Source organism: Oncorhynchus clarkii, chromosome 18 (assembly GCF_045791955.1).
Source record: "Oncorhynchus clarkii lewisi isolate Uvic-CL-2024 chromosome 18, UVic_Ocla_1.0, whole genome shotgun sequence".
NCBI classification, from domain to species: Eukaryota; Metazoa; Chordata; class Actinopteri; order Salmoniformes; family Salmonidae; genus Oncorhynchus; species Oncorhynchus clarkii.
In genome coordinates, this window is record NC_092164.1 from 43,960,020 (window position 1) to 44,104,198 (window position 144,179).

General features: G+C 44.8%; 2 protein-coding genes across 5 annotated transcripts; one reads left to right on the top strand and one right to left on the bottom strand.

Annotated features, from left to right (window-relative positions):
• Positions 1–5,437: 5,437 nt before the first annotated feature.
• On the top strand, positions 5,438–18,256 carry LOC139372656 (dysbindin-like). Of its 3 annotated transcripts, XM_071112433.1 has the most exons (5): positions 5,438–5,781; positions 9,400–9,470; positions 16,260–16,493; positions 17,528–17,671; positions 17,777–18,256. In XM_071112433.1, exons 2-5 carry the CDS (start codon positions 9,431–9,433, stop codon positions 18,028–18,030), a joined length of 672 nt encoding a protein of 223 aa, XP_070968534.1. In that variant the 5' UTR covers positions 5,438–5,781; positions 9,400–9,430; the 3' UTR covers positions 18,031–18,256. The 3 variants fall into 3 exon arrangements, with proteins under 3 accessions (XP_070968534.1, XP_070968537.1, XP_070968535.1); XM_071112436.1 differs by lacking the exon at positions 9,400–9,470; XM_071112434.1 differs by lacking the exon at positions 9,400–9,470 and having other exon boundaries at positions 5,626–5,781; positions 17,537–17,671; positions 17,777–18,118.
• Positions 18,257–18,927: 671 nt separating this feature from the next.
• LOC139373553 (protein Jumonji-like) lies at positions 18,928–111,564 on the bottom strand. 2 transcript variants are annotated; one of them, XM_071114199.1, is made up of 18 exons: positions 111,039–111,564; positions 62,285–62,420; positions 58,340–58,460; positions 49,291–49,460; positions 44,428–44,451; positions 40,430–40,606; positions 34,682–34,875; positions 29,101–30,352; positions 27,967–28,481; positions 27,025–27,117; positions 26,747–26,865; positions 26,557–26,627; positions 26,332–26,446; positions 25,071–25,359; positions 24,302–24,432; positions 23,817–24,000; positions 23,365–23,472; positions 18,928–21,081 (listed from the first exon to the last, which is right to left on the bottom strand). In XM_071114199.1, the coding sequence occupies exons 1-18, from the start codon at positions 111,081–111,083 to the stop codon at positions 20,899–20,901; spliced, it is 3,927 nt and encodes a 1,308-aa protein (XP_070970300.1). In that variant the 5' UTR covers positions 111,084–111,564; the 3' UTR covers positions 18,928–20,898. The 2 variants fall into 2 exon arrangements, with proteins under 2 accessions (XP_070970300.1, XP_070970301.1); XM_071114200.1 differs by lacking the exon at positions 44,428–44,451.
• Between the last annotated feature and the right edge of the window lie 32,615 nt (positions 111,565–144,179).

Consider the following 144,179-nt stretch of genomic DNA (forward strand, 5'->3'; position numbering starts at 1 on the left):
AAAACAGGTTCAGCCCCTGGTTCAACCATGATCTTGCAGAGTTACTCCACCTCAAGAATTGCATTTGGCTAAAGGCTCGGCATACGCATACTGATGCTGGCTGGCTCTCGTGCAGGCAAATAAGAAACAAGTTCACTCAGGCTATCTGGAAGGCCAAAGTTAGTTACTTTAAGAAGCAGTTATCTCTCTCTGTGGGTCTAACGCCAAGAAGTTCTGGAAAACGGTTAAAGACCTGGAGAATAAACCCTCGTCCTCACAGCTGCCCATGTCCCTTCAAGTTGATGATGTGGTTGTTACTGACAAGAAGCACATGGCTGAGCTCGTTAATCACCACTTCATTAAGTCAGGATTCCTATTTGACTCAGCCATGCCTCCTTGCCCTTCCAACATTTCCTCATCTCCCACCGCTTCTAATGTGACTATCCCCGATGCTTCTCCCTATTTTTCCCCTGCCCCGCTACAAATTTTCTCCCTGCAGGCAGTCACTGCAGGCAGTCAGGTGATCCTGAAACTTGACCCCAAAAAGACGAAGAGAGGCGAAGCAGTTACGGGAAGTAAAACATTTAATAAAGACGGACATAGAACGAGACAGGAACACCGTCAGCAAACTAATACTAAACTAATACAACTTTGAGGGAAGAGCGGGAGCAGACCTGACAGTACCCCCCTCCCTCTTGGGGCGCCACCCGGCGTCCCATCTGGGCGCCACCCGGCGTCCCATCTGGGCGAACCGGCCGAGACATGGGCGCTGGGCAAGCCGGTTGGGGCGTGGAAGCCCGACGAACCGGCAGGAGCGTGAGAGCCTGGTGAGCCGGCTGAGGCATGGGAGCCTGACAATCCAGCTGAGGCAAGATGCCTGTCGATCCCGTTGCAGAGAGGGAGCCCGATGATCTGGTGGAGAGTGACTTGGGATGGGAAGCCGCCGAGCCAACTGAGGCAAGGAAACCTGTTGAGCCAGCTTGGGCGTGGAAGCCGACGAGCTGGCTAGGCACCCTCGGTTCCATCGGTGGCAACCAGGAGCCGATGCCACCATACCAACCGGAACGCCAGTACTCCCCGATGCTGTTGCATTCTGTCACACCGGAATGACGCTGGAGAGACGAAGCAGGTACGGGGAGTAAAAACATTTAATAAAGACGGACATAGAACGAGACAGGAACAGCATCAGCAAACTAATACTAAAGACTAAAATAATACAATGCAGCAGTGGGGAACAGAGCAGGGAACTGACAAATATAGGGGAGGAAATGAACAGGTGATACGTGAGTTCAGGTGAGTCCAATAACGCTGATGCACGTGACAAGGGAAGGCAGGTGTGCATGATGGACGCCAGGAGTGCGTGATGCAGGGCAACCTGGCACCCTCAAGCGCCAGGGGGAGGGAAGAGCGGGAGCAGATGTGACAGATGGTTTAGACCCTTTCTTCTTTAAAGTTGCTGCCCCTATCGTCACCAAGCCTATCTCCAACCTTTTTAACCTGTCTCTCCTTTCTGGGGAGGTTCCCATTGCTTGAAAGGTAGCCACGGTTCGTCCTTTATTTAAAGGGGAGATCAAGCTGATCCTAAATGTTATAGGCCTATTTCTATTTTTGCCCTGTTTATCAAAAGTGTCGGAAAAACTTGTCAATAATCAACTGACTGGCTTTCTTGATGTCGATAGTATTCTCTCTGGTATGCAATCTGGTTTCCACCCAGGTTATGGATGTGTCACTGCAACATTAAAGGCCCTCAATGTCCCCATTGCCCTTGATTCTGAGCAATGTTGTGCTGCTATTGGCCAAAGCTTTTGATACGGTAGACCGTTCCATTCTTGTGGGCCGGCTAAGGAGTATTGGTGTCTCTGAGGGGTCTTTGGCCTAGTTTGCTAACTACCTCTCTCAAAGAGTGCAGTGTATAAAGTCAGAAAATCTGCTGTCTCAGCTATTGCCTGTACCCCAAGGCTCAATCCTAGGCCCCACACTCTTCTCAATTTACATCAACAACATAGCTCAGGCAGTAGGAAGCTCTCTCATAGGAGGAGTAGAAGGCCCCTCCCCGGATGTTGTGTTAAATGCTCTACAACAAAGCTTTCTTTGTGTCCAACAAGCTTTCTCTACCCTTAACCTTGTTCTGAACACCTCCAAAACAAAGGTAATGTCGTTTGGTAAGAAGAATGCCCCTCTCCCCACAGGTGTGATTACTGCCTCTGACGGTTTACAGCTTGAGGTAGTCACCTCATACAAGTACTTAGGAGTATAGCTAGACAGTGCACTGTCATTCTCTCAGCACATATCAAAGCTGCAGGCTAAAGTTAAATCTAGACTTGCTTTCCTCTATCGTAATCGCTCCTCTTTCACCCCAGCTGCCAAACTAACCCTGATTCAGATGACCATCCTACCCATGCTAGATTACGGAGACATGATTTATAGATCGATAGGTAAGGGTGCTCTCGAGCAGCTCGATGTTCTTTACCATTCGGCCATCAGATTTGCCACCAATGCTCCTTATAGGACACATCATGGCACTCTATACTCCTCTGTAAACTGGTCATCTCTGTATACCCGTCGCAAGACCCACTGGTTGCTGCTTATTTATAAAACCCTCTTAGGCCTCACTCCCCCCATCTGAGATATCTACTTCATCCCTCATCCTCCACATACAACACCCGTTCTACCAGTCACATTCTGTTAAAAGTCCCCAAAGCACACACATCCTTGGGTCGCTTGTCTTTTCAGTTCGCTGCAGGTTGCGACTGGAACTAGCTGCAACAAACACTCGAACTGGACAGCTTTATCTCAATCTCTTCATTCAAAGACTCAATCATGGACACACTTACTGACAGTTGTGGCTGCTGTGTGTGATGTATTGTTGTCTCTACCTTCTTGCCCTTTGTGCTGTTGTCTGTGCCCAATAATGTTTGTACCATGTTTTGTGCTGCTACCATGTTGTTGTCATGTTGTGTTGCTACCATGCTGTGATGTCATGTGTTGCTGCCTTGCTATGTTGTTGTCTTAGGTCTCTCTTTATGTAGTGATGTGTGTTTTGTCTTATATTTCTATGTTATATATTTTTTTTAATTATAATTTTTAATCTCTTTTGGTAGGCCGTCATTGTAAATAAGAATTTGTTCTTAACTGACTTGCCTAGTTAAATAAAGGTTAAATAAAAAATAAAAACATTTAATAAATAAAACAGCAACAACAACAAAACATCTCTGCAACATGGCACAATGTGTTGAAATGTAGGAAGTTGGCTGGTCACGCCTGCAGAGCCCATTATGCATCTGCATAAGGTACAGTACCAATCAAAAGTTTGGACACACTTTCACCTACATTCCATGTTTTTTATTTTTTATTTAAACTATTTTCTATATTGTAGAATAATAGTGAATACATCAAACTATGAAATAATACACATGGAATCATGTAGAAACCAAAAAAGAGTTAATCAAATCAAAATATATTTGATATTTTTCAAAGTAGCCACCCTTTGCCTCGATGACAGCTTTGCACACTCTTAGCATTCTCTCAACCAGCTTCATGAGGTAGTCACCTGGAATGCATTTCAATTAACAGGTGCGCCTTGTGGAATTTCTTTCCTTCTCAATGTGTTTGAGCCAATCAGTTGATTTGTGACAAGATAGGGGTGGTATTCAGAAGATAGCCCTACTTAGTAAAAGACAAAGTCCATATTATTGCAAGAACAGCTCAAATAAGCAAAGAGAAACGACAGTCCATTGTTACTTTGTTCAATCCGGAAAATTTGTCAAAAACCATCAAGCACTATGATGAAACTGGCTCTCATGAGGCCCACCACAGAAAAGGAAGACCCAGAGTTACCTCTGCTGCAGAGGATATGTTCATTAGAGTTACCAGCCTTAGAAATTGCAGCCCAAATAAATGCTTCACAGAATTCAAGAAACAGACACATCTCAACATCATCTGTTCAGAGGAGTCTGCATGAATTAGGCCTTCATGGTGGAATTGTAGCAAAGAAACCACTACTAAAGGACACCAATAAGAAGAAGAGACTTGCTTGTGCCAAGAAACAGAAGCAATGGAAATCTGTCCTTTGGTCTGATGAGTCCAAATTTGAGATCTTTGGTTTCAACCGCTGTGTCTTTGTGAGACGCAGAGTAGGTAAACGGATGATCTCCGCATGTGTAGTTCACACCATGAAGCATGGAGGAGGAGGTGTGATGGTGTGTGGGTGCTTTGCTGGTGACACTGTCAGTGATTTATTTAGAATTCAAGGCACTTTTAACCAGCATGACTACCACAGCATTCTGCAGCAATATCCCATCCCTCCTGGTTTGCACTTAGTGGGACTATCATTTGTTTTTCAACAGGACAATGACCCAACACATCTCCAGGCTGTGTAAGAGCTATTTGACCAAGAAAAGGAGTGATGGAGTGCTGCATCAGATGACCTGGCCTCCACAATCACCCGATCTCAACCCAATTGAGATGGTTTCAGATGAGCTGGACCACAGAGTGAAGGAAAAGCAGCCAACAAGTGCTCCGCATATGTGGGAACTCCTTCAAGACTGTTGGAAAAGCATTCCAGGTGAAGCTGGTTGAGAGCATGCCAAGAATGTGCAAATCTGTCATCAAGGAAAAGGGTGTCAACTTTGAAGAATCTAAAATCTAAAATATATTTTTTGGGTTACTACATGATTCCATATGTGTTATTTCATTGTTTTGATATCTTCACTATTATAGTAACAATATATAGTATATATAGTAACAATAAAGAAAAACCCTTGAATGAGTAGGTGTGTCCAAACGTTTGACTGGTTCTGTAAGTCTGAAAACCAACTACTGAGAAGTGCGTAGGAAATAAAAGGCGTACATTTCCTAAATCTGAATTGGGCCCTAAGAGAAGAGGGAGGAGAGAAGAAGAGGGGCTGATTTTTGTTATGATGTTCAGCCTTATTGGATTTGGATTATTGTCCAGACAGATGTAAATGATAACAACACATCATATCAGAGGTTATCTTACTCCTCCTCGCTCTGTCTTACATGTGCACAAATGCACACACTCACACTTTTTGCCTCTCTTTGCTTCTCCCGGCTCTTATCGGAGCTCTATGACTGTGGCTCTTAGCCATGTGATTGGTACATTCCCAGCTCTTAGCCATGTGATTGGTACATTCCCAGCTCTTAGCCATGTGATTGGTACATTCCCAGCTCTTAGCCATGTGATTGGTACATTCCCAGCTCTTAGCCATGTGATTGGTACATTCCCAGCTCTTAGCTGTGTGATTGGTACATTCACAGCTCTTAGCTGAGTGACTGGTACATTCCCAGCTCCTAATCATGTGATTGGTCAATCCCCAGCTCCCAGCCATGTGATTGATACATTCCCAGCTCCTAGCCTTGTGATTGGTCCATTCCCAACTCCTAGCCGTGAGATTGGTCCATCCCCAGCTCCTAGCCGTGCTGAAGCCTCTCTGTCTCCACAGCCAGACCATTCAGCCTGCAGGCAGCAGCTCGACCCTTTCAGACAGCCAGTGTGGGGGAGAACGTTGCTGCCGTACTCCTGTGTGTGAGAGTGTGTGTGTATAATACTGTATATGTGCATGACTGTGTGTGTGAGATAGTGGTTTAAGCAGCCTCTTAGGATGAGCGCAGAGGGAGACAGACGGTGCTGCAATTGAGAGTTGGTAACATCGCCTCTCTTTGCCGCCTCACCCTGTCCACAGCCCATCTTGCCCTCCTCTCCCTTTCCTCTGGCTCTGATCTACAACACCGCTGGGATGTCTTCTTCTCCAGGATCCATGGACGGCAGCCAGAGGAATAGCTGTAGGTACCCACCATAGATATACGTACAGTATATATGCATATAATACAGCGCTAGAATTATATTTCTATGGTACTGACACCCGCTTGTATTGGTTTATTTCTTGATTGTTTTCTGTTTGTGTCATAATGTCTACATGCCAATGTATGGTGGAATCGCAGATGTTGATCCATGCATGATTATTAGATAGTTGTAATATTTGTAGATATGCTTCTTCTTTTTCCTGGTAGCCTTTTTTTAACTGGTTTTATTTTCATTTTTTTTTATCTGAACTTTGATAATGGTCACAGTTGTCACAAAAATGTAGTAATTTTTTGGTGGCAGTAGATTAATCTTTAAATGGGTTGGATGTAGATTCAAACGTATGGATTTAGTTTCAAGCGTGCACGGAATTCATATCAACATTATTTGATGTCAAACATTTGGAGTGAAGAGGATAAGATGCAAGCCTTCAACCACAACTGAACACACAGTAATACTAAGATACATATGTTATTAATGAATAACAAAACGTCTGGGATGGAAATTATTGGTGCTGTAACTACCAGTGATTGATGGGTGATGTGACTTATTGTGTCAGCTCAGTGTGGGCGTGCGCGCACACACACACACACACACACAGGAGATGAGAGAATGAAAGCTTTTTATTGCTTTCATTATTATTGAACCCCCCACATCCCTTCTCCTTCTGCCCTTCCATCTATCCATCCATCCATCCACCCCCCCCTCCACCGCTCCCTATCTCCTTCCATACATCCACCCATCCATCCATCCCCCTCCTCCACCACTCCCTCCTCCCTATCCCCTTCCATCCACCCATCCATCCCCCTCCTCCACCACTCCCTCCTCCACCTCTCCACCATCATGTTCAACTCCCTCCTCCCTATCCCCTTTCATCCATCCATCCACCCATCCATCCATCCATCCCCTTTGTATGTCTCAGAACATTCATGTTCCATGGTCTGTTAACACAGCCACACATTTTGAAAGCAGAATATTGGATGGTTTCGATGGAATGGTTTGACAGTGTTTAAGAAAGAGATGTGACAGGACAAGAAAGAGATGGGACAGGACAGAGCTAAGAAAGGACAGGACAGGAAAAAGATGGGACAGGACATTAAAAAGATGGGACAGGACGGAGGTAGGACAGGACAGGAAAAAGATGGGACAGGACAGAGATAGGACAGGGCAGTATAGAACAGGACAGGGAGAAAGGACAGGACATTGAACATTGGTCTCTGTAATCTATTGAAAAGCTTCACAATAACAGTGCTGTAGAGGAGAGGGAACATTAGCTGGTGGCTCTGAATAGCCCACTATGATGAAAGCCAGAGGGAACCAACAATGTTAGCAAAGCCAAAGAGAGAAAATGAAAGAAGAAGCAACTGCATATTGAAGGAATTAAAGGTTGCCCCCAAAGCATTGTTTACAGTGTGGTTGTGTGTGCATGTGGCATGTGTGCTTGTGTGTATGTGTGTGGTTTGGTTCTTACTATCCTTGTTGGTATCAGAAGTCCTCACAAGGCTAGTAAAACGAGGAAATGTTATGTAATGAGTTACTGCAGTCTGGAGTATTTTAGCCTATTTGACAGATGTTGGCACACCTGACGAATGGCATGATGCCTATACTGGGTTGGCACGATGTGGACAAGTCTGGTTCATCCTTAGGAGCAATTTCCAAATGCCTGAAGGTACCACGTTCATCTATACGCAAGCTGGAGGAAACAGGTACAAAACTATCTATATCCACAGTAAAACAAGTCCTATATCGACATAACCTGAAAGGCCGCTCAGCAAGGAAGAAGCCACTACTCCAAAACTGACATAAAAAAGCCAGACTACAGTTTGCAACTGCACATGGGGACAAAGATCGTACTTTTTGGAGAAATGTCCTCTGGTCTGATGAAACAAAAATAATACTGTTTGACCATAATGACCATCGTTAAGTTTTGAGGAAAAAGGTGGAGGCTTGCAAGCCAAAGAACACCATCCCAACCGTGAATCACGGTTGGGATGAGGGTGCTTTGCTGCAGGAGGTACTGATGCACTTCACAAAATAGATGGCATCACGAGGAAGGACGATTATGTGGATATATTGAAGCAACATCTCAAGACATCAGTCAGGAAGTTAAAGCTTGGTCGCAAATGGGTCTTCCAAATGGACAATAACCCCAAGCATTCTCCCAAAGTTCTGGCAAAATGCTTAAGAACAACAATGTCAAGGTATTGGAGTGGCCATCACAAAGCCCTGACCTCAATCCCATAGAAAATCTGTGGGCAGAACTAAAAAGGCGTGTGTGAGCAAGGAGGCCTACAAACCTGACTCGGTTACACCCGCTCTGTTAGAAGGAATGGGCCAAAATTCACACAACTTATCGTGGGAAGCTTGTGGAAGGCTACCCGAAACATTTGACCCAAGTTAAAAAAAATTAAAGGCAATGCTACCAAATACTAATTGAGTGCATGTAAACTTCTGACCCACTGGGAATGTGATGAAATAAATAAAATCTGAAATAAATAATTCCCTCTACTATTATTCCACATTCTTAAAATAAAGTGGTGATCCTAACTGACCGAAGACAGGGAATTTTTACTCTGATTAAATGTCAGGAATTGTGAAAAACTGAGTTTAAATGTATTTGGCTCAGGTGTTTGTAAACTTCCGACTTCAACTGTATATCTGTACACGAGAGATGAACACTGGGATGACATGACATAATCTTATCTATCATTGATAATCTTCTAAAAGACTGTTGTAGAACCATATTGCCTCTTCCTTCGACAGGGCTCTCCAGAGATGATTTAGCATAACTTGTGTGTGAGTTTTTTTTCCAGTAAAACATCATCTGAAATGGTGATACTGCAAGGTTATGGAATATTCATATACAGAGAAGCTCTAATCTACTGTCTGCTTGGTTAGGGAGGAGACTCACACAGTGGCTGAGGCTTGACACACTGCTCTCTTAACCAGCCGCGCCAATGAAAACTAGCGACCGTATCAGCATGCATGCACCCAGCCTGCCACAGGAGTCATTCGAGTAAGGACTTCACAGCCGGCCAAACCCTCCCCTAACCTGGACAATTGTGCACTGCCACATGGGTCTCCCGGTCACAGCCGGCAGTGACACAGCCCAGGATCAAACCCGGGTTTGTAGTGACACCTCAAGAACTGTGATGCAGTGCATTAGGCCACTGCGCCACTAGGGAGGCCCTTACAAGCAGCCCAATTCTGATCTTTTTCACTAATTGATCTTTTGACCAATCAGTTTAGCTTTGGAAAAGATCTGATGTTAAATGTTCTTAGTGGACAAAAATATCAGAATTGGGCTGCCTGTGTAAATGCAGCCAGATAGGTATTGGGTCAGTAAGGAAGGATCAAACGAAATCAAATGTGTCACATGCTTCATAAACAATAGGTATAAACTAACAGTGAAATGCTTACTTAGGAGAAGGTGACACATTGGAATGTGTTGCAGTGCAAGGAGTTTTAACAGACTAAGAAGTTGGAAACAGTGGAATATTACCAGTGGTATACTGTGTGGTACTACTTTGTACTGGTTGCTTGGTTACTTGCTGATTTGGCAGTGATGTTCCCTACTCATGGTTCTCTCTCCCACTCAGGGTTAGTGCTGATTGTCCATCGGGCTTGAGAATGCTGCAAGAAGGAGGAGGAGAAGATGGAGGAGGAAGAGGTCCATCTTGCACAATCTATTCATTGTCCATAAATGTGTTTAAAATAGGAGTAACTATGAGATAAACCATCACTGGAGGCTATGAAAATATATGTGTTGGTCACAGAAATAAGCCACCATTGGTTTACAGTTGCCTCTGGTTTAAATTAGTTTGCTGACGTAGAACACTGACAGGTCCAGCAATGAAGTGAGTAAGCGGTTGAAAATGAACATTAGATAGTTTAATGGCAGTGAATGCTTAGTGCTCTAATATATATAGTGCTTGGTAGATATAATTCTTGTTGCTCTAATAGATATAGTTATTGGTAGATATAATGGTTAGTGTTCTAATAGACATAGTTCTTGGTAGATATAATGGTTAGTGTTCTAATATATATAGTATTTGGTAGATATACAGTGAGGGAAAAAAAGTATTCGATCCCCTGCTGATTTTGTGTGTTCGCCCACTGATAAAGAAATTATCCGTCTATAATTTTAATGGTAGGTTTATTTGAACAGTGAGAGACAGTACAACAACAAAAAAATCCAGAAAAACGCATGTCAAAAATGTTATAAATTGATTTGCATTTTAATGAGGGAAATAAGTAATGCTGGAATACCCATTCACGACCCATTTTCAATGCCCTGGCTGAGGGAAGGAGGTTCTCACCCAAGATCTGACGTACATGGCCCCGTCCATCATCCCTTTGATGCGGTGAAGTTGTCCTGTCCCCTTAGCAGAAAAACACCCCCAAAGTATAATGTTTTCACCTCCATGTTTGACGGTGGGGATGGTGTTCTTGGGGTCATAGGCAGCATTCCTTCTCCTCCAAACACGGCGAGTTGAGTTGATGCCAAAGAGCTCCATTTTGGTCTCATCTGACCACAACACTTACACCCAGTTGTCCTCTGAAACATTCAGATGTTCATTGGCAAACTTCAGACGGGCATGTATATGTGCTTTCTTGAGCAGGGGGGTCCTTGTGTGCGCTGCAGGATTTCAGTCCTTCAGGGCGTAGTGTGTTACCAATTGTTTTCTTGGTGACTATGGTCCCAGCTGCCTTGAGATCATTGACAAGATCCTCCCGTGTAGTTCTGGGCTGATTCCTCACCGTTCTCATGATCATTGTAACTCCACGAGGTGAGATCTTGCATGGAGCCCCAGGCCGAGGGAGATTGACAGTTCTTTTGTGTTTCTTCCATTTGCGAATAATCGCACCAACTGTTGTCACTTTCTCACCAAGCTGCTTGGCGATGGCCTTGTAGCCCATTCCAGCCTTGTGTAGGTCTACAATCTTGTCCCTGACATCCTTGGAGAGCTCTTTGGTCTTGGCCATGGTGGAGAGTTTGGAATCTGATTGATTGATTGCTTCTGTGGACAGGTGTCTTTTATACAGGTAACAATCTGAGATTAGGAGCAGTCCCTTTAAGAGGGTGCTCCTAATCTCAGCTCGTTACCTGTATAAAAGACACCTGGGAGCCAGAAATCTTTCTGATTGAGAGGGGGTCAAATACTTATTTCCCTCATTAAAATGCAAATCAATTTATAACATTTTTGACATGCATTTTTCTGGATTCTTATTCTGTCTCTCACTGTTCAAATAAACCTACCATTAAAATTATAGACGGATCATTTCTTTGTCAGTGGGCAAACGTACAAAATCAGCAGGGGATCAAATACTTTTCCCCCTCACTGTAAGGCTTATTGCTCTAATAGACCTAGTTCTTGGTAGATATAATGCTTGTTGCTTTAATAGATATAGTTCTTGTTAGATATAACGGTTAGTGCTCTAATATATATAGTGTTTGGTAGATAAAATGCTTAGTGCTCTAATAGAGTGTTGTTAATTTGACTCTGCCAGCTCTCTCTCTAGGATGTTGAGTGGGCCTGACAGCAGTAGAGTGACTCAGTTTGCCCCCAGGTTCCCACTCCTACGCTTTTCTTATCTGCACAAACCAAAGTAGAATGCAGATAGCCTGGGCACTGTGTTCCCGTGAGTACTGTAGTGGAAACACCTCTCTCTGTGTGTGTGTGTGTGTGTGTGTGTGTGTGTGTGTGTGTGTGTGTGTGTGTGTGTGTGTGTGTGTGTGTGTGTGTGTTTGCTTTGCCATAATCATTCTAGCACATGTACGCTGGATGCAAATTAAGCTATTAAACAAAGCAAACAAAGACAGAGTGGTCTTGTCGTTCTGGCGCCCCCCTCACAGTCATTAATCAGTTCACTTTGTCATGAGGCGCTCGATACATAAATGTAATTAATCCTGTGTGCCAGACAAGCACAGATGAGCATGATGCTATCCCTAATCTTAACCCTAGCTTCATATCCACATCACAGTGTAACCCTAGCTTCAATACTAACCCTAACCTTTAGCCTAATCCTAACCCTAGCTTCATGTCCACATCCCGGTCCAACCCTAACCCTTGTCTCAACCACACCCCTAACACTAGCTTCATGTACACATGCCGGTTCAACCCTAACCCTTGTCTCAACCACAACTCTAACCCTACAGTAGCTTCATGCCCACATCCCAGTTTAACCCAAACCTCAACCATGACCCTAACCTTAACCCAAGCTTTATGTCCACATCCCAGTTCAACTCCAGCCTCAATCACTAACCCTAACCCATACGAACTCTCCACTACTGCTTACTGATCCTTTACTTCTAACTCTCCACTACTGCTTACTGATCCTTTACTTCTAACTCTCCACTACTGCTTACTGATCCTTTACTTCTAACTCGCCACTATTAACAGCGTAAGTTATTTTCATGTTGGCTACTACCTTTCTTTAAATCTGAACACTTGTGAGAAAGATACCTGCAATCTAAAAGTAACATTGCATAAATGCACTGCTACAACTGTCAAGAATGTGAGGTTCATCAGGCCACTGGTACATCTTCTTTTTAACCATGCATAACAAATTCATTTCAGAGTAGACAATCCTTCCTTTGAGTTTATAAGAACCAAATGATATGCATTATTTATATGCATTTTTAAAAATCTAATAATAGACAATAATTTGAGCTGATGCGTTTCAGAAGAATACGGGAGGGAAATTGACAGCATTGTTCTGTATTGTGTGTAATGTGTCCTCGTGAATGGTGTTTATTGCTAATCTGTTGTCTCTGTGGTGGGATGTGCTTGCGTTAGCCTACTTTCCAGTATTGGGCTGGACGAGACGGCTCGATTGTGTAGTCTGGCAACACTCTAAATGGAGACCTGCAATCAGATAATGATGTCCAGTTTCATAGAGGCCCAGCCAAAACCCTCTCACAGAATACTAATATAAATGTACTGCTTATACAGTGCCTTCGGAAAGTATTCAGACCCATTGACTTTTCCATATTTTTTACATTACAGCCTTATTCTAAAATGTATTACATTCATGTTTTCCCTCAATCTACACACAATACCCCATCATGACAAAGCGAAAACAGGTTTTTAGAAATGTTTGCAAATGTAAAAAAACGTTAAAAAAACATATTTAAATAAGTATTCAGACCGTTTGCTGTGAGACTCGAAATTAAGATCAGGTGCATCCTGTTTCCGTTGATCATCCTTGTTTCTACAACTTGATTGGAGTCCACCTGTGGTAAATTTAATTGATTGGACATGATTTGGAAAAGCACAAACCTGTTTATATAAGTTCCCACAGTTGACAGTGCATGTCAGAGCAAAAACCAAGCCATGAGGTCAAAGGAATTGTCTGCAGAGCTCTGAGACCAGATTGTTTTGAGATACAGATCTGGGGAAGGGTACTCAAAAATGTCTGCCGCATTGAAGGTCCCCAAGAACACAGTGGCCTCTATCATTCTTAAATTAAAGAAGTTTGGAACCACCAAGACTCTTCCTAGAGCTACCCTCCTGGCCAAACTGAGCAATTGGGGAGAAGGGCCTTGGTCAGGGAGGTGACCAAGAACCCGATGGTCACTCTGACAGAGCTCCAGAGTCCCTTTGTGGAGATGGAAGAACCCAGAAGTACAAACATCTCTGCAGCACTCCACCAATCAGGCCTTTATGGTAGAGTGGCTAGACGGAAGCCACTCCTCAGTAAAAGGCACATGACAGCCCACTTGGAGTTTTCCAAAAGGCACCTAAAGACTCTCAGACCATGAGAAACAAAATTCTCTGGTCTGATGAAACCAAAATGTAACTCCTTGGCCTGAATGCCAAGCGTCACATCTGGAGGAAACCTGGCACCATCCCTACTGTGAAGCATGGTGGTGGCAGCATCATGCTGTGGGATGTTTTTCAGCGGCAGGGACTGGGAGACTAGTCAGGATCAAAGGAAAGATAAACGACGCAAAGAACAATGAGATCCTTGATGAAATTCTGCTCCAGAGCGCTCAGGACCTCAGACTGGGGCGAAGGTTCACCTTCCAGCAGGACAGCGACCCTAAGCACACAGCCAAGACAACGCAGGAGTGGCTTCGGGACAAGTCTCTGGATGTCTTTGAGTGGCCCAGTCAGAGCCCAGACTTGAACCTGATCGTACATCTCTGGAGAGACCTGAAAATAGCTGTGCTGCGACGCTCTCCAACCAACCTGACAGAGCTTCAGAGGATCTGCAGAGAAGGTTGGGAGAAGCTACCCAAATACAGGTGTGCCAAGCTCGTAGCGTCACACCTACGACTTGAGGCTGTAATCTCTGCCAAAGGTGCCTCAGCAAAGTACTGAGTAAAAGGTCTCAATACTTATGTAAAATGTCATATTTCCGTTTTTTTTATTTTTTTTTATACATTTGCAAACCTTTCTAAAAACCTGTTTTTTCTGTGTCATTATGGAGCATTGTGTGTAGATTGATGAGGGAAAAAAACAATTAAATCAATTTTAGAATTAACAAAATGTGTAAAAATTCAAGGGGTCTGAATACTTTCCGAATGCACTGTGTGCTTTATAAGTGAACCTTGGTCATCCATTCTGATTACAACCCATTAAGAGTTGTTATGTAGTAATACCCACGCACCTGTTTATTGGTATGGTTGGAACATGTTTGGATGAAATACTAATGTCTATAAATACAGATTTCTTCATCAGTCAACATACAAATATTTTATTTGATAGCACATACATGAGCAATCAATCAAAAGTATTTATTTAGCCCTTTTTATATCAGCAGATGCCACAAAGTGCTTATACAGAAACCCAGCCTAAAACCCCAAACAACAAGCAATGCAGATATAGAAGAAAGGACCCTAGAAAAAACCTGAAGAGGAGCCAGGCTCTGAAGGGTGGCCAATCCTGTTCTGGCTGTGCCGGGGGGAGATTATAACAGTACATGGCCATTAAGGCCAGATCGTTCTTCAAGATGTTCAAATGTTCATAGGCAATAATCAGTGGTTGTAGAGGGTGCAACAGGTCACTACCTCAGGAGTAAATATCAGTTGGCTTTTCATAGCCGAGCATTCAGAGGTCGAGACAACAGGTGTGGTGTGGTGTGGTGTAGAAAGAGAGAGAGAGAGAGAGAGAGAGAGAGAGAGAGAGAGAGAGAGAGAGAGAGAGAGAGAGAGAGAGAGAGAGAGAGAGAGTCAAAAACAGCAGGTCCGGGACATGATTCAATCATCTTGGCACAGTATATATGACTAATTTCATATTTACAACATATTTACAGCAATTTTACTATGTCAAGCCGAGTTGAGACACATTCTACAGGGGCAGAATATCTTTATTTCTCAGGGTTAACAAAGTCAAAGCCAACTAACCACAGTAATGAAAACACACTGGAGTCCCTTAGGAACCCCACTACCTTTAATTCATCCTCAAAAAAAAGCACAACACAAACATACATATGCACGTACACAGGCACACAAACACACACATAAAAAAAAAATCACAGACACTCTGTACACACACACACACACCAACCACACTCAGCAGCACACATACAACGATAAAGAGTGGAAGGGCAACAGTGAGTGATGGAGAGAAAGAGGGGAAGCTATAGAAAGAAAGGGGGAGAGAGACTGGGGACAGCTGCTGATAATGGGGACGTCAACTGTACTCGCTCTCTTTCTCTCTCTTTCTCCCACTAGCCGTCCCAGTCTCTCTCTCCCTTTTGTGACTTAGATCGTTCTTATATAACGGACTCTCCCCGTCTGAGAGAAACAGTTAGCTGAAGTGACACTGTGTCGTCTGAAATCTCCAGGCTCTGTCATCATCCAGACAGACAGAGATGGTCAGTAGGCTATGTCACCGTCCAGACACAGACAGTCAGTTTCTTTTCAAAGGCCCAAGCTCTAGGGCATCTGATATCACAGCATTTTGTATCAAATTATTTCATGCAACAGAGCTACAATAGTGCATATGGGATGCTGTACAGACCTGTAATCCACGCTAGTAACCACCTGTAATCAATGCCGGTAATCATTAATTGTTATTTAAGTTTAGCTGTTAAAAGCCCAGTGCAGGCAAAAATGTGATTTTCTTGTGTTTTATATATATTTCCACACTATGCGGTTGGAATAACACTGTGAAATTGAGAAAATTATGATAATGACCTTTCAATGTATGAGCTGTTTGCCTGTTTTGATGGGATGGAGTTTTGGCCTGCCTAGTGACTAGACCAATACAGACCAGGTCCAAATATCTCTGCCAATAACAGCTAGTTTTCAGTTTTCCCCTCCCCACTCAGACCACTCCCAGAACGGCCAAGCAAAATTCTTGTTTGAGAAACTGTTCTTTGCTAAGAAGCTATTTTTGTTTCTTTTTGACCATTTTTATTGAAAAAAAATAATCACAGAAATGTACTTCATTTTTACCCAGAAATGATGCTATTGAGATTTAAATGAAAATATCTCGGCCCTGTGTAGCGGATAAGGTGCCAGCCCAGGTGAACGAGGCGGAGCCTGCCCAGGTTAAGTTAAAGGAGGCGGATCCTCCCCAGGTGAAGCCAAAGGAGATGGAGTCTAGCCAGTTTAAGCTGAAGGAGGTGGAGCCTGCCCTGGTGAATCTGAAGGAGAGGCAGAAGTTCTTTGAAGAGGCATTCCAGCAAGACATGGACCAGTACCAGTCCACCGGCTACCTGCAGATCAGTGAGAGGAGAGGTGAGAGTCCCTCCTTAACGCCTTATCTTCAATGGAAAAGTATGGTCACAGTGACAGATGGTGTGTGTATACTGGTGCATTTCCAATAAGGATTTACCCGTGTTTTACCCAAAAGGTTCACACTTTGTTTCGATCTACATGGGCCAGAATCTGGTTTACACTGGGCCATGGCTCCGGCAGACCTGCACCTTCTCAAAACAGATTTGAATTATCAAGACATTGTTGATTTTGCTCACCACAAGTCTTTAGTGTCACACTATTGATGGAAAAAAACAGCTTACATTAAGATAAAACACTGGCGACTCATTGGTGTGGGGGTAAGTCTCATTGGAAAAGCACCGGTTGTGTGTGCGTGACTGCGTGGCTGGCTAGTAACAGTTCCCTCTCTCTTTACTCTGCCCCACCCTGCTGTCCTGCCCTGCTCTCCTCGTATCCTTGAGGTATGCCGCCTCAGCTGTCAACCATCCCTCACAGTGCACTGTGTGTTTGTAACGCGTGATAACACCAGTGTTACAACAGATACTGTTCCTGCAAGGTGATGAATCCAGGACAATGATTGAACACAGACACAACACTGGAATAACTTCAGACAGGATAGAACCATACAGACACCGCCTGGAATGATTTACGACAGGATAGAACCCTAGACACCAGGCTGGAATCAATTTAGACAGGATAGAACCCTACAGATATCAACCTAGAACAATTTCAGGGTTTCTGGCAAGTCAGTGAGGATTGATTAAAACCATTTTTCAGATGAAGATCAGCTCTTTTAATGGAACATGATTTCTTGAAGGTTGGGTTTGAATAATCGGAAGGTTTGAAGAATAGTCAGTAAGCTAGCATGCAAGATTCTGTTGCGGGTTCAAATATAAATATTTGCCGAAAGCAGTTAATGATTTTGGCTTTTTATTTGTTTGAGAGTTTTAAAACAAAAAGGCTTCGAGGCTCTTCCTGGACTCAGCCCCTTGCCGTTGCATTCTTGGTGAATTGCTGTATGCGTTGGTGACTAACACCTGTGTCTTGCTGCTCAGGGCCAATAGGCAGCTTTTCATCCATGGAGGTGAACGTAGACATGCTGGACCAGATGGACCTGACGGACATGTCCGACCATGAGAGCCTTGACGTCTTCCTCCACTCTGGGGGAGAGGACAACAGCATTGCCTCGCCCATGCTGGGTATGACACAGACACACATATAAACAAACATGCACAGTAAACAGCAACTTAATACTTCGATTAGTTCTCGGGCACTGCACAAAACGTCCCTCCTCTGTCTCTCAGGTCCAGACGTGGAGTCGTTAACCACAGAGATCACACTGCAGGTTCCCACCCAGGCTGAGCTAAGACACACGCTCTCCTCCCTCTCATCCGCTGACAGGCAGGACACCAAGGCCAGGGAGGATGAAGGGGGTAGGGAGGACCACATCCACTGTACTGCCGGGGTGCAATCATACGAAACAGAGGTTCCCCCCAACACAGGCCTAGCAGGGAGGCCACTGCTCCAGCCACCCAGAAGCCAGACACTTAAACACTGAGGACAGCAGCTCACAGGCCACGTAAAGGCCAGGGTAGAAACGAAGACACTGAACGGCCCAAAACCCTGCGAGGACTGGTTGCGATGCATGGAAGAAGAGATGCATCATTTATGTTCACTGTATTTTCATCCGTTTTGTAAAGAACTAATTCCATGTTGAACATTGTGGTTACAGTATTATTCCCCCCCACATCTCTTGACTTGGTAATAAACATTTCACCCCCTTGTACTGCCATTTCTCATACTGATCCCTTAGTGCCATTTCAGAATGAAATGAAATTGGAATAGAACGACAATGTTCCATAGTCCCGCTCCACTAGTCTGTTGATTTATAACCCAGCCTGAACCCTTTGAACAGAGACAGCTGACCGGCGCCACCGCAGACGAGCGCTACGTACATTCCCGGTTTCTTTTCTTTACTAGAGGCCATTGCACACACCTGAATATGTTGTCAGAACATGATTATATCATACAGCTGCTTGAAGCGCCAGCACTGCCTGCTAATGGCTCACAGGTGTGGGTGATTGGCAGGTTATTGCAGAGTGAGAGGTGGACTAAGTATCCTCTCGGTCTGGTTGGGTCTTAACAGTGTTGGTTTGACACCTTTTTGTTATTACACCTTTTAGATATTTCCATTTTTGCTATCACCATTTGAACTTAAATGGGTCTGGTAGGGCTGGCCGTCTAGAGTGGCAGGACAGAACTCGCCCTGGACCCTGGTAAGTACACTGTTTCCTGGGTACATTAAAGACATCTGTCCGCTTACCCTTGTTTGACACTGAATGCACACACTTGTATCAGGCTTGGACCCCTAGACATGGAGTATACTTATTTGTAGAATGGCTAACTAGTTTCGTAACATGACAGCTTCAGAACACCACAACGACAGACACGCAGGTTCAAAAGAAAAGACAGTGAATTGTCTGTACGTTTTTATTAAACCTTTAGTACAAACTGCAAAAGTAAAAAACTGGCAATATAACCAACATGAACTCTTTCCAAGTGGAAGGAAAGATGGAGACGCAGTGCTAATAAATTAACTTGCCAGACCGTGAGCAATAGTTTATACTGTAGAAAAAGAAAATTGCAAAGAAATCTGAATAAAATACATTGTAAGGCCATAAAAACTTAACCACTTTTGTTGAAAACGACCGACTTGGTTTTCATTAAATATTCCTAAAACAGTTCAGTCTTCTGTAAAGGACAACAACCAACAAACTGGATAATAGGATCACCTTGTCAGCCACCACTGGCAAGCTCAGTGCAACATGAGGAGCTACTACATTGTTGAATTTTCAGTACATTTTTGTGAACATATGTTCCCTTTTCTTTAAAAAAAGTAAAGCTAAAAGGAAAAAAAAAACCTTAAAAAAAAACTAGGGGGCCATAGCTACTCCATATCTTTGTCTTAGTGATGTAAGCAGCACTTAAAATGTATACACGTAACCAGAGCAACCCTGTAAGCATCAAACTCACACAGATGAAGAAACTGAAACGTAAGGCTTTTCTTCATCAAGCACTTCCTCCCTTGCTTCCTGTAATACCTTTAAAAATGGTATCATTTTCCTTCCTTCACCCCAGAAAAGGCTTGAGTATTTAAAGACATTTACAGGATTATGTACAAAAATGTATGTTGTGTTGGACCTTCTGCTAAAATAATTCATAATACATCTGAAAAAAAGGGAAAAACCTAAAATACACACCCCAAAACAAAAAAAACTTGGATTTCCATATTTCACATTTCACACCCTTTGACTAGTGACTCTACTCGCACATTAGAACAAAAACACAATCAAAATAGAAAATAATAAAATTATTAATGTTAACTGATACAGATGAAACAGTAGGACTGGAAGAATGGAATGTTAACATGATTGCACATCGAGAAGAGGAGAGCCGAGAACCCTAACCCTATGGGAGAGGAGAGCCTAGAACCCTAACGCCCTGTGGGAGAAGGGGCTAGCAGTTAGCCAGCACCCCACCTTTCTTTTGTATTGTTATACAGTAATAATAACCAACAGCACCAAAAACAATGGATCTCTTTGTTGAGTATCAGGCACAGTTTTCACTTGCTAGCGAAGGAGGCCTCCCTCCTACTACAGAGACAGAGACCAGCGGCACCGAGGTCTGTATTTCTGACATACAGCCATGGCACCTTGGTCCGTTTGACATACAGCCACAGCACCCCAGGCTGTGTTTCTGACATACAGCCATGGCACCACTAGTTCCACAAGTAACAAAGAAAAAGGAAACAACGATGACAAAATAAACACAGAAGACTTCCTCAAAATCTAAAAATCAAAGCTAAAATCCCAAATAAAACAAGCCAGCCAAAACACATCTGCCTTTCAAGTTCTACCTGGCGTGGGTTAGGGAGCAACAGGCCCTGAACAACAGGAGCTTCTGCAGGCAGAGGAGAATAAAAATAACTCATCTTCAAAAACTAAAGATGAGAGAACTTTGGGTTCTACTTGTGTCATTTCAATAAAATGAAAAAAGGAGCACCTTCTCCACTCATCCCTTTGTTCACAGTTGAGTGACAGATGGCGATGGGTCTGACTGCAACACATTGGGGAGGGGGGGGGGTGGGGGGGGCAGTGACAGGGGCACAACATTTACCTGTGAACATTTCAATTAATGCTAACCCCCCCCCCCTCCGAAAAAAAAAACTGAAAAAAACATTTTCCGTGCTAGTGCAAAAAAAGACTGCTTGCTTTCACAAGTTTGCCATACTAAGGGGGTGGGTGGGCTAGTTCGTCATAGTAAGGTTGTGTGGGAGATTTGGGGCATTATATTTTTTCTTTCTTTAAAAAAAGGACAAGTGATTCTCCAAACTAAGATGGAGGGGCAGTGGGGGGTGTTAACGTCCTCATGTGACCGCTGCAGGAGACAGGTGGGAAGAGGAGAGGCGGGACAGGGACACCTCCACGGTCTCTCTCTTCCGGGGTCCGCGTTTAGGTGGTGGTTTGATTGGGCTTGCACCGTTCCATTTCTCGGTCGTCTTCCCCAGGGCCTTACCACACACCTGCTTCACCAAGCTGTTGATCTGCTCCTGGGGGGGCGAAGGCACGGGGGGCACAGCCAGAGAATGGAGGAATTAGACAGAACATATGCGTTACAATGAACACTGCACTATAAATTAACAAATATCATATTTATCCAAACATTGCACGTTACACCACTCCGCTGTTGAAGGTTCTGATCAATTCTACCCAGATAAGAGCGGGTCATCCCAGCAAACCAAAATTGTTCCAAAAAGTTCTAATGACACAAAAACTGTCAAGTTGTGCTGATGATTATACAATTTTTGTATAAAACATTCACCTGATTGCAAGACCGTTCCCAGAACACATTTATTACATTACTTGGAAACATAAGAAACTTACAGTGCCTTGCGAAAGTATTCGGCCCCCTTGAACTTTGCGACCTTTTGTCACATTTCAGGCTTCAAACATAAAGATATAAAACTGTATTTTTTTGTGAAGAATCAACAACAAGTGGGACACAATCATGAAGTGGAACGACATTTATTGGATATTTCAAACTTTTTTAACAAATCAAAAACTGAAAAATTGGGCGTGCAAAATTATTCAGCCCCTTTACTTTCAGTGCAGCAAACTCTCTCCAGAAGTTCAGTGAGGATCTCTGAATGATCCAATGTTGACCTAAATGACTAATGATGATAAATACAATCCACCTGTGTGTAATCAAGTCTCCGTATAAATGCACCTGCACTGTGATAGTCTCAGAGGTCCGTTAAAAGCGCAGAGAGCATCATGAAGAACAAGGAACACACCAGGCAGGTCCGAGATACTGTTGTGAAGAAGTTTAAAGCCGGATTTGGATACAAAAAGATTTCCCAAGCTTTAAACATCAAGGAGCACTGTGCAAGCGATAATATTGAAATGGAAGGAGTATCAGACCACTGCAAATCTACCAAGACCTGGCCGTCCCTCTAAACTTTCAGCTCATACAAGGAGAAGACTGATCAGAGATGCAGCCAAGAGGCCCATGATCACTCTGGATGAACTGCAGAGATCTACAGCTGAGGTGGGAGACTCTGTCCATAGGACAACAATCAGTCGTATATTGCACAAATCTGGCCTTTATGGAAGAGTGGCAAGAAGAAAGCCATTTCTTAAAGATATCCATAAAAAGTGTTGTTTAAAGTTTGCCACGAGCCACCTGGGAGACACACCAAACATGTGGAAGAAGGTGCTCTGGTCAGATGAAACCAAAATTGAACTTTTTGGCAACAATGCAAAACGTTATGTTTGGCGTAAAAGCAACACAGCTGAACACACCATCCCCACTGTCAAACATGGTGGTGGCAGCATCATGGTTTGGGCCTGCTTTTCTTCAGCAGGGACAGGGAAGATGGTTAAAATTGATGGGAAGATGGATGGAGCCAAATACAGGACCATTCTGGAAGAAAACCTGATGGAGTCTGCAAAAGACCTGAGACTGGGACGGAGATTTGTCTACCAACAAGACAATGATCCAAAACATAAAGCAAAATCTACAATGGAATGGTTCAAAAATAAACATATCCAGGTGTTAGAATGGCCAAGTCAAAGTCCAGACCTGAATCCAATCGAGAATCTGTGGAAAGAACTGAAAACTGCTGTTCACAAATGCTCTCCATCCAACCTCACTGAGCTCAAGCTGTTTTGCAAGGAGGAATGGGAAAAAATTATTAACTTAAGGGGGCTGAATAATTTTGCACGCCCAATTTTTCAGTTTTTGATTTGTTAAAAAAGTTTGAAATATCCAATAAATGTCGTTCCACTTCATGATTGTGTCCCACTTGTTGTTGATTCTTCACAAAAAAATACAGTTTTATATCTTTATGTTTGAAGCCTGAAATGTGGCAAAAGGTCGCAAAGTTCAAGGGGGCCGAATACTTTCGCAAGGCACTGTATGAGGGGAATGTTCTATGCGGGTTGTTACAGATGTTGTGGACAACATTTTTGTGAATGTTAGGAAGACATTCAAAGGATATTTAATTTAAAACATAAAAAATAAAAAATAAACATTTTATCTAAAACATTCAAATAATGTTTTCATCATAATGTTCGATAAAAGCCGAACTAGAACTTATGCCTCTATTCAATCCGTATCGTGGAAGTTCAGCCTTAAAGCCCAATTTAAAGGCAATGTTCCCACAGCGGCAGAGACAGTATTAATGTTAAATGCTGTATACGATGGCTCAATCAGAAATGTTATGATCATTTTCCATCGCGCAATCTGTAACGCTTAAATTGAATAGAGCCCTTAATCGGAATGTTAGCTAATGTCCTGGGAATGTTCCCGGTTTTCTGGGATGGAATCTTACCTCATCGTAACGATACATCATCTTGAGGCCTCTGCAGGACTTGTGATTCTCCACGTATCTCAAAGCACACTCCAAACAGAAGACAACGTTCTCATTCTCCTGGACCACCTGGGATGGACATCACAACTCAGAATTCAACACATCTTTTCATGGAATGGTAAACTAAATTCATCTTTGCATTTAAACCATTTAGCAGACGCTCTTATCCAGAGCGACGCACAGGAGCAATTAGGGTTAAGTGTCTTGCTCAAGAGCACATGGACAGATTTGTCACCAAGTCAGCGTATGGATTCGAACCAGCGACCTTTTGGTTACTGGCCCAATGCTCGTATCCGCTAGGTTACCTGCCGCCCCGTACATGGAGTGGTTAACTACATTCACCCTTGCCCAGCACTATCTCCAGTCCCGACCCAAATTAACCCTAGCACTATTCCCCATGGGCCAGCTCTCACCATGGACAGGTAGCAGAGGTGTTGGCAAGTCTGGCAGCGTCTCTCTGACGACTCCAGCGCCAGCCACTTCCTGGGTTTCTTGCGTCCATCACCGGGCAACAGGCTGTTATCATGTGTTCCGTAGCGGGCAGAGGACAGAAGCCCTGCCTCGTACAGTTCCTGTCGTTGTCTCATCTCTATGTTCCTATTAGAGCGGAGCAACAACTCAGTGATTCAGAACACGACAATTCACAACGTTGTGATTAAAGCTCAGTACAGCAAACAGTACTATCTAAAGGTCTTTCCGCCCTGACGTAGACAGTAAGCCCACCCATTAAATCATGGAGTGTATTTGAAACAGAAGATTTCGGGATATTTTCAACTTGGCTTTGAGCACAGTTCGACTGAGCTATGTCTTCGATCATACTGACATGGCAACAGAGGATGAAGAACAAGGCCGTGACAGCATCCAAGTTTTGATGTGCCCGGTTTCCATGGCTACCGACCTGAGGTCTTTGAGAAGGGCGGAGATCGTAGTCAGAATGTGCCCGTTCTCGCGTTTGGATTCGGCCGTGGCGATCTGGTAGAGTAACTTCTCCATGGAGAAGGGTTTGGCTATGTGCCGGCATTTCAGGTCCTACAGTGGGAAGGCAGAGAGACACTGCGTTAACACAGAACATTGACAGAATATCCTACAGCCTTTTGTATCAACCAGATCACACATGACACTACACTAATCAACAGGAACAAAAACCTGTTTAGACTGTAGAGCAGTGCTGCCTAACCCTGTTCCTGGAAAGCTACAATACCCTCCTGTAGGTTTCAGCTCCAATCCCAGTTGTAACTAACCAGATTAATCTTATCAACCACCTAATTATTAGAATCAGGTGTGCTAAATTACATTTGAAGCCAAAACCTACAGGACGCAGTAGCTCTCCAGGAACAGGGTTAGGCTAGGGCTCCCGAATGGCGCAGCAGTCTAAGGCACTGCATCTCAGTGCTAGAGGCGTTAATACAGACCCTAGTTCGATCCCAGGCTATATCACAACCGTGATCTGGAGTCCCATAGGGCGGCGCACAATTAGGGCGGTGCATAATTGGCCCAGCGTCGTCTGGGTTAGGGGAGGGTTTGGCCGTGGTAGGCAGTCATTGTAAAATAAGAATTTGTTCTTAACTGACTTGCCTGGTTAAATCAAAATAAATAGCTCATTGTCTGCCACAGTGTCTCTATGTCTCTAAATGGCCACAGGGTGGCAGCTCCGGCTTCAGACTCACCTTAGCAGCCTCATATCCCAGGTTCATCCACTGTGGGGTGGCAAAATGCACAGTTTCCGACACACTGTAGCCACAGCAGACCTTGGACACAAATGTCCCGGGGAAGCAGACCACGAACTGACCGCTCTGCTGGACGGTGCGGTGGACCTTGATACCCTCTCGACAAAGCACCTCTGGAGAGATCATGATGTTCTTCTCCAGCATCTCCAGCCCAGGGGTCCCGTTGGCCTGCAGCAGTGTGTGAACCACCTTGTCAAGCTTCACCTTCTCCTCAGCAGGAATAGAATACCTGGTAGGGCGAGAGAGGACCAATCAGGCTCATGCAAGAGTGTGTGTTATGCTGAACATCGGCTGTGCTGTGTAACCCCTCAGCTTTGAACAGTCAGAGTTAGGTCGGTCTGTGCTTACGCTCTGCCTCAAAAAGTTAGAGAAAGATTGAGAGCGAGAATGAGATCCTAAAGAGGTGGCTTTCCTGTGGGGATCATAGCCTGTAGACAGACTGCAGGTAGAGCTGTCTGTCTGTCTGTCTGTGGTTTCATCTGTCAAATGGAGGATGGTGATTGCATATTAGAATGAGACCTCTTTTTAACAGATTCACTGGACAACTAAGTACTCTGGGAATAGTGTAACAGACTTAAGCTTGTCCTAGGGCATCCCAAATTAGCACTTCCTGTAACTTTCGGACATTCAGACAGAATGAAAAGATGAGTGGAACATTCATACTTCATGATAGCAGGCAGTCAATTATGATGATTATGACTTGCCTTCATCTCAGGAACCTCCTAGCACATTTCTACTCACCTGTGTCACCACCAATGGGCAGGTAGCACACATGGGGAGGGAAGGGTTGGGCTGGTGGATGTCTAGAGCCACCGCCCTTTCTCAAACCCTTCATTACCATTACATTCAAGTTGGGCTAATGCAAAGAGATTAAACATTGCCTTCATAACAGGTCAATACACAACACACCAACGCCTGTGGCTTTCGCTGCCACCCAAACATTTCTTGTTGTAAGTAAATGTAGCTCTAATGCGAGCCACTTTGGCATCAATACATATTTTCAAAAGACTGGCGTGTGTTCAATGAAGGTGGAATTTGATCAGCTAATTACAAGTCTGATCCGAGTTATCAATGGCATTATGTTTTATATCACATATTCCATGTCACCTTAGAAAAACCACACATCTTTGTAATGTCTTTGTACAGTACACATGTACCTGTGAGGAGGAAGAGAGGGAGGTGGTCATGTTGGGATACTTACCAAATGCAGTCAGCACCAGTGTGTAAGTAATCAATGTATGGAAGGCGGTTTTGGTCTCGAGACCAGCATGAGGTAGAAAAGACCATGCCAATGTTCAGCCAAGGAATGGTGACCCCTACGGGGAGAGAAAAGTCAGTTTTTACATAGCAGACACCACAACAGGCATCACATTGTCTCAGAAAGACGTGCGCCTCAGGGGTGAGGATGACGGGTTGGAAATCTCACCGGGCACAGCTCCAAGATGCCGCAGAATGGATCCAGAATTATTAGGGAGGACAGTGAGGTTCCATCCATGTCTGAAACGGAGAGAAGAACAGTCATTACACAGTGGCCAGTCAAGAGATATATGTTTTAACTCTATGGTTATTACGCCACGCATTACTGTGTTTAGGGTGTGATGACATTGGGTTCTTACTTAGAAAATGGCTCTGACTTTCCCACGGGGAAGCCACTTCCGTGTGTGTTGGTGTCCACTTTCCCATAATGCACGGCCACATGGCAGTGCCTCTGCTCCACTATCCTCCAGTATTCTTGCTGTAAAGGAAGACAAATAGGAGAAACGATAGATAAATCTGCGTACTGAACAAAACAAAAATGTACAGTGACTAATAAATGGAGGTCAATGGAATGCTACAGTAGTGAGCTGACCTCTACATGAAGGCCAGTAGGGATTGAGACTAGTTCCATTCTTACCTCGACCTCAGCAGCCCCAGGCTCTTTGTTAAAACACATGATCATGGTGTTCCTGGCTATCCTGAAGAAGTTGGTGAGCGATACAGATTTCCCCTGCAACAAGAGAAGCCACATCAGGACAGAACAGCTAGCATCAAACAAAGTCAGGTACCCTGTAAACGCACGTACTGTATCGCAAGTCTCTGCTGCTGCATGTCTGTCCTGAAAGTTTCCGAGCTTGACTGTAGTTAATATGAACCTTAGCCGGGACACCTCAGAATGAAGGGGTGTTGATAGTCAATAAATCTGCCTGTACCGTCCCTGGATTTAATACCCCGCTGAACTACACCCTCTCCTCACCCCTCTTCTATGTGAAAGCTAGGTTACTGTACTGAACTCACATCTCATGGGTCTGCTTGTGTTGGGGATTTGGTTACAAGAAAAAGAAGGAAAAGATTGAAATGGAATCCAGACTAGAACAGTGTTTAAGATGTCATGATCAGACAGGTTCAGAGGAAGGAGACGGTTAGAAACAACACCACACTCAGGCTCTTCCATGGGAAGAGCAGCAGGGGCAACATCTGGGTCATGAAGCTGTGGTGTGTGTGTGTGTGTGTGTGTGTGTGTGTGTGTGTGTGTGTGTGTGTGTGTGTGTGTGTGTGTGTGTGTGTGTGTGTGTGTGTGTGTGTGTGTGTGTGTGTGTGTCGATGTCTGGGCAGGGGTAACAGAGGCAGAGCAGAACGATGTTGAGTAGAGAGGCAGTGGCCTGCTGTCTGTGGGTCCATTTCACCCAGCTCAGCACTGACCTACATTCCATCAGCTAGAACAGAACAGAGCAGGCAGACAAACAGGAAGACTGGAGCTACACTACCAGGTTTGCCTTGTAGCATGAGCAGAGCATGAGAATAATGAACAAAAACATAAATTTAAAAAGGATGTGCAAAGTTGTTGCCCTTGCATCACCTTGTAAATACACTTGTGCTGGTCGCTGAGAACCCCCTTCTCCTCATCCTCATCTTCCTCCTGCTGTGTCATTTCCCCATTCCTCTTTTCCTGAGAGAACAGCCTCCGGCGTCCCACCTTGAGCTGCTGACTGTCCAGCTCCTTCAGCCGGCTGCACAGCTGACCGTTGCTGTGCTGCACCAGACTGCCGGCCAGCCCGTTCTTGGGCTCGTAGCGTGGCAGGGTCAGGCTACTCTCCGTGTGGCCCTCCAGGGGCCCCCTGCGGCGCTCCAGGCCCTCCTTCTCCTGCAGCACCTCCCTCTCCAGGCGCCGGTGCTCCTCTAGGGACAGAGAGTCATAGGACAGTAGGTATTGGAGGTAGGACTCCTGCAGCTTGGCCAGCCGGTCCTGGGCTGACTTGGGGATCCGCAGCAGATCAGCTAGTTTACTCCACTTCTTCAGGTCCATAACCTGCTGCATGCCGCCCATGTCATTAATTAGCTGGAAGAACCGAGCCAGGTCCACCTCGCAGCCACCTGGGGGGAAGAGACAGATCGATGGGGTCAGATAGAGTTAACCCTAAACCCACAGCTGCCTGGGGAGAGAGAGATGGGTTAGGGTCTATGGCCATGACTTTAACACTCCTACAGTAATGATCAAATCAAATTGGTCACATACAAATATTTAGCAGATGTTATTGTGGGTGTAGCGAAATTCTTGTGTTCCTCGCGCCAACAGTGCAGTAGTATGATAGCACTACAAATTTGGACCGTATTCTCAAACCGATTCAGTAAACATTTATTTCAGCCATATAGACTGACTGGGCTAGAGGCTGTTTAAAACACATCAAGCTGCTGAGTGAGAAATCTAAAATGACAGACAAGCTGCTGGGTATAGTTATATTGTCTCAGACATACAGGCCACATCTGAACACTGATATTGACCTCACAGTATAAATACCAGATACGGTTGGTGGAATGCAACAAACATTTTATTGGATTGTCAATAATGTCGATACCCAATTTTTGTGATGTTTGCTAAAGAGGTCCGTTTTGCGACAGTCGTCCAGCCTATGTGAGTGTGTCTGACTGTCAGACTAACTGATGACCAGTGTTAGGGTAGTGTTGCTGGTAAAGTATGGACAGTCAGACTCACCGATGAGTGGGGGGTCTTCCATGGTGATGCCCTGAGATTTGAGGTGCTTTTTGATGCAGGCTAGCCTCTGTACGTTAGGGCCCCAGCGACGGCCCAGCTTGTGGATGCGCTGCACCTGGGTCACAAAGCGCATCTCATCGTTCAGTTTGCACTCTGGGCGCCAATCAGCCGGGGGAACCACCCGACACAGTCCGCAGGGCTCCGCCCCCTCCCGCACAGAGTCCAGGTACACCAGGGGGTCCTGGAACTCCCGCTGGGTGGGACAGAACTCTGGTGCCTCACCCAACGCTGCCCAGCTCGCCTTGCTCCTCTCCGCCCTCTCCCTCTCTTTATCCCGCTCCTTCTCCCTTTCCCACTCCCTGTCAGGCCGGGGCTCTGTTGGTTTGTGAGGGGTATGCCCGGGGGTGTGGCCAGGGATGTGGCCAGGCGACTCTGAGGTAGTTGAGCGGTTAAGGGTGTGGTTAGGGTTAGAGGCAGCCTGCACCCGGTGCTGTGCTTGTCTGATGAACATCAACTTGCCGGCTGACGCTCGCTTGGGCCGCTGACGCCCTGGCTCTGGATTGGCTAGTGGTGTGGAGGGAGGGGGTGGGGCTAGCAGGGAGGGGGGAGGGGTGGTTTCCATGACGATGTGTCCATTAGGGACCGAGGCCTTGCCCTGACACGCTTTCTTACTGCGTGTCTCCAGAGGGCTGGTCTGGTGCTTGGTCTTACCGTCCAGGGGGCTTCTCTGGTTCTGTTTGGTCTTCTTACGGTTGGGGTTAGTCTCCAGGACGACCAGCTTACCCTGGGAGTCAGCCACCGCCCCGATGGCAGCCACCGCCACCTCCAGCCTCCGCTTGGAGTTCCTCAGTCCCTCACGCCCCTGCCTGCCCACCTCCTGCTTGGCACAGAGGTGCCCGTTGAAGCGCACTCCGCCCCCGTTGGTCACCTTGTGCACCCCATTGGATAATAGCACCTGTTTGCTTGTTTTTGCTTTGCTATTCTGGGCTTTTCCTGAGTTGGAGAGGGGGAGTCGCTGGTGGCGCTGGAGGTGGTTGTGGTGGCGATTGTTGCTATGGGCTTTATGGGTAGCAGCAGTGCTGTGTTTGCGCTTGTTCAGTTTGGTTTTCTTGACCAGTTCTTGTTTTCCTTTGGTGTGTGTGACGAGGCCATTCACAGTTTTGGACGGCAGTCTGAAGTCTTTCGTTTTTTTGGCACCGGCCGTGTGCATGCCTGTCTGGGACGCCCGTGTGACTCCGTTCACTTTAGAGACCTGAGAGTGGGAGGCGAGAGAGAGAGACCAGAAACATGGAGTTGTTTATTCACATACTGTAGTGCAGCAACATAGAACACAGAATCACTGCACTAACACTCTCGGGAGCTGGCGCTTGACATTGAAGTAAAAACTCCAAGCAAACATTAACTCGCAGAAAAGGCTATAAAAGTAAAGAGTTAGGGTTAGAACTAAATGCTATGCGGAAATTGCTGCCATTCATTAAAGCCTATACAGGGTTGCTGTACTTTCAAATCAGCTAGTTATAGACAAACACTTTTCTCACAGGGCAAAAAACAGATCAGTATCAGCTTCAACAGATGAAAAAGCCATCCTGGCCCTAACATGGAGAGTGAGGTTCACTTCAGAGCCAACTGCTGTATGTACAAAACGGGTTACTACTTGAAACCCCATCCCAGCAGAAAGCCAGTTATATTTGGTATGGTTTCCTTAACCTCTTTAATGGCGAAAATAAACATTATTTTTTTTTGCAGATCTGAGAACCCCTGCTGAACATGTGAGCTCTAATGTAGGTAGTTTGGGTTACATCGGGGACCTAACTGGCTAATGGCAGCTGGGGGAATAAAGCCACCCAGACCCACCAGTGGAAGAAGCAGAGTCGACTCTCTCTCAGTTCCCTCTCTCCCGTCATGTTTTTTTACTTGCCCTAGTTTTAGTGCTGCCCCTAAACCACCCTGCCCCAGAACATGATACAGACTAGCATCAACCTGAACGGGAACAAATGTCATTCATGTTAATATACGTGTGTGTGTGTGTGTGTGTGTGTGTAGTAAAATGGAAAAGTTGTGTGTAGTCAAAACAGAGGGGATGTCTGGACTGAGACCCTGGGGTTTCTGGCAGCTGGACACCAGCTTTCTGCTTAGACCCCACTAGCTGCTCTGCTGTTCTTCCCACTGCATCCCTGTCCCTTTGAGTAGCACCCTGTTGTAAGTGAACCTAGTAGCCGTGCTGTAAGCGAACTATGCAGAGGAGATGAGAGGATGGCGTTATCGAACCAGCGAGGTGCCAGAGGGAGGTGACAGCAGGCTTGACGGCTGCGTTTGAAGCAGGGCCGCAGCTGTATTGTATTCCTATCAGGTGCAGCCAGCACAAAGAGAGGCTATTAAAAGATAAGGGGAGTGAAATGTGACCCCCTTCATCAATCCTGTCCCCTTCCACTCCAACAGTGGAAAAATACAGAGGATAGAGAGCGAGAGGGGGGAGAAGGGAGGGGAGAGAGAGAGAGGGGAGTTGACAGCAAGAGAGGCGACAGAGAGAGAGGAGACGAGAGACACACAGAATGCCTACACATTCCATCACCTACAGAGAGATCCACCTAGAAAAGAGGCCCCTCAGCCAGCTGGTTCTGGTGCTCTGTTCACAAAGACCCCACAGAGCCCCAGGACAGCAACACAATTTGACCCAAACAAATTATGAAAAAGGCAAAAAGATATCTAATTGACACTGGAAAGAATCAACCATAAAAACAGCATATTTGACCACAGTGACTGACGCAAAATTAAGAAAATCCATTGCTATTGAGAGAGGCCGCCATAGGCAGACCTGGCTCTCAAGAGAAGACAGGCTTTGTGCACACTGCCCACAAAATGAGGTGGAAACTGAGCTGCACTTCCTAACCTCCTGTCCAATGTAGGAGGAGATACACATTTCCCACAGATCCTATGGACCCACAATGAATAAAACATAAAAAAACATTGATCAACTCCCATATCTGTTCCGTGTGCAATCACAGCAGCAAGATGTGTCCCGTTGCCATGAGAAAAATGGCAACCAGTGAAGCAAACAAACAAACAAACATTGTAAATACCACCAATAATTTGTTTATTTATCGTCGCCTACTATTCATACTACAACTATTTGCACATTGCTAACACACTGTACATAGCGGATAATATAACACTTGAAATGTCTATCATTTTCAAACCTTTGAGAGTGCAATGTTACTGATCGGTTTTGAGTTATAACGTTTATTTATTTCACTTGCTTAGGCAATGTAAACACGTTTCGCATGCCAAAAAAGCCCCTTGTATTTTTGAGAGAGAAAGAACGGAGTCGCCCCGGCAGGCCAGAGTGATGATGTCTAAACGCAGCGTGACATCTATCAGGGGCTCGAAACATAACGCAAAGAACCAACGAACACATCAAATTCTAGAACTCTAGAAGGTTAGGGTCATAACCAAAGATGAAATAAGACTCTCAATACTTCCGTCTGCAGAATTTAAACACCTTCCTTTAGGGTCAAACTCATCCGTTTGGCCTCGAAGACCAAAGTAATAGAAACAGAAAGCCAGTCAGCCAACTGTGACTGAACAGATATGCTGACAAGAAGGCACAGCGGGCTGGGTGGTGGTCTTTAGTTTCACCACTAGAGAGCTCACCGGCACTGTGCTGCTGCACAAGCCTTGAGGGTTGGTGTGCACGTGAGCCCTGGCCTTGCACTGTAATAGTCTGGTCCGAGGCAGAGGAGAGAAAAGAGGAGAGGGAGAGAGAAGACGGGCTATATCCAAGCCCCATGGAGCAGGAAAAGGCCCCATATTACTGTAGAAAGCACCAAAAGACTGGTGAGAACGAAGGAGAAAATTCAGTGCCGGAAACAGAGGTGAGAGGGGGAGAGAGAACGAGAACAGAAACACAGCCAACCCTCTGAAGTGGATTTTGGTCACACGTGAGTGGGAAGAGGGGGGGTGGCGGGGGATGGGCCAGGATGACATCATGTGTTGCTATAGCCAATCTGCAGGATGGCGAGAAGATTCACATGGAACATCTGCAACTCAGCTGCTTATAGGAACAGACTGGATCCATCTCAACAAACAGACTGGATCAGGAAGAGGAGCTGGAAACGTAACCCTTCCAATGCTTAGAGAAACAGGCAGGCAGGCGCACACACACACACACACACACACACACACACACACACACACACACACACACACACACACACACACACACACACACACACACACACACACACACACACACACACACACACACACACACACACACACACACACACACACACACACACACACACACACACACACACACACACACACACACACACACACACACACACACACACACACACACACACACACACACACACACACACACACACACACACAAACAAACAAACAAACAAACAAACAAACCCACCAATGTGATAGCTGAAAAGATGTGGCCTTCGTCTTCATGAATAGCCTTCAGAATATTGACTTTTAAACTGAGACAGAAAGGTCAACCGGATACCGGAGCAGCAACCCAATATTCCTGCGCAATTAACATTCCTCAGTTTGGATCTCATCGAACATCATGACTCTGGCTTACTCTAACTGCTATACAACAGGGCCATTGGGTTATTGTATGATAAGAATTTAACCTATGGCTGATTTCCTTCCACAGATAAGGTATCCTGATGCTTTCGGCCAGGGGATTGGACATCAGCCTGCTGCTGCACTCACAGTTAATATCAGAAAACACAAAATGCTAATACCTCAAAATGATTGGAGCTCTGTTGCCAAGGATGGTAAATCTGCCAGCATAACACATGAACAGAGGTAAAGAGTAAGGAGAGAGAGAGGGGGGGGGGGTAATCAGAAGGAGAGAGCGAAAGCAGAGAGAGGAGGGCAGAAGGAGGGGGGATAGAACAAAGGCCAATAACTTGAGCGTAGTTTGTCTTGGCTCTCCCCTGCTCATTGAGATTCATTGTTCCTTAATTAGTCAGTTGGCGGCACTTAAAACCGACAGGCCCGGCATCAACATGAGACAGCGTGGCTCGGCCACGTCTGCTGGCCGTCTGGGAGAGCTGCTAGTCTTGATGCTACCCTCTCTGACGAGGCAAAGCCCCCAGCACTCCATTCTGATTAGTTCACGCAGTTGTCAGAAGCACAATGTGCTTTTTGAGCCGAGTCAAAGTTACTCTCCATCCTCCTCCCGACCTCTCCTCCTTAGAGCTATTTTAAACCAACAGAACAGCTTGGACAGGAAGGCAGCTTTCACAACCCAGCCTCAGTACTAAATATAGTAGCAGACTGAAATACAATCATTACACGGAGACAAAGGGAGGAGAGGAGCTCAGGGATTTCACACAACACTGAGCATGCTGCTATCATGTTACTCTCATAATGTATAATATTTTTTTATCATAACACATTACTGCTCTTCTAATGACGATAATGTCTGCTCTTTAATCACGCGCCTGGTGGCTACGGAGGCATGCTGGTCAGCCATCTTTATGACCATTAGAGAGTTACATATTAGCCAAATCAACGAAGCATACTGTTCAGGCATAGATGAAGTATGATACAGTACCTGCTTGCTGAGCTCCTCTACGGCCCTCCTGTGGGGCAGTCCGTTGGTAGTGTGGCCCCTGGCTGTAGCCTTTAGCTGGCTGAGGGCCTGCTCCCTCCGGGCCTCGGCTCTCTCACTGCGCTCTCTCACCTGCACCCATTCCTTCCCTCTGGGCTTGGGGCTGTCTCGGGGCGCCTTGCTGGGGCCGTTCAACACTGAACCAACAGGAAAGAAAGATGGATTTTAGATCAGCTTAGGAGGTTGAACACCGGAGCAACAGAGGAAAATATGATTTCAGGGCAGTGTAGGAGGGATGCTGCTGGCTTACAGTGCCTTCAGAAAGTATTCATACCCCGTGACTTATTCCACATTCTGTTGTGTTACAGCCTGAATTCAAAATGGATTAAATACAAACATCTCACCCATTTACACGCAATACCCCATAATGACAAAGTGAAAACATGTTTATTAAAATGTATTGAAAATGAAATATATACATCTAATTTACATAAGTAAATAGAAGCACATTTGTCAGAGAATACAGCCGTGAGTCTTTCTGGGTAAGTCGAAGAGCTTTCCACATCTGGATTGTACAACATTTGCCCATTATTGTTTTCAAAATTCTTTAAGTTCTGTCAAATTGGTTGTTGATCATCGCTAGACAACCGTTTTCAGGTCATGCCATAGATTTTCAAGCATATTTAAAGCCAGAACTTTAACTCTGCCACTCAGGAGCATTCAATGTCTTCCTGGTTACCAGGTTATTGTACTGCTGAAAGGTGAATTCATCTCCCAGTGTCTGGTGGAAAGCAGACAACCAGGTTTTCCTCTTGGATTTTACCTGTGCTTAGCTCCGTTCTGTTTCTTTTATATCCTGAAAAACTCTCGTCTTTAATGATTACAAGCATACCCATAACATGATGCAGCCACCACTATGCTTGAAAATATGGAGAACGGTACTCCGTAATGTGTTGTATTCAGGACAAAAAAGTGAATTGCTTTGCCACAATTTTTTGCAGTATTATTTTAGTGCCTTGTTGAAAATAGGATGTATGTTTTGGAATATTTTTATTCTGTTCAGGCATCCTCCTTTTCACTCTGTCAATTAGGTTAGTATTTGTGGAGTAACTACAATGTTGTTCATCCATCCTCAGTTTTCCTCCATCACAGCCATTCAACTCTAAATTGTTTTAAAAAAGTTACCATTGGCCTGTATCTTTGTAGTGACTGGGTGTATTGATACACCATCTAAAAGTGTAATTAATAACTTCACCATGCTCAAAGGTATATTCAGTGTCTGCTTTTTTATGTTTACCCATCTACCAATAGGTGCCCTTCTTTATGAGGCATTGGAAAACCTCCCTGGTATTTGTGGTAGAATCTGTGTTTGAAATTCACTGCTCGACTGAGGGACCTTAACGACAATTATATATGTGAGGTACAGAGATGAGGAAGTTATTCAAAATTCATGTTAAACACTATTATTGCACAAAATGAGAGTACATGGAACTTAAGCAATACTCCTGAAAGTGTTTAGGCTTGCCATAAAGGGGTTTAATACTTATTGACTCAAGACATTTCAGCTTTTCTTTAGTAATTCATTTGTAAAAAATAAAAATAACAATTCCACTGACATTATGGTGTATTGTGTGTAGGCCAGTGAGGCAATTATTTATTTATTTTTTTACATTTAATCCATTTCAAATTCAGGCTGTAACAAAATGTGGAAAAAGTCAAGGGTTGTGAATACTTTCTGAAGGCACTGTGTATATTAAAACTTTAACAAGAATTTATCATTTCAATGAAATATTTCCTCCAGTCTTGTACAGTGACTTGTGGTGAACATTATATTGGTCAAGCAGCAGACGACAGCCCTGCTAACCTCAGACTAGAGCAGAAGCATTGATATTAGCCGTCTGAACCATTCCAATTAACACATTCAATAGCTCTCTTTATATTTTATGGAGGTTCACTATTTTTTTTTTTTTTTTTACAGTGTTTTAATATCAACAGTCGCTGGCGTTTATAAAACGACATGGTTCGTTCTCTCCCCCCCGTCTGTCTAAGTCCCTTCAGCGTTTTGAAAAGCTACTGGAAAACTGAACTCAATAAAAAGGTGTTTAATTTAGAAAATGTAAACATGGCTGGGGTTAGCAAGGTGCAGGGTAATGAAAGCAGAGCTCTATGATTTCTCACTCGGTGCACAGCAGCTCAAATAAACTACTGAAGTACTGCCCACGCTACATTTTAAAAGTGTCACATCTGACACACGGCCTTATAGTGTACTGTACTGGCCAGGTATAATACTGTACTGGGATACAGGCTTCTATGGTACTTACAGACCAGGACTAATACTGTACTGGGATACAGGCTTCTATGGTACTTACAGACCAGGCCTAACACTGTACTGGGATACAGGCTACTATGGTACTTACAGACCAGGCCTAACACTGTACTGGGATACAGGCTTCTATGGTACTTACAGACAAGGCCTAACACTGTACTGGGATACAGGCTTCTATGGTACTTACAGACCAGGGCTAACACTGTACTGGGATACAGGCTTCTATGGTACTTACAGACCAGGCTTAATACTGTACTGTGATACAGGCTTCTATGGTACTTACAGACCAGGCCTAACACTGTACTGGGATACAGGCTTCTATGGTACTTACAGACCAGGCCTAACACTGTACTGGGATACAGGCTTCTATGGTACTTACAGACCAGGCCTAACACTGTACTGGGATACAGGCTTCTATGGTACTTACAGACCAGGCCTAACACTGTACTGGGATACAGGCTTCTATGGTACTTACAGACCAGGCCTAACACTGTACTGGGATACAGGCTTCTATGGTACTTACAGACCAGGCCTAACACTGTACTGGGATACAGGCTTCTATGGTACTTACAGACCAGGCCTAACACTGTACTGGGATACAGGCTTCTATGGTACTTACAGACCAGGCCTAACACTGTACTGGGATACAGGCTTCTATGGTACTTACAGACCAGGCCTAACACTGTACTGGGATACAGGCTTCTATGGTACTTACAGACCAGGGCTAACACTGTACTGGGATACAGGCTTCTATGGTACTTACAGACCAGGCCTAACACTGTACTGGGATACAGGCTTCTATGGTACTTACAGACCAGGCCTAACACTGTACTGGGATACAGGCTACTATGGTACTTACAGACCAGGCCTAACACTGTACTGGGATACAGGCTACTATGGTACTTACAGACCAGGGCTAACACTGTACTGGGATACAGGCTTCTATGGTACTTACAGACCAGGCTTAATACTGTACTGTGATACAGGCTTCTATGGTACTTACAGACCAGGCCTAACACTGTACTGGGAGCAGTGGCGACCAGTCTTTTTTGTGTGCCTGTTTTGCATGTTAATTTGGCATTAATACGTCACATATCAGTTTGCAAACAATGCAAAAGTAATACTAATCGTTGAGTTAATAAAGCTGCATACAAACTTGGTCTCTTTTTGACTTTCTTAAGAAAGGCAGCTCTAAAATGCAGGTGTTTCAGCCCAAGCTCAGTGCCTTCCGTGGTGGGGCAGCCAGTGGACAATACGTAGCGTTGGGGTTGGTAATGTTCTTTAGCTGCACCGTGATTGGCTCAGTGTTCAGTCAGTCATGTGGACACTCCGTCACTGCGACATCTATGGGTAATGCTCGAAAACTCAAGCCCCTTGGGTGCTGCCATAGAGCTACATTAGAAGAAACCAACTAAGGCGGCTCAAGGTCATTGGCCACAAATAAAATGATGTCAAATCACATATGTACAGTAGCGTTGATTGGACTGATACTTTCAAAATCTTAGCTAGCGGTCATCATTAATCAAGTCGACATCTACTGGCAAATCCTTTTCAGTCCTTGTCATATGAAGAGAACATTACAACAGTTGGAAATCGCAAATTCAACCATCAGTGCCTAACTGCAAGCATTGCAAAGCAATCATTAGCCTGCTATTCAGTGGAGTGGCTGTGTGGTCCAAGTCTGGGTTTTCCAAGCTTAAAATGATAAACATTCAACATTGGCCATGCTGTCAATCCAGCATGACTTCTGCCACACTCAAAACCTGGAAATCTCCGACTTCAGTGAGTTCAAGACAACTGGGAACTTGGAAGAAAACAAGCTCAGACTGGGAAAATGCATTTGAACATGAATCCAAATCGGAATTGCAAGGGCCTCTTTCGAGAGCTCCAACCTGAAGATCATCTTGAAAGCACCATAAATCAAGAGAATACCAGACTTTGATGACAAAATGTTCCCACAAAGGAGCGACGCATCACCTTCCTGTTCAAGGGAGCACAGCAAGGCGAGTCCAAAAATATCTTGTATAAATGATGTGATATGCCAGAGCGATATGTATACTGTAGCTAAGAAAGTAATACTAAGTGTATGTTGGGTAGTAAGCTGTTAGTAGCCCATGAGCCCATGTTATGAATTGTCGCTGTACATTTCAAAAGTGCTGAACAAATGGTTATATCGACTACATCCGTCCTAGCTCACTCGTTAATGTCTTAATCGAAATTACAGATTGCCTCCTACAAGCTCGTTGTCCCCTTATGCCATAGTTTGTACATCTCAATTGTCAGTAGAAACCACATTTATTTAAGTCCGCTGATAGCCAGGTGTCGCGGTGGTATGGTGTTGGGACGGCTGTTGAAGCTGTACCAACAGCAGAGCACCATGTAGGCCATAACAAGTTTGTCACCATTATAGTGCAATTCATGTACTGTCTAGTGGCTTTGCTGGCATGCATGTAAAGAAAGTTTTCCCGACCCAGATATACATGCTAAAAATGGCCACTGACTGAGAGACAGGCTTCTCAGGTACTTGGAACTAAGAACACTGGCCTTGTTTCCATGGGGATTGCCTGGGCTGGTGGATCTGGTGTCACAGGGAGGAGGACGACAAAGTCAGGAACATTGCACTGTACTTACAAGTGTGTGTGTGTGTTTCTATAATAACCACTGAAAGTTGCTGAGCAACACCAAGCATATGCCACTGATAACATGTAGCTATTTATTGCGTGGCTTTGCCTGCTTGTAGCCTTCATCACCACTGACACATTGTGTTTTAACATGACGTGTTTCATTAAGACAAGCTCCCCTCAGAACCACACACAGTGTGTGTGTGTGTGTGTGTGTGTGTGTGTGTGTGTGTGTGTGTGTGTGAGAGAGAGAGCGGTGGAGCTTTGGGGTGTGTGCTCCTTGTTTTCCATCCCTGTTCCCCTCCTCCCTGGCCAGCTGTGAGCTGAATGCATAAACACCTTGTTACCGCTGTTCCCTCCTAGTGTTAATTGGAGTGGAAAGATGGAATGCTCCCTGCCACACTCCCATGTGAGTTCCTCAGTCTCCACGCTCTCCCTTTCCCTACCTCCCTCCATCCAACTCAGCCATGCTCGGTTGCAGACAGCTCTAACCGTGTGGGTCTCTTGTGCACATTAGGTCCATTTGAACCAATCCACCCGTTTTCCTTCGGCCCTCAATCATGATTGGTCAGTGTTAAATGTCTGTTGTGATTGGTCAGAGTGGGGTGTGGTACCGTGCTCTATTGCATGTACAGAGTTCTATAGAGACTAAGGGAACTGGCAGTATGACGGCTGAAGCGTCGCACCGTGGCCGTTGACAGCGTGTTTCCCGGGAGGTTCAGGGTTGGGTAGGTGAGAAAGAGGATAGTTTCGTAGGGTTAAGGTTAGCATTGAGGTTAGGTAAGTAAGAGGACATTGTCATACCGTGGCCATTGACGGCGTGTTTCCCTTGGGGTTTGCCCTTCCTGGGCGTGGACTGACAGGACGTAGATGCCATGCTGACGTCTGGCTTTACATCCTCGTACTCCTCTTCATCATCCAGTGCATCTTCATCCTGAGAGCTCCCAAAGTACGCCATGTTACTGGGCAACACTGATGACCCTAGGAGAGAGAGAACAGTGTTAAAACTAGTGAGAACCTACCAAGCAGATATGAGAGAGCCTTCTGACTGAGTGTAGTGTGCTGGCAAACAGTACTGTAAAATCACAGCATCCCAGAAAATGTAAAAAAATTAAATAAACGGGTGATATTAAATCTCCTCTCCCTCCCGCCTTTTCCTTGCTCTTCTGTGTTAACATGCATAACAATTCCCATTGTCTGCGCCATGTTCCAGTGTCTCTCAAATTATATAGGAGTGCGACCGGTGCATTATGGGACACTAGGAACACACACTAGATAATTGAATAAATACAGGTGAGTCATAGGTATGTTGATATGAATGATTTAACACTGCAATAGAACGTTCATAGGGTGCAGAATACTAATAGTGTTGACAGTGTATAGGTCCTTATGTGGTCCTACACCCGTAGTTCACCTATAACCCCTAGAGCAGGGGTCATCAAGTAGATTGAGCAGCGGGCAGATCTTTTCTTGAGCTGGCAGCTTCATTAATTGTACCCACAAAAACACCAGTCTCAATGTCAACAGTGAAGAGGCAACTCAGGGATGTTGGTCTTCTAGGCAGCATTCCTCTGCCCAGTGTGTGTGTTCTTTTGCCCAGCTTTTATTTTTATTGGCCAGACTGAGATATGGCGTTTTCTTTGCAACTCTGCCAAGAACGCCAACATCCCGGAGTTGCCTCTTCACTGTTGACGTAGAGACTGGTGTTTTGCGTGGACTATTTAACGAAGCTGCCAGTTGAGGACTTGTGAGGCGTCTGTTTCTCAAACTAGACACTAATTTACTTGTCCTCTTGCACAGTTGTGCACCAGGGCCTTCCACTCGTCTTTTTATTCTGGTTAGAGCCAGTTTGCCCTGTTCTGAGAAACATCTCAGCCGCGAAGTCGTAGGCCACACAAGCTCACAGAACAGGACCGCCGAGTGCTGAAGCTCGTAAAAATTGTTCGTCATCGGTTGCAACACTCACTACCGAGTTCCAAATTGCCTCTGGAAGCAACGTCAGCGCAATAACTGTTAGTCGGGAGCTTCATGAATTGGCATTCCATGGCTGAGCAGCCACACAGAAGCCTAATATCTCCATGCGCAATGCCAAGCTTCGGCTGGAGTGGTGTAAAGCTCACTGCCAGTGGACTCTGGAGCAGTAGAAACACTTTCTCTGGAGTCATGAATCACGCTTGACCATCTGGCAGTCCGACGGACGAATATGGGTATGTCGGACGCCACAAGAACGCTACCTGCCCCAATCCATAGTGCTAACTGTACAGTTCAGTGGAGCAAGAATAATGGTCTGGGGCTGTTTTTCATGGTTTGGGCTAGGCCCTTTAGTTCCATTGAAGGGAAATCTTAATGCTACAGCATACAATGTCATTCTAGACGATTCTGCGCTTCCAACTTTGTGGCAACAGTTCGTGGAAGGCCCTTTCCTGTTTCAGCGTGACAACGCCCCTGTGCACAAAGCAAGGTCCATACAGAAATGGTTTGTTGAGCTCGGTGTGGAAGAACTTGACTGGCCTGCACAGAACCCTGACCTCAACCCCATCGAACACCTTTGGGATGAAATGGAACTCAGACTGCGAGCCAGGCCTAATCGCCCAACCTCACTAATCCTCGTGGCTGAATGGAAGAAAGTCCCCGCAGCAATGTTCCAACATCTAGTGGAAAGCCTTCCTAGAAGAGTGGAGGCTGTTATAGCAGGGGGGGACCAACTCCATATTAATGCCCATGACTTTGGAATGAGATTTGACAGGCAGGTGTCCACATACACTACCAAAAGTATTTGTACACGATCAAATACACTGAGTATATCAAATATTAGGAACCCTTTCCTAAAACAAATGCTTTAGTGTTTTATGTCCAACAACATATTTGGGTGGCCAAATAAAATCACCCGCTGGCCAAATTCTGCCCGTCGGCCGTCAGTTGCAGAACCCTAACCCGGAGCACAGAAAAAGCAGTTCCATGGCCAGCTGGCGAAGGACCCAGTCCTCCGTAGGACTAGGAACCGCTTTAAGACTAGGGCCATTAGAGACACCAGAGGAAAATAAAGCTGGTTTGTATGCATCAGCGGTCTCCATTGTGGTTTATCGGTTTAAACCGTTGTAATGGTCTCCAATGAGCTTTGATTAGACCTATGTTAAGATGTTTGAATTAAGTTTGTGTTATCAATCATTACGTTTTCATGTCACAGTATATAAAATAAAAAGGCTCATTCCTAATGACAGTGGGAAATACAGTGCCTTCGGAAAGTATTCAGACCCATCGACTTTTCCCACATTTTGTTACGTAACAGCAATCTACACACAATACCACATAATGACAAAGCGAAAACAGGTTCGGACATTGTGGCACATTACGTAAAAAACCCAGAAATAAGTTATTTACATAGGTATTCAGACCTGTTGCTATGATACTCTAAATTGAGCTCTGTTTCCATTGATCCTCCTTGAGATGTTTCGACAACTTGATTTGAGTCCACCTGTGGTAAAGGCAATTGATTGGACATGATTTGGAAAGGCACACACACCTGTCTGTATAACATCCCACAGTTGGCAGTGCATTTCAGAAAACCAAGCCATGAGGTCGAAGGAATTGTCCGTAGAGTTCTGAGACAGGATTGTGTCGAAGCACAGATCTGGGGAAGGGTACCAAAATAATTCTGCAGCATTTAAGGTCCCCAAGAACAACGTGGCTTCCATCATTCATAAATGGAGAAGTTTGGAACCACCAAGACTCTTCCTAGAGCTAGCCTCCCGGCCATAGAGAGCAATTGGGGGAGAAGGGCCTTGGTCAGGGAGGAAACCAAGAACCAAATGGTCCAAATGGTCACTGACAGAGCTCTAGACTTCCTCTGTAGAGACGGGAGAACCTTCCAGAAGGACAACCATCTCTGCAGCACTCCACCAATCAGGCCTTTACGGTAGAGTGGCCAGACGGAAGCCACTCCTCAGTAAAAGGCACGACATCCCACTTGGAGCGTTCCAATAGGAACCTAAAGGACTCTCAGACCATGAACCAAGATTATCTGATCTGATGAAACCAAGATTGAACTCTGGAGTAAGCTTGGCAACATCCCTACGGTAAAGCATGGTGGTGGAAGCATCATGCTGTGGTGATGTTTTTCAGTGGCAGGGACTGGGAGACTAGTCAGGATCGAGGGAAAGATGAAAGGAGAAAAATACAGAGAGATCCTTGATGAAAACCTGCTCCAGAGCGCGCAGGACCTCAGACTCTGGCGAAAGTGCACCTTCCAACAGGACAACGACCTTACGCACACAGCCAAGACAATGCAGCAGTGGCTTCGGGACAAGTGTCTGAATGTCCTTGAGTGGCCCAGCCAGAGCCCGGACTGAAAACCAATCGAACAACACTGGAGAGACTTGAAAATAGCTGTGCAGCGACGCTCCCCATCGAGTTTGAGGATCTGCAGAGGAAAATGAGAGAAACGCCAAATACAGGTGTGCCAAGCTTGTAGCATCATACCCAATAACACTCAAGGCTGCAATCGCTGCCAAAGGTGCGTAGCAAAGGACTGCGTAAAGGGTGTGAAAATACTCATGTAAATGTGATATTTCAGTATAAAAAAAAAATAATAAAAAAAAAAAATGAGCAAGTGTTTAAAAACCTGTTTTTGCTTTGACATTATGGGGTATTGTGTAGATTGATGAGGGGGGGGGGAAATTTCATACATTTTAGAATAAGGCTGTAACAAAATGAATACTTTCCGAAGGTACTGTACATGATTGTGTATTAACATTTGTCTAGATAATAAGTACTTTTTAAAAAAAGGTAGAAATTTAACTAACCTTCATTTGGCCACGAGGAGTAACCTGAAATTAGATGTGGTGAAGCTAGAATTAGTCAAACATCAAAACTTCATAATCAAATTGGATGCAAATCCATACAAATCATCAGTATGATAGGAACTGGTCTATTGCAGCAAATTGTGCTTAAAGCTGAGCATCATTAATAAGCAACTTATTGTTATGGTTACAATAGGGGAGCCAATGGGGTTAGGGTTACGTTGAATGCAGTAATGAATTACAGTGATGAATTACAGTGATATCGGAGCCTTCTGACTCACACGCACATCAGAATAGTTAGTAGGCCTACAAAAAAAAACACAAAAAAACAATACAGTCAGTACCCACAATACAACACAACTTTTGAAGCGGCAGGTAGCCTAGTGGTTAGAGAGTTGGGCAAGTAACGAATCCCAGAGCTGACAAGGTAAAAATCTGTCGTTCTTCCCCTGAACAAGGCAGTTAACCCACTGTTCCCCTGTAGGCAATCACTGTAAATAAAAATGTGTTCTTAACCGACTTGCCTAGTTAAATAAAGGTCACATACATTGTTTTAAAAAAAGCTTATCACAACAGGACTAACATGCCAGTGTGACTCGATACTTTGACTATCCCTGCATGTAGAGAGAGCAGAGATGTCAGTCCATTGTTATTAGGGGTCATTGTGTAAGGTCTAGGATAACAGTATAATGTGTAACGTGAGAAGAAGTCATGTCTGGACTAGGTTTGAGGTGCTGGTTTCAGTCTCGGCTCCAGGTCAGGCTAAGACCAGGCTGTAGAGACCTGGGTTAACTGGGTTCTGTATAAGCACTTTGTAAAAAGGCTTTTAAAACAAATGTGATTGATTGACTGCAGAGGAGTGTGATAGTAGCACATTTGTGTCAGCTCTCCAAACTGGTCCTTTCTCCTGGTGACAGAGGCCAGGGGAACTTAGAGTCAACAAACTCCCAATCGGCTCCAAGTGACCTGCTTCATTAACAACATGGCTTCAATTTCTGTGTTCTCTGGGGTCATAGGGCCAATGGCTAGCAGGCCCAGGGGGGCACGGGGACTTGAAAGGGGACAGGGGGTTGGCAAGGTGGTGTGGAGCATGGGGTTGAGTTCGCATCTAAATGGGTGAGGGATCTCTTTGTGGGGAAGTGGGAAAGAGAGGAGAGGATGAGACTGGACAATGTTATCCTGTAATCCTTTCCAGTGGCCCAAAATAAGCCTGTTACTCCCATGTATTTACAGTAGCCCCTTGAGTCAGAGGGAGGGAGAGAAGAAGCCTGTTGGGCTGGCTCCTCTGGTCACTGGTGTCTGGTCTATGGTTAGGCTGCGTTTTCAGCGGGTGGTGCTGGGCTTATAACAGCCGCTCTCTCTGGTGCAGAGACTCCGCCTGTCAGCTCCCAGACACAGAAATATAACCCAGGCGTCCCTCCTCCAGGCCTGTTCCCCTCCCTCCTCCCAATCCTCAATTATGGACCTTTCATGTGCCTCAGAACCATAGTCAAATCATAATTAAGGCTGAAAGAGTCCATTATGACTGTCATTTTTCACTAGACAGGCGTAATTACAACCAAAATGGTCGACTTAAACATTGTCCTTTAATAGAGTTCAAACAATGAGTTTAAACAGCCAATCGAGAGCTTTAACGGATTTTTTTTTTTTTTACACAAATGTATAATCTGACTAACATCCATGTTAGGGAAAATTAGCACTTCTACTGGTTCTCGGGTATAGCCTAAAGACCCTCCGGAATCTCTAGAGCCTCTCAGAAAAGCAGTTCCAAGATGAGAATAAAAAAAGGGCAGACGCCATTGAGTCAAGTGTATGACCTTCCTCTTCGATGGAAGTAGGGGGCCAATCCCTGGCTGAATCCCCCGTCATAGACAGAGTGTGTGTGGAGAGACCATGTCAGACACTCTGCCCCCTCTCCAAAACCCTCATACTTCACCACTTCACCTCGTCAGGAAGAAGATGGGTGGAGAGGGGAGGGAATGGAAGAGAGTGGACCGGGACTTTTTCAATAACATTGTTTTACAGGCTGCTGCAGCAGAGTGAATCTGAGAGGATTGGGGATTATATTGCCTCTGATTTACATTCCTGAATGTCTGCAAATCCATTAACCCATGCTGCCCTCAGCTCCAGTCAGCTCTAAAAGGTGCTGGCTTATTCATTTAAAAAAAATTAAAACAAATTAAAAAATCAGCCTTCGTAAACACAACCACGGCCGCAGCCTCCGACCTAGACCCAGACACATTCAATGCTCAGCCAGCCATGGCACACACGCGCACATAGTAGTAGCTGTTATGTAACATTGGACAAGCATATTAGTGGGGGTTACTCATCTACTATATCTGGTACTCTCAGCCATGCGTGTTTGTGTACACAGAGAGAGGCGCAGCTGCAATGAGGAATCGTGAACATTGTCACAACCACTACCAACAATTACCCTCTCTACCCATCATTACAGGCAAGGTTCTGTGCTGCCTGTATCCAAGGCTAAAGACTCAAGAGTTGCAGCATACTACGACAGCCTACACAAGCTGACAGGCTGGCTGGACAACTACCCCAGCCTCAGAGACGAGCTGGCTGGCCAGGCTCCAAATGGATTCTGTCACCGCCGCAATAAAAAGGGATGCGAGAAGGCACGTAACATAAAACACGACCGATTCACTCCGTTTTGTGACCGTCGCACGTTACTCCACATTGCATCAGAACAGCCAGCAGTTTCCCAAGAGGGATTAAAAATATATCGTTCCTGTTTAAAAATCGGGAGAAAGAAAACAGCTCATTACGATGCTGAGTCCCAGATGAATAAGCAGGGGAGATTACAAGCTGCTGCTGCGGTAGAGAACAGAGGAAAACTTCTCCCCGTGAAATCATGGTGGAAATGGCCTGCTTTCATAACCAGCGCTTTATTATCAAACGCTTTTCTAAAGCGGTCAGACAGGGGGCTTGCTGGGTAAATGTGGCATGTTTGTCAGATAAGATAAACATTTGAGAGGAGCGGAGCCGTTTGAACAGAATGACCGTTTGACCTCTAATATCGACCAGGAACGCCATTGATCTGTTCCAGAGCTAGAAGAACAGACCGTGTGCCGGCTCCTTGCCTCCCTAGCCCCTCCCTGTCAGCTCTGGGGAAAATATAAATATATTGATACAAAGTGTAAGTGTTAGACTCAAACATAGCTGCCTGGTCTTGGGCCACTACAGTGAAATGCCTAGCTAGCGTGGGCCACCAAAGTGGATTCAGATGAACAAAGTCCTTTGAATGAAATCAAAAGGGCAAAAGCGCCTTTGAAAAATAAAATGTTAAAAACATTGCTGCCTTATGGTCTATATCTATCTGTCCCCAGGACACCGACCGTGCTTGTGCGCACGCACACCCCTGCGCTGCCCTGACATTCTTGCACGTCTCCTCGATGTATTGGTATCTTCCACACGGGCCATTAAAGTGAAGGAAGAGAGAGCACAACCCTGTGTATGAAAATGCCATTAAGGCAGCATGAGCTCTGCAGAGGAATCAGGCCGCCTCTCGGCCAGGTAACAGAGCTATAAATAAGGCTGCCACGGAGACGGGGTGCAGCGGTCAACCAAGCGCGGCACGGTGGGGTGGGAAGGAAAAATAAATAAATAATAATACTAGGAAACTGGTCAGGAGTTAGCATAGCATCCAGGAGTTGTCCAAAACCTGAACAATAGAAGACATTTACTGGAAGATTCGGAGAACAGATATGTTCCATTGAGAATAAGGCTGCCAACCCTGTCCGTTTGACTGATCGCTAATTACGTTACATTGAAGTGACATTGGCTTTTAAAACACGAGTCTTCTCCTCTGGGCCTCTTAGCTCCCAGCTGATTCCAGTTCGTTTTAACCTACTTCATGTTGCCAGCCGAGGTTAATGGCAATACCAAATTAATCTAATCAAGGCATTACTCTTCCTACAGGGCTATTTCTAGTTGTGATGAGTCGGGGAGGGTGCTGCTGCGTGGGAGGAGACACTGTTCAGAGTTAAACACTCTCTGGGATTGAAGACATCAGTAAAAGCCAAGGCCAAGGTTGTTCCTAAAAATAAAAAAAAACATCCAAGAATCCTCTTTGTTCCTGAGGTGAGGCTATACTCCACTCAGTTTCTCTATTTCTTTTTCGTGTTTCAATGCATCATTGAGGTAAAGAGTAAAGGGAAACATGTCCATGATAGTGAACTTCTTGAGTCCTGTATAGCACTGAAGAAACCTGTTATACCAACACAGAAATGAGGCGAGGTGGGATTTCAGCTGAACCCTGAAGCTGAAATGCTGCCCTGTTCTCCCTAGCTTGGCCGTGTTTGCGTTGGTGGGCGGCAGAGAGCAACCCAGGCCTCTCTGTGCTCTGAGATACAGGAGCAGGGTTATCTGGCTCTACCAGGATGTCTGTGTGGGTGTGTGCGTAGGGGGTGCTCAAAGCTGACTGTGTGCAGATAACAATATTCAATATTCATTGTTGAAACATTATCTGTAGCCAATGTGTAACCTGTGAGGACAGAATGGGTTTGGTGTTTGCCTTATCAAGGTCAATGAACCTGGACCTCTGACTGAACTATTCCTTCTGCACAGCTAGGCCTGGATCTAGGTCAAAGTCAGGCCGGGAGGAAGGCCTGGAACTCTCCTGAGATGTGTGGCTGCTGAACTGAAGCCCTAACGGAGGTCAGAGAAGCAGGGCCCTGGTGTTGGCCTGGTGACGAGACGCATGGTGCTAGGGTGGCTGGGCAAGTAAGTGGCCGACTGAATGAGTAAATTAGTGAGTTGGGAGGATGAAGGACTGCGTGTGTGTGGGGGTGGATGAAGGGGTTTGTGGATGAAAAGGTGAGATGTGAGGCATGGACCACAGGGTTACTGTACCTCTCAGGCAGAGGAAGGTGAGGAAATCTTCGGTCTTGGGTTTTCGTCTGGAGATGTCTCTGATGTGAGCGGAGGGTGCGGGCAGGGCGGTATCAGACACCTTGACCGGGGTGGTGCTGGGAGAGTTGGGCTGAGACTGGGCAAACTTCCTCTGTGCTTGCAGTCTGGGCCTGGGAAGAGACAGGAGATAAGTTTTATTCCATACATTCTTACACAGACCTACGATGGGAACTGACATACAGCTCACCCTGTTTTGTGTATGCATTTCATTTACACTGAACAAAAAATAAACATAACATGTAAAGTGTTGGTCCCACATTTCATGGGCTGAAATAAAAGATCCCAGAAATGTTCCATACGCACAAAAAGCTGATTTCTCTCAAATTTTGTGCACAAATTTGTTTACATCCCTGTTAGTGAGCATTTCTCCTTTGCCAAGCTGATCCAGCCACCTGACAGGTGTGGTATATTAACAAGCTGATCATGATCATTACACAGGAGCACCTTGTGCTAGGGACAATTAAATAGACTACTTTAAAATGTGCAGTTTTATCACACCCCAGATGTCAAGTTGAGGGAGCGTGCAATTGGCATGCCGACTACAGGAACGCCCACCAGAGCTGTTGCCAGGTAATTGAATGTTCATTTCGCTACAATACGCTGCGTACAATGTAGTCTTAGATTATTTGGCAGTACGTCCAGCCTCACAACCGCAGACCACGTGTAACCACACCAGCACAGGACCTGAAATGGGCATAGTCTAATTGACCCGACAACCAAAAAAACATACTGTATCCAATTAGATTTCTTAATGAGGGGGGGGGGGTTGTTTATTAAAGTTACCTGGCTAAATCATTAATCCTGGTTTGTAGTATACCCCTCTGTTCAGCGGTTTAACACAGCTCTGGCCTCAGTTGTTAGTATGCCTAATTTAGTCAGTCTGGGCTTTGGACATGATTTAATTATCTTTAATAACACTGCAGTGGCCATTGACTGAAGTGTCCACGGGGGCTAAAACAATGATAATCCTCCTTCAGAATAACCCCTAGCAGCACCTGCAAGCAGCCGTCCACCTCATAAAAGACTTTGATCCATGTTGACTCTGAATTGTAATTAAGTTCTCCATTAAAGCCAAGACATCTGCAGCAGCTGACAACTGATAACAAGTACAAAGGAGGTGTCAAATTGCAGACAGACTTTCAAGGCCAGATTTATTTTTTTCCCTTCCGTCTCTCCAGGCCAGATCGCTTTCTGCGTCCGTTCTTTCTTATGATTCCACAGAGGGAGCAGGCTGACAGGGTGGAATACTAAGAGCAGCCTGTCTGGAGATGGACCTGGTCACAGCTCTTCATCTTTTATCACACACACACACACACACACAGAGCACCCTGCATTTAAGAGAAGTGTGCCATTTAATTTCACCATCTCCTTGTTTCAGAGAGGTTTGATGCCAGATACAGGCCGGTCTCACGGTAAACCGAAAAAGACAATGCCACGCTCATACTGCCTCCCTGTGTTCCACCATCATCCTGTTTGAAACAGTCTCCCATTCAATCTGATGCTTGTTTAGAGGAGAATGTTCAGGCTTCCAGGCAGGTTGACAGACAGACAGCATCACTAATCAATTGAGACCACAGCCACTTGCTCCAGACATATTGTGACTACTCGGCTGATTGTCTCATTGCGCTACATGTAGGGAGGGAAATGCTTCATGATATCCTACAGTGAGCCCCCCCCCCCCAAAAAAAACACATGACATTTGGCAAACTATGCCCTGAAACACCCAATGTATTTTGTTTCCATCAAACCCCCGGAACCTACAGCTCTCCAATTGCACTTCAATCACAAAGCAATATACAGCCTATATAACACCAACCCTGACTAAATACCTTGAACAAGAAGCTGTGAAGAGATTGCGTCGATACACGCATACACTGGGTTCAGTGACGGAACGATCTGTTCAGTTCCTGAGAGAAGCCTTTGTTCAAGAAGGATTCTGTATTTGATGAGCAGGTGCATCAGTATGATAACCAATCTGTTCTCACGCTTTAGTTCAGCCAGTGAAGAGAACAACAAAAAAGGTTCTGTTCCCCCTGGAAAGACCAATGGCTGTTGCAGGTCACATGGTTCAAACACCTGAACATGACAGGTGTCACCAGCCCGTCATTATGTTGTGAATGGAGCTATTAGTTTCCCTGCCAAACTGGTAAAACACGAGCTGTTTAAACAGCCTGACTCATGGCCCTATAGCTGGCAGGGCCTCAGGATGGCGAGAGAGAGCGAGATATTGTGAGTCATGGAGACTGGTGCAGATTAGAGATGCAGAATGCATTAGCTACAGTGGCTCCCTGACACCACGTCTCCCAGAGGGCAGAACCGACACTACAACTTACCTGGGGGAGAACCAACACTACATCTCCATGAAGGCAGAACCAACATTGCAGACAGCAGTGGACCATTAGAACGTGGATGATGGTATTTACTGACTGCCTCCCAGAAAGTAACAGGAGAAAAACATGGCTTTCAATAAACCCCTTCAGAAATATGATCTTGCTCATGGGAATAGAGCCAGCGATAAATAGGAGCCATTTAACTGGACGTGGCTGTTAAAGGTAGGATAGACCATTAAACTATTAGAAGTGCAATGGCTCTAGACAGACCTGAGCCCAATGAGCACAGTGGCTTTTATTGGAGGGGCTCGTCCTATCTGTTGCCTATTAAAAGACATTCAACAGTGAACTGAACCACAAGACTAAAACCTGGACCCTTTCCCCAGGAGGGCGGAGTACAGACCATCTAGTCAGGATATCATGGCGCCACGATGTACCCACAATGCCCAAAGTGTCATGGCACCATGATCTACCCACAATGCCCAGCAGGACTTGAGACAAATCGCAGACACCAAGCCTCTCAAACCCAGAGCCTCCCTGTAGAAAGCTCTCGCACAAACTTCAACACCGTTAAGTCTATGCTCTTATATATATATATATATATATATATATGAGCAGATGTGATAAGGATATTTTCTAACACTTGCCCTGTGTCAGAAGTGGGGTAAAACTGGAGTTGCTTGATGAGGTGCTATCCTTCTATAGGGGTCTAAAGACATGCTGTCTGTCGTTTATTACCACCACCTAACCCAGACTTATACTCGCTGCCTAGGCACTGCTCTACACGCGCCTAATAGAGAGATCGGGAGCGGGAGAGAGGGAGGGAGAGCAGAGCACCTGCAGTAGAGGCACAGGCTTACAGGGGAGGGATTACTGCAGGATGTCCCCTTCATCCCAAACTAATCTTCCTCCTCCCCCTCTGCCTCCCCCGCTCTTCAAAGCTGCCGTTCCTCTGATGTTGCACGTGCTTCCGCTCTGTATCATTGATTAGCTCTCAGACAGGAGGGTGACCCAGCGCCGGAACCGAAACAATGTCTGGATTCCCCCGGCTAAATGAAGGGAGAAATGAGGTTCTAAACCGCTCCAGATGGTCCACATGGTCCTAATAAACTCTATCAGCAGACACTGCAGCGCTCAGCAGCTGGAGAGGAGACAGGAGACCGTCAGACGCAGATGCAGGAGAAGAGACAGCGAGACAGACGGAGAGAGACCGAGAGTGTAAAGACAAGGTAGCCAGACTAGCAATATTCAGTTTAGCTGCAGTAATGCTTACTGCATCCTTGTTTAAAAGTATTGATTGTCATCAAACTAACAACACAGCCACAAGGGGAGTATGTAGCTGATACACCTGCATTGCTTGCTGTTTGGGGTTTTAGGCTGGGTTTCTGTATAGCACTTTGTGACATCTGCGGACGTCGAAAGGGCTTTAAAAATACATTTGATTGATTAAACCCATGGGTTTAGTATCCAGTTGAAACTACAGCCAAACTTTGTGTCCAACATCTCTCCTCACAGCAACACCATTCTCCTAGAACAACACCATAACCACGGCTGTCAATACAAACATTACGACTGGATGAATCAAATGACTGGGATTCTAAAGTAGGGGGTTAGGGTCAGGGTTAGCATAAACAGCGCTCACGGAGAGAGCCACTCCGGCTAATGTGTTATTGCTTTTCTGTCTGAGTGTTGAGCGCTTGGAGGAGAGATGGCCTTGCTTGAGCCGACTGCTTGAGCCGACTGCGTGACCTGGTGACCCTGTAACCCCCCCAGGGCTCAACACTCCCCATGCCATAACAGGTCATTGGTCAGAGAAGCTGAAAGATAAGGCTATGAGGGTGAGAGACAAACAAGACCCTTGAAGTCTGGATCTCTTGAATTTCATCTAAGAGTTCATTACAACTATTTCACCTTGAAACATTCTAACTATACCATTGTGTGGAATCTGCTGATGCAGAATAACGCTGATAGTACTGCTTGATGCAGATCCATGCTGGCTGGCAGTTTCTAGTCCATTCAAAACCAAGACTTCTGCCGCAATCAAAACTGGGATCTCTGAAACTTCAGACTTCCGACTTCAGTACATTCAACAAAACTGGGAACTCTGAGGCGGAAAATAAACGAGTTCCAACTGGGATAAATCATTCTGAACTGTCATCCAACTCACCACTCTTTCTAGAGCTCTGACTTTCCAACCTGAAGATCATTGACGTCATGATTTCACCTCGTATTTTTCAGAGTTGCTAGATAAAAAATAAAAAACATTAAAACACATCTCTTTTAAAATGATGTGAAACGGAGTGTTGGCGAGCATTCCAATGAGAGTTACCACAGACTAACAAATATATTGGGGCAGTGTTGGTGTGTGATGTGTACATAAGGCTTAAACGAGTCCTACACGATGACCTTCACACAATCCACTTTGCGCATAATTTAATTAAACAACCTAAGCCCATGTGTTGCATAATGCCTTACCACACTACCATGTTACTGTGTCCACCATTTCCCTTTAGTATAGTACTACCATGTTACTGTGTCCACCATTTCCCTTTAGTATAGTACTACCATGTTACTGTGTCCACCATTTCCTTTTAGTATAGTACTACCATGTTACTGTGTCCACCATTTCCCTTTAGTATACTACTACCATGTTACTGTGGCCACTAATTCTCATTATTATAGAACCAGTAGTGGAAAATGTAATTGAAATGTTATACTTCAGTTAAGAAACCTTAATAGAAAATGACTCAAGTAAAAGTAAAAGTTAGCCAGTAAAATACAACTTGAATGAATATCTAAAAGTATCTAGTTTTAAAATGTTCGTATGTACAGTGGTGGAAAAAGTACACAATTGTCATACTTGAGTAAAAGTAACAGTAAACGCTATACATCCAATTACTTATATTAAGCAAACCAGTCAGCACTATTTTCTAGTTTTTTATTTATTTTACGGACAGACAGGGGCACTCTCCAACAATCAGACATCGCTTACAAACATACTATTTGTGTTTAGTGAGTTTGCCAGGTCAGAGGCAGTAGAGATGACATATTATATTGATAGGTGTGTGAACTGAACCATACTGCTGTCCTGCCTGAGAAATGTGACGAGTACCTTTGGGTGTCAGGGAAAACATACGGGAGTAAAACGCACATATTTTCTTTAGGAATGTAGTGGAGTAAAAGTAGTCAAAAACATAAAATAGCAAAGTAAAAGTACAAATACCCCAGAAAACAACTTTAAAGTATTTTTACACCACTGTATAATATGATGTTACAGTGTCCACTATTGTGCTTTAGTATACTACCACCATCGGTCCCAGTACATTCCCTATGCTTAGAGCAGTGAGCTGATGAACTGTGTATTAAGTCGGCACTGGACAACATCACCTTCTCCTCGGGTCAGTGGGTCGACCACTTCACTGGACTTACCCTGGTCTCTGACCTGACCCATGAGCTTGGCGGCCATCTTAAAAATCACACTAAGCCAGATCAATAACGAGCAGGCTCAGAGAAAAGCTGTGTTATTGCTGACATCACTTTAAAAATCAGGACATTATCCATTAAATCACAGGCTCTGATTAGTTCTGGCCACAGCAGTGGAACATGGGATATGCCATCCAGTCCACATCCGATAGAACAAAACTACTTCTCTTCAGAACTGCTGTATAGTTTGTTGTGATGTTGCCGTTTTATTCCTTTGATGTGCCTATTGTCTTCAGTGAATACAAACAGCCTGCAGAGAATAGAGAAACTGGAACAAACACTGTTTATGACGATGCCTTGCCTACCGTCTGATCTCACCTACCGTCTTCCCTGCTTGGTAACAGGGTATACAATATCACAATGCATGATAATACACACTCCTCCGCTCAGCAGACCGTATTGTGAGAGTTTATTCAGAATGATGTGACAGTATGTAATGCAGGGATCATCAACTAGATTGAGCTGCGGACTGATTCTTTCTTGAGCGTATGGTCAGGGGGCCGGAACATATTTACAAAATAATTTGTAGACTGCAAATTGACCGCAAGAAACACAAGCAGATAGAATAATTTGACTAAAAACAAACCTTGTGATTGCATACAAATGTAAGCATTGCTCTATTACACGTGGGAATAGCTTGGAACACATTCCCACAATTAAAAAGTATTTGATCTCCACTTTTTCTCAGAAAACTTGGGGGGGGGGGCAACAGAACGGCAGACAAAGGCAGTGCTTACTAACTTGGCATTCATTAAAACAATCAACAAGCAGCTCAATGAGCTATACTTGGATCTTACTACTGAGGAGAATTTGCCTCAAAATCTCCCTAAGAAGTGGAGCTTTCCAACATTGGTCACCATGGCTGAACCGTGCGTTTCCTACTCCAGCCTCGTGGTGTGGCTGGGAAGGGGAGGAGGGAAGAACCTCTCCAGTACTTGGCAGGGTTCTAAGATGCTGGGGCCCGATTTCCAATCTCGGTGTCCTAGGAAGACAAACACCTAAGGTCCCCAAACGCCTCCCCGGGACCGCCCATCCCCTCCCGAGACACACTGGGACCCTCCCCTGCACCCCAGGATGAAGCAGCCAAAATCATGCACCTGCGCCACCCCTCTCCACTAGTTCTTGCGTTGCCAGGCGTGAAAGGTCCTGGCACCTCCTCAATCAGCCACCCTGTTATAGAGTGGCGTGGGCTGCAGATGCCAGGGCCAAGAAGTCATCCTCCACACACACACTCCCCACACCAAAAGGCCTGAGCTATTGCCAAGCACTCGGAGCCGGCTGCTCATTAAGAGAGGGAGAGAGCCTACTTTTATTCCAGCATGAGAACTAATGAAAACCATCAAACCACTGTACTGAACACAGGCCTGTTGTTGACGCAACGCCTTTCTGCTTCTCTCCCTGGCCATCTTGTTCTCTTGCTCTCCTTTTCAGGTTTGCCAGACCTCTTAAAGACAAGTTCTGCTGGACTATTAAATAACAGGTACTGCACACACACACGGAGGGTGAAAAGAGGTGGTGGAGACAGGGAGCTGAGGAATCATGCGATGGCTGGCTACACAGAGGGTCTCACGGTGAGAGATTACAGAGCAGATCTCTGTGCTATGGCCGCTGCAGTACAGCATGTGCATATGAATATATATGATTTAATGTAGCTGTGAGTGTGTGTGCCAAGCAGTGCCATTTAATCCACAGTGGCTGGTCTGTTATAGGACCTGCTAGTTGAGAGGGAATCCCTCCCAGTCTGAACTCACCAGTGTGCTCACACCACTCCTGCGCCCCAGTCTCCTCCAGTCCCACACACCCCCCAACCCAGTCTCCTCCAGTCCCACACACCCCCCAGCCAAATGTATTTATAAAGCCCTTCTTACATCAGTTGATATATCAAAGTGCTGTACAGAAACCAAGCCTAAAACCCCAAACAGCAAGCAATGCAGGTGTAGAAGCACGGTGGCTAGGAAAAACTCCCTAGAAAGGCCAGAACCTCACTACAGACACAGGTTCAATTCCAGGCTGTATCACAACCAGCCGTGATTGGGAGTCCCATAGGGCGACGCACAATTGACCTAGCGTCGTACGGGTTATGGTTTGGCCAGGGTAGGCAGGCATTGTAAATAAGGATTTGTTCTCAACTGACTTGCCTAGTTAAATAAAAGATACATAAAAACTGAAACATCTTTCCGCCTTTTAAGAATGAACGCTGGTTAAAAAGAGCTCCCATTCTTCTGAATCAAACTCCTCTTTACCCTTCACTGTTGATGCTGTCATGTCCCATTACTGTAATTCCCTGACTTAACCAAACACATTACTGGAGAACAAGAGAATACAGCAAGAAGGAAGTTAATTAATAAAAAGACAAGAGGCTGTTTATACATTTACTACCAGAATTGTTTATTTTGGCTTTGATAATTCACACACATGAATCTGAGAGCGCTGAATTAACCAATGCTGACATCACCAGGATCAAAACACCTCTGATACTGTACCTCGGCTGTACTGCAGGCCATAAAAAATAAAAAATATATTTTTTAAAATTAAGTCCAGATTCACAAAACACTACTTACGGAAAAAAAAACATTAGCTTCTTAAAGTTCATGAGAGCAAATCCTCAACAATATCTTAAAATGGAATGATTTTCAAAAGAACTTCTCAAATATCTTCTTAAAATGTTTGTTGCTAGGCAACCATTTTTGCCATTGCTTGCTAGATAGCTATCATGTTAGCATATTTCTTACTAAGATTACTGTTCTAAAACATGTTCTTGGGTTTAAAATAATCAATACTGAAACAATCAGATGACGTTTGTGAATTAAATATTTTCAATTGCTTTCATGAACTTTCTCTCATTGCCCTAAGATTAAGGGTTTAGCCATCTTGGAAATAGGAACATTCCCAATAATTTTATTTTCAAATCATCTAATTTCTTAACTTTTAGCTTAAGGAGAAACATGAAGAAATGGCACAAGAAAGATGTTCAATAACTTTGAGGAATATCAACTTTGCTACTGGTACTGTAGAGCTCCCCCTGCCTATCACTACCTTCACTCAAGCACTCTCTGGTTCAAAGCTGCTGCCGATCAGAGCAAGATCAGAGCGAGATCAGAGCGAGATCAGAGCGAGAGCAGAGCGAGAGCAGAGTGAGAGAGCCATCGCTCCAGAGTACAGGTTAACACGCTCACCTCTTCTTGGCAGGGCCATCCTCAGAGTACTCGCTGCTGCCGTCGGTGCTCTGGAACCGTGACCCATCAGCATTGTGGCCCTTCTGCCCTGAGCCATTGAGCTGCCCGCGGGCATGGGAACCTAAAGAGACAAGACATGGGTTAGAGACCATGCAATGTACTGCTAGGACATGTTGACTGGAGAGAAACACGGTGACCAAAGTAAGGGCGCCGATTTGTGTTTGGAGCCCGTTAGCTGAACAAAGTGAACAAGTCGGGACTTGAGCAGATCTCAAAAAGACATTCCAGTCAAATAAAGACAGCATTGATGCGTAACCAAGACATGAAACTGAAGTGAAACCCTCTTGATCAAACGAAACTGCATTCACTGCAATTACACAAACAAGGTGGAAGTAGTAATCATGGTTAAGAAAAACAGATCAATTATGATCCACTAAATCTTTGTAGGTAGTAAAAGTCTACCTGGTACTGGCATTTCTCGTTGACGCATGACCTTCCCCATCACATTCCTTAGGACTGAGTCCTTACATCACGTGCCAACCTAAAACCACAACCCTTAACTGCAGGTGTCAAAGAAACATACATTAGAATGGTAATAATGAGTGGCTAATGGTTGAGTGGCGGCTTCCTCTGAAAACCTGTTTGAAGAACCCAGAACAAACCCAGGCAGCTGAAGTCTGTGTACCGAGTGCAGGTCACCTGATAGCAGGAGACCAGCCATCGAGCTTAACATGTCTGTAGACCTCTTAACATGCTCTGGCAGTATGAGTCACACCACAGTGATGCTCAGGGAACTGACTGGGTTGTTTGGTTTGTGTGTGTTCTGTGCTCAGGGTGAAGCTTATAACACCAAGAACTCAAAGAAACCATTTTTCTGATTCAGCTATAATAATATTTGTCAAATCTGTAGTAGTAGGTGACTGTAATAATATTCATACTGAGCATAAACAGCCTGGTGAGGGGCCATCTTGTCTCCTTTCTACTCCCTCCCCTCTCCGCCCTTCCGAGACGTTTTACATATGTTGGTTTCACATCAGTGCCTTTGTGAGAGGCCGAACAAGGAGGGCGAGACAGGGATGCAAACTGGCAGTCACGAAAGGGAGCCAGACTGGGCTGAGGCCTAAATTCTTTCCCCTGGTCCCAGTGAGGCCTAGTTGGGAAGGAGGTTGACGGCTGATCTGTAAGGGACTCTAATCAGATTTATGCGTGTTTCAATAAGCCCATCACCTTGCTATGTTCCTCCTGCTCTCCAGACAGAGAGAGCGGGAGAATGAAGGAGATAGAGGAGCGAGGTTGGGGGTGCGCACCACAGCAAGTCAGAGTGTAGCCCATTAGTGGGAGGTAGAATAATGCAGACAGAAAATACAGCCAGGAGAGTGGCATTACTTCAGCTTAAATCACCTTTACAAACAGAGAGTGATTACAACTGAATAATAATGTTTCTAATGGAGTAAGCTTAGTGTCCATCAGCAGCCTGTAGCAGTAACCCGCTCACTGGTCCACTGTACTGTGGCTAGTAACAAAATACTTATTTCTCTCAGTTTTTAATGACACAGTATGATTGGGACTGTAGTGTGTATAAAAATAAACAAATGTGTTTGTTGTGTGGGATTTTTAACCCATTTGAATGTATTTTCAACCACTTCTGACAACAGAATGGGATACTAAAAAAGGAACTCTAGAAGACAACCCTACAAGAGGACAACAAAAAGTAGTGTTTTTAAAATGACTGTCTCGACCACACAGTTCTGACCACAAATCAACCCCAGACCGAAATAGACAGATCCTATTTAGTAACTATTGTCTATGTGGCCTAGGGTGGTCTAGCAGTCTAAACCGCAACCTCCTCTGGCACATACTGTATGTCTACAGTGTTGGCAAAGGTTGGACTCCGGCCTACTGCCCTTTGACACAACCTCTATATTTCCCCACTGTCATCTTCATAAAATACCTTAAATATACCTTAAAATTTAAATAATTTGAGTAGATGTGTTATGTGAGAATGACATGCTGCAGATTGTCAGTCTATCACTCGCCCTATCCGAGAGGAAGCCAGCTCCACAACCAAGGCACTGTTCCCTCTTCCACTATGTTCGGGTCAAAACTTCCAGTGTCAAACCCTGAGGTCCCCATGAGACAGGACAGGGTCAGTGCTAAGGGACAGACAGAACAAGGCCAGTGGTGCTATTGGGCAGACACTCACTACCATCCACCATCTCCAATGGTTTGGAACACAGCCAGTAGTTTCATCAATGGGGGCGAGGGGGGGGGGGCGGGAGGAAAGCTTCCTGAGCAGCAGTAACCAGAGGCCTATTGAAGTAATGATGCCTTCCATCTAAGGAGGGATAACAGGGAGGGGAGAGGATGCAAAAGGGGCATCATGTAATTAGTTGAATAATGCAGAGGGGGGGGAGTGAGGGAAAGAGGAAGAGAGATGGAGAGATGGATGCCTGCCAACACAGAGGTAAAGTGGTCAGGGAGATGGCATGATTGCCGGTTATGGGATGGGAGATAGACAGGGGGGGGGGGCCGAGTAGGAGGGGAGACAAGCTTAGGGCCTTGCAGGTTCGGTCCCTTCACTCTGCTGTTGGATCAATGCTTTTGGTCATGTAGTGTATTTCAGTAGAGATCCAGCGTGTTGTTCGGTCATCTTGTTCTAATCTAATTTGCACCTTCCTCACATCCCTCTGCAGGTAGCTGGCTCCAGGGGGGGGGGGGGGGGTGACAGTTTCAGCCGGTACAGGGCAGTCTGTGTGCAACTGAGCCTGTGACCTAGATCTGAACTGAGGCTTCTCTATGCCCACTTGGCACGGTGTAAACTTCCAGAGGCCTTCATCTCTCTTTCGGCCTCTGGGTTGTATCGTGACAGCTGAGAATAGGTTCAGAGGCCTTTATCTCTCTCTCGGCCTCTGGGTTGTATCGTGACAGCTGAGAATAGGTTCAGAGGCCTTTATCTCTCTCTCGGCCTCTGGGTTGTATCGTGACAGCTGAGAATAGGTTCAGAGGCCTTTATCTCTCTCTCGGCCTCTGGGTTGTATCGTGACAGCTGAGAATAGGTTCAGAGGCCTTTATCTCTCTCTCGGCCTCTGGGTTGTATCGTGACAGCTGAGAATAGGTTCAGAGGCCTTTATCTCTCTCTCTCGGCCTCTGGGTTGTATCGTGACAGCTGAGAATAGGTTCAGAGGCCTTTATCTCTCTCTCGGCCTCTGGGTTGTATCGTGACAGCTGAGAATAGGTTCAGAGGCCTTTATCTCTCTCTCGGCCTCTGGGTTGTATTGTGACAGCTGAGAATAGGTTCAGAGGCCTTTATCTCTCTCTCGGCCTCTGGGTTGTATCGTGACAGCTGAGAATAGGTTCAGAGGCCTTTATCTCTCTCTCGGCCTCTGGGTTGTATCGTGACAGCTGAGAATAGGTTCAGAGGCCTTTATCTCTCTCTCTCGGCCTCTGGGTTGTATCGTGACAGCTGAGAATAGGTTCAGAGGCCTTTATCTCTCTCTCTCGGCCTCTGGGTTGTATCGTGACAGCTGAGAATAGGTTCAGAGGCCTTTATCTCTCTCTCGGCCTCTGGGTTGTATCGTGACAGCTGAGAATAGGTTCAGAGGCCCGTGTGAAGCACAGCGAAGGTGTCAAACAAAGCAGCAGCAGATCATTCAGACCAGCCTTTATACCACAGGCGGACACAAACAGGCAGCCTGAGCTCCCTGGATGTTATTGCACCTGCTTAGAAAAAAACCCTGCAACATCCTCTGTTTCATTGTGCATACCAAAGCACCTTCACTCTGAAATAACGCTATATTAATGTGTCACTATTCTATCACTCCTATCATTATCAGCTGGTCCACTGCAAACAAAAGACAGAGCAGCCTATCGCAGGTCTGTGAGCATCCAGACAAAAGCCTGACTGGGTCAGTGCTGCAGAGAAAGGGGTCCCAAGGAGAAACTCACCATTAGTGTATTTGGTTCCATCGCCGATGCCGTCTCCGAGCTGCCTTTTCTGAGCAGTCTTGAACTCCTTCAGGGAGAGATAGAGCACCTTCCTCACGTCCCTCTCCTCTGACCAGGGGATCCCATCAATATCATCCTAAAAACACAGGACAGAGGACTACTGATTATCATAACACAGCATCTTAACATAACAGCATAGTCGATGATAGACGTTAGTATAAGATTAACATGGCACATTAGCATAACATAGCAAATCATTACAAGTAGCATCACGTTTCTCACTTCATGAACCGTTTCTCACAACATAAAAGACAGAAGGGTGATTGCTCACAAAACCATGTTTTGGGGGATTTTCACAAAATGTAATCCATAGAAGGGTCCTTTGGAGTTGGTATTTTACATATATTTATATTTGTGAGCGGCCAGAACCAATAAAGCCTAATAACGAATTCAATTGGGAGACTACGGCTGCCTAGTATGACAGATTCTGGTCGATTCCCTTGGCTGACAAAGACACAGGATGTTATTGTAACAAGGGTGACAGACGTCTTAATCACACTGCTTCCTTTTCCTTCATCACTTGTCATCTTTGACAATAACCCTCGTTCCATCTCAGTACTATTGCGAATTTTAAAACAATGGAAGGGACAATCCATGAGGTCAATGTGGCACAGACACTCACAGCAGTACACCACCAGGAAAGACAGAATAATAGGATTGTGTCAAACTTCCGTTACATTGCACTAACTTTCCAACACGCTTCATTATTAAGGTCTCCAGTGTCTGAATACAGAAATAACATGCTTCCTACACAGAGCAGATTTAATGTATAACACTGTTATAACCCTACTTCCCCTCACAGTAAAGCACTGCTTCCTACACAGTGCAGCTGTACTAGGCTACTTTGCTGCTATAACAGCCTCATTCTTCCGGGAAAGCTTTCCACTAGATGTTGGAACTAGAGGTCGACCGATTAATCGGAATGGCCGATTAATTAGGGCCAATTTCAAGTTTTCATAACAAATCGGAAAACGGTATTTTTGGGCACCCCCAAAAATTACACCTTTATTTAACTTGGCAAGTCTGCCTGTTACGCAAATGCAGTAAGCCAAGGTAAGTTGCTAGCTAGCATTAAACTTATAAAAAACAATCCTAATTACTAGTTAACTACACATGGTTGATATTACTAGATATTATCTAGCGTGTCCTGCGTTGCATATAATCTGAGCATACAAGTATCTGACTGAGCGGTGGTAGGCAGAAGCAGGCGTGTAAACATTAATTCAAACAGCACTCTCGTGCGTTTTGCCAGCAGCTCTTCGTTGTGCGTCAAGCATTGCGCTGTTTATGACTTCAAGCCTATCAACTCCCTAGATGAGGCTGGTGTAACCGAAGTGAAATGGCTGGCTAGTTAGCGCCCCCTAATAGCGTTTCAAACTTCACTCACTCTGAGCCTTGGGGTGGTCGTTTCCTTGCTCTGCATGGGTAACCCTGATTCGATGTGGTGGCTGTTGTTGTGTTGCTGGTTCGAGCCCAGGGAGGAGAGGGATGGAAGCTATACTGTTACACTGGCAATACTAAAGTGACTATAAGAACATCCAATAGTCAACGGTTAATAAAATACAAATGGTATAGAGAGAAATAGTCCTATAATTCCTATAATAACTACAACCTAAAACATTTTACCTGGGAAAATTGAAGACTCATGTTAAAAAAGGAACCACCAGCTTTCATATGTTCTCATGTTCTGAGCAAGGAACTGAAACGTTAGCCTTCTTACAAAGCACATATTGCACTTTTACTTTCTTCTCCAACACTTTGTTTTTGCATTATTTAAACGAAATTTAACATGTTTCATTATTTATTTGAGGCTACATTTATTATAGTAAGTTAAAATAAGTGTTCATTCAGTTTTGTTGTAATTGTCATTATTACAAATACATTAAAAAAATAATAATTGGTAACAGATTTTTTGGTCCTCCAATAAAAATCGGTATCGGCTTGAAAAATCATAATCGGTCGACCTCTAGTCGGAACATTGCTGCGGAGACTTGCTTCCATTCAGCCACGAGGATTAGTAAGGTTGGGCAATTAGGTGTGGCTCACAGTCGTCGTTCCAATTCATCCAAAAGGTGCTCGATGGGTGAGGTCAGGGCTCTGTGCAGGCCAGTCAAGTTCTTCCACACCAATCTTGACAAACCATTTCTGTATGGACCTCGCATTGTGCAGAGGCTTTGTCATACTGAAACAGGAAAGTGCCTTCCCCGAACTGGTGCCACAAAGTTGGAAGCACAGAATCGTCTAGAATGTCATTGTATGCCGTAGCATTAAGATTTCCCTTCACTGGAACTAAGGAGCCTGAACCATGCAAAAACAACCCCAGACCATTATTCCTCCTGCACCAAACTTTACAATGCCCTATGCATTGGGGCAGGTAGCGTTCTCCTGCCATCCGCCAAAGCGTGATTCATCACTCCAGAGAAGGCGTTTCCACTGCTCCAGAGTTCAATAGTGGCGAGCTTTACACTGCTCAAGTCAACGCCTGGCATTGCGCATGGTGATCTTAGGTTTGTGTGCAGCTGCGCGGCCATAGAAACCCAGTTCATGAAGCTCGAGTTCTTGTGCTGACGTTTCTTCCAGAGGCAGTTTGGAACTAGTGTGTTGCAAACGAGGACAGACGATTTTCAGCCGTCGCTGGCCCCGTTCTGTGAGTTTGTGTGGCCTACCATTTCGCAGCTGAGCCATTGTTGCTCCTAGATGTTTCCACTTCACAATAACAGCACTTACAGTTGACCAAGGAAGCTCTAGCAGGGTAGAAATGTGATGAACTGACTTGTTGGAAAGATCGCATCCTATGATAGTGCCTCGTTGAAAGTTACTGAGCTCTTCAGTACAGGCCATTCTACTGCCAAAGTTTATCTATGGAGATTCCATGGCTGTGTGCTAAATGTTATACACCCGTCAGCAACAGGTGTGGCTGAAATAGCCAAATCAACTAATTTATAGGGTTGTCCACATACTTCTGTATATATGGTGTAGCTGTAGGGTAATTCCATGGTGACGAAATTGCTATACATTTAAAACTGAAATCTGAGTGAAAACAAAAAAACTCTTGATTTCAAATTTTAACAAACCACAAAACTGTACGAACAAGGACTACTTTCAACAATTCCACTGAACATTTTATAAAAACGCATTTCAGGAAAAACTGCACATGCAAAGTTTGATCAGTTTTTCCAGCAAAAGTATATATTTTTTTATACTGTGTAAATTGTTCGAAGTAGTCATTGAGCATAGAGTTGTATGTTTTGTTAAACTTTGAAAAATGTGGTGTTTGTTTGGCATACAAGTTAAAAAAAATGTAGTAGTGGACATCACTGAGATACTCCATGAGAATCAACGTGATGAAGTTAGAGACAATCGACGGTCTCCTTGTGATGAAGCGGAGGGGTGACAGCCATGTTTCCCTGCAGACACACAACTGTGTCGCCAATGCTGTGCACCAACGCTCCTCGTTACACTTAGCTTTGACTGACAAACACACGCAAGCTAGCACACACCCACAGCTGACACCTCTGGCTTTGAACTCTGGGAGCAGATCAAAAATGTGCTTGCAAGTGTGTGTTTTTCCTTCTCTTCCTCTTAGAGGCTGGCAGGCTGCCGGAGTAATTTCCTCATCTCCCTACACGTAGTGACGCAGAGTTTGAAACTGCGAAGTGCTGGGCTCATCAGCCGAAAGGCATCGTCAGCCGAGCCCCGCAAAGAGATGCAACAAAATGGAAAACAAACAACATTTGCTACAAGGTAAAACGTCAACAGAAAAAGACCAAAAAAAAACTGAAAGAGGTCAAAAAGGTTTCCAACATTCTACTGAAACGCAACACATAAATCATTAAAATAGGACTTTATTCTGCAGATCGCTTGTCTTAACAGAAAGCAGCTCTGCCCATCTGCTTAGTAAGGGCTAAACCCTCTCTAAACCTCAATCCTTGTGTCATACATCACAACATGTTCATCTCAATGCTTTCAGAAAAGACCAAAAAAAACTGTATAAAAATCCAACATTGCTATCCCGCCTTTGCTGTAAGTAAATGCATTTTTCCTGGCACGACCGACAGACGTAGGTAGGCAGAGACTAGCAGAGGCAGGAGTTTGGTAGTTAGGCAGGTAAGCAGGCCGTTGAGAGGGCTGACTGGCGGAGGGTTGCCAGGCCTCTTCAGAGGGAGAGTCGGGCTGCTGGCAGAGCAGAGTAGGGCCTGGGCTCAGATGAGAGCTGAGGAGCTGGCACCACCACAGAGACAACACGCAGCACTGAGCTGACAACCCCTGCCCGCTTACACACACCCCCCCCCTGGCTCCCATTGGGAACCAACAGCCTGCTAATGAACGCTGAGGCTTTTGTGTGTCTACTGTTGCGGGACGACTGGCACACAGCACGCACACGTCTTAGGTGCCCCAAAGGGACTCAGAACCCGCTGCCTTTCATACCACAGCGCACCACCTTGGCAAACACAGAGAACAGAAAGACACACGGAGGCTCTTCTAAATGACATCAAGAGCCTCTACTCCTTCAACATTCCCACTGAGACGAGCCAGGATGGGGAAGGTGTATATCCGCAGACCGAGACTAAAGTCCCAGACAGACGTCTGTCACAGCAGACGGAGGAGACTCTACATCAGACGACATGCTGGCTCCCTCACACTGTAAACACACGCCAGAAAGAAACCATGTCATCTTGTAAACGCTTTACGGTCTGGAACCTGTCCAATAGGCTTCAGGAAGATAAGTAGTCTACACCTGATTGTTCGGAGGCTGCCGTTTACACTAGAAGCCCAGTGGATTGGTTATTTATAGCGTTGGTACCTGAGTCTAAAGCAGGGGCAAGTCTTAAAGGGAAACTTCAAAAAAATTTCAACTTCATATTCATCATCTCCAGCACATGTGAAAATGGAGTGTTTTTTATTTGCATTTTATTTTTACCACAAAACATAGAGGGGAAGTGTTTCCAATAACGTCGGTGTGCATCGTGTGATTTTGACCAATTGGGGGTCGGGGTTGGAAACGCTGATCTGAAGCTTTAAAAAAATAATAATAATAATAATAATAATAATAATAATAATAATAATAAAAAATAGAAACATGCCATTTTCAGATATGTTAATGTTGTGGTGGCGCTGTAAATTCTTATAGTGTTTTTGAAATGTCCTTTTACCAGCAACACCAGTAGTAGTGGGAGACGTTTGCGGGTCCTGTGCATCTTATTGAGCAGTGAGATGACCCATGTTAACACAGCACTGGGTTGTAAACCTCTAACCATTCCTGTCCAAAGCAACCTGATCCATTAAGACCAGGACTAATATAATAACCAGGACAGAGACAACTCAGTTTCATCTGTCAACTCCAACATTGCATGATGGATGGAAAAGCTTGAATGTAGTTGTAGATAGAACCTTACAGTCCCAAGCGCTCTCTATCTGCAAAAATGATTGCGATCATTGGCTTTAAGGTTCTGAACCCTCATTGGTTTGAATTGTGTCAGCAACGTATTATTTTGAACTTGACATGAATGAGAGGTATTTAGAGTACTATATTAGGTAGAGACCATTGAACAGAACAGAGCTGTCAACTCAATATTGACAAAAATGCTGATAAATACTAAGATCTTTTTTTTTTTCACTGCTCTAAGGATATAATAACAATAAATGTTATGAATTTATTAATGCACATATCAACAGAATAATGATCACTGAATTGTTGTAAGGTTTGTTTTTGTTAATCTCATAAGCGATGGGTTGCCAACTGGTGATTTGACACAAACATAAATTTAATTTATCCATTCATTAATTCATTCCCAAGCTCTTGAGATGTCCGTAGCGCTGATGCATGACTAAATACAAATTGTCTTGTGAGGTGAACAATAATGGAAACAAGGTCACTGCAATGAGGAATAAAAGAACACTGGTTCTTCAAACCTACTGTGTACTGTAAGGGATTGGATGAACCTACTGTGCACTTGGGGTGGTAAGTAGCCTCGTTGTTAGAGCGTTGGGCCAGTAACCAAAATGTTGCTGGATCGAATCCCCGAGCTGACAAGGTAAAAATACAAAATCTGTCCTTCTGCCCCTGAATAAGGCAGTTAACCAACTGTTCGCCGGTAGGCCGTCATTGTAAATAAGAATTTGTTCTTAACTGACTTGCCTAGTTAAATAAAAGGTTAGTTTTTTAAAATTTAAAGGACTGGCTGAAAGATTTGATGCCGAGAGGAAGTCCATCTAACCACGCAGGAAGTTTGCACACCCCCGTCTGCAGATTGTCATCCACCATGGATTAATTTTACAGGAACAGAACCCCCCCCACACACACAGGAGAGGGGTTGTCCCAATTTCAAAACAAAGGAATACGCGTGCAGTGGTTCACATGGCAGACTAATAATAACAGTACTGATGGTCTGGATCTCATCAACTGGAGAATGTGGGCCACGTGCCAACAGATCCGGCTGAAATGTGTTTTAGTACTGTATAACACACATTCTCCTAGGGGGGGGGTGAAGAGGGCTTAGTGTTTGTGTAGCTAGGAAGGGTCTCCCTCGCGCTTCCCCTCTCCACGTGTCCCAGCACTAACAGGAGAGGTTTTCACCCAGATCATTAACACTTTCACAGCTTTTCTCCCAAACCGTTACTTAGCTTGCAGATACAAGTGACTAGAGGTCAACCGATTATGGTTTTTCAACGCCGATACCGATTATTGGAGGACCAAAACAAGCCAATACAGATTAAAATCGTCCGATTTTTTAAAATGTATTTGTAATAATGACAATTACAACACTTATTTTAACTTAATATAAATCAATTTAGTCTCAAATAAATAATGAAACATGTTCAATTTGGTTTAAATAATGCAAAAACAAAGTGTTGGAGAAGAAAGTAAAAGTGCAATATGTGCCATGTAAAAAAGCTAACGTTTAAGTTCCTTGTTTAGAACATGAGAACATATGAAAGCTGGTGGTTCCTTTTAACATGAGACTTCAATATTCCAAGGTAAGAAGTTTTAGGTTGTAGTTAATATAGTATTTATAGGACTATTTCTCTATAACATTTGTATTTCATATACCTTTGACTATTGGATGTTCTTTTGGCACTTTAGTATTGCCAGTGTAACAGTATAGCTTCCATCCCTCTCCTCGCCCCGAACCGGGAACACAATCGGCAACAGCCACCCTCGAAGCATTGTTACCCATCTCTCCACAAAAGCCGCGGCCCTTGCAGAGGGGAAGGGGAACAACTATTCCAAGTCTCAGAGCGAGTGGCGTCACCGATTGAAACACTATTAGCGCGCACCCCGCAAACTAGTTAGCCATTTCACATCGGTTACACCAGCCTAATCTCGGGAGTTGATGAGCTGTTTATGAATTCAAGCCTAACGCTTGAAGCATTGCGAAGAGCTGCTGACAAACGCACGAAAGTGCTGTTTGAATGAATGCTTCGGAGCCTACCATCGCTCAGTCAGACTGCTCTATCAAATCATAGACTTAATTATAAAATAACACACAGAAATGATATGGTCGAATCCGGAAACTATCATTTCGAAAACAAAACGTTTATTATTTCAGTGAAATACGGAACCATTCGATATTTTTTCTAATGGGTGGCATCCCTAAGTCTAAATATTATTGTTATATTGCACAATGTTGTCATAATTACGTAGAATTCTGGAAAATTAGTTCGCAATGAGCCAGGCTGTCCAAACTGTTGCATATACATATACACTGTGTGTGCAATGAACGCAAGTGAAATGACAATTTCATCTGGTTAATATTGCTAATATTAGCTAAATATGCAGGTTTAAAAATATATACTTATGTGTATTGATTTTAAGAAAGGCATTGGTGTTTATGGTTAGGTCCAACGATTTTTCGCAAATGCGCTTTTGTTAGATCATCCCCCAGCGTTGCATCGATTATATGCAATGCAGGACATGCTAGATAAACTAGTAATATCATCAACCATATGTAGTTATAACTAGTGATTATGGTAGATTTTTTTACAAGATACGTTTAATGCTAGCTAGCAACTTACCTTGGCTTCTACTGCATCCGCGTAATAGGCAGTCTTTGTGGAGTGCAACGAGAGTCAGTTGGTTATAGCATTGGACTAGTTAACTGTAAGGTTGCAAGATTGGATCCCCCGAGCCGACAAGGTGAAAATCTGGCAGTTAACCCACCGTTCCTAGGCCATCATTGAAAATAATAATGTTCTTAACTGACTTGCCTAGTTAAATAAAAGGTATAAAAAAAATTGGCACCCAAATATACCGATTTCCGATTGTTATGAAAACTTGAAATCGGCCCTAATTAATCTGCAATTTCGATTAATCGGTCGACCTCTACAAGTTGCAAGCTGCAAATTAATTGGAGGGGTTGCAAAGCAGAGAGGATTTCACTGAGTCACAAGCAGAAGTCCATTCCAGAGTGCAGGGCTGAGTCAGTCACTAAGTCTGCTCCTAGTAAGAGTGCCTAACTAACTGGGAGTTAATGGGTGCATGAGGAACTTAATGTCATCACCTCATTACACCTCTACCTCAGCGCATTGGAATGCCCGGGCCGTATCCACCATTAAACACCCTCATGCTGGGATCGACCACATTCCTGTTCTCCGTCTCAGACCCAGAGCACTTCCATCTTCACCATCGCTAAACATTATCCCTTTCTGGGAACTTTTTAAATGTTAGGGACTGTCGACCGGGAGGGGGAAAGAGTTGCCTCGCTTCATCTCTGTGTGTCTCCTGCCCTCCTACCCATCTCCAGTACCCAGGGGTCCACCGTGATCACCCTGAGAGAAAACACTGCGTTGATCTGAGACACACTGCCAGGCGCCACAGAATGAGAGAGCTTTATCATGGTGAACAAGAGCTTTATAAACAAGAGCTTTATCATGGTGTGGTTTCTCTTCCTCCCTTGACAGTGACTGGAGGGATGTAAAGAGCTTTATCATGGTGTGGTTTCTCTTCCTCCCTTGACAGTGACAGACTGCACTGTCATTCAGCCTGTCATTGTCAGACTCATTTAACTGGAGTATGTAGGGCTGGACGATATATAATATTCATTTGATTGCATGTTTCAGCACGATGTTCCAAATGCCTGCATCACAATAATCTAGTTGATTTGCCACGTTACGTACCGCTAGCAGCATTGTAGCCACAGACTTTGGACGAAAAGCGTTCCCAAATTAAACTGCCTTCTACTCAGGCCCAGAAGATAGGATATGCATATAATTGGTCGATTTGGATAGAAAACACACTAAAGTTTCCAAATCTGTTACAATAGAGTCTGATAGTGTTTCAAGCTTGTATTCTTTGGTGACAAAACGGATGGCACTGTGATAGACTGCATCCAGTTTGTTGAGTAGAGTGTTGGAGGCCATTTTATAGATGACATCACCGAAGTCAAGGATCGGTAGGATGGTCAGTTTTACGAGGGTATGTTTGGCAGCATGAGTGAAGGATGCTTTGTTGCAATATAGGAAGCCAATTCTAGATTTAAATTTTGGATTAGAGATGCTTAACCTCTTGAATGTAGGGGGCAGTATTTTGATATTTGGATGAAAAACGTACCCAAATGAAACTGCCTATTTCTCAGGCCCAGAATATGCATATAATTGTCAGATTAGGATAGAAAATTCTAAAGTTTCCAAAACTGTCAAAATATTGTCTGTGAGTATAACAGAACTGATGTTGCTGGCGAAAACCCAACCTGGAAGTGACGTTTTTCCTGAAAGCTCTGTGCCATTGATATCCCTTTAAATGGAGCGAAGGCAGGCAATCAGATTCCTTTTCCTATGGCTTCCCCATGGTGTGAACAGTCTTTAGACATAGTTTGAGGCTTTATTTTTTTTAATGAGCGAGAAAGATCACATCGCGTCATTGTATGGCTGGGTGCCAGCAGTGTTTTGCATGCGCAACAGCTTGGAGCAGACATTTCTCTCTCCAATTGAAGAAGCTACAGTCCCGGTTGAAATATTATCAATTATATAATTGTAAAAAAACTACTTGAGGACTGATTATAAAAAACGTTTGGACATGTTTCTACGAACTTTACGGATACTATTTGGAATTTGTCTGTGATGTTGTGACCGCTCGAGCCTGTGGATTTCTGAACATAACACGCCAACCAAATGGAGGTATTTTGGATATAAAAATAATCTTTATGGAACAAAAGGAACATTTATTGTGTAACTGTCTCGTGAGTGCAAACATCCAAAGATCAAAGGTAAGCGATTCATTTTATTGCTTTTCTGACCAATCTACTTGGCTGCTAGCTGTTTGTAATGTTTTGTCTACTGAGAGATGTCCTTACATAAACTCTTGGTATGCTTTCGCCGAAAAGCTTTTTTGAAATCTGACACGCTAGGTGGATTAACAACAAGCTAAGCTGTGTTTTGCAAAATTTTTAGAACTTTAATTTGAATTTGGCACTCCACAATTCAACGGATGTTGATAAATGATACTGCTACCGGGATGGGTGCATCATGAAGTTAATGTGAGTCTGGAAGGAGAGTTTACAGTCTACCCAGACACCTAGGTATTTGTAGTTGTCCACGTATTCTAAGTCAGAGCCGTCCAGAGTAGTGATGCTGGACGGGTGAGCAGGAGCGGGCAGTGATCGGATGAACAGCATGCATTTAGTTTTACTTGCGTTTAAGAGCAGTTGGAGGCCACGGAAGGAGAGTTGTATGGCATTGCTCGTCTAGAAGTTTGTTAAAACCTCTTAAGTCTACCCCTTCCCTTTTCGAACATTGTTAAAAATCGCGCAACTTTTCAGCGTCCTGCTACTCATGCCAGGAATATAGTATATGCATATGATTAGTATGTGTGGATAGAAAACACTCTGAAGTTTCTAAAACTGGTTAAATCACGGCTGTGACTATAACAGATTGTGTGTTTCATTGAAAAACGCAAGAAAAACTGCTCTCTGAAAGCTAAAAATAATTTCCATAAGTCACTTCCATGAGCTGTTAAAAGAGGGCAAAATGTAATATCGACCTGCATGCAATTCATACAAATTCCACACGATGTCGCCATTGTCGTCATTTTCAATTGAATTAATTGTTGGAAAATCCATCTATCTGGCATCCGTTTCTTCCCGTCTTCACCCGGATGTTGTTAATGTGGACATGGGCAGCCATTGATTTGCAAACGAGGAGCTATTGAATATACATCGATCGCCCTGTAATCATTTTGATAGATTATAAACGTTTACTAATACCTAAAGTTGGATTACAAAAGGATTTCGAAGTGTTTTGTGAAAGTTTATCGTCGACTTTTTTAATTTAAAAAAATTACGCAGCGTTTAAAAACTGTTTTTTTCTGAATGACACAGCTTCCATACAAAGCTATTTTGGGTATATATGGACCGATTTAAACGAAAAAAAGACCCAATAGTGATGTTTATGGGGCATATAGGAGTGCCAAGAAAGAAGCTCGTCAAAGGTAATGAATGTTTTATATTTTATTTCTGCGTTTTGTGTAGCGCCGGCTAAGCTATATCTTTGTTTACATCGCATTCAGGCATTTTGGGGTGTTGCATGCTATCAGATAATAGCTTCTCATGCTTTCGCCGAAAAGCATTTTAAAAATCTGACTTGTTGGCTAGGTTCACAACGAGTGTAGCTTTAATTCAATACCCTGCTTGTGAATTTTGATCAAGGTTTGAGTTGTAACGAGTACATTTAGCATTTAGCGTAGCGCATTTGCATTTCCAGGTGTCTACTTGAGACATCTGCGTCTCAAGTATAGTCAAGAAGTTAACAGTGTCCAAAGAGGGGCCAGAAGTATACAGAATGGTGTCGTCTGCATAGAGGTGTATCAGAGAATCACCAGCAGCAAGAGCAACATCATTGATGTATACAGAGAAGACAGTTGGCCCGAGGGTTGAACCCTGTGGCACCCCCATAGAGACTGCCAGAGGTCCTGACAACAGGCCTTCCGATTTGACACACTGAACTCTATCAGAGAAGTAGTTGGTAAACCAGGCGAGGCAATAATTTGAGAAACCAAGGCTATTGAGTCTGCCGATGAGAATGTGGTGATTGACGGAGTCGAAAGCCTTGGCCAGGTCGATGAAGACAGCTGCACAGTAATGTCTCTTATCGATGGCGATTATTATGTCGTTTAGGACCTTGAGCCTGGCTGAGGTGCACACATGACCAGCTCTGAAACCAGATTGCATAGCGGAGAAGGTACGGTGGGATTCGAAATCGTCGGTAATCTGTTTAAAACTTCTTATGGTATAGGGGACGGTTGCGTCCCACTTGGGAAAAAAAAACAAAAAAACAAAAAAAAAAAAAAAACTGGGAAAATGCAGTGCGGCAAATTCAAAAAAATTATATAAAAATCTAACTTTCGTTAAATCACACATGTAAGATACTCAATTAAAGCTACACTCATTGTGAATCCAGCCAACAAGGAGAAAGCATAAGAAGCTATTATCTGATGATAGCACAATAGTCAACAAAGAGGGTAGCATATTTCAACCCTGCAGGCGCTAAACAAAACGCAGAAATATAAAACATGCATTACCTTTGACAAGCTTCTTTTGTTGGCACTCCAATATGTCCCATAAATATCCCAATTGGTCCTTTTGTTCGATTAATTCCGTCCATATATATCCAAATGTCCATTTATTTGACGCGTTTGATCCAGAAAAGAACAGCTTCCAAAAAACGCAAAAAACAGTTGCCTATAAACTTTGCCAAAATATTTCAAACTACTTTTCTAATACAACTTTAGGTATTTTTAAACGTTAATAAATCGATCAAATTGTTGACGGGGTCTGTGTTCAATACAGGAAGACAACAAACAAACGCTACTTTTCACATCTTGCGCATTCTCAACAGTGTTACCCAGTTCCTAGATGGCCTACTTCTTCATTGCACAAATGAATAACCTCAACTAAATTCCAAAGACTGGTGACATCCAGTAGAAGCGGTAGCAACTGAAAACAGGTTCCAAAGAAATTTGGGGCGGCAGGGTAGCCTAGTGGTTAGTGTTGGACTAGTAACCGAAAGGTTGCAACTTCAAATCCCCGAGCTGACAAGGTACAAATCTGTCGTTCTGCCCCTGAACAGGCCGTAACTGTTCCTAGGCAGTCATTAAAAATAAGAATTTGTTCTTAACTGACTTGCCTAGTTAAAAAAAAGGTTTAAAAAATTACATATAATTTGTCAATGTGAACCAAAATATTTTTATTTTGGTTCACATTGTAGAGAGAGAGGGTCCAGATCGTCTAGCCCGGCTGATTTATAGGGGTCCAGATTTTGCAGCTCTTTTAGAACATCTGCTATCTGGATTTGGATAAGGGAGAAATGGTGGGGGCTTGGGCTGGTTGCTGTGGAGGATGCCGGGCAGTTGATCGAGGTAGGGGTAGCCAGGTGGAAAGCTCGGCCAGCCGTAGAGAAATGCTTATTGAAATTCTCAATTATAGTGGATTTATCAGAGCAGTGGGCAGCTGGGAGGAGATGCTCTTATTCTCCATGGACTTTACAGTGTCCCGGAACTTTTTGAGTTTGTACTGCAGGATGCAAATTTCTGTTTGAAAAGCTAGCCTTTGCTTTCCTAAATGCCTGTGTATATTTGTTCTTAACTTCCCTGAAAAGTTGCATATCACGGGGGCTACTCGATGCTAATGCAGAACGACACAGGATGTTTTTGTGCTGGTCAAGGGCAGACAGGTCTGGAGTGAACCATGGACTATACCTATTCCTAAATTTCTTGAATGGGGCATGCTTATTTAAGATGGTGAGGAAGGCACTTTTAAAGAATAGCCAGGCATCATCTACTGATGGGATGACGTCAATTCCAGGATACCCCGGCCAGGTCGATTAAAAAGGCCTGCTCACAGAAGTAATTTAGGGAGCGTTTGACAGTGATGAGGGGTCGTCGTTTGGTCGCAGACCCATTACGCATGCAGGCAATGAGGCAGTGATTGCTGAGATCTTGATTGAAAACAGCAGAGGTGTATTTGGAGGGCAAGTTAGTTAGGATGACATCTATGAGGGTGCCCGTGTTAACAGACTTGGAGTTGTACCTGGTAGGTTCATTGATCATTTGTGTGAGATTGAGGGCATCAAACTTGGATTGAAGGATGGTCGGGGTGTTAAGCATGTCCCAGTTTAGGTCGCCTAGCACGAGCTCAGAAGATAGATGGGGTGCAATCAATTCACATATGGTATCGAGGGCACAGCTGGGGGCAGAGGGTGGTCTATAGCAGGTGGATTTTTAAAAGTAGAAGTTCAAATTGTTTGGGTACAGACCTGGATAGTAGGACAGAACTCTGCAGGCTATCTTTGCAGTAGATTGCAACACCGCCCCCTTTGGCAGTTCTATCTTGGCGGAAAATGTTAGTTAGCGGTGGAGATTTCAGGGTTTTTGGTGGTTTTCCTAAGCCAGGATTCAGACACGGCTAAGACATCCGGGTTGGATGTGCTAAAGCAATGAGTAAAACAAACGTAGGGAGTAGGCTTCTAATGTTAACATGCATGAAACCAAGGCTTTTACGGTTACAGAAGTCAACAAATGAGAGCACCTGGGGAGTGGGAGTGGAGCTAGGCACTGCAGGACCTGGATTAACCTCTACATCACCAGAGGAACAGAGGAGAAGTAGGTTAAGGGTACGGCTAAATGCTATACGAAATGGCCGTCTAGCTCGTTTGGAGCAGAGAGTAAAAGGAGCAGGTTTCTCGGCACGATTGCATAGATTCAAGGCATAGTGTACAGACAAAGGTAAGGTGGGATGTGAGTACATTGGAGGTAAACCTAGGCATTGAGTAATGATGAGAGAGTCTCTAGAGACATTTAAACCATCGCATATGTAGGAGGTGGAACATGGTTGGTTAAGGCATATTGAGCAGGGCTAGAGGCTCTACAATGAAATAAGACAGTAATCCCTAACCAGGAGAGTAATGGACGAGGCATATTGATTTTTGAGAGAGGCATGCATAGCCAAGTGGACATATGGGTCCAGTGAGTGGTTGGGCTGACCGGGGCTAAACAAGTCAGCGGTTGGGCTGACCAGGGCTAAACAAGCTAGCGATTAGCAGACCGGGGCTGGTAAGCTAGCGGTTAGCAGACCGGGGCTGGCAAGCTAGCCTTTGGGGGATGTCGCGATGGGTCTGTTTTTGCCTCTTTGTGCGGTGACGTCAATAGACCAGTCGTGAAGCTAGTAGGGTTCCAAGTAGCTCTAGGTAGCTAGCAGGCCTAGCAGGTTAGCAGAATTGGCCTTCAGCTGGCTTCGCGCCAGAGGAGCCTGTTGGACTCCTTGGGCAGATTATGTCTGTATTCCAGTCGTAGAGGATCGGCGGGGTTCCGTACTGGCAGTAGAAGGGGGTCCGGATATTGTAGCCCAGGAGTGGGTTTTGGTGGTAGCACAGGAGCCCTGTCCGAGCTGGCTTCAGGCTTGCTCCGGGATAGAACGCTAGCCAGGAGTGGTCACCCGGGATTGCGGTTAGCTAGTTGAAGATTCAGATGGAAATGTTCAGAGTTTGTGGTAGGAATCTGGGGATATGGAGAGAAATAGGTCCGTTATGCTCTGGTTTGAGTCACGTTGTTCGAACTGGCGAGAGCTTTCCGAGCTAAAGGTTAGCTGCTGACCGCTATAAAATGGTTTGCTAACTGATAGCTGGTAGGTAGTTAGCTGGCTAGCTTCAGTTAAGGGATTCCAGATCCGAAGTAAAATGCTTTAGAAAAAAGCAGATCCACGCCACATTGGGTTAGGCGGGTTGCAGGAGAGTATTTAGAAGTTGAGATTTAGGAAAATATTTTTAAAAGATTTGTGTAGAAAAAGATATATTCACAAGGGACACGACAGGACAAAAGACAAAGACGTCCGACTGCTACGCCATCTTGGAATGAATTGATAATAACTGTGTGTGTGTACTGGGCCCCTCAGTGGATGCATACAGATTCATGAAGTGACCAAAGGAAGGGGGGATGGACAGGAAGTCCAAAGTCTCATTACTCCGCTGGATTCTGATTGAGGTGAAACGGTCTGGATCCCACAGGCAGACATGGCATGAACACGCTCATACAGCCCAAGTACAGGTTAATACAGCACAGCTCGCCACAGACAGATGGACCTGGGCCCACTTCACCGTTTCAGGGTTTAGTGTGGACAGGGAGAGGGAGTTCGGTTTAGCGTGTCAATGTCCACTTATTCAGCCATGAGAGTGGATTATCAGTCTCAGTGAGATCCAGCCCAGAGCCCACCATGCAGCTCTGTTTACACAGGCAAAAATCGACCAGATAAAGAGGAACAGATGGTACAGTCACCCCTCTGCTCTCATCCCTCCATGTCGCTCTGCCTTCATGTGTCAATACTACTCAAGATCTTTCTTTTCCCATTAATCCCACTACTTTTTCCCCACAGGGTACCCCACTCTCACCATACCTCTCAGTGGAGAACATAGTCAATCAAAACAGCCAATCAGGATCCTGAACAACTTCTACCCCCATGCCATTGGACAGCTAAATAGTCCGGGTGACTATTGGTTAACTATCGGCATTGACCCTTTTTGCACCAACTCTATTGACTCATCACAGAGGCTGCTGTTGCTGTTTATTATGCTTCCTGTTGACGAGCCACTTTATCACTACCTACAGTTAATTCTGAAAGTATTCAGACCCCTTGACTTATCCCAATTTTTTTACAGCCTATTAAGCTAAAATTGAATAAATAAATAAAGATCCTCAATCTACAAACAATACCCCATAATGACAAAGCAAAAAATGGCATAGACATTTTTGCTAAGGTCTTAAAAATAAAAACAAGTATTCAGACCTTTTGCTATAAGACTAGAAACAAGATTCTCTGGTCTGATGAAACCAAGATTAAACTCTTTGGCCTGAATGCCAAACGTCACATCTGGAGAAAACCTGTCACCATCCCTACGGTGAAGCATGGTGGTGGAAGCATCATGTTTTTCAGTGGCAGGGACTGAGAGACTAGTCAGGATTGAGAGAAAGGTGAACAGAGCAAATTACAGCGCGAGAGATCCTTGATGAAGTCCTGAGTGCTCTGGAACAGGTTATCAGAAAGTTAACCTTCCAAAAGGACAACGCAGGGGTGGCTTCGGGGCAAGTCGCTGAATGTCCTCTGGCCCAGCCAGAGCCCGATCGAACATCTTTGGAGAGATCTGAAAGTAGTTGTGCAGCGACGCTCCCCATCCAACCTGACAGAGCTTGAGAGGAATAGGAGCAACTCCCCAAATACAGGTGTGCCAAGCTTGTAGCGTCATACCCAAGACTCAAGGCTGTAAATCGCTGCCAAAAGTGCTTCAAAGTACTGAGAAAGGGGTCTGAAACCGATATTTCGGGTGTTTTATTTTTAATACATTTGCTAAAATTTCTATAAAAAAAAAAACGGCTTTACAATTGAATACATTTTTGAATAAGGCTATAACATAACAAAACATGGAAAAAGCCAAAGGGTCTGAATACTTTCCGAATGCACTGTATACATACCTACCTAAACTCTCGTACCCCTGCACGTCGACTCGGTACTGGTACCCCATGTATATAGCCAAGTTATCGTTACTCATGGTGTATTTGTTCCTCGTGTTATTATTTTTCTATTTCACTTTTTTCCCCTCTCTGCATTGTTGGGAAGAACCCTTAAGTAAGCATTTCACTGTTGTATTTGATTAGTCATAGGACTAGCACACTGCATTCAGGGGTTCCCCCATTTGAGATCTCATTGGATGTGTTGAACAGGGATTTTCTCATCTCGCTGCGAGGGTTGGAGGTCACTGCAGTGCTGACAGAACACACAAACTTCCACACAGAAAGCTAAAGGCTGTATTCAAGCGCTGGCTATCTGAATACTACGGACATTGGTCTACCAACCACAAAGAGTAAACATGCATTGCTTTCTATACAGACACACCCCCCCCCCGCTCACTGCCCCATATTTTAAATAATCTTGGAGGATTAAAATAATCTGTTTCTGTATTTAGAAAGAAGACGTACTGTGGGAAGAGAAAGCAGCATTATACCTCACAGTTCTGAATCGATCCTTGATCACTAAATCAATAGGATGTTCATTACAGCGTAGCTAATGCAGAACCAAACCCTAAGAGTTCAGGTTTAGCAATGCTTCCTGAATGAAGTCAGCACTGGGTCTCTCTCTGTGGCCATTGTCACGGGGTAGCTCACCGAGTCACCGGGAGAGTTCGGATTGTAAGGGTTGTGGTGGAGGAGAGTCGACTCAAACATACACACAGGATACGTGTGCCCCTGCACTCAGCTCGTAAGGTATTCATATGAGGTCAGAGCTTGAAATGGCATCTGAATCAGCATCAGACAGCTCTTTTCCACACAAACATATCAGCACTGTGCTGGAGATGGAATCCAGCAGTGCACAGTGAAAGCCAGCCAGCCCCCACACCTGCATGTTTTTGCGAAGCAGGCAACATCATTTCAGGGAAACATGTCAATTCAGCAACGTCACTATTTTTATCCACCCAGTCAAACCTGACTTGTATTTTACTGTCCCTGACCTGTTGCATGTACACTCCCCCCCCACACAACAACAATAGCTGCTGTGGGTTCACACAGAGAATTGGAATGAGAGAGCGCCAGAGACTGTGGGTCAGGCGAGAGAACAGTCACTGCTCCACAAACAGTGCCAGCCTGGCTCAACCTAGGAGAGACAGTGATGCTGAAGCATGACTCCACCACCCACTCCCTAGCCCCCCATTCCTCTAATCCCCCCCCCCCCCCTCTTTTTCTGTCTCACGGGGTGAATCAATCTTCCTGTTCTTTCATATAAATAAAATGTGCCCTGAACACTGTGGCTGCTCCCATGTCCCCCTGCCTGTCCTGGTCTTATTATTCAGCCCTGTCCCTTGGGACACAGCTCCTAGCACGACACTGTCCCACCTTGTTGACCACCATGTGACCCACTAACTGCACCGCATGATGTTGAGTAGATGGTGTTCCGTGGTAGTCTATGAATACGGAGGTGGTAAGGACAGAAGAGAAGGAGAGAGCCGAGCGAGAGGAGAAGAATAGCCGTAGGGGAGAACAGCAAGGCAGCTCCTGTGTGTCAGCCCTGGAGGCTTTAGCGCCTCTTCTCACAGCTGGTGTAAATAGTTTCCAAACTGTTGGCGGCAGCGAAGGGCTGGAGCCTGGATGTGCTGCAGCGAGTGGCACAGAGCAGAGAGTACTGAGGGTGCCAGGACACAGGGCAGGATGGCACAGAGCAGCACACAGTGTCGGGGTAAACAATGCACAGTGTTCTGGGATGCCCTCTGCAACCCTGGCGCTCACTGGCCCTGTGGCACGCTACTGGGCCTGAGCGCTTGGCTCTGATTGAGCGTGCGTGTGTATGCACACTGACAACAGGATGAACAGCTGTTTTCAGATGACATCAGTTTTAATAGACGGAGCAGAGGCAAAGTGGTGAGGATCAGGTAGAGTCAGACATCAGGAAATCAAATTAGACTGAATGTGTAATTGTATAAAAACGCTGCCCTATCGTAACAAGAGCAGAGCTAGTTGTAATGTGTGCGCGAGGTCAAGCCAACAAGCACCGCTCAGCTCCATAATATCCATCAGAGCAACACATTCAGCCATCCAGTGTTTCATAGAACAGGGGCCTGGTGTCTTTGATAAACCTTTGCAGTGAGTAGATCGTTAAGAGGCTGTTATTATTTTATTACTCCCAGTCAGTGTGTGATGCAGGGTGAAGCGGGGTGGGGGTAGACGGTAGGGGTCCTGGTAGACTGAGTCACCCGTTTCTCTTTGCTTAACCTGTCTCAGCGATGTTAAATTCAACACACATTTCAGTGATGTAATTCAATTTTCACCCACTCCTGCCTCCAACTCACTGACTCGCTCTGCTTCCTCTCCTCCGGCAGGCTCAGTGAGCCAACCAGATTCTGTGGCGTTCCTCTGCTCTGTAAAACCACAGATGTGTGTGTGTGTGTGTGTGTGAAGGCGGATGCAGCACACTCTCCAGCAAAGTCCTCCATTCTCCTCTAGCTCCATATGGGCATGCATTAATTGCGAGTGACGGGTCAGCTTGAACATATGTCGACCCTGACACACTTCACTTCCTAGAGGGATTCTGCTGCAGAAGAGACCATGGAAACTGACCAACCAAATGGCTGCTGTTTCCCCTCTACAGAGAGCCAGTGTACTGGGAGCTTCATTTCATTTTGAGACCTCAAAACAGTGCATTTAGACTAGCAGCATTACTGAAATAGTGTCAACACCTCATGGTATCTCAGGTAAGAAGGACAAAGCAATAGAAGGTTCAGCTGAGATATCCAGAAGTAAGCCAGCACCAGTCTGTCAAATCAGTCAGCACTAGCTTGTCAAAAGCAGATTCACAGTAGAGAGATGACCATCTCAATTTAAATCACAAGGTTAGCAGCGGTATGGTTGTAACCAGTAGCTTCACAGAGAAGTCAACAGAAACAGAACCGTTCCAACCATCTGGCAGCAACCACTAGGACCTCACACTTTACATTTTTCACACGGATGGGAGAGAAGTCTACCATATATCAACACAAGTGCGGGGCACACAACGGACCTTTTATCATCATCACGGTCCACTGTTCGGTTTACTCCGTCTGACACACTGACCCAATTTAGACAGAAAGGGAAATTAAGTCTACCTTGTGAATTTGCACTTCCCTGTTCACCAGCATCCATGAACTTGTCATTGTTAGTGACTGTTTGCAAGACAATATGAAACTACTGTCTAGCGCTGGTGGGCAGACTGCAACACGGTGCAATTTCTAAGGCAACAAAATGAAATACATTAAGTGAAATGTTGAATAACAAATCACACACTAAACAGAAGCCAGCCGGGTTTAACAACAAAAGTGGAGCTGGCTGGTCTTCTGGGGGTTTACAGAGGTCAGAACACACTGGAACCTTGAAGAGGAATGGTTGGGACACTTTAAAATGTCCACAGCAATTCAGGAGCTCTAAATAAAAAAAAATAATAATAAAAATTCCTAACATTGATATTGACTAGTGGATGTTTGGGAGCAGAAGAGACAGAATAGATCTGTGGGAGCAGGCAGGGGGAGGGATAACAGAAAAGAGATACAGGATCACATGTCCAGGGAGCTGCACCAGGGGAGTGTGGGGTTGGGGGTCAGGGAGGCAGGTGGCCTCTGGGGTTAAAGGGAACTCCCAGCAGACACCTCTAGGTTGTTCTGCTCAAAGAGCCCGTCAATCAATATTGATTATTTACCATCCTGCGTCTCGCTCAGCCTAACCTCAGGGTCTCTCTTAGATAAAGCCCTTTACATGACAAAGTGGTACGAGGGAAGGGAAAGAACGGGGGAGGACAAGGAGAGAGAGGGGGAAGAAAATACAATAGCAGGATGGATGAAACGCCCATGGCACCAGGTCCATCGTCAGTACCCTGCTTTTAAACTGAAGAATCAAATGGGACAGGACGTACGCTACAACATCAATCTGTGCAAGTCAAGATTCTGTTGGGGTCGAGATTCCCCAGAGATGGAACCATTTCGTCTGGGACGCCTTAACACCTTCAGACACGTCAGTCTCTCCATCAATCACTGACAGCAGCTAAATAAACAAATCAAACTTTCCATCCATCCATCACTGTCTAAAAAAAAAAAAAAAAAGGAGAAGACAGTCAGGCAGTTTCAATCGCTGCCGGGTTGTGTACATACGGCGTGTGCCTTTGTGTCCGAGTGCGTGTGTGAAATTATACATTTTAAAAGAGAGAATGTAGTTCAAGGAAGTCAATGAAGCAACCTGGCTTGGAATATGATTTACAAAGCTAATATACTGGATCCACTGATGGCAGCATGTTTTAGAACCTGGAATGAGGAGCCCCGAGACAGTTGGTTTAGGGACCCCGAGACAGTTGGGTACCTTCCAGCTCTGTTTAATGGCAATGGTTTGTGTGGCACTAGTCACTGGGACATAATGTCATCACAGCCCTGCTACTAAGAAACTAAATGGACACTGCATATTGGGAGCAAACACCAGTTTGGTCATTTCACAGTTAGAGGTCAAAACCAGGTCACATCATTACCTGGTGATCCTGATGAGTCTGTAGTGATGTAGACTTACTGGGAACCTGACCGGCTACACTAGTGCCGTTACCAGACAGGTACCCAATGCCTCACTGTGCACATCATGACATGTCTGACTCAGCCCTGCCCAGACTGGTCCTGCGTGGATATAGCCTCATCCCAACCGGCAACATTCCTATCGTTTTCATCCCCCGAGCTGAAGGAGAGTGATCGTACTGCCGTTCAAAGGAGAGCAGGAAAACGGCCTCCCACCAACCCTGACGGAGTCAGAATTTTTTTTATATACAAAAATAAAACTACCTTGTAGGAATCCACTGCCACCAGGCATCACAATGAATAGGGCAGTGAATAAAACACAGTAAAGGCCAGACAGAAGAAGCAGACAGACCCTAGTATGTAGCCTGCTGACAACAGCACACATACAGGCCCACTCACTGTAGGAGGAGACCATCTACCTTTAACTAACTGCAAAGTCAGACAGTGTCGATTTGTCTTCTCTAAGATGCAAATAAGGAGGGTATTGGCTCAGGACATTCGTTGTCTCTCCCCCCATCTGTCTACATACCAGAAAACTGGGTTGTTATATAAAACCCTACTAGGCATTTAAACCAGTCCTGGCGTTTTAATGTATGTTTGAGACTCTTATACATGTTATGGGATTTATAGGGCATCATAAAATGTGTCGTTGAATTTAACCTATTTTTCTGTTAGCGAACCGCACAATAACTCCCCTGTATTAGCTCACTGAGGGCCTTAATCTCAGTTTTACTGTGCCTCGGAAAAAGAGAGGGCAGAAAAAAAAACGCTAAGGAAATACAGGACATAATTGCACGCCACTTGCAATCAGCCTGAATGCAGCTCCAAAATACACACGTCTGAAATATGGAATCGAATCAAGTGCGGTGTTCAATTTCCTAGTGAATGGCAGTGGGGTTTTGCGCTGGTAAATTGTCCTCTTCAATTAGTGGGAGATTTTAAGCTGAAGGCTCCTCCTGGAAAAGAAAGAACACTCGTTTACTGGAGAGAAAAAAAATGGATCAGAAAAAAAAAGCTTGTTCCGTTGCAGCCAAAAACAGTACAGGACTATAGTGTGAGAATGTCAAATGACCGTGTCGGGGCATTGAAATACTCAGACACAAAATGCAATGACAAAAGTGGATCTCAAAAGGAGCAGCAGCTACTAGGTGTAGAAAACTCATGATTGTGGTCCAAACATTTAGCAAAGTAAAGCTGTGTCTGATCACAGCCTAACTTGCATTGTAACGACACTAGCTGATGCTGGCTAGTTCAGACCTGTGCCAGGCTCATTTTAAATAACAAATGCTTGTTCAATTACTCTCCCAGCTACACCTAGAACCATTAAATCAAGCTGCCAGAGAGCAACCATATTTCTCCAAGCTGCCTGCCTTACACAGAGGACTGAGCCCAGCCAGAAAGGGTTCTGGCCTCCTTCCCTCCTGACACTGACCTCCCCTCCCCCTTAGCACCCCGGGGCACGCTTGACTTCCAGATTTCCTGTCCACAATTAAGCGGGCAGTAATGTGGCTGCCGCCTGGCGGGCAGAGCTATGGCAGAAGACTTCCCCGGTCCGGTTTAGCGGTTCAGGGAGGGAGGGGTTCTGCTGATGCGTTGAGGAGCAGAGCGTAGGGAGGGAGCGGAGTGGGGAGCAGAGAGGGAGGGCAGAATAACAGCCATCCATTGAGTGTCTGAAGGAGACGTGCTCTAGTGACTTTACGGAGAGCAAGAACACCACACAACTAAAGCATCAAATACTCAGACAACGGGTACAGTAGGGGAGGACGGTCTTGTTGTTCCCAGATCAGTCATTAAAGAAACCAGCTCATTGTGCCAAAGTTCCTCTTTGAGGGCTTGGCAGTGCTCTTATCTCTGTTTCAGCTCATTTAGGCAGACAGAAAGACTTTTCATATAAAAAAAATATATATAAAAAAAAAAAAATCACTCCACCCCCGAGAAGAATAAACACATGGAAAATGGACAGAGAGCAAGAAGAGAGGCGCCATATGAGAGGGTTTTCAGACTCAGATCAGGGAAAGGTGGATGAGAGGAGAGCAGGGGCAGACTGGGACCAGAACTCAGCCCTGGCATTTATAACACCGGACCATTTTTTCTTTCAGGCACGCACAGGCCCATTTTGTTCCCTGTGGCCCCCAAAACCTTTATTTAACTAGGCAAGTTAGTTGAACAAATTCTTATTTACAATGATGGCCTACTGTGGAGCAGTGGGTTAACTGCCTTGTTCAGGGACAGAACGACAGATTTTTACCTTGTCAGTGCGCGGATTCGGTCGAGCAACCTTTCAGTTACTCGCCCAACGCCCTAACCACTAGGCTACCTGCCACCCCAGTCAGTTATTAGTAAAATAACTAATTTTAGAGCCAATAACCCAAGTTACAGGGCCACCGGACTAAAAATGGACCAGTCCATCTGGCACTTGCCCAGAATGCCAGATGGCCAGTCAGCCCCTGGAGGAGAGGGCGAGTGTAGCCAGTGCATTTCACTGGGTGAGGTCATATTTTTCCTATGGGTGTCATTCGAGCCATATCTCGGGCAAGTATGCTGCAATTTAAAGTGATTTTATCTCGTGAGCCAACTGCACATCTAGATAATGCTGTCTAAATATACCCAGTCTGGGTGAGGGATCTTCCTGAAATAAAACACACATCCCCTTAAATCTGAAAATACTCAGAGCTTACTTTACACATGACATTCACGCCTGTAGATAAATGAGTTAGGGCAGATTAAGGAGTCATTTTAGGAAGCATGAACCAGGCAGCATGTTAACCAGGCAGTTAATGCCAGGCAGACCCAGAGAACCGTAACCAGGCTGCAGCAGTAGAAAAAGTCCAATTGTCATACTTGAGTAAAAGTAAACATAACGGAATAGAAAATGACTCGAGGAAAAGTCACCCAGTAAAATACTACTTAAGTAAAAGTCTAAAAGTATTGGTTTTAAATATACTTAAGTATCAAAATTAAATAGATAAATAGTCCTTATATTAAGCAAACCAGACAGCACCATCTGTTTGTTTTCTGAATTTACAGATCGCCAGGGGCATACTCCAACATCATTTATAAACAAAGAATGCTTATTTAGTGAGGCCACCAGATCTGGAGGCAGTCAAGATGACCAGGGATAAGTGTGTGAATTGGACCACTTTCCTGTCCTGTTAAGCAATCAAAATGCAAAGAGTACTTTTGGGAAAATGTATGGGGTAAAAAGTACATATTTTCTTTTGGAATGTAGTGAAGTAAAAGCTGTCAAAAATATAAATAGTAAAGTACAGATACCACAAAAATTACTTAGGTAGTACTTCAAAGTATTTTTACGTAAGTACTTTACACCACTGCCAGGCAGACCATTAACCGGCAGGTAAAGGTTTATCCAGGAAGCATGTTCAGCAGGTAGAGACCAGGCAGACTGATAACCAAGCAACCAAGCAGCCAACAGGTACAGCTTTACCCAGGCATCCTTCAGGCAGAGCCTCAACTAGGCGGAGCGTTAACCGGCAGGTAAAGTGGGCGTTCCGCTTCATTAACGCTGCGGTGACTGAGCCAGAGCAGATTTACCCAATTTAGGCAGGAAATGACATGATGTCAATGAGCTGAGGAGAGAGGGAGGGAGAAGAGGCGGATGCTGCCAGAGAGTGAGTCTGGTGATGGCCGTCAGAAAGCCTCAAGCAGAGCAAACTGAATTACCCTGCTCCTCAAGGACGAGAAGACAGGACAGCCTAATTACATTAATACTGGGGGAGGAAGAAGGAAGAGGGGCTGTTGGATATGGCCATCTTGGAAATCAAGTCTGCTTCTGAGAGGATAAAGGTCAATTGGTTCAGCAGGGAGATGGAGGGACAAGGTGGAGCAGGGAGTTGACATAACAGGACAAGGCCACGGGAGAGCAGGAGGAGGTCGATAGTGCATTAAGGAGAGAGAGACGAGAGGGAGCACGTGCGAAAGAGAGCGGGGAAAGATTGAGACAGAGGGACGAGAGAGAGAGTGTACACGAGCGAGCAGAGAAAGAGATTGAGGAGACACACAGGGCTGAAGTCGGCCAGGCGGTCTGTAACATGTGCAAGGGCGTCTGCACTAATCAAAAGGTGCTTAAAATAGCAACAGCAGCAGGAGGAGCAGGCCAGGCTAACAGCCTCGGTCTGTAATCATGTCCCCGAAACCTCTAGAGGAAGTGCTATATAGTAGCAACACACAGGACAGACCGGCATGGCAATATAACGTAGGAAAAGATTCATCTGAAAAGGCCTGGAATATCATGAAACAATAGTGATAATCAGTTTGGGGATTCCAGGCTAGGAAAAGATAGGACACAAATCAATGGCATTAGAAAGGGGGCAGATCAGCAGGTTCCCTAAAGCCTAGGAGGTGACATTATATAATGTGTTATTGATTATTCCACACAGCAGTCCATGAGCACAGGGAAAACACCCAGTAAAGCCCTGGCTGCGATGCAGCCACTTAGGAAGGCAGTGTCAGAAGGACATGAATGCAGGAACTCACGATTTGGCAGAACTAGGGAAACAGATGATGTTTGGCTAAACAAACACTAGGCCCATCCCCACGGCAACTAGAACTGCTAACAGCCATTTGAAGTGAGGGGGAGGGGTTAAATATTTATAGGAGATTCGACTAACAAATCACATCTTTTTTCTCATGGGCAGGATAGAAATACAATATAGGATGGCATCTGCTGAGGCAGCCTGCCAGACAGACACATCTCACCCCAACAGACAGCAGCACTGATGTGGCTCCAGCCTCTCAGAAAAACACAATAATCCCACCATTCACTGTGCTAAACATTCTACCAGACAAGATACAGTTTTAATGTCATAGTATGATCAACAACCCTCTAATTAAAGACTAGTCTTTCTGCTACTTCCTCGTCTACTCAGATTCCACTTTACAATTACATTGAGAGAAACATAAGGGGGAGTGCTGTCACATTCTGACTGACTGGCAGTCATGCTGGGCTGGCATAAGAGGACACAGGGCTGGTCGGCGCGCATATATGACTCAGGCAGCAGACTCGAAGATGAACAGACTGAGCGAACAGAAAGATGATCTTGATGTGCAGCCAACGAAAATGTGTATATCGAGAACTGAGATCTTGTCTGACTGTCCCTCTCCTCCTACTCAAATACACAAAACGAGACAGATGCACACCCAAACACATTTCTGTGAGAAAAGCTAGAATTTGGACAGGAAGCAAGGCCACTTTAGAGCAGCAGCTGAGGCAGTCAGTAACTGGGGCATCAAAGATCATGGACAAGTATGATGAGACCCTAATCCCCCCACCCATAACCCTATTACATATTAACGATGACAGGTTTAGCCTGGAGGGTCCAGTGGGGGCAGCCACTGGAGCAAACACGCATCCAGACGCATCCACATCCAGCTAAAACCACAGCAGCATCTGCTAGTTAACCTCTTATGCACTGAGCGCAGAGACCTAAGAGTACGCTTGACTTGGCCCGAGGCTCCATACTGTAGCTTTAACCAGTTCTTGGTGATGAACTAAAAGGCAGAAGGCATCCATGCTGGCTGGTTGGCTGAGAGCACGGCATGCAGGGCTCGACGTCAAATGCTTGTCCACTTGTCAGGTGCACAAAAAAATATATACATTTTTTTAATTGTTGTCCGAATGTACATGTAAAAAATAACTACAACAATTACTTCGATCAGAATTGGATGAGGGGCAGTGCATGGTTGACATTGAGTAAATGAACTATTCCTATGTCAATAAATATGTTATATTTACAACGTGATCTAGTCTCCCCATAGTAGCGGAAAACAATCTGGTCAGAATTTTTTTTGTTCTTTCTCTCGCTCTCGAATGATCTGGGCCAATAGCCGAAGTTGATTTTTATAGCAGACACTCCGTGTCTTATTGTTATAGAAGCCCAAATGTTCCATTTCCTCTATTTGATAGAAATAGGACTTGGCCTATTATGACACTCACTGCAATGCATGCGAGATGTTTTAATAGAACAATGAATTAATCTAGTTCTAGGCCATCTCAGAAAGTGAAGTTGTTTATGAATAACACAAAAACCATGGGAGGCCTAAGGTAATAAAAGAGACCGAAGAAACATTTGCAAGACATTAAAATCTAATGAGAAATTGGAACAAAGCATAAGACAATTGATGCATGAGGCAGAAATAAAATATCCATCCTTGCGAACCAAAACGACCAAAGGCCTAATCCTACTAACTGAAAGATCAAAAGCATGATGACAAATTAGAGTATTCACCAAACTATTCTAACAAAGTTTGTCCTATAGTTGCAGCTTTGAAATGAGAATCCGTACAGAAGTCCATGCCATTCTCATTCAAAGATTCATTTTGAATGACAACATATTTTAGGCCACAACAAGAGAAATTGAGCAAACAATACCAAGATGGGAAAAAAATCGAATAGAATAGATTTTTTTAAAAGGAGAAAAGCTTATGAAATCCATTATACATAGTTGGTCTAGAACTACTTCCATATTACTCTAGCAATGCGCAACCTGCCCACAACACATATACAGTGCCTTCAAGAAGTATTCACATCCCTCGACTTCCTCCACATTTTGTGTTGCAGCCTGAATTGAAAATGGATTAAAATTGAGAATTATTTTAGGGCATGGCCTACACACATCAGTGGAATTGTTTACCTTCACAAATAAATAATGAGAAGTATTCAACCCCTTATGGCAAGCCTAAATAAGTTCATAAATGTGTTTAACAAGTCACATGGATTCCCTCTGTGTGCAATAGTCATAAAAATAAACTTTATACACCAACTCATATCAGTACTTCACACACACACAGATAATTGTAAGGTCCCTCAGTCGAGCAGTGAATTTCAGAACACCCGTTTCAACCACAAAGACCAGGGAGGTGTTACAATACCTCGCAAAGGGCACCTATAGGTTGATAAATAAAATACCGACACTGACTATCCATTTGAGCATGGTGAAGTTATTACACTTTGGATGGTGTATCAATACACCCAATCACTACAAAGACAGTCATCCTTCCTAACTCAGTTGCTCAGTTAAGTTTAATGATGGTGATAGGATAAAACCGAGGATGGATCAACAACATCGTAGTTATTCCACAATACTAACCTAATTGACAGAGTGAAAAGGAGGAAGCCTTTACAGAATAAAAATATTCCAAACCATAGGTCCTGTTTGCAACAAGGCTCTAAAGTAATACTGAAAAAAGTGACAAAGCAATTCACTTTTAGTACTGAATACAAAGAGTTATTGGATTTGACTCAAACATACAACACATTACCACGCACCATATGTTGATGATCAACAACCAATGACAGAGCATGAAGAATTTTGAGATCAATCAAATGGACAAATATTGTAGAATCCAGGTGTGCAAAGATCTTTGAGACTTGCCCAGAAAGACTCACAACTGTAGGTTGCTGCCAAAGGTGATTATAACAGGTATTGACTCAGGGATGTGAATACTTATGCAAATTATATATATTGCATTTAATTTTCAATCCATTTACTATGAAGTATCATTATGGGGTATTGTGTGTAGGTGGATAAACAAATAAAAATGTATTCTCATCTAATTTGAATTCCGGCTGTAACAAAATGTGGAATAAGTGAAGGGGTATGAATACTTTCTGAAGGCACTGTAGTGGCCTAGGCCTAATAAGAGAATGAGGCAAAAATGCAAATCAGTTTATAATTATCCAGGTCTGAGGACAGCGGAGTTGCTCTGCAGCCCATGATGATTTTCAACCCATCACAAGACGCATAGCCAGCGAGGTTCGTTGACCGTCACTCGCTTCTTCCGCGTTTTTCAGAACACACAGCCAGATGTGTAGAAGCCTCGGCCTCTTTCGTGCCACAGCTCCACCAGAGTGGAATAGGCTATTCGAAAAGATTTGGATTCACTAAATATATATTGTCCATGTCATGATTCCTCTCGTCCCTCAATTAGCAGAAGAGCCAAATGCATAGTGGTATGTTTTTTACTTTTTGGTATGGCTGCTAGGGGGAAATAACATAGTATATCGACGAGCACAGAAAATTATTTATTTCCTTCTATGTACTTCACTCGTTTTTTCAGTAACCCTTTTGGAGTTGCAGACCTTTTTGGGGTCGGGACAAGTGACTTCAGCTTGTATAAAAATGGATCTGTCCTAGTGGCAAAAAAAAGTTAAACGTCAACTCCTGGTCATGTAGGACTGTGAATTTGCAGAGTTTGTTTCAAGTATTATTGTCACATAAACAAGTACAGTAAAATGTCTTGCTTGCTCTTTCCCAACAATGCAGTAATCAATATAGGTAGAACAAAAAAACAACAAAAAATGAGCAGGTCAGTGGAGACCACTGCATTAGAAGCAGCTCTGCTCTCAGTGCATGGCATGCAGTCCAGTGGAGACTACTGCATTAGACGCAGCTCTGCTCTCAGTGCATGGCATGCAGTTCAGCAGCAGTGCATGCTCACCTGACCCGACCACAACACAGAAACCCAGAGCTGTGAGGTGGAGAGCAGCAGAGTGGGTGGGAAGCTGGATGAGCTGAAGAAGTAGGACATGGCAAGGGTCCACATTCTACAAACCTTACCAGGCAGGCACAAAATGGATGTTAACATAGTGTGAGAGAGAAAGTGTGAGAGAGAAAGAGTGGAGTTTGGACGAGGCTGGGGCCTTAGGAACTTTTTCAACCCACAGAGAGGCAAGAATATCCCCTAGGACAGACTTCCTGGAGCTACAGTAATACCAAATAGAATAACATTCATAAACACTGTTTACAAGTGCTGTTGCAGATTTGATAGTGTTAAGTGCTTCCAACATATCACTTGTCACATTTTCAGTTGCAATTTGTCCCTCCAGTAAAATCTATATAACACAATGCAGAAATGCAACAAATGGTATGAACATTCCAGGGTTAACAAATAGGCTTTAAATGATCTGTTCTAGCACCTCTCTCAGGTTGGTCATGAATGTCTAAGTGCATCACTACTTCTGCACTAGTGTAAACTACATTCCACTGAGTCTTTGAGCGTCCAGTTTAAAAAAAACGCAGGACTCGGCGCCACCAGCCATTCTCTGCTATGGCTTGGCTATATTTGAATACCCCAAATTCTGTCTGTGCATTACAGGCTTGTGCTGCAGCAGACCCTGTTCATCTCTTTAGTAGATAACATACTTCGGTCTGCTGCCGAAACAGTTCAGTTCTATTAGAACACGTAATCAGCTAAGCCCCCAGAGCAGACCCCCCCCCCCCCCCCCCTTCCTGGGCCAAACTCCATGACCCTTCATCTAATCATCAGCCTGGAGCTGCCTGAGAGAGAGAGGACAGATCAAAGGCTGGGCTACAGAGGGGGGCCATAGTAGACCATAGTAGGGTGAGCCATACCAGACGGAGTCAGGTGAACCCACTACTACTGCAGTGCTGGGACATTGAGACAAATAACGTTTATATTAAAAAACAGCCCATTTATACAGTCTGCATTGGTGTTTAATAGGTCTACAGTGATCTTGTCTGACAGACTAATGGAGGGGCCCCTCTGTGCCTTAACACAAAACCATTCCCATACCCAGCAACCATATGACTCAGTAGAGCCTGTTTAATATGGTGGTGGGGGAACAAACCACTGGAGGTTCAGTCAGTTAGGTGCATCATGTGACTCATGTGAGTTAAAGCAACATAGACTATTCAAGCCTTGCCAATGCTGTGTGTTAGATTACTTAGCCTGACCGTCCGATAAAGTGCCACTTTCGTAAGCTTCTGAAGCCCCCGAGGGCCACCTCGCTGCTCACCCCACCCAGGTCCCATCTTTAGGGTCTAGATGCTTGGGTGACTGAATGCCTCCCCGCTCCAGAAACCACTGGAGGTAATTTGTCTGATGGTTAACGGTTAGTCACTGGGTCTCCCCTCCCTCCCCTCCCTCCCCTCCTTGACAAGTCGTCTCTGCTTAGAGTAATGTTGTTAGCCAGGGGGCGGTATCCCCCAGAGACATGGAGGCAGGCAGGGGTCTTCAACCTGAAACCAAGGACACATGGAGAAACAACCACACCACAAAAACAGTCCTAATGCCCACCGGGTCACAGAACCAATGGCTGAAACACTACCGACAGAAGTGGAGAAACGCAAACACGCTCATCTCAAACCTGAACTACTGCACATTGCCTCGGTACTGGTACTCGGTGTATATAGCCTTATTTTATTGTGTTATTATTTCATATAGAGCATATTGTAATTCATTTATGTATTACTTTAACTCTGCATAGTTTGGAAAGGGCTATTAAGGAAGCATTTCACGGTAAAGTCTACAACTTGTTTTTCGGTGCATGTGACAAATACATTTGATTTGAGCTGAACATTTCACAGCTTCTGACGTCACCACAAGGCACCGACAGCGAGAGGAATGACTGAGAAAGAGAGAGTTTCCCTTTGGTGACAACACTAGTTTCCTTCGGCTCAGTCTCATGACCGAGGAGGATCTCAGAAACATTCATCAACAAAGCAAGGAGCTTCTGGTAGGCGATACACAGATGAGTAAAAACCACTTCAGATATTGATGTCATCTTCCTAACAACCCACTCAGGTTAAAACCAACATAATGATTGGATGTGATGCAGGGAGGAAGCTCTGAGGAAACTACCGTGACTAAGCCATCCTGAATCATTCTTTCATGTCTTTATCATTATTCTACGGACAGAGGTTCTCATGAACACATTCCTGCTGGGTGGGAAAGTTTGCGAGACAGCTAAAAATAAGCTTGAGTCCAGCACACAGGAGCAGAGGAGGCTGCAGAGAATTATAAGTCCATTTTGACAGCACAAACTCAAACTGGAGGTCCTCGCCTTACCCAGATGAATCCTAATTGTAAACTTCCTTATCAGGCAACTCCTTCCTCCATCCACCACCGCAACTCCTTCCTCCATCCACCCCCCCCCCCCCCCCTATTGAAATAGGGCAGACAGAAAATACATTAGATGGATGATGACAACACTCAAGCCACGTCTGTGTGCAGACTGTACCCACCTCCAGCTGATCCGAGCTACCTCAGTCTGCATTCACATGTTACTCATCCTCTGGGCCAGATGATCTACGTGAATGACAGGAGTTGGGAGGAATAGCCCCCCCCCCCCCCCAAAAAAATGGAAAAAAAAGAAAAGAGGAAGAGCTCAAGAAAGCAACTTGAATTGAGCTCAGTGATGCTGAGCTATCAGAGTCTGCCAAGCAGACAAAGCATCAGCCAAAAGAGAAACCATGAGAGCAGAGATCAGTCTCAGGGAGACCCAATTACACAGTCACACCGTTGCACGGTCACTTCCTCGCACACAGGCCCGTATTGACAGTCACACAGGGGCCTCTGCATTAATGCTTAAAAAAGGGTTCTCCTGCTTAAGATGAGCTGTATTGTGGCAGGGAGGGCATGGGGGGAAACTAGGGCGCCACCAGGACTGTAACCCCACTGTCCCCAGTAGGCAGACAGATCGTACAAAAGTAGCTGGCCGAAACATCTGTTACTCAGAGAGCAGCCATTGATATCTTTCCCAGTCCTCCTCCCACCTTCACACTACTGTCACTGCCAGAGGACATTGCCAGTCAAAGTGTGACATGTCAGTGCACCACTAGTCTCTTGTTCATCTGCTCAGTTGAAAACGTGCAAGTCTTTTTCCTCTGGTTCCTCCAAATCTCCTCTACAGCCAGTTCACTGCAGTCCAGCCAAGTCAGTGGTGGGTGGGGATTTTGATTTGAACCAGACTAACCAACTACGTATCCTCAATAGCAATGTTAACCACACACACACAACATAAATGGCATCCCTATTTTGCACACATTTATTCCCTGACCTCTAGAACATCCTGTTCTATAAAAGCTACTTCGGAACACTTGGAAGATACTACATTGGAGTAGGCAGTTCTGTGGCAGAGGAAGTTCCCCTTGTTCTGGCCAATGTGACTCCATTGTTTTTCCTCAGGTTCACACACTCATCTCCAACTTAACACGCGCAACTGTACCACCTTATCATGTCACATCGTAGGTAACTTCAATGACGTTATGAATAAAGGCTTCCGTGATATGGTATGAAACTCCTCCATCTTCCTGCGTTTCACCTCGTAGAGTAAAGCCAAGGCTACGGAACAACCATAGAACACAGAAACCTTTGTTTCCATACCGTCACTTTCCCTCAGCTCCCACACACACACAGTCTGCTCCCTGGGATCTCCATCCACATGATGTAATGCTTCGCTACAGACTCACACTACAGTCTGTTCTCTCAGTTTTTAGTGGCCAACAGACCAGGCTACCAGACAAAAACTGTGGCATCATCATGGGTCAAAGATTAAGAGCTACTGAGACCAGACTTTTTCCTGCAAATCAGTGATGTCCGTTTTCCATTTCCCCTTCATCGGAACTTCTGACAAATCTTTTCTAGGTGGTTCTCTCATTAGTGAAACTCCTGACACCAGTCCAGTGGGGATACTCTTATCAGGTATCAGATATCTGAATGGACATAGGCCGATGACCCACAATGCCACACTAATGATGTAACCACCTGAACAGGAAGAGCAGCCAAAAGGTCCTGTCTGGTCACCTTGGGAAAAACTGGACATTTCCCTGCAATGCTGCCATCTAGCTAACCCATAGGAATAAATTAAACCCTCCCTTTCTTCAGGCCAGGACTGCAAGGAAGCTTCTCAACCACACCTCAGTGGAACCTGGAGAATTCACCCAACAGACTAGGGTTGGCTGGTCAGTCACCCACTTACAGGAGGCTACGGTGACTTTCACTTGTGTGTGTGTGAGTGGGGGGGGGGGGGGGGGGGGGGGGGGGGGGCGTAGTGCCAGTCATCTGAAAAGAAACAAACTGTAAAGTGCTAAGTGCTAAGTCAAACTGTTCTCTGGTCTTAGGCCTGGCTGCCAATCCAGTCAAAAGTTTGGACACGCCTACTCATTCAAGGGTTTCTCTTTATTTGACCTATTTTCCGCATTGTCGAATAATAGTGAAGACATCAAATACGAAATAGCACATATGGAATCATGTAGTAACCAAAATCAAGTGTAAAATAAATCAAAATATATTTTATATTTGAGATTCTTCAAAGTAGCCACCCTTTTGCCTTGGCAGCTTTGCACTCTTAGCATTTTCTCAACCAGCTTCATGAGGTAGTCACCTGGAATGCATTTCAATTATCAGGTGTGTCTTGTTAAAAGTTAATTTGTGGAATTTCTTTCCTTGCAATAGTAAAAATAAAAGAACCCCTAGAATGAGTAGGTGTCTAAACTTTTGACTGGTACTGTAAAATCAAATACAGAAGCATTTCTGGCAGTCATCTTTGCATGAGTGTGCATGTTCGTGTGTGCCAGTCTGAATGCTGGTAAATGTGATCGTCTAAATTATGAAAGGAGGAGAAAAGAAGAGCAGAGACCAGAGGGATAGCTTAGTGACCAGGGTCTGTGGAACGCTCTAGTGAGTGAGAAAGAGGGGAGGAGCAGGAAGAGAGAGCGAGCCCTTACTGACAGAGTAGATTATTTCAAAGCCTGGTGTGGTGGAAACACACACACAGACCGGCTCCATGCTTCCTGAGTTGATGTTGCCATGCATGAGAGTTAAAAGACAGGAGTGTTGGCCACTTGTTTTTAGTCTACAACATCCATTTGGGATTCCATGCAGTTTGATAAGGGTGATAGAAGCTTCAAATAATCTTGAGCCAACATTACACAGAAGTGGGGGACCTTGTGAAACTGCTGTGGTCTTAATATTTTATTGATCTCTATTCAGCTTTACGTTCAGGATATTTAACGTCAGCAGCAGCTCAGGGCTGGATGGAACGGAGGGCCGTGGCAGTGCCATCCTGAGCTCGTTTCAGCTCCTATTAGCCATTTAAACACATGACAAAACCCAGGGGAGGGAGACTACCCCCCCCCCCCCTCCTCCTCAACCCCCAGAGTCTGGTTACACTGCTGCTTGCCTATCAAAAGCACTTTGTTCTGCCATGTAGACCTCAGCCAACTACACAGCAGAGTGAGCAGGGAGCTTGGCAGGGATTGGCCAAGGCATGTGGGTGGCTCCACCCATTCTCCCCCCATGCCCTAACAACAGCAGCATGCTGGTCTCTCCCTCTTCGCTTCCTTTCTCTCCTCAGCAGACTAACTGCACTCAATCTCTCTCCATCCAGTTCTGTCACACTCCCTCTGTTCATAACCCCTTTCCGGTCCCGTTTTGCTGGTCTGTGTGGAGAAGCCGTCATTATTCTCCACCACCGATCTCCATTTCCCCCTCAACCCTATCACTCGTCAGTCCGTTTCATGTCTGCAGCACGACACTGAACAGACCCCTCCAAGCACAGGGGTTCAGCGGTCACACACACACACACACACACACGCCTCCTGGGCCTCTTGCCTAGGGGCTCAGAAGCAGTGGGAAGTCAAGCTGGTTGCTGGCGGAAGGAAACACTGAACAGAAACACAGTAGAGAGGCTGAGACAGCAGAGGCATATTTGCTCTACGCAGGCCTGCTTGACGCAGCACAGCGCAGGGCTGACGAGGCCTCTGATCTGACCTACTTTTCAATCGTCACTACAGGAAGATAACGGAGTAAAAATGGCGGCCGGTCAGTTCCTCTGACTGCTCAGGTCCACAGTGCCACATAAGACCAGGTGAAGCTCTGTTTCATCTGGTGAAGAGAAGGGTAGGGGTGGTCTGTGTCATTGTGGCTCTCCCTCCTTCCCCTCGTTGTACTACCTCGTTCCACTCTGAGCAGAGCGGCAACAAAGAAAGAGAGGCCCTTCCCTTCAGCTCAGAAAGGTGTTAGCAGCAGCCTGTGTGTGTTCGCACGTACGTTACTATATCCAGCAATTTGTCCAGGCTGTACCATGGATAGCCCAGGTGGAGGCGGACAGCCCACATCTTTGGGAGTGCGAGCAGAACAGACACATGGCCCTCGAACACAGCTAGCACCTGTCTGAGCGGGAGCAAAGCTGCCTGGTCCACATAAATAGGAAGGTGAGGAATATGCTTCTCATTTGCAGAGTGACAGAATCATGCAGCAAGGTGTGAGAGGAGTGATGAGCAGTGGCTCTTTTGGGGAGATGGAGAAACAGGCTCCGACAGCCTTCCTCTACTGTGAATGGGCAATTTAATTACTATAGATTTATTTTGTAGATGTAGTACAGGAAAGGTCTAATAAAATAAGATTTGATTGTATGATGAATACATTGAATAAAGAATGAATTATAATTTCACAAAAACATGGTGGTGTGTGTTCTTATGAGGATACCTTGTGTACCTGTCCTGTTTCCATTCCAACTTCTGTCTGTCGTGGCTTTAGAGAGGAAATGTTATTTTCAGCAGAGCACAGCTGTGCATATATCTCACACATCCCTATTCAGACAACTGCCTTTGTCCAAACAGCCTTGAAGAATAAAAGCCAGTTAGATGTAGACAATACATTGATACTGGGCTTGGCAATCCGCGTCAGTCCCATCCTCCTTTGCAAATACATAAAACTACATTAAAAATCACAGCACATAAGACCTTTAACGCGTTACTCCATTGCTTGGCATAAGAAATATACAGCAATTAAATAGGGCCAGCTGTCAATCAGCCATTGTAAGAGAAGCTGAATGAGTGAAGTTCCAGGTGCTTCCCAGATCCATGTTGTTGCTCAGAGTAGAATCACTGCTGTACAATCACTGGTCTCATATTACCATACAGTTGGCCTACACTACGCATGGCTGACCACACCGTTAAAACACAAACACCTGCAGACATCAGGTTAGTGGAACAGGTTCACACACACACAAACGAAGGGGGGGTATGTGGCATTGTCACAGAGTCGCTTTCAGAACGGACAATGGCAGATTGGATGGAGAAGACAGGCAATGAACAACAGAGTGTAGGGGTGAGGAGAAACCACCGGGGGAAAGTTTATAAAGTAGGAAAAAGAAAAGGCAGTAGTAGTCTATACCTCACAGAATGACCCTTGCACAGTCACTTTATTTGGTAAATATTTTCTTAAGGGCTTGTAGTAAGCATTTCACAGTAAGGCCTACACACGTATACGACGCAGGTGACACAAAGTTGGATTTGAATTGGAGTTATTTTCTCAGAGAGCAAAAGGAAACAGTATATTAAAGCTATTCATCAAATCCTGTGAGACAGAAAGAAACACTTGGCCCTGAACACAAAACTGAAGCCAAGAGGGGTAGAGGTATAGACGCCAAGACGTCCTACTGACTGATACAAGGTGATACTCTAAATTTGGCTGTCAATCTGTGGGCTCACTGGGAACAGTCGTGTGTTTGAGGAAGAGATGGCTGCTTTTGGAATCAACTCCTCTGACAGGTTCTTCATACATCAATGCCCTCATTTGGGGAGAGAATATGCACACTGCAGAGCCAGACACTCAGCTTTTCCATGAATTAATGTCACAGGACTGAAATAAAACTGTATGGTTTAGACTAGCTTCTCTGGTGAGGAGGGAGAACATTAAACCAAACTAGCATGAAGCACTACCTTTATCAATGAATGAAAAGCATTTAGACCTTTATAAATTAAAGGCAAATAACCAGCTCCAATACATCAGAAATTAGTATAGTCAAACTCAAAATATCTGTTTCAGTGGCATGGACTGAAGAGAATTTAGAATAAATAGCCAACACAGCTGAGAAGGCTGTGCACAGACCACATTTACACAAACATCAGTGGTTCTATTAAACCTCATGGGATCCCCAAGACACAGCGGGTCGTGTCTAGACTTGACAGTTCATGCAGCTTTGGAATTCTGATCAGAGTTCTGATCATGGAATTCTGAAAGCGTCAGGAGTCTACACCTACATGTAAATGAGTCTACAGTGTCCAGTGTGTCCGGACTCCCTTTTGCCGGGCTATATTCAAACGCCAGTATGCATTCTACAAACGGTGGAATAGGCTAAATTATAAAATCGCAACTGACGGCAGTAGCTAACCTCTGTAGTTAGCCAGCAAGCAATGCTAAAGGGATTGCAAACGAATGAGCATATATCTAGAAAAACTCAATTGTTTGACCTTCTAAATATGAACTAGCTGGCTAGCATTGATGAGGCCTGCAAAAATGTTCCTCACATGCTAGGAATGTATTTCTGGAGACTGGCGGGAGGATTGCTGGGCTTCACCCACTGTATGCGCTTCCGGTAGCCTGACTGCATTCAGACGAAGGAGAAATTCCCACACAACGCATCCCTGACCACCTGATGTGGTCAGCCAGATCTGAACAGAATTAGACCACAAAGCGACTTTTGTCCATCTAGACCAGTCTTTTCAATGCGATCTTTGTATTCTGATAGCAGGAGTCGCATGGAAGTGTCAAGTGTAGACACGACCTGAGAAACTACAAGTCAAAGGCATTGTGAGTTTCTCTGGAGTGGGGAAAAGGAGGCAGACTGACAGTTTCACGGTACTGCGGTTTGAGGACAGACCGAACGGGGCACACATCTGTAGCTGTCGCTCACAAGCAAGCAGAGCGATTGACAGACAGGGGGATCCATGCAGCACCGTGCTCCCAGAGCCATGTTCCCAGTCAATTAGTAGTGGGGAGAAGAAGAAATAAGAAAAAAAATAAACTAGGCTCATGGGACAGCACATGGGGTAACAGGAGGGTTACTCTTACCCCAAAACATAGGAGTATTCTGCACTCTGCAGCTCCCATCACTGCGGTTGGGGAGCTGTGTTGATGCAAGCGTGAGGCCGGGCCCCAGCACAGCCAGTAGAGCGCTGACTGAGCTTAGAGACGCAAAGCTGCTTTGTTCCGTCTGTAAACGTCCAGGGTCAGAGGGTTCACAGCATACAAACGCTGTGCTTAACCCCTAACCGACCTACCAGCCATGTTCCAGGAACCAAAACAATAGCAGCAGAAAATGTCATTGGTTTTTCCTCAGCACTACGGTTACTCAATATAGTCGAGGCGTTTGACCATCATATTTCAACCGTATTCATTTTATTCACAAGCTATTCTCCTTTGACGTTCAAACAAAGTAGGCCTGAAAATGACCCATAACAATGGAATCTATTTCTCTGATGGAGACAAGTTATTTACAACAGGAGAAAAAAAGCCAGACAGCCAGCAGCAGCCGTGGCTTCAACAGATTCATGCCCCATAAAAATAGCGGTGGATGGATTTCAGAGAGTAGAGTCGCCTGCCAGATGCTGGGAGACTAAATGATTGTGTTAGGTTGTAGTCGCACTACACAGCTCTGTTAGCTGGAGGAAAACAACTATCAGGGCCAACAGAAATTAAGTGGAGGATTTCATGTGGTTTAATGAAGCTGTGAACTCTGCTCTCCTGCAGCAGGCCCAGGGTCACCAACAGGACACACTGTGGATGACAGATACAAGCAGCTAGTGATTAGCTGGCCTGAACTTTACAGGCCAGTTTGACTGGGAGGGAGAAACTTAAACTGTCACTAAAGTGCTCTCTTTCTGCAGAGACAATGAGTGGACTGGTAGAGTGAAGCTCAAAGGAGATGGCTGCAGGAGAGAAGGCTGAGTGTAATGCTAACTGTCAGGGAGATAAGATTAGCCGTTACTTTGCTGGTAATGGAGGAGACCGCAACAGAACAGACAGTTGACAGGAAGCTGACCACAGAGGGGCCCCAGCCTGGCTCTATACCATGCTACTGCTCTGGGCTCACAAACACTCACTGACATGGACATGCATCCAACGTGGTGTTGGCTTCTTACACCACAGCCTTTAAATCTAATAGCCAACAGAAACTAAGAGAAAAAGGTCCATGCCCGTATAGCCCAAACACATTTTTTGTATCTCTTGTTCTGGCAATTATCACATACTGTAGAAACGTCATTGGGAGGAAAGATGTTTGATATGCTCTTTACACAAACCACTGCTGAGAAAATCATGATGAAAGTGGCCATTCAGAGTGCAGGGCTGTAGATTACAGTGGGCAAGCCTACTCCCAGACACAAAGCCAGGTGTTTAGCGGAGCTGCTCAGGTTGTTTGGGGCTCACAACACTAAAGCAATTAAGAAGTGATTTTCACCTCATAGCTTGGCCCGTTTCCTCACAAAGAACCACGCTGCAGCCTGGGGACTGGAGGAGAGGAGAGGCCCAGGGAAGGAGCTGCAGGAGTAGGACAGGGTGTTGTTACTGGGAGGCAGTGTACGGTGGGGCCGTGCGCAAAATATTATGATGTATGAGAAACGATTAGATCAGATATAGAAGGGAGGGAGGGAAGGGTCCCCAGCAGACTAGAGAGAGGAGCAGCAGGGTTGATTCATACCTCTATCCCTTTCTCGCTCCTTCCTTCCTTCTCATTCTCTCCCTCTAGTTGGTAATTGAGCTCAAAGGGATCCTGTGGAGGTGAAATGTACTTTGTCTCAGGTACACAGACAAACCTGGTTGCCACGGAGACAGAGACACCTAGTTACCACGGTGTCACCGCTTACAGGATCCTCTGCCAACGTCACAGTAAACAGGAGAACCACTCACACACCTCCTGTCCTGTCAGGCCAAGTCACAGACAAAGCCACACACCAAACCATGGCTGCTGCCTCAGCCAGTGGGTCTGGCAGATTGTCCAGTGATATAGGTACCTCAGACGCTCCTCCTTCAAGGTTGGCAAACGGTTCCACTCAACTATGTCTGAGCACCAATCCAAGCAAGACCATTCAATACTCAGAGGAAACTAAATGGCTGCCTCTCCTCCACTTGCTCTCCATTCAGGTAGTAAAGTAAATGTGGCAACAATGACTGATCGGAGTAATAATGCCTCAGTTGATTTCAGTGGAACTGTCATTTACAGTACCAGGTAAAGGTTTTCTGGTTTCATTCAAAATACAATAGTGTGATATTAAAGGGAACAGGCCTCAAACAGCTAGTTCTGTCAGGCAATGCCTTAGTTGTGAAATACTTGAAAGAGCACAAGAGTGTAAATTGCCACACATTTCATACCAAAGTCAGTCATGCCTCTCAGCCTGTTACCTACAAACACCCCTCAGTAGAGTCTGTGCAAAGCTACTTTACAGTCTAACTTCAGCTCTCTACTATGTTCAGACACTGGAGTGTCGTGTCTCAAAACAGACCGATGGACGCTCCATTCTGCCCAGACTCCAGCAGTTGCTATAGTAACGGAGTGGCTAGGCCCCCTCCGATGGCATGGAGAATGGAAAATACATTTTAAAAAACACTTCTGGTCACTATGGTAACCCTGTCTTTAGGTGACTCCCAGATTCAGTTTACATTACATGGCAGAGTTGCTTTGGATTGAACTTCTATGATTACCAACTGAAGCATTACTAAATATCATACTCTGTCCTCAGTCACACACTATACTATAGGCCTAGATAGACACCTATAGGCCTAAATGACTGTAGTGTAAATCTGCTGAAAATTACCAATGTAATGAGATTTAAGCAAGGCTGTACAGTATATGGATCTGACGTGAGCTACATATATTGTATGACGTGATCAACATTTAGATCAGTTTCCTTTACCCAGCTCGGTCATTAGCAACGGTAAAGATCGAAATTCTACCCGCGACAGACCCCACTTTAATTATTTCTATCCTCTTTAGTTCTCAGACTGTCACAGGTTGTGGTTTTTAGTGCTTCCTTTGGGAGGGTTATTTGATCCAGGGCCATGGGGCAGGGCCAGCCTTTCAGCCTGGGCTTTGGCTCCCTTCCCTGGGTGTACCAAACACTACAGTCCCCTGCTGTGAGGCCTAGTGAAAATGTAGCCGCTAGAAGTGCCATTAAAATGCTGCCATTGTGCAGAGAGGAGATCAAAGAGGCATTACTTTTGTCTGAATCAGATTTCTGACAATTCTTCTTTTTTAAATATTAATCCCACTGTTGGGTCATAATGAACATCTGTCAACGTGCTTTATGAAACCACATATTGTGAATAATCTTTATAAGTTTCAGGCCGCCAAGACAACAGCAGAATGTGTAGCTAACCAAACTCCTGGCCTCGTGTTTAGCTGACCCACAGGGACAAAGCACAGGGTGCCTGTTTATGGTAAGAGAGGGAGAGGCAAGGTGAGGTATTCCAACAGTTTACACTACATCTATCTGGGGAAGATTCCAATGTTTCCTTTGGCAGTCTGAAGCCAAACAACAAAATGTGGGAAGAATGCAGCGCGAAGAAACCACCAAGGAGACGGATCTCCCGCCAAACAGATGAATACAAACACACTACAGACAAATATACACGAGTGTTGTAAGCAGCAAGATATCCCACCGCCAACCACTCCACAGCAGTTTAGAAGAGCTTCTCTGGCTAAGCGGGAGAGAACTGCCATAGCTTCTGCTCTCATGCTGATCCCACTGGAAACGGTGTCGCTCTGCTCTTTGCACCTGGCTGAGTAATGACACTGAGGGAATAAAACAACAAAAAAACTCAGTATTCTATTACCAGACAAGATGGAGCAGGAGACGAATGTGTTTCTCATGGTGCTGGAGCACACAGAGCGATAATTAACTCGCCTCCATTGACCTACATTTTTTTATTTATTTTTTTTAACTACGGTTTCTTGCCTCCCCACCTTTGAGCTGTGCGAGTCCACCCCTCCTTCCCCCCTGCCACTCGGTCCCCACAAAGCCAATGCAGCCCACCCAACTACTCCAGCAGTTTATAGTGAGCAGAGTACACACTGCAGCCACTTACTGCACAAGCTCATTACTGTAGTAAATCGAGAGGGGAGCTGCCACCCAGAGTTAGGCCTGTCCTCAGAAGGGGAGGGGGGGGTGACGCTTGTTGAAAAGGCTGCATTAACATGCACCGAGGGAGAGGTCATCTTTCAGAAAACAACACCGGCTTGTTCAAGGGCCTCAAATGACTGCAATAAAAATGTAAATAAAGAGATACCTTCATCGTCACAGTAAATATGACATCGGAGTAATGCTTTGACTCCAACTTAACCCGTGGATAAGTCAGTGTGCCAAGCTAACACGGGAGTGGCCAAAGGTCCCTGTGGGGCTCTCTGGCAGGAAACAGATATTATACAGCTGCATATGAAATATAACTATTATATACCACTACAAACATCATTGCATCACCGATTTATATAGAATAAATTGGTGGAAACCTAGAACCCAAAAACTACAATGATGAGTCCGCTGCGATTCAAAACTCAGACATGAGTAAATACGAGTTCTATAAACCAGGTATAACACAGCTGTGTAATCTGATTATCAACTATATTTAGACATAAGAGTATAATGATTTCTAAATCATGTTGAATAACAATATATGGCTAAAATAGCCTCCTCGTTGCCCATTCAGCAGCTCATCACGCATCAAGGCATTAGGAGTCTGTAACATGGATCAATATAGTCAGAATGGAACCTCTATTGCTTTATCCCTGGAGGCTTACTGCTGCCTGATGAAAGTAAGTCAGAGTGGTAGAAAAGGATCTCGAGATAATACCGGATTGACCGAGAGTGTATAACTGATGTGTCCAGCCCCAGCTCAACCATAGAAGCAGTCCATGCACTCACTCTCCGCAGGGTCGGCACAACACAGATGTTTCAGGTTTTCAACCTAACTTCCATTTGCCCTAAAGAACAGATGTAGGGACTCCGCTGAGGCGTCTTTTTACGCCTGCTATGTTAGGTGTGTGGTTGGATGGCAGGACTAATGGTTCCATTAGCCTTTACTGTCAGTAGAGACTCCCTAGAAGTTTACCGCACTCTGAACACAACCCTCACCAGCTGAATGGGCTCGGCCAAAGTGTCTTGTTCATAATGCCCGCCTTCCTCCCCTGTTCTGCCCTCCAGTCACACCCATACAGCCTACCTACTACCGTCAAGTGTCCTCCCACCTCAGGGTTGAAGAATGTTGAGGCAAAACCAAAGACATCTAAAAATGCTGATTCAGCTCCTCAGGGATTCAGAACAGATAAGCTTTGGCTGCCACACACACTGTGTAGTGCAGCTTGTGTCCCACTCAGGGCAGTCCAGCCAAACCCACAGGAGTAGGAAGACATAAATCATGGCGCAAAATGAAGCAGTGCATTCAGTGAGAATATGTGGTGTACTCGAGTCTCATACATAACATATATTCTGAATAGTCCTTCAATACAGCAATGTCAGACAGTCTCATCTCAGAATAATCGCACATACGATAGAGTATATTTCAGCACATGATTACAATATCAAACCCCCCCATTTATATGATAGCACAGCAGTTAATCTGCCTGGTACAGCATGTATGGCACTACCCTGGTAGTTTAATAAAATAGTGCATGTGCCTGGCTGGTAGTTTGCCCATAAAGAGGTTGATCTAATGAACAGAAAGGGAACTGCGGCCTTGTGCAGAGATTGTGCCGAGATGGTAACGGCTGATAAGAGAAAGGTCACATTACATAACAGGGTAACAGGGGCAGGGTGTGTGAAGTAAAGCTGTCGTAAAATCAGGGAGAGACAGAGAATGGAGAATAGGAGGCGATCTGCTGGCTGCAGCTGATCACTGGCGGCCCAAATTAAAATCGGGCAGTTTGGGGAGCTCCCGTAACGACGCAGTAAAGTGGAACATTGTCTGTTGGCAGACAGCAAAACACCGAGAACTGAATAGAGCCATCAATAAATGCAACAGCATCAGAAGGCAGTGTCTGCCAGTTCCACTCTCTCCACGTAGAGCCGGCTCTCCATGTACTGTGGAGTCAGTGGTCCCGCCGATATAAAGGAGGAAAAACTATGATTAATCTAAGAATGCTTGAGCAAGAAGTTGGAAGGTAGTGGTGTAGAATGAGGTGTCTGAAACCTTCCTGTTGAAACCTACCTCACAGCATCTTACTGGCCCAGTTACAGTGCCAAGGTTCCTCAGGGCGGAACTGTGAACTGTGCTGTGTTACACACACACACACAAAGAAAACGAGGATTTAAAAAAGACCATCTGCAAGTAAAACAGAAGGTTAAATTAAGCACATTCAGGCTCAGACCCACAAACTCTCATGGGTGGATATGAGGCAGAAATTTAAATAGTAAAGCTGAAGGACTGGGGAGGGGAGGGAGAGTGGGGACGGAACTTTTACAGGCCTCGACCCCGGCCCCCTCTATTTTTGTTTCCTCTTTTTGTGCTCCACACACCGCGGTGGATTTTTCAACTTGGCCCTCATCAGTTGTGTGCCTGATGAAACAAACACTGACAGCTTCTTTACATTTGTAAAGACCCCTGCAGCAGCTGTGCTTATCCCACCACACAGCCAAGCTCTATCCCAGCACACAGAGGCCAGCCCAGCGCCACAAAGCCTGAATCAGAGGCAGCTCTAACCCACCACACATCCTGAGAACAGCCTAGTCAGGACAAAATGGCCCTGGCTGCACGTCTCCTCTCAGTGGTATGTTCAGTTAAACACCACAAATCTAGCAAACGCTGCTACCCAAATGAGTTATTACACCCCCGCCAAATTCTCTCAATATACAGATATAATTTCAGAGAGAAAGAGTGTTTGTGCCTCTAAAAAAAAAATTGGGGGGGGGTTAACTTGTGTCTTATCAAAGGAGCGGCAACTGCCTTGTTTGCATTATAAAGTGTTTTTTCCCCTGACCTATGAACTTTAATAACATGGATGGAGCACATGGGGGATATTCACAACTCACTCTTTTCCAGTGTTCCTGAGGAGCCAAGCATGGCTAATTTTCTAACGCTAATTAAGGGGACGTTAAATCAGAGGGGCCAAGAGTTGTTCTGGGGGGAGGGTGTTGCGTTCTGAGTGGGGGGCCCCTGGGGGCCTGAGGAGAAGGGGGCACCTCCAGGTTGTTTTGTTGTTCGCATGGTTTGGTCCGACCAGATTTTTACCCCAGCTGCTGCAGCTCAGCAGATGTGACAGCCATGTTCCGTGCAGTCCAATTCCACACACAAACAGTCATATAAGCATACATCTATAATTACATAAGTTATGAATAAAATATCAGACAATTTTAAACTTCATTCTTGAGATTTCCCTAGCGTCCTTTTCGTGTGTTAAATTAGCTCATCTGTCCCAAAGAAAGTTGGAAATGTAGTGCATTGATTACTTTAGCATTGCAGTGAGAGTTGAGTATGTTAGGGAGAAATAGTATCACGCTCTGGGGAAAGTATTGAGTATATAGACTAACTATATGCTTAACACTTCGAGAAATTAGTATTATTTCACCTCATAATATATAAAAGTATAACGTTTTAATCACGTTAGAGTGGTATGTTTGGGCAAGGCCACAATCACACCTTATGAGGGTCCCACTGTGCTTTGATAACTCAAGTGTTGTGGGCCACAAACAGCAGGCCCACACGTGGCCAAAATGTTTTGAGATTAAATATATGGAAATAAAAACGTGCATAATCGGAAATGATGTTATTATTCAAAGTAGTTCATAATAACTTCACATTGTTTCCACATGAGGAAAATTCACACGAGGACACGCAGTAACGTGAGGGTTAAACTCAGCCAAGGGATGTGCCAGTGTCTCCGTTTGAGAGAGTACGTCATTGGTTAGTTTACGCCTGTTTTAAAACTCTATTTAAAATATTTAAAATCTTTTGGGTTACACAGAGGGTAAAAATCTTGAAATTACCTAAATTGGCATAGCCCCTTTGACAAATTCGCCGGTATTAGGTAGTTGCAGATAGAAAATGGTCGCTTCTTGCCTCCCCTTCACACGAACCTCTGCAATGCGACTGAAACACCACCACCTCTTTAAAATTACACAAAAAACAAGTTCGCATTTAATCTACTATCCCCTTTAACACTTCGTTTAGCCGCATCCAGGGTCTCCCGTCTGCTTAAACATAAATGCGCATTTAGGAGAAAAAAATGTCCGAGAAGCTTTAACATTCTGACTCAGCAAGCTCAGGCTGCAATATATTCCATTCCCTGAGGTAACAGACGTGCAACACAAAATTAAAATGATCAGACCCTTTATCGCATATCAATGTTAGTAAACCAACAGACAAGCAACTCCCCCTGAGCGTTCCACAACGATTGTAAAATTATTATAAATTCTTCGCAAATGTTAAATTGCCTAACCCCTGCGTCCTCTCCCTACGGAGAAAATTAAAGAGCCACAGTCCACTCGTAATGGTCGGACGGTGCTTTTCAGTTACACTCAAGTCACGTCAACATAACTAAAGTGAATGTTGTTGTGATATCCAACAGCAAAACAAGTGTTAATTTATAAATGCCAGTGTATAGAGAGAGGGCTGCTCGGGATGGGGGTATGCAACCCGGAATCAGCCATGGGAGATATGGCGGTCTCTCTTCATGGCTCTGAAAGGGACTAAAGGAGAAAAATATATTCTGAAAACAATTAGCCAGCTCCTGTGGAAAATTCTGACTTAAGTTGTTGTGGTGTATTGATTTCTCGTACAGTGATGAGTCCTCAATGCGCATTGCCCTTCCATTGCGAGTTAATAATCAAATAAATAGCCTTGTCTTATGTTGAAGAACTGTAGCAACACAGACACTGTATAAATATACCAGACTATAAAATCAAATACGTCTAATTGATAACACATTCTACAACTTCAATATCTGAAAGGCAATTCGACCCCAATAGGCCACAGCTGTGTAATGGTAACCTTCCTACTCCGTGATCGAAGTGGATGCATTTTCTTCGAAACGGGCGAATTGAACGTGCAAACTTATAAAGGTCAAATTATTGTATGCACATATGACAATAATAGGAAAGTAACTACTCACGTATTTCTTTTGGATGATATTCCTCTTGGGTCTTTCCTTGCTCATTCTGCAATCCAAAATATTTTGCTAAAGAGAGAATGGCCACATGAATTTCTTTCTTTGACTCTCGCTTCTCCCGGAGCACACCAAACACAATTTAAATCCCCGGTCTGTTGGGAGCTCTCTGGCTTCGTAGAATTCTCACTCTGGGTTTCCCTCGGCGATCTGGTTTTCGTCGTTAGATTCCAAATTAAAGGTCCACGGCGAACAGAGACAACCCAAAAACAAACTCACGTCGGCATAACATACTCAAAACAATTCACAACAAATAACTTCCATTCGCAAAACCCCCTCGGCGTTCTCTCTCCCGGCTATCCTGACATGAATATTCTAAGGGTATTAGTCTTGTTATAAAAGTCACATCTTGTTTGAGAAGAGGATATCAATCGAACCAAATAAATAAATAAAATAAAAAAGGTTCGATGTCCCGTTTTGGCTGGAGCTATCAGACGACGACTGTTGGCTACTCCAGCGCCGCTGCTATTCTGAACGAGGCGAGCTTCTTTCTTTCCCAGGTTCAGCCTATCACATCCGTTACCATGGACAGCGGCAACTTTAAAAGACCGTTTTTCGGGCACCGGGTAAAAATTATTTTACAAAACGGGAGATGAATAATATATCACGGATAAAGTAGCCTACTTTGTTTGAAGGAATCGGATCCCCACACGTAGGCTAGTTGTTTCTTTGAAAATGACAAGTTACCACGTGTTTCCTATTTTTCCTCAGTGGCTTGAGCTATCAAGTGAAAAGCTGATCTGGATTCCATTCATATTTAGTGTGGAAATTAGCAACCTTGTTTCAAGCCCTCAATCTATGTAATGGCAATGCTACAAATGAGTAAATAATATTATGTTGCCAAAGTAAATACTGTTTTTAGCCTACAGGCCTACATTCACCTTCAGAGTGGCATTGTGCATTGAGGTAAGAAAGGTGAAGTCAAGTAAACCTTCCATCACAGCTGCCTTATTATGTTTGGGAATCTTATAAAATGTAAACGTGCATTTTTTTTCTAAGATATTAGATTTTCACAATTTGCACAACTTCTGTCAGACTCACTAAACGCCGTTGAGAAACTCAATGCATTTTATGCACGCTTTGACAACAACACCATGTCGGGTGTGAGGGCCATCACCAACCCAGAGGATTGGGTGATCTTGCTCTCTGAGGCCGACGTGAGAAAAGTCTTTAAGCAGGTCAATAGCCGCAAGGCCGCGGGTCCAGACAGTATTCTGGGGGCACGTTCTCAGAGCATGCGCAGAACAGCTGGCAGGCATATTCATGGTAATATTCAACTTCTCCTTGTCCCCGTCTGTAATCCCCACATGTTTTATTAAGATGACCACCATTATTCCTGTTCACAAGAACTGTAAGGCTTCACACCACAATGACTTCCCCCCTTAGCACTCACTTCTTTAATCATGAAGTGCTTTGAGAGGCTGGTTATGGCACACATTAACTCCACCATCCCAGACACCCTAAACCTAATTTGCATACAGCCCCAACAGATCCATAAATGACACAATCTCAATTGCTCACCACACTGCCCTCACCCACCTAGATAAGAGGAATACCTATGTGAGAATGCTGTTCTTTGACTACAGCTTAGCATTCAACGCCATTGTCCCCTCTAAACTCGTCACTGTCAAGCTTAGGACACTGGGTCTGAACAACTCCCTCTACAACTGGATCCTGAATTTCCTGACAGGCAACCCCGGGTGGTGAGGGTAGGCAACATCCCCTCTGCCACACAGACCCTCAACACAGGTGCCCCACAGGGATGTGTGCTTACTCCCCTCCTGTACCCTTGTTCACCCATGACTGCTGGGCCACGCACACTTCAACACCATCATTAAGTTGGCTGACGACACGAGTCAGCCTACAGGGAGGAGGTCAGTGACCTGCCAGTGTGGTGCCAGAGCAACAACCTGTCTCTCAACTTCAGTAAGACCACGGAGCTGACCGTGGACTACAGGAAACAGGGGGGATGAGCATGCCCCCATCCACACGCCGCCAATCCACCCACATTGGCTGCAGTGGAGCAGGTCAAGAGCTTAAAGTTCCTCTGTGTCCAAAGCACTAAAGACGTAAAATGCTCGAAATACACGCGCACAGTCGTGAAGAAGGCATGACAGCACCTCTTTCCCCTCAGGAGGTTGAAATGGTTTGGCATGAGCCCTCAAATCCTCAAAAGGTTCTACAGCTGTACCACTGAAAGCCTACTGACTAGCTGCATCACTGCCTGGTATGGCAGTACCACCACCATCGATGCAATGGCGCTACAGAGGGTGGTGCGAACAGCCCAGTACATCACTGGGGCAGAGCTCCCTGCCATCCAGGACATCTATATCAGGTGGTGTGGAAGGAAGGCCTGGAAAATCGTTAAAGACTCCAACTACCCAAGCCATAGTCTATTCTCTCTGCTTTGCATTGTCAATCGGTACCAGTGCATCAAGTCTGACACTAACAGGCTCTTGAACAGCTTCTATCCACAAGCAATAAGACTGATACATAGACTATCTGAGTTAACATTGTATCTTTATTAACATTCAGAGGGGACAGTGGTGCAACATCTCAAGACATCAGTCATGAATTTAAAGTTTGGTTGCAAATGGGTCTTCCAAATGGACAATGACCCCGAACATACTTCCAAAGTTGTGGCAAAACGGCTTAAGGACATCCAAGTCAAGGTATTGGAGTGGCCATCACAAAGCCCTGACCTCAATCCTATAGAAAATGTGTGGGCAGAACTGAATGGCGTGTGCGAGCAAGGAGGCCTACAAACTTGACTCAGTTACACCAGCTCTGTCAGGAGGAATGGGCCAAAATTTAACTTATTCTGGGAAGCTTGTGGAAGGCTACCCGACACGTTTGATCAAAGTTAAACAATTTAAAGGCAATGCTACCAAATATGTGTATGTAAACTTCTGACCCACTGGGAATGTGATGAAAGAAATAAAAGTTGAGATAAATCATTCTCTCTACAGTTCAGTGGGTGTAGCGAGGTGTGGCCTCATCAATATGTGTGTGGCCATTGCAAAACAGGTGCAGCACACACCATACACAATCCTGGGCCTCCATAGTCCTCTTCCTCAGCTTGTTGTTCAGTACCATTTTCGTTTCGATTAACATTGAACACCGTTCTGTTGTAGGCTACTAAACAAACCCCAGGTGAAGTCCAGGCTACTGTAGAAGGTTACAGTAATAGAAGTGTGACAAATGCACATACACCATCAATATGACTCAAAATTAGCTTTTCATGTTAAAATTGACTCGAAGTTCAAGTGGATTAATCATAGCCTACTGACCATGAATCTAAGCATTCTGCCAGGCCTTCCTTCACTAAAGTGGAACTGTAGGCATCTACCACCTCCTCCTCAACTAAGGGAAAATATCCTCTCTCACCTGAGAACCAGTGATTTAGCAGTGAACAGGGAACCAATTACTCAAAAGTTTTCGACTTGAAGTAAACCTTCCTTCAAGTCGAAATGGTCATATCCAAATATGTCTTCATTTTGGTGAACAAGAAGAGAAATGGTTTGAAAACGTACCACAATCCAGGAATGGAAGGTGTCGCTGTACTCATTACTTTCCCATTATCCCATTCGGCAAATTGAGAAGGTTGAAATACTGCTAGTTATTCATTAAACTGCCTTTTTCATCCTCATTCTAGGTAGCTACTGATAAAGCAGCTCATTTCATTCCAAAATCACCTCCAGCAGCTACTCACCCAATTGCTTGGCGTCGCATTTTCATGGAATCCAATGGGCTGATTTAGCATTAGCTATCTTAGAATGAGCAGTATTTCAATCTTCTTCATTTGCCTATTGGGATAATTAGGACTACAGTGACATCTTCCATCCCTGGATGGAGGTCGATTTTCAAACTGCCATCCCCCTGCATCTCTCTGATTCAGAGGGGTTTGGTTAAATTCGGAAGTACATTTCAGTTGAATGCATTCAGTTGTGCAACTGACTAGGTATCCCCTTTCCCTTTCTCGTTCACAGTCAAAAACAACTCTACTGCCTTCTGTTACTCAGAACATCCCTACTGGCCCCTACACTGTCGGGGCTTATCATTGCTTTGAAGTCATCAAAACTGTGTGTGCGTCTTGAAGGACTGATGAGCAGGAACTCGGTTGGTTGTGATGACTGTTTGATGACTGGTTTCTCTTCCTCCTCAGTGACCTATCAGGAGGAATGACAAGGCCGACATGTTGATGCAGTTTGTGAAGGGTTGACTGTGTGGACCAGAGGAGGCTGGTGAGGGGAGGAATGCTCATAATAACGAATGGAGTGATTGGAATGGTATCAAACACATGGAAACCAGGTGTGTGATGTGTTTGAGACCATTGCATTTATTCTGTTCCAGTCATTACTATTAGCCCATCCTCCCAATTTAAAGTGCCACCAGCCACCACAGGTGTGGACCTTCTGCTGTTGGATTGGCTCTTTAATAAGCTAAACAACATCAGTCTATTCACACTGGGGATGGATCAGGTGCACTTCCTGATGATAGTAAACCGAGGTGCTGAAATGAGCCCTACAGGGAACAGATGAAAACCAGTGCATGAACATGCAGATTTCATTATAATCATGCAACGAGGATGAGATATCACTCCCCAGCATGTTTGATGTAGATTCAGCACCATGCTCACAGTGATCAAAGCTGTGAACTTGTCCGTGAATGAACAAACACTCTGGATCAATATCTGGCAGATCAATAAGCCACAGTGAAACCTGCAGATGACATTATATTATGGATCTGATTCAATCCGACCAGCCTCCAGACTTCACACTGATCCCAGTTAACCACACAGCTGTAACACTTTATATAATAACTTTCATTTATAAGCCATTGTCAGATCATTTCTAAGGTATGTGTTAATGATTTGCTGAACATTTGTAAATCTTTATTACTAATTTATTAAATATCTGTTAAATAACTGTTACACTGTAATAATTTCCGTTATTGTATAGGGATAAATATATATATTTTTTAATCATCATTTAACTCCTCACTGATGTGCGACCTAGATGTAGAAACATAAATAGATGAGTTAATGTTTGATTAGAGTTTTCACTCCCCATGGTTTTAATTGGTGAGTGAGACTGATCAGAGCAGACGGTGCTACTCAGACTGATGTCCCGTAGCAGAGTAAAGGGAACGAGCGGGAGGTGCAGTGGAGGGAAAATACCATTCATTTAGCATGGCCAATAAAGCATTGACAAAAAGGGAATCCAAATTCGTGTTGAGAGATCTTAAAAAATATATATATATCTCAACTCTCAGAGTACTAGAAACTTGTTTTTAAACTGTTGGAACAGTATCACTGTTAGTGTAACCTCAAATATTTTGGGATAATTGTTGTGGTATTATAATGTTGAATGTTGTATTATAATATTGAATCTGGTATAAATAGCAAAGCTTCTTTTACTCTTTTTATTATGGAAAGATGATCACTTGGGCTCCCGAGTGGCGCAGCTGTCTAAGGCACTCCATCTCAGTGCTAGAGACATCACCACAGACACCCTGGTTCGATTCCAGGCTGTATCACAACTGGCTGTGTCACGACTTCCGCCGAAGTTGGCTCCTCTGGGAGTCCTATATGGCGGTGCACAATTGGCCCAGTGTCGTCCGGGTTTGGCCAGGGTAGGCCGTTATTGTAAATAAGAATTTGTTCTTAACTAACTTGCCTAGTTAAATAAAGGTTCAGTTTAAAAAATACTGTAAAAAAAAAAAAAAAAAAAAAAGACCACTCCACTACAGCAACAGACAGAGGAACAGCCCTGTGCTGCTGGGTGGGGGAGGAGGTTGTAAAATAGATGCTTGCCACTTGTACAATTTAGTCTTTTCAAGTTGCTGTAAAATGTAAGTATTAGTGAGGATATTGAATATTACACAAAAGAGTGAGAAATAATGTTTTAAATGGTGTGGTGTGCCGAGGGTCGCGCTAGTATTAAATTATCCTGTTGAAATGGAAATCCTGTACCTAGTCTCATTAAAGTGAGGTTAACCTCCCCTGCCCCCTCTACCCTCTCCCCCACCGCCGTCTCCTCTCTGCTGGGACCAGTCAAGATCACAAACAACATTTATTTTACAGCCTTGGCCCCCACAGAGGTACTGAGAGTCCCAGTCTACCACGCAGGATAATTGGACACCTTGAGTTCCTAAATCCCTCCTGGAATGAATTGCATGCTAGGTAATTGCATCAGCTGGACTCAAATGGAAACACCAATGAGAAAGAGAGAAAATCCAAGTTCAACGTGAACAACAGCAACAATAACAACAGAATACAAAGACTGTGTAACTGTTCATGTCGTGAAATGTCAGTTACACTACTGCTCTACTGGTTGGTTAAACACACCCACAAGGGTACTGCTGCCCCATAGCTGTTGTTGTGTTGTTGTGTTTGTTGACAATGTTAGTTGTCACAGCCTCACCTCAGAACCCACAGCCTTACCTGTTCTCACCTAGAAACCCTGTCTTCATCCTGTCTCTATGGGTTGTCTGATGTGGAGTTGGTTCTGTCCAGCTGAACCTGTTGCTTGGAGACGCCCCCCATCTGATACAGTCTGATGTGGACACTTTGTATCCTCTGTCTGTCACTGTCTATCTGTGATCTCTCCGTTCAACTGTACGTTCTGGTTGTCATTCTCTTCCTCCCACTCAGCAGTCAGAGTCCATTCACATTTCTCCTCCTCACATTCTGGGGTTTGATTAAGTGAATTTGTCTCTAGCCATGATTCAGTGATAACCAGGGGAGGCCTGCCATCCTCAGTGTAGCCACGTAACGAGCGGCTAGAGAAGGTGTTCTGTTCGACTGACTGACTGACTCAGCTGGGTTGAGCTGAAAGTTCTCCAGAGGGACCTGAGTCTCTTGGGTCTCCTTGTAGCCCTGAGGCCTTTTCATGCCCAGGACACCTGCACCCCTCACAAACACCAGCCTTCCTCTGCTTTGTGATCACAGGGAAAGAGGGAAGAGAGAGAGAGAGCAAGCGAGGAGAGAGAGAGAGAGAGAGAGAGAGAGAGAGAGAGAGAGAGATCGAGCGAGGAGAAAGGGAGAGGGAGCGAGGCCACTGCCACTGACCTCAGCCACGTGGGGGAAAAAGTATCACAAATGGGCCACGGCCAGGATCAGCTGGGGAACAAAGGGGGAGCAGAGAGGGAGAGATGGTTCCAGGTACTCCTCGCATCAACGAGTGTCTACTGTATAACCTGTGAGCAGAATAGAGCCTTTTCACAGACATGTTGGACTATTCCCTGTGTTTTATATGGAGCTGGTCCTATCTGCTTTGTTTGCATGATGACAAGAGAAGGTGATTGTAACAGAAAGTCCTGTTGATGAGCATTTCCCCTGGTTCCCCTGGGCTCTGGTCACTGAGCTACACATGTCCCTCTCCTGATGGGATGGAGGTTGTTAGAGCCTGGAGGGATGTGAATGACAGGAGGGTTGGAGGAGGATTGTGTTCTAGAGGCAACCACTTGTTGGTCTGGCCTGGTCTTACACTCAACTGAACATTGAAGAGTAGTTATGTAGTCCTCTGTGTATCTATCATATTTCACTGGGATCATTTGCCTGTCAAAGGTTACTCCAACACAAGATGTTACTCAGTAGACTCAGTATATTCATACTACTGGTAGGCTCACAGCTCTCCCTGTGTAGTTTTAATCAATTCTAATCACAAAATTGTTATCCCAGACCTCATACCAGATTTATTAGGATTTATCGCACAATTGACCTGGCGTCGTCAGGGGTAGGGGAGGGTTTGGCCGGTGGGGCTTTACTTGGCTCATCGTAATCTAGCAACTCCTTGTGGTGGGCCGGGTGCATACGGGCTGACCCCAGGTGCCAGTTGCACAATGTTTCCTAAGACACATTTGTGCGGCTGGCTTCCGGGTTAGGTGGATCATGTTTTTCGAAGGACCCATGTCTCCACCTTCGCCTCCCCGAGCCTGTTGGGGAGTTACAGCGACGAGACAAGATCGAAAAATTGGGAGAATACGGTGGTAAAAATAAATAAAATAAAAGCCTTATTTCTCACCAGAAGAACTCATAAACATCCTTAATAATGATATTAATTATCATTACTCTAAGCAGGCTCTCTGTTCAGCAGCCTATCCTACTTTGTTACCAGGCCAGCTCTCATGTGGAGCTGCTGGGACCCACTGGCTTAAGTAGTGGAGCTCATCTGTGCTGCGCTCTCTCTCTCCTTTTTCTCCACTCTCCTCTACTCTTTATTTGTTTTATTTATCCTCTCTATTCTCCCCTCTCTCCTCACCTCACTCTCTCCTCACACTCATTTATAACTAATCAGCACCTCTACTACATTAGCATCAGCCAGCCACACTACATGCAAATGAGGCACCGCACACTGTACTAGCACGGCTGAGGAGAATCTACAAACGCATTTACACACTCCTCAACTACAACACTCCTTGACCAGCACACTCCTCGACCACAACACCACTCGACCATCACACTCCTCGACCACTCGACCACCACACCATTCAACCACTCGACCACCACACTCCTCGACCACCACACAACTCAACCACTCAACCACCACATCACTCGACCACCACACTCCTCGACCACTCGACCACCACACTCCTCGACCACCACACTCCTCGACCACTCAACCACCACACTCCTCGACCACCACACTCCTGGACCACCACACTCCTCGACCACTCGACCACCACACACCTCGACCACCACACCACTCAACCACTTGACCACCACACTCCTCAACCACTCGACCACCACACACCTCGACCACCACACCACTCAACCACTCGATCACCACACTCCTCGACCACACTACCACCACACTCCTCGACCACCACACTCCTCGACCACTCGAAGGCCACACTCCTCAACCACTCGACCACCACACCACTCAACCACTTGACCACCATACTCCTTGACCACGCGACCACTACACCCCTCAACCACCACACTCCTTTACCACTCGACCACCACACACCTCGACTACCACACTCCTCGACAATTCGACCACCACAATTCTCGACCGCTCGACCACCACACTACTTGCCCACGCAGCCACCACACTCCTCGACCACTAGACCACGCTACTCCTCGACCACGCGACCACTACACTCCTCAACCACCACACTCCTTGACCACTCGACCACCACACACCTCGACAATTCGAGCACCACACCACTCAACCACTCGACCACCACACTCCTCGACCACCACACTCCTCGACCACCACACACCTCGACTACCACACTCCTCGACAATTCGAAAATCACACCACTCAACCACTCGACCACCACACTCCTCGACCACCACACTCCTCGACCACCACACACCTCGACCACCACACACCTCGACAATTCGAACACCACACCACTCAACCACTCGACCACCACACTCCTCGACCACCACACCACTCAACCATTCGACCACCAAACTCCTCGACCACTCGACCACCACACTCCTCGACCACTCGACCACCACACTCCTCGACCACCAAACTCCTCGACCACTCGACCACCACACTCCTCGACCACCAAACTCCTCGACCACTCGACCACCACACTCCTCGACCACTCGACCACCACACTCCTCGACCACCAAACTCCTCGACCACTCGACCACCACACTCCTCGACCACTCGACCACTACACTCCTCAACCACCAAACTCCTCGATCACTCGACCACCACACTCCTCAACCACCACACTCCTCGACCACCACACTCCTCGACCACTTGACCACCACACTCCTCGACCTCTCGACCACCACACCACTCAACCGCCATAATCCCTGACCACACGACCACCACACTCCTCGACCACCACACTCCACGACCACTCGACCACCAAACTCCTCGACCAGTCAACCACCACACTCCTCGACCAACACACCACTCAACCAACACACTCCTCGACCACTCGACCACCAAACTCCTCGACCACTTGACTACCACACTCCACGACCACTCGACCACCAAACTCCTCGACCAGTCAACCACCAAACTCCTCGACCAGTCAACCACCACACTCCTCGACCACCAAACTCCTCGACCACCACACTCCTCGACCACGCGACCACCACACTCCTCGACAACCACAATCCTCGACCACCACACTCCTCGACCACTCGACCACCACACTCCTCGACCACCAAACTCCTCGACCACTCGACCACCACACTCCTCGACCACTCGACCACCACACTCCTCGACCACCAAACTCCTCGACCACTCGACCACCACACTCCTCGACCACTCGACCACTACACTCCTCGACCACCAAACTCCTCGATCACTCGACCACCACACTCCTCGACCACCACACTCCTCGACCACCACACTCCTCGACCACGCGACCACCACACTCCTCGACAACCACAATCCTCGACCACCACAATCCTCGACCAGTCAACCACCACACTCCTCGACCACTCGACCACCACACTCCTCGATCACTCGACCACCACACTCCTCGACCACTCAACCACCACACCACTCGACCACCTCATTCCTCGACCACTCGACCGCCACACCACTTGACCTCTCAATGATACTTTTTTCTCTTACTCTTCCTGACTCGATCTCCTTCTCACTATCTCTTGCACACATACTCGACCACCACACTCCTCGACCACCACGCTCCTCGACCACCACACCACCCGACCACCACACCCATCGACCACTCGACCACCACACTCCTCAACCACTCGACCACCACACTCCTCGACCACCACAATCCTCCACCATTCGACCACCACGCTCCTCGACCATTCGACTACCACACTCCTCGACCACCACACCACTCAACCACCACACTCCTCGACCACCACACCACTCAACCATTCGACCACCAAACTCCTCGACCACTCGACCACCACACTCCTCAACCACCACACTCCACGATCACTAGACCACCAAACTCCTCAACCACTCGACCACCACACTCCTTGACCACTTGACCACCACACTCCTCAACCACTCGACCACCACACTCCTCAACCCCTAGATCACCACACTCCTCGATCTCTCAATGACACTTTTGTACTCTTACTCTATCTCTTTCTCACTATCTCTTGCACACCTTCTCTCTCTCTCTCTCCCTCTCTCTCTCTCCCTCTCTCTCTCTCTCTCTCCCTCTCTCTCTCTCCCTCTCTCTCCCCATGAAAAATGGAGGCCTCATGAATTGTTTACAGGTTTGCTGTGTGTGTTGTCCAGGGTGTTGGGTTCAGCAGGTGAGGCGAGGCAGAGGGGAGGTGATGTTTTGTACACTCAGTGTATTTTCCTACTATTCCTACTGGACTTGCACTCTCAGTATCACAGCACCAACGCCCACCTAAGCCTGTTAGTCAGTTAGGAGGGAAGAAGGTTAGCAAGAAGGAAGGGAGGAAGGGTTAGGTAAATGAAGCCTGACATCTGTCTCCTGCTGATCAATGTGTGTGTGTGTGGTGTCTGTTTTTAACCTCACTGCTTCTGTAGAGCATCCTCAGCACCACTCTCAGCCTACACCACGCTGTAGGATGTAGGAGGTAGATGCTCTGTAGAGACCAGGCAAATGCTTCTAATGACTAATGACTCAGTATGTGGGTTGAATGTATTGTATGTCTGTGAGCAGTCTGTTGTGCTTATTCTGACTACCAGAATGCTTCCTAGTGTTAAACAGAAATTGTTCGGTCCTCAATAACCTTTGCCATTCCAGGAGCAACAGGCTAAGGATTTCACTTTTAAAGTATTTAAGTTGTTACAACATAATTGGTTAATTACAACCAAACCTCCTTGGTAAAACCCTTAGGATGACAAGCCTTCACCATATGTAAATGTGGCGTCCCCTTGAACATGGAATAGAGGTAGCACTTGGTTTGTTGGTTTGTAAAGTTTGAAAGTGTCTGAAAAAGTTTTTTATTGGAAAAGTTTGGTTACTAGTTGGAAACCTTTTGATTTTGGATCCTGCGATGCGGTTGGCATCAGTAGCTGGGACCGTTGCTATCTGTCCAGGGATTCTGCCAACCGAGGACCTAGCTGCCCCTGTCAGCTGCCTATCAAGCTAGCAGGGTTTCATTGGACCTCAGATTGTCCCATGCTTGTGGCTGTCTAGATCCTTACTGTTTGTTGCTGTTTCCATCTTCCCTGCAACCTGCACTGTCTGGAATTGTGGGGAGTAACAAGGTAGCCTACGTTGCTACCATGACAAGACCAAAGCTGGTACCGTTGAGGACAGTGGTGTCTCTCTATCACAGGTAAAGAATTCTACAAGCAGTTGTTACAACAACAAGAAAATAGCTGTTTTGTCCAAATACTGGTGGAGTCGACTAATAAAATAATGGACGACCTGACCAGAGAGGTCCAGGACCTGAAGAAGAGTTTGCAGTTCTCCCAGGGTCAGCTTGATGAGTTGAAACAGGAAAACGGCAAGATGATAACAACCTGTAAGTCATTGAGAGAGGACATTAGTTCTATATGGAAATCCATCATAACAATGACAGAGAAATCAGATTATCTAGAGGGACAATCAAGGCGGAACAACATTTTTGTAGACAGAATTGCAGAATAAACACATGAGAACAGGAATGTGGTCTGAGGACTACAAAAGGAAGAAAATTAAGATGAACCAAAGGAAGATTGAGTTGGATCTTAGAAATGTCCTTGTTTTTGAAGGAAAATCACATTTTCTGTCCATTAAAATAACATCAAATTGATCAGAAATACAGTGTAGACATCGTTAATGTTGTAAATGACTATTGTAGCTGGAAACGGCTGATTTTTAATGGAATATCTACAGTGGGGAGAACAAGTATTTGATTTTGCAGGTTTTCCTACTTACAAAGCATGTAGAGGTTTGTATTTTTTTTATCATAGGTACACTTCAACTGTGAGAGACGGAATCTAAAACAAAAATCCAGAAAATCCAATTGTATGATTTTTAAGTAATGAATTTGCATTTTATTGTATGACATAAGTATTTGATCACCTACCAACTAGTAAGAATTCTGGCTCTCACAGACCTGTTCGTTTTTCTTTAAGAAGCCCTCTTGTTCTCCACTCATTACCTGTATTAACTGCACCTGTTTGAACTTGTTACCTGTATAAAAGACACCTGTCCTTACACTCAATCAAACAGACACCAACCTCTCCACAATGGCCAAGACCAGAGAGCTGTGTAAGGACATCATGGATAAAATTGTAGACCTGCACAAGGCTGGGATGGGCTACAGGACAATAGGCAAGCAGCTTGGTGAGAAGGCAACAACTGTTGACGCAATTATTAGAAAATGGAAGAAGTTCAAGATGACGGTCAATCACCCTCGGTCTGGGGCTCCATGCAAGATCTCACTTTGTGGGGCATCAATAATCATGAGGAAGGTGAGGGATCAGCCCAGAACTACACGGCAGGACCTGGTCAATGACCTGCAGACCACAGTCTCAAAGAAAACCATTAGTAACACACTACGCCGTCATGGATTAGAACAGGAGAACACGCAAGGTCCCCCTGCTCAAGCCAGCGCATGTCCAGGCCCATCTGAAGTTTGCCAATGACCATCTGGATGATCCAGAGGAGGAGTGGGAGAAGGTCATGTGGTCTGATGAGAAGAATAGAGCTTTTTGGTCTAAACTCCACTCGCCGTGTTTGGAGGAAGAAGAAGGATGAGTACAACCCCAAGAACACTATCCCAACCGTGAAGCATGGAGGTGGAAACAACATTCTTTGCGGATGCTTTTCTGTAAAGGGGACAGGACGACTGCACCGTATTGAGGGGAGGATGGATGGGGCTATGTATCGCGAGATCTTGGCCAACAACCTCCTTTCCTCAGTAAGAGAATTGGAGATGGGTTGTGGTTGGGTCTTCCAGCATGACAACGACCTAAAACACACAGCCAGGACAACTAAGGAGTGGCTCCGTAAGAAGCATCTCACGGTCCTGGAGTGGCCTAGCCAGTCTCCAGACCTGAACCCAATAGAAAATCTTTGGAGGGAGCTGAAAGTCCGTATTGCCCGGCGACAGCCCCGAAACCTGAAGGATCTGGAGAAGGTCTGTATGGAGGAGTGGGCCAAAATCCCTGCTGCAGTGTGTGCAAACCTGGTCAAGAACTACAGGAAAAGTATGATCTCTGTAATTGCAAACAAAGGTTTCTGTACCAAATATTAAGTTCTGCTTTTCTGATGTATCAAATACTTATGTCATGCAATAAAAGGCAAATTAATTACTTAAAAATAATACAATGTGATTTTTGTGATTTTTGTTTTAGATTTCCGTCTCAAATGTATGTATCAAATACTTGTTCTCCCCACTGTACATAGGCGTACAGTGGCCCATTATCAGCAAGCATCATTCCTGTGTTCCAATGGCACGTTGTGTTAGCTAATCCAAGTTTATCATTTTAAAAGGCTAATTGATCATTAGAAAACCATTTTGCAATTATGTTAGCACAGCTGAAAACTAACCAGAATAGAAAGAGGAGTGGGAGGCCCCGGTGCACAACTGAGCAAGAGGACAAGTACATTTGAGTGTCTAGTTTGAGAAACAAACGCCTCAGAAGTCCTCAACTGGCAGCTTTATTAAATAGTACCCGCAAAACACCAGTCTCAACGTCAACAGTGAAGAGGCGACTCCGGGATGCTGGCCTTCTAGGCAGAGTTGCAAAGAAAAAGCCATATCTCAAAATGTATCTCAAAAAGGTTAAGAAAAAGAACACAGACACTGGACAGAGGAAGATTGGAAAAAAGTGTTATGGAGAGACAAATCTAAATTTGAGGTGTTCGGATCACAAAGAACATTCGTGAGAAGCAAAAAAAATGAAAAGATGCTGGAGGAGTGCTTGACGCCATCTGTCAAGCATGGTGGAGGCAATGTGATGGTTTGGGGGTTCTTTGGTGGTGGTAAAGTGGGAGATTTGTACAGGGTAAAAGGGATCTTGAAGAAGGAAGGATATCACTCCATTTTACAACACCATGCCATAACCTGTGGACAACGCTTAATTTGAGCCAGTTTCCTCCTTCAACAGGACAATGACCCAAAGCACAGCTCCAAACTATGGAAGAACTATTGAGGGAAGAAACAAATAAAATAAAATGTTATTAGTCACATGCGCTGAATACAACAGTTGTAGACCTTACAGTGAAACGCTTACTTACGAGCCCATAACCAGCAATGCAGTTAAACAAATACGGATAAGAATAACAAATAAAAGTAACAAGTAATTAAAGAGCAGGAGTAAAATATCAATAGCGAGACTATATACAGGGGGGTACCGTTACAGAGTCAATGTTGAGGAAACATGTAAATGTACAGTTGAAGTTGGAAGTTTACATACACTTAGGCTGGAGTCATTAAAACTTGTTTTTCAACTACTCCACAAATTTCTTGTGAACAAACTATAGTTTTGGCCAGTCGGTTAGGACATCTACTTGTGCATGACACAAGTAATTTTTCCAACAATTGTTTACAGACAGATTATTTCACTTCTAATTCACCTTATCACAATTCCAGTGGGCCAGAAGTTGACTTAGTTGACTGCCTTTAAACAGCTTGGAAAATTCCAGAAAATGATGTCATGGCTTTAGAAGCTTCTGATAGGCTAATTGACATAATTTGAGTCAATCGGATTTTTACATGTATTTCAAGGCCTACCTATCAAACTCAGTGCCTCTTTGCTTGACATCATGGGAAAGTCAAAAGTAATCAGCCAAGACCTCAGAAAAAAATGGTAAACCTCCACAAGTCTGGTTCATCCTTGGGAACAATTTCCAAACTTCTGAAGGTACCACGTTCATCTGTACAAACAATAGCACGCAAGTATAAACACCATGGGACCACGCAGTCGTCATACCGCTCAGAAAGGAGACACGTTCTGTCTCTTAGAGATGAACGTACTTTGGTGCGAAAAGTGCAAATCAATCCCAGAACAATAGCAAAGGACCTTGTGAAGATGCTGGAGGAAACAGGTACAAAAGTATCTATATCTGTTACGTCCATCATTAGATAAATGAGACCAAAGCACAGCGTGGAAAGTGTTAATGATTTTTAATACTTAACTCCGACCAAACAACAAAATACAAAACCGAACATAAAGTTCTGCAGGGCTAGACAGCAACTATGCAAAAACAAGATCCCACAATCCAAGGTGGGAAAAATGGCTGTCTAAGTATGATCCCCAATCAGAGACAAAGATAGACAGCTGCCTCTGATTGGGAACCATACCCGGCCAACAAAGAAATAGAAAAACTAGAATGCCCACCCAATTCACACCCCGACCTAACCAAATAGAGAAATAAAAAGGCTCTCTAAGGTCAGGGCAAAACAATATCGACAGTAAAACGAGTCCTATATTGAAATAACCTGAAAGGCCGCTCAGCAAGGAAGAAGCCACTGCTCCAAAACCGCCATAAAAAAAGACAGACTACGGTTTGCAACTGCACATGGGGACAAAGATTGTACTTTTTGGAGAAATGTCCTCTTGTCTGATGAAACAGAAATAGAACTGTTTGGCCATAATGACCATCGTTATGTTTGGAGGAAAAAGGGGGAGGCTTGGAAGCCGAAGAACACCATCCCAACCGTGAAGCACGGGGGTGGCAGCATCATGTTGTTGGGGTGCATTGCTGCAGGAGGGACTGGTAAACTTCACAAAATAGATGGCTTCATGAGGTAGGAAAATGATGTGGATATATTGAAGCAACATCTAAAGACATCAGTCAAGAAGTTAAAGCTTGGTTGCAAATGGGTCTTCCAAATGGGCAATGACCCCAAGCATACTTCCAAAGTTGTGGAAAAATGGCTTAAGGACAACAACATCAAGGTATTGGAGTGGCCATCACAAAGCCCTGACCTCAATACCATAGAAAATGTGTGGGCAGAACTGAAAAAGTGTGTACGAGCAAAGAGGCCTACAAACCTGACTCAGTTACACCAGCTGTCAGGAGGAATGGGCCAAAATTCACACAACTTATTGTGGGAAGCTTGTGGAAGGCTACTCAAAACATTTGACCCAAGTTAAAAATGTTAAAGGCAATGGTACCAAATACTAATTGAGTGTATGTAAACTTCTGACCCACTGGGAATGTGATGAAAGAAATAAAAGCTTAATAAATAAATCATTCTCTCGACTATTATTCTGACATTTCACATTCTTAAAATAAAGTGGTGATCCTAACTGACCTAAGACAGGGAAATCTAACTCGGATTAAATGTCAGGAATAGTGAAAAACTGAGTTTAAATGTGTTTGGCTAAGGTGTATGTAAACATACGACTTCAACTGTAGGTAGAGTTATTAAAGTGACTCTGCATAGATGATAACAGCAGAGTGTAGCAGCGGTGTAAAAGAGGGCAGGGGGTAATCTTTTGATTAGGTGTTCATAAGTCTTATTGCTTCGAGGTAGAAGCTGTTTAGAAGCCTCTTGGACCTAGACTTGGCACTCCGGTACCGCTTGCCGTGTGATAGCAGAGAGAACAGTCTATAACTAGAGTTGCTGGAGTCTTTAGGTTAGGTTTTGTCGTGCCCTCTTCACCACATGTCCTGGTGTGCTTGGACCATGTTAGTTTGTTGGTGAATTAGACACCAAGGAACTTGATGCTCTCAACCTGCTCCACTGCAGCCCGTTGATGAGAATGGGGGCGTGCTCGGTCCTATTTATCCTGTAGTCCACAATCATCTCCTTTGTCTTGATCACGTTGAGGGAGAGCTTGTTGTCCTGGCACCACACGGCCAGGTCTCTGACTTCCTCCCTATAGGCTGTTTCGTCGTTGTTCGTGATCAGGCCTACCACTGTTGTGTCATCGGCAAACTTAATGACGGTGTTGGAGTCGTGCCTGGCCGTGCAGTCGTGATTGAACAGGGAGTACAGGAGGGGACTGGGCACGCACCCCTGAGGGGTCCCTGTGTTGAGGATCAGCGTGGCGGATGTGTTGTTACCTACCCTTACCAACTGGGGTGGCCCATCAGGAAGTCCAGGATCCAGTTGCAGAGGGAGGTGTTTAGTCTCAGGGTCCTTGGCTTAGTGATGAGCTTTGAGGGCACTATGGTGTTGAACACTGAGCTGTAGTCAATGAATAGCATTCTCATGTAGGTGTTCCTTTTGTCCAGGTGGGAAAGGGCAGTGTGGAGTGCAATAGAGATTGCATCATCAGTGGATCTGTTGGGGCGGTATGCAAATTGGAGTGAGTCTAGTGTTTCTGGGATATTGGTGTTGATGATAGCCATGACCAGCCGTTCATGGCTACAAACGTGAGTGCTACGGGTCAGTAGTCATTTAGGCAGGTTACCTTAGTGCTCTTAGACACAGGCACTATGGTGATCTGTTTAGAACATGTTGATAATACAGACTCGGACAGGGAGAGGATAAAAATGTCAGTGAAGTCACTTGCCAGTTGGTCAGCGCATGCTCGCAGTACACGTCCTGGTAATCTGTCAGGCCCTGCGGCCTTGTGAATGTTGACCTGTCTTACTCACATCGGCCATGGAGAGCGTGATCACACAATCTTCCAGAACAGCTGGTGCTCTCGTGCATATTTCAGTGTTATTTTCCTCAAAGCGAGCATTGAAGTAGTTTAGCTAGTCTGGTAGGCTCGTGTCACTGGGCAGCTTTCGGCTGTGCTTACCTTTGTAGTATGTAATGGATTGTAAGCCCTGCCACATCTGACAAGCGTCAGAGCCGGTGTAGTACGATTCGATCTTAGTCCTGTACTGACACTTTACCTGTTTGATGGTTCATCGGAGGGCATATCGGGGTTTCTTATAAGCTTCCGGGTTAGAGTCCCGCTCTTTGAAAGCGACAGCTCTAGCCTTTAGCTCAATGCGGATGTTGCCTGTAATTCATGGTTTCTGTTTGGGATATGTACGTACGGTCACTGTGGGGACCGTCACCGATGCACTTATTGATGAAGCCAATGACTGATGTGGTGTACTCTTCAATGCCATTGGAGGAATCCCAGAACATTTTCCAGTCTGTGATAGCAAAACAGTCCTGTAGCTTAGCATCTGCTTCATCTGACCACTTTTTTATTGATCTAGTCACTGCTGCTTCCTGCTTAAATCTTTGCTCGTAAGCAAAAATCAGGAGGATAGAATTATGGTCAGATTTGCCAAATGGAGGGCAAGGGAGAGATTTGTATGGGTCTCTGTGTGTGGAGTGAAGATGGTTCAGAGTTTTTTTCCTTCTGGTTGCACATTTAACATGCTGATAGAAATTTGATAAAACAGATTTAAGTTTCCCTGCATTAAACTCCCCAGCTACACGCATGGGGTGAATTCTCTTCAGATTACCTCAACAAATTAACAACTAGAATGCCCAGGTCTGCAAGGCTGTAATTGCTGCAAATTGAGGATTCTTTGACAAAAGCTAAGTTTATTATTATTTCAATTAAAAATCATTATTTATAACCTTGTCAACGCCTTGACTGTATTTCCTATTCATTTTGCAACTCATTTCATGTATGTTTTCATGGAAAACCAGGACATTTGTAAGTGACCCCAAATGTTTGAACAGTAGTGTATATTCAGAGCCATATCCCAGTAATGCTTAGAGAAGATCTCATGTCAAGTATTATTGAAGTACTGTGGCTGCAGGTTCACCTACCTTATCTAAAGCCCATTATTTTGGGGTGTTGCTATAGGCCGCCAAGTGCTAACTATCAGTATCTAAATAATGTGTGTGAAATGCTTGATAGTGTATGTGATGTAAACAGAGAGGTCTACTTGCTTGGTTTTCATCAAACTGTCCGCTCAAGAGGGAACTTCTACTGTAACCAGTGGCTGTAATCTGGTTCAGGTTACTAATCAACCTACCAGGGTGTTTACAAACACTACAAGAACATTATCATCCACATGTATTGATCAAATTATTACTAATACTGTAGAACTCTTTTCAAAAGCTGTAACCATACCCATTGGATGCAGTGATCACAATATAGTGGGTATATCTAGGAGAACCAAGGTTCCAAAAGCTCGGCCTAAAATAGTGTATAAGAGATCATACAAAAGTTTTTGCTGTGACTTTTATGTGGATGATGTAAAAAATATTTGATGGTCTGGTGTAATTAATAAGGATTATCCAGACGCTGCACTTGATGAATTTGTTATATTGCTTCCTCCAATTATTGATAAACATGCCCTGGTAAGAAACTTACTCTTAGAATGTTTTGTTATCGATCAACAATGACAAACCTCTTGCCATTGACAACTTTGATGGAAGGCTACTGAGGATGGTAGCTGACTCTATGGCCACTCCTATCTGTCATATCTTTAATCTAAGTCTAGAGGAAGATGTCTGGAGGGAAGCCAATGTCATTCTGTTACCCAAGAGCGGCCTTTACTGGTTCTAGCAGCAGACCAATCAGCTTGCTGCCAGCTCTTGCAAACTGTGGTAAAAAAATGTGTTTGACCAAATACAATGCTATTTCTCTGTAAACAAATTGACAACAGACTTTCAGCATGCTTATGGAGAAGGGCACTCAACATGTACTGCACTGACACAAATGACTGATGATTGGTTGAAAGAAATTGATAATAAAAAGATTGTGGGAGCTGCACTGTTAGATTTCAGTGCAGCCTGATATTATTGACCATAACCTGTTGTGAGTATTGTAGATATTATGCCATTTTGTGGATTCAGAGCTATCTATCTAATAGAACTCAGGGTTTTCTTTAATGGAAGCTTCTCTAATGCCAAGCATGTAGGGTGTGGTGTACCACAAGGCAGTTCTCTAGGCCCTTTACTTTTTTATATTTTTACCAATGACATGCTACTGGCATTAAACAAAGCCTGTGTGTCCGTGTATGCTGATGAGTCAACCATAAATGTTTCAGCAACCACAGTTAATGAATTCACTGAAACCATTAACAAGGAGTTGCAGTCAGTTTTGGAATGGGTGGCCAGTAATAAACTGTTCCTTAACATCTCTAAAACTAAGAGCATTGTATTTGGTACAAAACATTTCCCTAAGCTCTAGACCTCAGCTGAATCTGGTAAGAATTGTGTGGCTGTTGAACAAGTTGAGGAGACTAAATGACTTGGTGTTACCTTAGATTGTAAACTGTCATGGTCTAAACATATACAGATTCAATGGTTGTAAAGATGGAGAGGTCTCTCCTGCTATCGCTGCTCCCGGTCAACTGGTAAGTGCTGTTATTGTGAAGTGGAAACGTCTAAGAGCAACAACACCTCAGCTGCGAAGTGGTAGGCCACACAAGCTCACAGAACGAGATTGTAGAGTGCTGAAGCGCGTAGCGGGTAAAAATCTTCTGTCTTTGGTTTTAACACTCACTACAGAGTTCCAATTGCCTTTGGAAGCAACGTCAGCACAAGAAATGTTAGTCGGGAGCTTCATAAAATGGGTTTCCATGGCCGAGCGGCCAAACACAAGCCTAAAATCACCACTCTGGAGAGATTTGCACTCTGGCAGGCCGACGGATAAATCTAGGTTTGGCAGATGCCAGGAGAATGCTACTTGCCTGAATGCATAGTGCCAACTGTTTGTTGGAGGAGGAATAATGGTCTGGGGCTGTTTTTCATGGCTATTCCCCTTAGTTCCAGTGAAGAGAAATCTTAACGCTACAGCATACAATGGCATTCTAGACTATTCTGTGTTTCCAACTTTGTGGCAACAGTTCCAAGAAGAGTTGAAGCCGTTATAGCAGCAAACCATATTAATGCCCATGATTTTGGATTGAGATGTTCGAGCAGGTGTCCACATACTTTTGGTCATGTAGTGTATTTAACAGATTTGTTCCTACAGTGGTTTATTTGAGAACCTAGAATCAGTCATCGATGAGCTGTAAAAAAAAACAAGGTGGGAAGACCAGTACAACCTCTCCTGTGGTACATCCTCTCTCCCAGTGAATGACTTCATGAGGAGGAGTGTGTGAGATGGAGAGAAAAAGAAAGAAAGAGTGAGCGAGCGAGAGAGAGAGACTGACTCCGCACTAAAATGAGTTAGCTCAGCAGAGACACAGGGGACTGCTTTGGGTGGGAGAATGTGAAACAGATAAATTTTCATGGCATACATCTCCAGCCGAAAGGATAGGCTGTGAGTGTTGAGGCTGTAGTGATAGAGTGGCAGGGCGGATGGTGAGGCAACAGCTCTTCCTGCTTCTGTCGTTTCCTGTGCTGAGGACTGTCCGTTCACCAGGCTCCCCCTGACCTCCACCCAGTAGAGCTGGAGCCCAGAGATTAGCTCCAACACACTGAGGTGACTCCCCACTGACACTGACACTGACACTGGCTCCCTTGCTCTCCACTGCAGACAACCAACCAGCAGCCTGGCTCTGCCATAAGGTCCATCACATGACTCAACACCAACTGTCGCTGCAAGTGGTCTGTGTCCCAGTACAACCCTCCTGTTCTCACAGACAGAGAGTATCTGTCATGTTGTACTCCCTCCCTTCTGTTTCCCCTTGCTATGTGTAATCCTTTGTTTAACCCTCATCGGACACTACAGTTTTCTGTACTTTGTGACACTACATTATCTTTATATGAACGAACAAACATGCTGCTATTTGTTTTGTACAAAAGAGAAGCTCCTCCACTCGACCTCATCCTGACTGGCCCTGAGAGGGAGGGAACCCAACACCAAGACAACACACCCGGCTACCACGGCAAAGCACCAGGCTTTAGCTGGCCTGTTGGCCCAGGGCACAACATCGCCACGGTAACAGTCTCTTCCTTGGCCTACCTAACCAGAGCCAGGATATCTGTCTCGCTCTCTCTCTCTCTCTCTCTCTCTCTCTCATTAGACTGAAGGGTCAGCCTGGAACCATTACTGATAACTTTGATTAAGTCTCCTTGTTTGAAGCGTAACACTTTCTCTGCGCTTCATACGTGTGTGTGAGCATTGCTCTCTTCCCCCCCAGCCAAGTCTGTAACACTAAAAGTCACGTGGTAGAGGAACTTAAGCAACTGGAAATATACTGGTGGTGAAGCATGAGCTCTTTGAAGCTGCAGCACTCTATTCAAACCAGCCAAATCTATGTCATCAACCCCAGTCATAAAACATTTCCTCTCTCAGAAGTGGCATTTTCCATTGTTGTAAGACGTCATGCTTTGACATGATAGCACAACATATTTTCCTGTCTCAGCCATATTTCTGACACAGAATGTCGGTCTAAATAGCTTGCTTTTTCCAGATGAATTGAACCAATGCCATGTGCAGCTCAGAGGTTTGTCTGTGAGTTCAGTTCTACACGATAGTCCTGTAAAGGGGAGCAGACCACTCAACCTCAAAGCTCATCTAATCAGCTCATCTCATCTCATCTAATCAACCTCGTGTATTTTTCAAGAATCCAACGTTTCATTTTCCAAGCAAACTTGATCCTCGTTGTGAAACAAAATAAGGTGAAGAAAACAACAATTAACACTGAGTGAGGCTTGTGGTCATTGTCTTATTGTAAATCTGTCACTTCCTAAGAGAGTCTGAGGAAAGTTTATTTTAAGGGATCTAAATATGTCCACCAATTTATTATGCGCTTGACTCTCAGGGCTACGACACTGTATGGCTCTATTCAAATTCAAATTACGCATGGATTAAGGAGGAAATGGAAGGAAGAGTCAGGTGCTTCTTAACACTATAGTCTTTGTCTCTAAACTGGAGTCTACAGTCTTAGTCTTTAAGAGGAGTTTATCTCGTTGCCCCTACAGAGGGACTTAGCAGAGCCTAGATAATTATAGTGCACTGCCACCACAGACTGTGGTCTGACTGAGAACAACAAAGTGTCTAGAGCTCGCTGAGCTATGCTGCGGAGACAATGTTAAAGACTGGGGCTGGATTAGTGAGGCAAGAGCCAGGGATGCATGTTTTACCTCTGTTTTGTTATCTTTATACAGAGAGGAAAAGGGTGATACACTGAATTTAACCCGGGGTATTTTTTTTGATTCCTTCACAGATACCCATGCATAACAGACATGCACTATGTAAGTCCTGGACTCGTCCTCCCAGGCACTGGAGCTGCTGGTGATTTCAAAATGATAGCTCTGCCACACCACTCAGCACAGCCCAAAGTAAATCCAGTTTGCTGCTATTTAAGAACCGAGTAAAAAGCTGCTGCTTAACCCCTTCCAAGCCTCTCCTACCCCCTGTCGTCAGGCTCCAGACTGACAGCATGTATATGCAAATCAAAGAGTCTGTCTCGTATACCATCACCAGCTCTCTTCAACCCCTGTCCACAACCCACAACTTAGTAACTACCTCCACCACACCTCCACCCATCTTTCTATTATTGTGCTCTTTCTCCCTCTCTCTCCCTCTCTCTCCCTCTCTCTCTCTCTCTCTCTCTCTCTCTCTCTCTCTCTCTCTCTCTCTCTCTCTCTCTCTCTCTCACCTCTCGATCTCACTCTTGCTCTCTTTCATTTCATTCTCAATCTCTCTCCCCCTTGCTCTCTTGCTGTCTTTCTCTCTCTGTCTATATCTCTCACTCTTGCACTCTTTCTCCCCCTCGCCCCCTTGTGCTTTCCCTCTCTCACACACACACATTATGTGGGCAGAGTCAAGGTCAATGGCCTGTCACCGTTTTTTAGTCTTCCCTTCAGTCACTGTGATGTAAGATATCTAAACAGCCTCAAACAGCATTCACATTTCACCCATTTCCCATCCCACATGCTCTGAGAACTTTTTTTTAGCTTAGACTGCAATGTACTTTGCAGTGTCTTGAATTTCAGTTAAGTCATACCGTCAGTGTTTAAGACCATCAATCTACGCCTCTGGAAATGCTCTACCTTGGACAATTTGTCTTTATAATGCAGAACTGTCAACACCTCACATCTCTGTAAAAGAGACGAAAAGAGACTATCCCCAGCCCTGTCTCTTGCTCCAGGGTCTTAGAGAGGCGACCAGCTGTCCGTGAGTTTGGAACAGGGTGCAGGTTTTGAGAACGGCAGGTTAGTGTTGCTGTAGAGACCAGGTGTGTCCACCTGTCAACCATTCATATCCCCTCAAGGGGAACTGTAGTGGAGCGTCCAGGTATCAGCTTACAGCATTGCTCTCGCTCTGTCTGGGCTGTCTGTAGAGGCACGACTCTCTCAGGTTGGGGAGTGAACTGTGAGACGGGAGGAAAGCAGAAGATCTATGATCCATGAAATTAAGAGTAAGGGTTTGAGACCGACACAGAAAGGGGTTTCAGACCGACACAGGGGGCGGAGTGAAAGGTGTAGACTGGAAGGTAGTGGTTGATTGATGGCTGGGAATGGGAAACATGCAGGTAGATGAGAGGTAGGAGGAGGGAGGGAGTGGAGCAGAGCGGGTTACAGCAGGGGGAGGGAGCAGAGCGGGATATACGGTATATGGGTGAAGACAGAGGGATGATGACTATATGGATGTGGATCAACTGTATTCATGTTAGTTAAGGCTTCATTTTGTAGGGTTTAATTCCAGATTGACGAACGGGATTTTATCTCAGAACTTTAAAGAAAATCATACGTAGATGTCCAATGGAGATTTGTGTGAAACTTTGAGTCGCACGCACGTTTCTCAAGAGACGATTCGACTCACTGTTTCTACTTAATCTTCAAGCAGTAAAGGCTTTGTTTGGATTATTTACCAAGTGTTGGCTCGTAGGTGTTTATTAAAAGGTCATCTGTGACTATTAAGAATGACCCTGTCCACTTTCAGTCAATAAGTAAAAGGAGGGCAGCAGACAAGTTTAAAGGAAGCTCCGTGTAAACATGACATTTTCCAGGACCACCGCTTCCTGCTTTCCCAGGCGGTTAGGGTGAAGTGTATCTGGAGGGTCACCGAGCGGGTTCTAACACGGGAAGACAGCCTGGCTGAGGGTCCTTCAAAAGTAGTGCACTTTATAGGGAATGGAGTGCCATTTTGGACACGGCCCAATATGTGTCTGAGCAGCTGGAGAGCACAGTGTTTTATTAACTTCTGATCTCTGCTCTCTATTCTCCTCTCTCGCATGCCATCATCCTGCTTCGTTTACACCAAAGTCACGGCATGCTGATGACAGCATTGTTGAGACTCGACGTCCTGTGTGACTCACACCTTAGGGACTCACACCACACCTTAAACACCATGACGACAAACACCACACCTGAAACTCTCTGACGACACACACCACACCTGAAACACCACAAGGCAACAAGTATTACAAAGACACAGTTGACAGCATGATGGACTCTTAGGTAAACATCAACCTAATACTGATCTGTGTTCTCACTGTGTGGCATTGTGACTGATAGGCCAACTCCCTTAGAGGGACGGGCGTTGTCAGAAAAACATGCAAATGTCTGTAGTAAAATGACCTTGTCATATACTGCAGGCAGCTAACGACCAACAGGCTGCTAACTGGGAAGCTTACAACTAAAACAAAGACAATGTTGCATTTATCATAACTAAATTGTAAGATTTCATAGCATTTTTTTATTTACTTTTGCAATACATTAAAATGCCTCATTGGGAGCTTCAACAGATGCTGGGTATAAACAGATACAGTCAAGTGCACAGATCCACAGGATTCCTACTTCCTTGACATTAACAGAAGAGAAACTCCATTTTCCCCTGGGCTCATCATCAACAGCTTTCCCCCTCCCTCCTCTCTCTTCAAGTTGTCATGGAGATGTAACCTTCTACCAAACTCTGAGTGATACCTGGGAGTCAGATCATTACAAGAACACAACGATCCTCTAAAAGGATTTATTTGTAATTCAAATCCAAAATGAATTTGTGCCGAGGTGCTTTGCGTTGGCTGTGGCTAATGCAGCCGAGTTGATTTCATTTGGGATTTGATTAGTCTGGATGAACGAAAGAGCTGTCATTCTCAGCAGCTGTCTGTTCCACGTTAAGCTATGTCCATATTATTCATCTCTCTATATTCATCACTCCAGCTCACCACGGAGGAGGACATTGCTAGAACATGACGAGGAAGTATCATCATTACTCATCTTTCAGAGACAAACGGAAATAGATGTTTTTCTTTCACTTTATTTGATATACAGAAAGTATGTTTAGCTTCCATTACTTTCACAAGGTCTGATGTTCAACAAGTTAGCACCTGATCCCGGAACAGAGTAGACTGGTAAACTGTCTGCCAGACTGGCCAATGCCTGAGGATTACAATGAAGAGCCAACAGTAACAATAATAAGTGTGTGGTTTACTGGAGGTTTCCGGAAGGTTGGATGCATCAGGCGCTTGTCATCTCTTTGTGGCTTTCAGTAGGAGTTTCAGTAGGAGTTTTACATCAAATCAAATTTATGGAGAATGAGAGTACTGGAAAATGGGGAACCAATGAGCCTCCTCCATTTAATCTCATTTACAGTCATACATCTGCAGACTACTGTGTATGAGAAAGAATTACGGCACAAACTCCCTATCTTTTTAATATCAGTGTTTTTCCCTGAGAGATACGGTCTGTCTCAAAGTCCCACAGCTTGTTATCAGATCACTGTCTTTATTTGAGTATTCCATCTCCTCTTCTGTCTCACTCTCTCTCATTATCTTTCTATCTCTGTGTATGTATCTCCCTTTGGATCTCCTTCTCTCTATATTTCTATATTTCTTCAGAACTCTTATTTATCCCTGTTTTCTCCCTCTGATAATAAGACACGCTGTACAGTACGTTTAAACCATGATAATAAGACAGGGTGTATAGTACGTTTAAACCATGATAATAAGACAGGGTGTATAGTACGTTTAAACCATGATAATAAGACACGGTGTACAGTACGTTTAAACCAGGATAATAAGACACGCTGTACAGTACGTTTAAACCAGGATAATAAGACACGCTGTACAGTACGTTTAAACCAGGATAATACGACACACTGTACAGTATGTTTAAACCAGGATAACAAGACACGCTGTACAGTATGTTTAAACCAGGATAATAAGACACGCTGTACAGTACGTTTAAACCAGGATAATAAGACACACTGTACAGTACGTTTAAACCAGGATAATAAGACACGCTGTACAGTATGTTTAAACCAGGATAATAAGACACGCTGTACAGTATGTTTAAACCAGGATAATAAGACACGCTGTACAGTACGTTTAAACCAGGATAAAAAGACACGCTGTACAGTACGTTTAAACCAGGATAATAAGACACGCTGTACAGTACGTTTAAACCAGGATAATAAGACACGCTGTACAGTACGTTTAAACCAGGATAATAAGACACGCTGTACAGTACGTTTAAACCAGGATAATAAGACACGCTGTACAGTATGTTTAAACCAGGATAATAAGACACGCTGTACAGTACGTTTAAACCAGGATAACAAGACATGCTGTACAGTATGTTTAAACCAGGATAATAAGACACGCTGTACAGTACGTTTAAACCAGGATAATAAGACACGCTGTACAGTATGTTTAAACCATGATAATAAGACACACTGTACAGTACCTTTAAACCAGGATAATAAGACACGCTGTACAGTACGTTTAAACCAGGATAATAAGACACGCTGTACAGTACGTTTAAACCAGGATAATAAGACACGCTGTACAGTACGTTTAAACCAGGATAATAAGACACGCTGTACAGTACGTTTAAACCAGGATAATAAGACACGCTGTACAGTACGTTTAAACCAGGATAATAAGACACGCTGTACAGTACGTTTAAACCAGGATAATAAGACACGCTGTACAGTACGTTTAAACCAGGATAATAAGACACGCTGTACAGTATGTTTAAACCAGGATAACAAGACACGCTGTACAGTATGTTTAAACCAGGATAATAAGACACGCTGTACAGTATGTTTAAACCAGGATAATAAGACACGCTGTACAGTACGTTTAAACCAGGATAATAAGACACGCTGTACAGTAAGTTTAAACCATGCTAGAGTGCAGCAGAAGGGGTGGGGAGAAATGAGGCGGCATGTCAGGGGGAGTTAAGAGTGTGCCGTGTCCCCCCTTCCCCCCCTCTCCCCCTCTCACTTCTCTTGTGTTTACAGCCTGTCATTGAGGAAGGAGGGAATGAGGGTGTACGGGGGAGGGGGGAAGGAAGAAGTGAGGTGTATTTGGGAAGACGGAGGGAAGAAGTGGGGTGTATGGGATGGAAACCCAAAAAGTTGGCCCCATAACAAGTGAATCCTCCCCCCTGCACACACAGCAGCAAGAATTGCACCACAGAAAAAAAGTAAGGGACAGAGAAAGAAAGAGAGGGACAGAGAAAGAAAGAGAGGGACAGAGAAAGAAAGAGAGGGACAGAGAAAGAAAGAGAGGGACAGAGAAAGAAAGAGAGGGACAGAGAAAGAAAGAGAGGGACAGAGAAAGAGCAGAATAAAGGAAAGCAAGCCCAGCTGTAAACTCCACAATGCAGACGAGAGCTTGGCAGGAGCTGAAAGCGGCTCCAAACCACTGCCTCCATTTTCCTTCTGAATTATAAGGCTCAGTGCTGCAAAGCTGGAGGGAGGGAGGGAGAGAGAGAGAGGGGGTGGGAGGGAGGGAGGGAGGGAGGAGGCAGGGAGAGCCCGGGGGTAAAGTGAGAGGAGGGGGGAGGCACGGGGGATTATATATTAATGTGTTTCTTCAGCAGCTTAATCCTTATGATTACACCAAAATAAATATAATTTAGGCCTGTTTTATCTGCTTTGGTTAGAGCAGGCAGGTGCCAGCAAGGTCGTGAGGAGAGAACAGAAACAGGGATACCTACTGTTAAATATTTAAAGCTAACACCACAGTTGTAGATCTCTTGTGTATTTATGTAAAAATGTCTTGTCTTTTTTTCTGTATTAGGCCTAATATAATTCTAAGGCTGCGTAGAATAACTTTTGAAGATTTGGGGTCCAATGTAGTTCATGACTGGTATGAGACTGTGGGCATTTGTTGAGCTTTTTAGCTCTGACTCTGACACACAGGCAACAGGCACCCACATCTACTGTACAAGGTCCTCTGTCAGATCTCTCTCTCTCTCCTCATCTCTCTGCTAAAGCCATCCATCTCACCAGAAGACAGAAGTCTTTTACCTGGTCTTTTAACGCCAGAGTTTAAAGGGCCCCCTGAACAACATTATGATTTCAGCTGGCGTGTCGCGCTGAAGGCTGGGACACATGTTGAGCTCCGGCCCCTGTAAATCCACGGAGGTCTCAGTAGGAGATGAACCCCTGGAGGTCTTTGTACATTTCGGGGTTGGGGTTATGTCTCAGTAGGGCAGGGCTATTCAACTGGCGTCCCGTTTCTTCATTTAGACTGGCCCTTTGATCAATTCTGAACAACAATAAAAGCTCTGCAAAAAAAAATCCCTGCCAAGATCCGACTTTAGTGCCAAAACTACAAGCACTATGGTGGTTGTCTCACTCTCTAGTGTGGTTTCTAGCGATTTTAGCATTTTCTAGCGCCTATGTGGCAAAGTTGATTATTTTTTTCTTCATATGAATCTGGCTCTAGGGTTTGAAATGTTTAAGCTACAAAATAGAATAACCCCATTGCTGAAAGTTGGGACTCTCAGAAAGGCATGCATGCCCCCCCCCCTTCTGTTTCCCTCTTTGATACTCGTTAGAAGGGGGTGTGACAAAAAAACACGCCTAATGACTGAGGGAAATTAATTCAAAGCATACTTCCTTCAGACTCGAATTTGGCATTACCTGATTTGACATATCGTTGTGTTATTTATTGAGACCCTTAGTTTTCAGATTATTTTAAAATGGCCTAATTACTTTCAAGAAGCATTTAAACTGTTGCTTGAATAAAATCATATGTTTTGAATTCTGAACAAGTTTAGCTCCTTTTCAATGATGATCACAGTTTTGGGTTGCACCTCTACTCAAGTTGGTTGAGCACTTCCTTCCTAATTACTTTTATCAACATTGCATTTTAAGAAAGTGCTTTATTGGTGTGTGTACTTAGCTTTTTTTTTAAATCCAGTTCTTCAAAAAAATAATTGAATGTGGAATAGCCCTGAGATGCTCTCGTATGTAGGCTGCAGGCTTGGAGCAAGGGGAGGAGCCAGCAGGTCAGCGAGCTCTGGGCCTGTTTCCCGATAGCGGTGATGTATCTTTCCTACAACAGCCGAAGATGTATCATGCATTTCCCAAAACACCACGCCGTAAGAACATTCGCTAAGTGCGTCGTTGGAGCATTTGTCCACACTGATAGGATCGAAAGAAAGGCCAGCTTTCTCCATTCAAATACTACCTTAACATTGTCATTATTCCACGATACTGACGACAGATCAGCTCCTAGAGAGATATCACCTAATGTCGCAAAATATTGAGGATGCTTATTCTAATTCTTACCTTATAATAATGCAGTCAATCACATATTCATTTTGCACATCATTGCACACATTACACATCATTAAATATATTCAGGCAAACACTACAGATAGTGTAGCCTACAAATAGAACTCAATTGACTGAAATTACATTTATTTAAGCCTATAGGATTACTGTACAAATGTTTTAATGCAGTCATCTCGGTTTCTTTTTAAGCATATTTTTATCCTTCACTTGTTCAACTACAAAGACATTGGCATATTTGCATTTGTAGTTAATTTCTTCCAAAGTTATTGCTGGTCACATAGAGACAGACAAATAGCTTGATTATATGTTTCCACAGAATTTATGTCTTTAAAGTGATGTGGAAGGGCAAAAAAAAACCATCTAAGAACACACTTAGCTGTTCTTTGAGTGGTCTGAGGCAGTTGGTAAATAACGAACGTGTTCAAGTGCAACTAACAATGGTTTTGGGAAACAGCTTGGAGATTTAATGATGCTCGACTAAGGTTCTCATGATGAACTTAGCCTTAAGATGCTTTTGGGAAACCGGGCCCTGATAGGGTTGTCGGACTGTCTATCAACACCTCACTACTCCTGACCACTGTACACCTCCACCTGTTAGAGGGGAGACAGTGAGCCCCCAGAGAGATCCCTGTTTCTCCTGACCATCACAGAGTGTAAGTATGGAAAAGGTTACCGACCCTACTCACAGGCCTGACTGGCCCGGACATTCCTTTATTGTACATGACAAGCCACTTCCCTCTCTGCCTATACTGTAGCCTGGAGCACGGCTCCGGTTTCACCAGGGAAAATCAGACTTTGAATCTCCCTATCTCATCAAATCCCTGACACACACCCCATACACACATACACACACAAACACACACACCGAGCCCCCCTACCCACCATGACCAGGAGCTGCTGAACCAAAACCCTGATTGCGGCTGTTCTTTTAATGGTCCTCCTTATTGAAGTCCTTCCAGGACCAGTCAGAATGACAGTATCAGTGTCTCTGTCTCTGCAATAAGGATAGTTGATCCAGTGAGACTGCCAGATCTCCATAGGACCTCCGCATTGACCCTTTTTCTATTGGTCTTTCCAGACCAGGTGGTAGAGGGTATTGGTTTACTAATCTCTGTTGTTATGTCTGTAGGCCAGGGGCATTAGTGGAAACGATCTGGACTTAGCAGTGTGGAGCAGAGGAGGCACATATGTGTTCATCGTGTAGAGGAGCCACATGCAGTGTTAATGGTATAGGCCAGGCACACTCAGAACCAATCGGGGCTTAAGAATCTCATCCCATCCATCAACAATGTCATATTTAGTCTGGGCCTGTCTTCCACAGCAGACTGTTCGGGCCTAGGCTGGGTTCTTCTCTTGCTGGGGAGTGTTGTGTGAGCTTGTAGGTGTTCAATTAAATTAAAGAGGAAAACGAGACCTGGCAGCTTCTTGCCACAACTGCCATGTAGTTCTCCTACAGCTTTTCAACATCCTTCAACGTCCTGCAGTTGTGCTGTTCAGCCACCTCTGCGGTTTTCCTGTTGGTCTTGTTTCTGACCCAGGTAGCCTGAGTTGTAGAGGTAGCCTCGGGACACAGGATGTGCTCATTAAAGTTACAAACCTCCGATGAAAGTTCGGACCCAGACGGACAGACCAGAACCAGACCTCCAGTGGTACAGCATGGTTCACTGTGTCTCCAGCTCTCTAGTGAAGCAACATGTCTGTGTGTCTCTGTGTCACCTTGAACACAGCCAACTGATTAGTGACTACTGCTCCCAGGAGAAAGTTTACTGCCCAGGAACCCCCTGCATTCCTTTGTTGCCAATTTCCGGACACAAATTTGAAATGTTTAAAAATCCTCTGTCCCCCATCTCTCTCTCTCTCTCTCGGCGATTCATCTGTATTAATTGGATTTGTTAATTATCTCCAGTAATAATTG

What these genes read in the sequence shown, in the direction of transcription:
- LOC139372656 (XM_071112436.1), top strand. Translation starts at nt 5,736, where the DNA reads ATGTCTTCTTCTCCAGGATCCATGGACGGCAGCCAGAGGAATAGCT. An exon ending in GCAGATCAGTGAGAGGAGAG is followed by an intron (nt 16,494 to 17,527) that starts GTGAGAGTCCCT and finishes CTTGCTGCTCAG; the next exon opens with GGCCAATAGGCAGCTTTTCA. An exon ending in CATTGCCTCGCCCATGCTGG is followed by an intron (nt 17,672 to 17,776) that starts GTATGACACAGA and finishes TCTGTCTCTCAG; the next exon opens with GTCCAGACGTGGAGTCGTTA.
- LOC139373553 (XM_071114199.1), bottom strand. Translation starts at nt 111,083, where the DNA reads ATGAGCAAGGAAAGACCCAAGAGGAATATCATCCAAAAGAAATAC. An exon ending in TGGAACCAAATACACTAATG is followed by an intron (nt 58,461 to 62,284) that starts GTGAGTTTCTCC and finishes TTGTCTCTTTAG; the next exon opens with GTTCCCATGCCCGCGGGCAG. An exon ending in ACCTCTGCTACCTGTCCATG is followed by an intron (nt 23,473 to 23,816) that starts GTGAGAGCTGGC and finishes TGTCCATCCCAG; the next exon opens with GTGGTCCAGGAGAATGAGAA.